This window comes from Pseudonaja textilis, chromosome 5 (assembly GCF_049901715.1).
Source record: "Pseudonaja textilis isolate UNSWEBS1 chromosome 5, rPseTex1.2, whole genome shotgun sequence".
NCBI classification, from domain to species: Eukaryota; Metazoa; Chordata; class Lepidosauria; order Squamata; family Elapidae; genus Pseudonaja; species Pseudonaja textilis.
The window spans coordinates 12,061,747-12,205,925 of NC_141994.1; the positions used below are offsets into that span (position 1 = coordinate 12,061,747).

Consider the following 144,179-nt stretch of genomic DNA (forward strand, 5'->3'; position numbering starts at 1 on the left):
TTGCTATGAAACTATAAAACATGCTGGCTGGAAAACTCTAGGATTTGAAATCCACACCTCTTAAAGTTGCTGAAATTAAGAACACTATTTTGAAGCATAAGTGGCCATCAAGGCCATCTGCCTAAGTTTTTGCCCTATTTCTCAATAATTTTTGTTTTCTGCTTTGTTTTTTAGGTTCCCTCAATTTAAATTTTTATGATTTTTTTTTCCAAAGCAAAGATCTAATTTCATATTTACTTCCAAAAATGCCTCTGGGCCTATAGGTATGTTTGGATAATTAAAAACCTCTGCATCCCAGAATTTTCTTTCAAACAATGCATCGCATCTAGAAAAAGGATCTAAATTTGTAGAGAATAATCCAGGTGAATTAGAGAGGGTAAGAGAGGCCTTTAGCTATTACTGTAGCTTCCTTCGTGATAGGAAAGAGTTTGGTGAAATTTTAGTATCTGCAGTTCTATGCATTTGAAAGGCACTGTAAAATATTGTCTCATTTACCAGTTACATTGACCAACAGGAGGCAAGCACTTTGTGATGGGTCTTATCTTATTTCAGGCTCATCAAATATTAGCAACCAGATGTTGTTCTGCGGAATTCAAACTTTCTGCTGGGAATTGAACTCATGGATCACTGCACTTTATATAGTCCATTAACTTTAGGAGTTATTCTGGTCTTGGCACTTGGTGGTGTTACATGAAGAGGTGTATAAAATACATGAGAATGGTATATATAGTTCACCTTCCCATATGTTCTCAGAGAAGAATATATAGTTGGTTCTATTATGTTATCCCCCCCAGGTAGCGTGTTTTACATGACTTGCATTTCTCTTGGGACAGGTCTCTGTTTTTATATAATGTATATCTTGTGTGATGTTTTCAGTTATATAAACCACTCAGAGGGAAGCCTTGCCGTTCTTTGCCAGCATCCTAAAACAGGAAATCCCATTTTGTTGAAAAAGAACCCAGTGGTTGGCAGTCTGGAATGGATGCCCAGAGCACTTGGCATGCTCAAGTCAATTGGCTTACTGTTCTCTCCACCACGAGCTACTTCATGAGAAGTATATTTCACATCATTCCAACAGGCATCATGTTCAAGTGCCCAGAATAAAACTGGTGCTTGGGTACTTTATTACAAGTCCATCGGAAGAAAAAGGTAGACTGCAGAGCTAAATGACTTAGAAAGGATTGAATAAATTACAATACATTAACATTAGAATGAAAAACGCTGAGATTGTTATAGCAATGCTCTACAGCTAAATTAAAAATCTAATGGTGGTGTAAAAGCAATTAGAACTGTGCCCTCAACCCCTGTGGATCTTTGCTTGCAGGAAAATCATGAGATATTTGATCAAGGTAATTTGATTTCATATTTCCTAATAATCGGATATCAAACTTTGTAGAGGTCAGTTAATAGATTTTATTAGCTTGCTTCAGCTAAGGAGATTAACCAAAATCTTTCTCAAACTCCATGATTTATAAGATATAAGATGGTCTAAGGGAGCATAACTAATGAGGGAAAGGGATTAGAGTAGGGATGAATGAGCTATTTGTGGAAGTCAGCTTGTACAAGAAAGAATAATAGAGAGCTGGCTTTTTTCTCTTGACAAGAACTTATACAGCTCTGAGCAGGGATGGCAATCTTTTAGACCTTCCTTCCTTTCTTCCTCTCTTTCAAAAGAGATTAACCAAAATCTTTCTCAAACTCCATGATTTATTTAATGTTACATAAAGAAATGTTACATGCATTCCGAGCATTCTCCTTCATTGCAACCTAATCAATGTAAGAATATTGGTTTTATTTATAAGGTATTTATTAACACCCACTGTGATCCCTAAATGCCCAATAAATTAGTGGAATATAAGCAAACAAATCAAATAAGCAAAGACTTTTTGCAGGATGTGGGCCTATTGTATTGAATGAATCCTCAAATAATTAATTTCAGAAATACTTTTTCTGAAATTCATCTGGCCTTCTTAGGGAAAGGGCAGGCTAAAAAAACAACTTCTTATACATTCCATACATGAAATAATGAGTTGATAATTCCACAGAATCTCTTCAACTCCCATTCTTTCTCTCTATGATTATTTTCTAGAAAAGTAATCTTAGCAAAACCAGCAAAGTGGCTTGAGACAACTTAAAGACTAACCAATATTCTTGTTGGGGAGTAGGATCCATAAAAGCTTAGCGATTATAGTTTCACAATCTATAGGATGCCATTAATCTATATAATTTGGGGGGTATAATTTAGGTGCATGAAGATAATATATCTTGATGTGACGTAGGGCAGGGGTCCCCAACCACTGAGCCCTGGACCGGTACCGGTCCGTGGATCATTTTCTACCGGGCTGCCGGTTTGCTGGGCGCTGCCATCTTGTTTCGACGAGAAAATGCTTCAGGGTGAGCTTTTCTGGTTGGAAAGCGGCGTTTGGGTCCTGAAGGAATCCTCGCGCCTTAGTTTCATCGAAGGGGGCGGGGGGCAGCTTCGAACGAAGAGCCGTCCTGATGGTGGAGGAGATTAAGAAAGCACAAAAAAGCACAAAAAGGGTACAAAGGAAGAGTTGAAGGTGGCGGGGAGAAGCAGGGGATGGCTGGCTGGCCGGTCGCTCGGCTCGCCTTGCCTTGGTCATGCGTGCTGATGCCAGTACCGGGCCGCGGATCATTTTGTGATGCCGGTACCGGGCTGTGGTACAAAAAAAGTACAAAAAAAGTTGGGGGCCACTGACATAGGGAAGGTAGCTGATGGTTGGGCCTAGTTTCCAATTGTGATTTATAAGATATAAGATGGTCTAAGGGAGCATAACTAATGAGGGAAAGGGATTAGAGTAGGGATGAATGAGCTATTTGTGGAAGTCAGCTTGTACAAGAAAGAATAATAGAGAGCTGGCTTTTTTCTCTTGACAAGAACTTATACAGCTCTGAGCAGGGATGGCAATCTTTTAGACCTTCCTTCCTTTCTTCCTCTCTTTCAAAAGCAATGCTCTGTGGACCTCAAAGCAGGTATAGCTAATAACTTAATTATTTCATTAATATAATGGGCAGACACATTTCAACCTCACCTCTATATGGATATTGTGATACAACATAATTAAGCAGACTGCAAGGGTGTGTTTCCTAAATCAGACCATATCCAGCTTCTTAACACTAATTATAATGGTTCCTCTTTTTAAAAAAATATAATATTGGGAAAAAATTTCAGGGGTCTTAGAGGAGTAGATCTAAATTAAAGGCTAGAATATTTTTGCTTTGGAGGACCACTGCCTGTTCCCAATCCTTTTAATGCAGAATTTTACCTTGCATAGGGAGATAGGTCCCTATGTTGTCTCTAATTTTCTGGCTGAATATAGAGACAGGTAGTTAAACACTACAAAGGCTTCCATACAAAGTTTCTTTATTGGATTATATCAGGCATCCTCAAGGTATAACTCATGGTTATGTTGAGATTCATTTAATGTCCAATCTTTGCATTGTTGTCTTCATAGTGTGAAAAGATAGTTATCTTCATCCCATAACGATACAGCAAAGGAAGACTCCATCTAGCATGATACTGGGGTCCAGGTAGGAATGAAGAAAACTTCCCCCAACCCAACCAAAGGTCATTCAGTGACCAATCAGGATTACAGATGTGACCTGAAGTGACATAAACTACATCTCCCATGAGGCATTAATTACATTTCCCATGAGACATTCCCTTAAGGGGACAGCTCACATTCCTAAATTAACTATACACTGTTTAACCAGCACAGTCCCATAGCCACTGGAGCTGGAGGGAGGTTCTCCATCCACCAAGTGGCTTCTTAATGGTACTCTGCTCTCTATTCTGCTGGTGTTATCAAAGAGTTAAACCCAGAACAGTCAAAAACCAAAATCATGAAAGGCTCAGAAAGAAAGTTAACAAAGAATTCCAGAGAGCTGTTGGAAAAAAAGCAGCAATATTACAATATCATCTGAAAAGACTTCAAAACTAGAAGAGTCTGCAGTCTTAAAGATCTCCAAATTCAAGAGGAAGTTCTATACTTGAATTGGTATGCTATAGTACACCAAGGGACAAATGGTAACTGATCCAAAGAAGATCACACATAGTAGAAAGGGAGTATTCTTAAATTCTGAACAGAAGAGATCTCAATATCTAAGATGTTGTACAAGATATTTCTTATATGTACCTTGACTACTAGAAGATGGTTAAATCAATAGTCATTACCAAGATGAATGACTACAGTAATTGATGGAATTTCTATAGAAATATGGCAAGCGACAGAAGAATCAGCAAAAGTTCTAATCAAACTATTGGTATGTCAGAAAATCAGAACAATTGGCCAACAGATTGGAACAGGTCCATCTACATATCAGTATCAGGGAAAGGAGACAAGAGTGTGTGCAAACTATTGCACAATACCTTAATTTTGCATACTAACAAAATAATGTTTAGGATCATCCCCTGCAGATTAGAGCACTTCATGGAAAAGGAGATATACCCAAATGTCCAAATTAGCCTTAGAAAAAAGATGAATAATAACTTTGGTCTCTGGATGCTATAATACTAGGCCAGGTGAAAACAAAAACAAAAAGAGAAAAGAAAGAAGATGATCAGTAGCAAGATGATCAAGTAGCAGATCAATGATTAGTAGCAATGAATGTAAATCCAGAAGATCTGAAGAACCAAGTTGAGGACGGCATCCTGGAACGTTGACTATCTGTTTGATCACTATAGTTGACTTTGTCTTACGTAATCAATCATTCAAGACATGTGTGACATTGTGTGACACATGCGTGGTAGATCTGGCCATTTTTACCAACAGTTAAAAAAATAGTGACATGCAGAAATCTAGATTTGAAGGGGAGAAAGTGATTCAGAAGGCACACTCTTGGCATCTGTTGGCATTTCCTCAAAGAAGTTCCTTAAAACAGCCACATGGTTCCAGGAAAATGTACAGTTTATTCAAGAAGATGCTGATGGAGAGATGTGTACCCATGCTCTCACTTATTTTTCCTTTTCAAATCTGGATCTCTGAACAAGCAATCTAAGAAAATTGGTATTTTCATGTCCTTCCCTAGGGGGCCAGGTCTCAAAAAGAATGCTTCTGTGCTATGAGCCACCCAGCTGTTGCCAGACACTAGTACATGACTGAAACTTTTGTATGCCAGAGCCATATGTGTGTTTACCAGCCTTCTGCTAGTCCAACCTGTCATTAATGAAAGAGTAGCAACCAATTATGCAAAATGTATGCAGCTTTTTAGCACTTTCTCAGTTATTTTAATTGGCTCTTTTTGTTGCTGTTGCTTTATCTTTCTGGTAATTTATAGAGCTACCGGTATGACTTTGGGGGTTTGATTTATGTGGAATGTTCTTGCATTCTAAAACCTACAAAATCCTTGAGGCCTGGATCGTTTAGAACTGAAGAATGGGTTACAGATTTGAAGAACAAATGAGAGGTCAAGCTGATTTGTTTTTCACTTTTGAAAAAAGAGATACTCTGATTTTTCTAAAGTAGAACTTGGCATTTCACAAGAATCAATACCTTCACTATCAACAGAGACAAATTGAAAACAAGAGCCACAACAGGTAACAATGAAAAGAAACACAACCTCATAAATTTCTTTTCAAATTTAAAATGATTTTTTTTTTTTGCCAATAACTGGATGAAGAACAATCTCAAAGTTGTACCATACCTGTCCTGGCTTTCACACGCACACGCATTGATCCAGGCTTGGTCATTTAATATATAACACAGACTATTTCTTCAATTAAAGTGTGTGGTTAACCTGATCATTTATCATCCTCAGAAAGAAGTACATTATTCAAGGGGTGATTTTCAGCCGAGACTTGCAGCTTATGTTAAATAATCCACTTGAATGATGACACAAGTGTGCTAGGAATGACTCTTCAACTTGGAAATTCAAAACTGCTTTGAACTTGCAGAAAAAGTCCCAATAATTCATTGGAAGATGGGCCAGGAACAAATCTAACAGGGCTTCACTCAGCCTGATTGGCTGGGTCTTCTTTTGTTGCCCCGCACAGGAGAATGGAGCTGGAAAGCAGGTTGGGGGGGGGAATAGGGATTTTGCAGTAACCTTCTCCCAGGAGTGGGGAGGAATGGCGATTTTACAGTATCCTTCCCCTGCCACGCCCACCAAGCCACACCCACAGAACCGGTAGTAAAAAAAATTGAATCCTACCACTGCTTCAAACGTTCAGCTATGTTCAGCTTGTTGGCTATTGACTCCTAGATATCTGGAGTTGCTTTTTAACAGGCTAGGCTACTGGATGCTGATACAGAAATTCTGGTAAATTGAAGCTACCATAAGTTTGTCCAAAGATATTAAAGTGAGTTTCTCATATATAAAAGTCATATATATTTTGACAGTAATTTATCATTAGATAAATATTTCACAGGCATTAATATTGTAATCATTTTTAAAATGTCCATTAATCTCAGTGTAATATTCATTTTAATTATATTGATTTTGCCCAAAGAATCAATAGATGTTTTAACATCCATTTGTATCTATTGATTTATATCTTTATAGGAAATGTGTTTATTTATATAAATGGGTCCATTGCTAGGTGTTCATTCCTATCCTTCCTTTACCTAGGATTGGTATATTTGTTTTTATAAATTTTATTTTAATCTGTATTTCTTATTTTTACATTGCCTGTTTTTTATATTTGTTGTTCAATGGTCTTATGCCACCCAGAATCATGTTTTGTAAGATGTGATCATCTAGGAGTTGAAAATGACTAGATGGTACATCATAATTATCATTTACAGTCACCACAATGTAAAAATGCTGATACTCTAGAAAGAGTGCAGAGAAGAGCAACAAAGATGATTAGGGGCCTGGAAGCTAAAACACGCGAAGAACGATTGCTGGAACTGGATATGTCTAGTCCAGTGGTTGGCAACCGGTGGGCTGCAGCTCACTGGTGGGCCACGAGAAAATTTTGGTGGACTGCAGAGAAATCTCACCCCCAGAGCACCCCACCCAAGCAATTAATCCAGGCTGTACAGAAACACAAGGCTGCGCCGCCCACATGGCCTGCAGGAACCTTCCCGACCCACGCACTCCTTACCCTGCAAACTTGCCTGCTAAATTGCTATTTTTCCTTTTTCCAACCATCAGCTGTTCTGCTGTGCCAGGAGATTTAGATTAGCTAGGAAGCAGGAAATGGTTGGATTTCTTGCTTTCTAGCTAGTCTTTAGACCTTCAGCTCTGCTTTTAAGCACAGCCGAACCTCCCTGCTTGCAAGCAAATTTCATGTGACAGACTGAGCTAGCTGATGGCAGATAGATAGATCACTGAATGACTCTATGAGCAACTCTGTCTGCCTGCTTTGCCTGATTTTGGGTAAAAGTTGCTCTTTTTTAAATAAAAAAATCAATATATATTTATATTTACATACAAGCCATGCCCAGCCAATCACATGACCACCAAGCCACACCCACAAATTAGGCCCTGCCCACAGAACCAGTTAGTGGTCCCTGGGATTTAAAATTATGAGTTTGGTGGTTCCTGAGGTCCAAAAGGTTGGCTACCCCTGGTCTAGTCTAATGAAAAGAAGGACTAAGGGAGACATGATAGCAGTCTTCCTATATCTCAGGGGCTGCCATAAAGAAGATGGAGGTCAAGTTATTCTCCAAAGCAACTGAGGGTGGGACAAGAAGCAAAACTAATCAAGGAGAGAAGCAGCTTAGAACTAAGGAGACATTTCCTGATAGTTAGAACAATTAATCAGTGGAACAACCTGCCTCCAGAAGTTGTGAATGCTCCAACATTGGAACTTTTAAAAAAGATGTTGGATAACCATTTGTCTGAAGTGGTGTAGGATTTTCTGCCTAGGCAGGGGGTTGGACTAGAAGACCTCCAAGGTCCCTTCCAACTCTGTTATTCTATTTATATCTTAATGTATTTCAATATGCATCCTCCCCCTCTCTTCCCTCCATGTTTGTGTTATGTGTGTGTGTAAAATATTAATGGATAACAGCTATTATGGAGCAGACGTATGAGTGTACTTTAGAGAGAAACATTTGAGTTAGGAGCATAAGCTTTAAAAAAACCCTCTGAAGCTTGTGTGGGAAAAAATAATAAAGATAAGCTTTATTTAGGGAATAAAGTCCAAGTTCTGTTCTCATAAATTGTTTTTGATAAATCATTGCCATTATGTGAGAATCTCATAGGACATTTAATAATACAAAATGTGCCCACTGACTCAAGAGGTTTGGCTACATCTGAATAGAATCCAATATAGTTATATCTTTAATGAATATCAGTTTAAGCCTGTTTGATTGGGTTAGACAAGCAAGCAACAGCCATGTCTATGGGAAGCTCCCGAGGAAAGGAAGGAAAAAAAAACTGGTTTAAAGTCTGAGATTTTAAATTGTGTTGAGTTTCAAAAAAAAATTACAGTTTAAGAAGATGAAAGGTGTAATCACTATAAAAGAATTTGAGATTTTTCTGCTAAGAGTTTCCATTAAGCTACCAGATCTGGCCTGGAAAATTCAGGAGTGAAAACACACTTCAATGGGCATTCATATGCAGGCCCCATCATTGCTCAATTTCGAATTGTGATGCAAGATAGTATAAGGAAACAAAGTTCTACAAAATGAAAATAGAAACACATCCCAGTTGTTTTATTTCAATGGAAAAGGAGTTATATTTTCACCCGGAAATTCATATATATATATATATTGACTTCTTTGCTAAACCATTTGCAGTCTGCCACACACAATTTTAGAAGGACTCTAAACCTCAAAGGACACTTTTTATGTTACCTGAACTTCATGTATCAGGAGAATCTGGAAAATTTCTCTCTACAGACTAGTATTTCCCTAAATATTTTTTTGCATCAAACTCCCACACATGAAATAGAAAAGCGTATCAGAGGAAAAGTAGGATACTTCAAAATCTACAAATTACTAGCACCTTTGAAGACCACAAAGAAAGTAAATGGGAAGTCTTAACATTACTGTTTAATTTAGCTTGCTTATCTGTCAGTTATGAAAAGTTAATGAAAGGCTTATTGTAAAATAATATGCAGAACTTTTTTTATTTCTCATTGCAAGACTATTTTGGTTACTGCAGTAGATGTAGAACAAAAACTGCTCTATTTTGAGCTGGCTTTTCTCTCCTAGCATTTTGCCAAGAAACTCAGTTTTTCACAGAATTTAATAACTTCCTCTTTCTCCTACCCTGGGTTGCAAAAACAGGACAGAAGAAGTGCAAGTACAAAAGCTTAAGTGAAAAAGAGAACAAATTCCACCTCGATAGATGTGAGTTGTTTCGGAATTCTAGAACAGGGGCTGGTCTCCATTGTCCAGTTGCAGATTCTCTGCTTTCCTGCCAAAACTAAGACCAGTTAAAAATAAGAACATTTGACTTGCTCCTCTCTGGCTAGCAGAAACCGCAATGCAGATCTGTTTGAAAAATGTATGCTTCTTTTGCATCAAGTTCGCTGTGCTTTTCCTCTTTGAAGGGGCATATACTTAATAGTGTTAAACATGATTCATATCACTCACTTTCTCTTGGGTTTATATTCCTTTTTAACAGACAAAAAGCTCAACACAGGATTTAAATTAGATAACAGGAACTATCACTTTCCATACTATTACCCAATACCCTCCCTCCATCTCTAGCTAATAAACTAAAATTAAGCAAAGTGTTCATTAAAATTAAAGCTGGCACACTTGCATTTTATTACTAATACATTGTAGCTTCCTGAGGGAGAGAAAAAGTTATTTGCATTTTAACACTGATTAGTCAACTTACAATGCTGTGCTGTAGTGTATTTGTAAAAGGTGCTTTAGTAATTAGGATATAAATGATTGAAACCAGATTCCAGACTTTTTTTTCAAACTCATCCAAGTGTTTAAGACAGGCTGTTCTGAAAATCCTACGGTGCACATCAGATTAGTATACTTAAAACATATACTTTTAAAACATTCTAATAGTATTTAGTATCCCAATGGCTTTATTTTGGGCTCTATCATTTATCATTGGTAGAGCATTCAGTCTTTCACATTTTGTTCTTTTGGAATATGGAGAGTTCTGGATATTTCTGTAGCACCCAATCTATAGGATATTCAAACAGAAAGCTTTAAGTGTTTTGTCCTTAACTTTGTATTTTACAAAATTAAATTATTTGAAGATTGCAAACAATGGTTTTGCCAGCACGTGTAAGTAAAAAGGCTGACTATCAGTGGAAATCGAAAATATCAGCCAGTTTATATAGTTTGGTCTTTTAATGTGCCTGAATCTTTATGGCGCTTTTAAAGGTAGGTTTGTGATTGTTTCTCAGCTCAAACCAAAACTAAAGCTTTCTCACTGTGACTTCTTCAAAATCTTAAAACCCATTTTAAAGTATACAGAAGTCATGCTGTTCCAATGCATCAATCTTTTCTTAGTATCATTGTTATTCTGCATGTTTAGGGGGCTGAAATGCGGAAGCTCAAATGTCTTCCGCAGCTCAGGTAGAAAAGCTGCTTGTTAAATGATCTGAACCTAGCAAACCGGAGTCTGAAAGAGAAAGTGGACAACGATGTGCAAGTTGAAACACTAATTTACAGATACAAGAATTTAAAGCACCCAGCTTTAATCCATAAAATATTAAAAGAGCATTTTGTTTCTTTAGATATTGAGCAAAGCTTCCTTCTGAAGCTGCCACCAAGCACCTTGCTTCTAAGAGTTATGAATTATGCTTTGTGGTTAGAAGAGTTAGAATGCAGTATCGTGGTCACTCTGCCCACAGTCTGGAGTTCTATCCTGACAGGCTCAAGGTTGACTCAGCCTTCCAGCCCCTGAAGCTCAGTAAAACGAGGACCCTGTTATATAAATCTGGGTGCTATTACTATTGTTCAATAACAGTGGCTTTTGTGCATATACAGAAGGCACTGTGAAATGGGATTGTCGTTGTGGAACACCACATCACCCTCATACCATAGCAAAGCACAACAGACTTCTGCTAGCCAGAGTGCCCTCTAACAGTCACCCTTGAACTAAGAGCCCCAAGAAACCACAAATTCATTTTATTAGTTTCCGCAGACAATGAGCGAACAGTAAGTATTTTGATCCTGACTGCCTAAAATTCGTAAATTGTTCAATATATTATTAAACGGAATTAACTTAAACAGCAGTGAAAAAGAAAAATAATACAGAGATTTATGGATTGTTTCTTTCAATTTAATCTGTTATGACATGTCAGTGGAATTAATTTGCTCTTCCTTATTGTAAATCAAGCAAAGAGGAATGATCATTTAGATCTTTAACACATTAGTTGTTATCAAACAAACTGGTCCTTTTCCTTCTTAGGTCATCTTTCAAAGAAACAGACCAACTGCACTACATTTATCATAGCTTCCCTGAGGATTTCCCACCACAAATCCCACCTTAAATTTGGATCTTGCCAAGACTGTGATTCATCAGAACAGCAAAGCACTTGGCAGCTTTGAAAATACAGGTAATCCCCCTCTTCTAAGCATAATTGAGCCTGGAATTACAGTTATAAGAGGTCAGGTTGCAAGTTGAGACATCAGGAGACTGGATCCAATTTTTTGACATTTTTTAAAGTGGTCATTAAGTGAATGCCATGAACATTAGGCATCTATTTTTCTCCATGGGCATTTCTTTTTTGCTGGAAAGTGGAATTAAATGCTAGAAACCAGCAAACACACAAACACAGCCACAGGCAAATCAGTCATGTGATATTGTCCCAATTGTAATATGAAAACCACATTATTAACAATTGTCACCTCAGTTGTTCAATGATTATCGTCAGCTTCTCCTTTATTGGAAATAGGTTGCATTCTAGCTTTTGATTACAGTATCACAGGTATGCAGGTGAAACTCAAAAAATTAGAATATCGTGCAAAAGTTCATTTATTTCAGTAATGCAATTTAAAAGGTGAAATATATGAGATAGACTCATTACATGCAAAGCAAGATAGTTCAAGCCGTGATTTGTCATAATTGTAATGATGATGGCTTACAGTTCATGAAAACCCCAAATCCACAATCTCAGAAAATCAGAATATTACATGCAATCAATAAAACAAGGATTGTACGTAGAACAATATCGGACCTCTGAAAAGTATAAGCATGCATATGTACTCAGTACTTGGTTTGGGCCCCTTTTGCAGCAATTACTGCCCCAATACAGCGTGGCATGGAAGCTATCAGCCTGTGGCACTGCTGAGGTGTTATGGAAGACCAGGATGCTTCAATAGCGGCCTTCAGCTCTTCTGCATTGTTCGATCTCATGTTTCTCATCTTTCTCTTGGCAATGCCCCATAGATTCTCTATGGGGCTCAGGTCAGGCAAGTTTGCTGGCCAATCAAGCACAGTAATCCCACGGTCATTGAACCAGGTTTTGGTGCTTTTGGCAGTGTGGGCAGGTGCCAAGTCCTGCTGGAAAATGAAGTCAGCATCCCCATAAAGCTCGTCTGTGGAAGGATCTTCTGGTAGACAGCTGCATTGACCCTGGACTTAATGAAGCACAGTGGACCAACACCAGCAGTTGACAACAGACTGTGGAAACTTCACACTGGACTTCAAGCATCCTGCAGTGTGTGCCTTTCCATTCTTCCTCCAGACTCTGGGTCCTTGGTTTCCAAATGAGATGCAAAAGTTGCTCCCATCAGAAAAGAGGACTTTGGACCACTGAGCAACAGACCAGTTCTGTTTTTCTTTAGCCCAGGTAAGACGCTTCTGACATTGTTTGTTGTTCAGTAGTGGCTTGATAAGAGGAATACGACATTTGAAGCCCATGTCCAGGATCCATCTGTGTGTGGTGGCTCTTGATGCACTGACTCGAGCCTCAGTCCACTCCTTGTGAAAGTCTCCAACACTTTTGAATGGCCTTTTCCTGACAATCCTCTCCAGGCTGTGGTCATCCCTGCTGCTTGTGCACCTTTTTCTTCCACACTTTTCCCTTCCACATAACTGTCTATTAATGTGCTTTGATAACAGCACTTTGGGAACATCCAACTTTTTTTGCAATTACCTTTTGAGGCTTTCCCTTCTTATGGAGGGTGTCAATGATGCTTTTCTGCACAACTGGCAGGTCAGCAGTCTTTCCCATGATTGTGATTCCTACTGAACCAGACTGAGAGACCATTTAGGAATCAGGAATCCTTTGCAGGTGTTATGGCTTAATTAGGTGGTTAGAGTGGGACACTATGAGCCTAGAATATTGAACCTTTTCACAATATTCTAATTTTCTGAGGTTGTAGATTTGGGGTTTTCACGAGCTGTAAGCCATGATCATCTCAATTATGACACATCACGGCTTGAACTATCTTGCTTTGCATGTAGTGAGTCTACCTCACATATTAGGTTCACCTTTTAAGTTGCATTACTGAAATAAATGAACTTTTGCACGATATTCTAATTTGTCAAGTTTCACCTGTTTTCTCAGAATTGTCTGCAACAGCTGAAGTATGCCCCCTAGTGGTTAAAAGTGAAAACATTTAATTGTTGCACTGCACTGTCATCGAGGTTTTTTTAGTTGAGTTTTATTAACAAAGGGACTTCTCAATTATGAATGTAAGTATATGTTGACCCACAAAGAACATAAACCTCAATTGTGCTGATGAAGCTAATGAAAATATTTTTTCTGCAATAATATTGAAAGATCAGTTCAGCTACATACTTTGCTGCTCTTGCATTGATCTGTGGGAATTTAAATATCTATGCTTAAGAGTGAAGGGTCTTTGGTGCTCTCTGAGCTTAATTACTTTTTTGCAGATATTTTATTAGCCAAACTAGATAACATCATCAGTGGAGTGAAATATTTGCAGAAAACCCCAACCATCAGAACACAAGCACCCCTCACTTCACCCACGCTACGAATACTTTCCTTTATTGGTGCTTAAGAGTCTTTGAATCAGTTTATATATTAGCAATACTTAAAACAGCATAATTGTGTAAGACAATGGCATCCTTTAGACCTATGAATTATCTCTGCTTCATCTGGAGTAGCGTATCCTTTTCTATTGATCATGTATATAACATAATGTAAGTGTCAACCCTGAAGTTGACCTCACCAAAGCCATTTTGAAGCTTCAATATTGCCACGCTGGAGCTGAGGGATAGGGAGAGGGGAATAGAAATAGCTAGGGTTTTGTAGTCAAAACAAAATATTTTCTACTGAGAACCAAGGACATTCCCATAGAGGGCCAGAGAGAGGAGGAGTGAAATTACCAGGCAACCGGACAGCACCTTGATTGGACCATGTGACTGTTTTGGAAAGGGGAAAAATGTTTACTTTTAAGTAGGTGAAAACCACAGGAACCTTCAGAGTCAGTTTTCACCAGTCTGTGCCAATATGATATATCTAAACAAAAAATTATTTGAGGAATCTACCTGCCTCAGAGTTGTTTGTTATAAACGTTATTACTTGGAACCCTGACAGTAAGTTGGACAAGCATTTCACCATGTACCATATTTTTCTGAAGCACAGAACTGATTTATGGAGACCCATTTGCTCCCAATATAGAATGTGACAGAAATTTTAAACTTTTTTTTTTTTCATTTTTGAAAACAGCTGAAAAGTGTATATTAAGGCTTGAAGATTTTGTGGGTAGGGTTTGGCCAAGGAACAAAACGTATATTTTTTATGACTTCACATGTCTTACAGTATTCATTACAGCCTAAAATCCCCTCCCCACAATACAGCTCCAAGAAGCCCAAAGTGTAGATCTGTCTACTCATCTTGCATTCCCAAGGCAGGTCACAAAGTTCAGATGTGAACTCCAGGCATAAAAATGTTGCACCAGCAACAGGCAAATGATTCAGGCGATGTGTGAGCTGGCAACTGGCTTTCTAAGAGCATTTTAATGATTCCATATAGTTGGCTGCATGAACAAAGCTGGTTTAGCTATTTGATCTCATAACCAGCTTATTAAATTTCTTAAAGGTGATGAGCAGAATGTTCTTGTATTAGACTTCACTATGAATTTAAATATACCTTATTTAAACACATCTAAAATCTTTTTGTGGAATTGTAAATTTTTGATGATGTAGTCTGATTTTGACTTACCTGTAATTCACAATTCATCTATTTTCTGTAGATATTTCATATTTTCTCTAGTGTAAAGGCAATTGGAAATTAAGATGTATCACATTCTGTTTTCTAATTTAATGGATGTAAAGAAAGTTAAGTACTAATTTGTTCCTAAAGATTATAATTTCTTCTATTTTGATGGACAGAGGCTTATTCCAATAGAAATTTAGAACTGCCATTTTTACAATATAAAACTGAAGTCCTAAATTCATGAGATACTATTGATATCATGAGCTACCAATGATAATATCCCTCTTAAGACACATAAAAATGATTTTAAGAACTAAAAATGAATGCCATCACACAAAGCTTAAAGAAAATACAAAGCAGCCACAATAAATGTTTAATGACAAATTTGACCATCAAGATTTTACTAATTTTTTTCCAAACGTCATCTTCTTTTACCAACATTAAAAAGGCATTAAAAAAAAATCCACATCTGAAAGTTTTTATTCGCTAAGTACTTTCCTTTTCTATTGCTCCCCAAATGACAAATAGTGCTGAAATGGGCACAACCCATTCGATTCAAGCAAATGTCACTAACCAGTTCTACTAGGATAGCATAACGCCTGTATAAAAAGTAGTCATGGTTCTCATTTTGTACAGAAATGCAATTTTAAGCACAATTTATCATTCACTCCCAAAGGGAGTCACACTGGCAACCTGCACTTATATAACACCATTTACATATCACCTTGGGTAGTGGTTTTCAGTTCAATAACTTAAGGGTTAGATGTCGATGTCTCATCTTGGAATGGAGATCATAAGTCTTCATGGATATCAGATGAACTTATATTTGCTGATGTTTTCTCTTCTGTCAAAACGAATGAATCTTAATTAAATGTAATTCCTATGCAGTCACATTACTCCTATTGACTAGCATTCAGAAGTGCCAATGCTTGTGTAGAAAGTATATCGATGTGCCCAAGGAGGGCAGTGGTCTATTTTACTTTATGTTGGGAAGATACCTGTGGTGACCCAGAGCATCTCAGAAATATAACAAAAAACCAAAACGTAAATAAAAGTCCTTTAATGCCTTCAGCTTGGCTTCACTGTTTAATTGTTCACAGTGGAGGAGTAAACGATTTTCAAAATAACATTTCAAAGGAAAGAAACACAGTTCAAATTCAAAGAGCCGATAATGAAGCAAAAACCCAAAACAAACCACACTGAATAAAGTTCCACGATAGACCAGGATAAATAATTGCCAACTTCAGGAAGATAACCAGATACAGTCCGTTGGAAGAACGCCAACCAAGATAAACCTTCTTTAGGAATAAAACACTAATTTGTCTCCTGCGTCTGTTAGCACGCAGGTCCAAACTCTTATACAGATCTCACACCTGCAACCCGTGAAGAGGATCATGGCCCTCTCCTCCCAAGTAGACCACATTTTACCCTGATCCTCTCCTCCCTGGGTGCCCTAGGATGGATAGGGGATGGGCCTGGGTCCTCCTCTGACTGCTCAGCCAGACTCTGCCCTTCCCCACCCTCCTCCACCACCTCTGGAGCCACACTTCCAATCCCTGTTGGCTGTTCCTCCTCTTCCTCAGGGTCAGTCCCCACCAGAGGCATGACAATACTTTTCCAGAGAGACTTTGTCTACTCTTGTGCTGGAAGGAGAAAGGAAAGTCCTTAAAAGCACATGAAATATTGTGCATAACGTGGAGGTCTTGCCATGTTTTTTAAAAGCAGTCAGTACATCTACATTCTCCGAAAATAAGACCTGGTGCTTATTGTGGTGCCGAAAGAAGAATAAAACTTTTTTCGGCACCACAATAAGCACCAGGTCTTGTTTTGGGGGAATGTCTTACCTGGCACCGGAATGATGCGCTGCGTGTGCTCTGTCCACAAGCGGCTGCAGAAGTCAGGCAGTGGCGCAACAGATGTCGGGGTGTGGAAAGTCTGGTTGTGGTGGTTCTAAGGCAAGCGAGTATGGGGCGTGTGGGGTGGCTCCACCCACTACTCATGCCCTAGCTTGATTTTTACGCCTGCGCCTTGCTCCATCTTGTACAACCAGATGGTGGGTGGGGCTTAACTAGGGCTTATTTTGGGGGGCATGGCTTATATTAGGCGCAGGTGTGAAAATCGGGCTAGGGAGTATTTTGGGGGGTAGGTCATATTTTGGGGGAAACACAATATGTAGTCTCTTTTTAAAACTATACGAATGTGAACCCAATACATCAGTACTAAGGGAATAATGCAGATAGGAATATACACTGTCATCAGTAAGTATTCTGCCATATAGTTCACAACGTTGCATCTTCAAGGATGCCTGTACTTACAGGTTGTACAATCTAAGTTTCTGAAATCCTTACTATGGATTCTTTGCTCCATCTCCAAGACTCTTCTCGAGCTGAACTTGACTGTACTATAGTTGAGACTCAATCATGGCTTAAATAAATTTGGGGAGCTGAACACCTCTACCCTACTTTTTGGCAGACAGATACTTGTCTGTTACAGTGCATGACACAATCTTCTCAGCCTGACTCTTGCTCTTGTTCTCAACCTTATTTACCATTCATCAACCTGTCAACTAGCTAGAGTGAGAATTCTGAGGTTGGTCTAGCTGGAGAACAACAGGCTGGAAACGGTTAACTTAGGTTGACTTAATTATTGGTACAAAATTACTATGAGTTTCATGGCAGGATTTAGTCTTTATGATTTTATTCAATACCAGAAAAGATACCAGGAATCAATTAGAAAATATAGTGATTAGCTTGAAATGTAAGAAATATATTTAAAGGGAAATGTAAGAACATTGAAACTTTCTTTGGATCAATAATTATTACACCATTCTCCCCACTAAATCCCACTGGAAAGACAGTCACTCACCTGCTTTTATAGATGGAACACAGGTGCCATCTTTGTCTTCAAAGCCCTCTGAGCAGATACATTTGTAACCTCCTGGAGTGTTAATACAATTGGTATTTTCTCCTGTGCACACTTCTTCAGTGTGTGAACACTCATCTACATCTACAAAGATGTATGGGAAAATGAAATTTAACAATAGGCAGGTGAATTATTAAATAATATTAACTGTTTAAAAAATGTATATCCATATCATAATAATCTAACCTGTGCATGTTTCTTCTTTCATTTCGTAGCCGGTTACACAGTTTTTACATTTTTTAGGCCCTTCTCCTGTACATCCCAAGCAGCTGAGATCACATGCTAAAATGCAAAATAATAATGCCATTACGATGGAGTTCTTGGTCTCTTTGAGTGTAATTATTTGCTCTGAGACATTTCATTACACAACTAAGTAACATAATTGGGGTGAGTGTGGGGTTTGCTGCCCGTTTATATCTAGTAACATGTCATTACATTTAACATGACAAACAGACATGATTAGCTAGAGAAAATGCAAAATTAATGGACACACAATTAATGAGGCAATAGTTACATTCATGACTAAGGTATTTTGTACAAAAATATTTGCAGTAAGTTGGGTCTTCAGTCATGTTCTCCCATTGAAATCTTTTCAATTTAACAAGCGTATTAGGGAATTGAAAGGGCACACACAATGCAATGTCAACCCTTAAATGTCAAATGTAGCGCCATATCAAACTTAAAATTTGAAATTAAACTGAAGGTCCGCTAATTATTTTTAAATTTTCATTTTCAGCAACCAATTGGCACTTTTGTTATTCATGAAAAACAAATTAAGCAGTCTATATATTGTGATTCATTTAGAAATATTAAAAAAAACAAACCTTTGCAGGAGAAAGAACCATCTGTGTTCAAACAATATTGATCGGAATTGCAAGGAGATTCTTCTGCCACACATTCATCCACATCTGAAAAAATGAACCTACATTAAAGGCTATAGCCTGAATAAAAGACACATTCAAAACTTTAAAAGAAATCTGATATGCAAGATAGTGTTCAAATATAGATTGCACTGTATTAGATACATTTAATCAAATGTTAAATGATCTTTAGGATTTTCACACTTGTCCACCTTGTTTCTTTTCTAAGAACAAAATGATCCACAAATAGGAGTAGTAAAAGAAGAGGCAAAATAAGTCAGAAGTAGGTTGATAAACTGTGAAGACTAATCTGCAAAATAGTTCTGGTTGCTTCACAAATTATGGTTACAATATGTGAATGTATACATTTCTCAATATTATTTAATGAATAAAACTACAGAACATTTAATTCTCCCATCTTTGCCTTTATTTTAAAACAAAACAGTTAACCATTAAAGAATTGAATTTATTTATGACTGAAAAATACAAGCTATTATCTTACAAAGTAAGAGAGAGTTGGGAGAACTTGATACAAATAAGCTACAGATCTACAATTTTGCTATATTTAAGAACTTTCCTTCTTGATAAATGGTAGGCAGCATAAAAATCTATATATAATGCATATGAGAAAGAAAAGATAATCATTCATCCTTTACATTAATTATTTGGCACATTTTTTTTTAAAGAAGTATCACATAGCTATTCTTACCTACACAGGCTTCTTCATTTCTGAGCCAACCTTCTTTACAATCTTTACAGTCTTTGTTGGTTGCCCCAGTACATGTTTTACATGAATCATGACAAGCTATTAAGAAAAGCAACATTTGCAAGATCGTTATGGACATACAGAACTTTAAAAAGTTTGTAACTGAAACAAAAAAGAAAGTAACTTTATAAAATATGGCTTCTTTTTCCACATTCCTTTTTCATTTCTGAGTTATTCCAGGAACAGGAATTTTATAGCTATGTTTAAAGCTCAAAAAAATATACAGGGGAAAAAGGGATGATAGCACTTTGTTCTTTCCTGCTCACTGTTTTGAAACGTTTCTCTGCTTTGTCATGTATAGTATAATTTACTTTCTTTCCTCCCATTGTATCTCAGTCAGGATTCCTTATTCATATCAAGAGGACAGACATTCCAGTCTCACCTCCAGAACACTTGGTGGAAGCACATGGGAGCTCTGCCAGTGTGACCTTCCTCTTCTTTCATTGTCTTGCCTTTCTGTTTTTGCTTTCATTAAACAGGACCAAAAATATCTATCTATCTATCTATCTATCTATCTATCTATCTATCTATCTATCTATCTATCTATCTATCTATCTAACTATCTATCTATCTATCTATCTATCTATCTATCTATCCATCCATCATCTATCTATCTATCTATCTATCTATCTATCTATCTATCTATCTATCTATCTATCTATCTATCATCCCTCTATCATCTCTATCTATCTATCTATCTATCTATCTATCTATCTATCTATCTATCTATCTATCTATCTATCTATCTATCTATCTATCTTTTCAGACATGTCTGTCTGTTGTGCTGTTATGTGTGTGTGTGTTTGTGCGCAACTGTTTCAAAAAAGGATGACCATGTTACCCTTACACTTTTTATTGCTAAAAGTTCAAGCTTTCAGCACAGAAAAGAAAAACGTGTGATCTCAATTATTAATGATGTATGTTACCTGTGACCTATAAACAAGTTATTTCCCAGTGTAGGGTATATATGAACTATTACCCTTTCTGTCAATTTGACATTAGTTGTTGGTCAATATTCTTCAACACTGTGCAGGTCCTTCCTGTTCACAAGTATTTGTGACATATATTCAAATTGATAGGTACAAACCCAACAAAATTAGAGCTTTTTTGCAAAAAAAAAAAAAATCAGACAGGCAGGACAGTTCTTCTTTATGTTAACTCAGTATTTCGATCTTAGTAAAAGTTGGCTAATGATCATGAATGCTCACTTCAAACTAAACAAATATCAGCACACCATAGATAACCTCAAGGAGTAATTGAAACAAGCCATGACTCCAGAACACACAAAAATCCTGATCTAGCCAAAAAACACTAATTGAAATATCTAGAATCATGGATCTCACCATTCTCTGCCTCACTGCTTACTTTTATTTTGGGGACTAGAACACATTCCCTCCAGTAACCAATACCAAGATAAGCATGTATTAACACCAAACAAACTATAAATCAGAAAAAAACACTGCGGTCCTTGGTGGCCTCTGAGCTTACCTTAACTTACCAAGGAGAAAATCACCTCCCCACCAACATTGGCAGTTATATAAGCAGGGAACAAACCTTTAACAGTGATGAGGTAATCTAGTTCATAATGAAATGTATGCAAATAAGCAAGCAAGCAAGCTCAGAGGGAACCAAGGACTCCATAATTCAATCCTAAATGTCATATATATTGGGATGAATCTCAAAACCAGGTGTATGAGGCTTTTTTTTAAATCAAAGGTCATATTTTATAATTAAAGGCATTTTAGAAATATATAAAACTTCAATGGCACAATCAATTATGGTAAATTAGTGTATTGCTTACTTGCCCATTAATACATGGCTCAATCAACATAACATTGTAACCATTAGCTACTATGCAAACTGAAATGATTATTAAGCTGTACAGTGTTATACTGCATTTGATGTGCTCAAAAATACACGTTAAGTTTCCTAAACATAAGAATTAATAAAATTGTCTTAAATGGAACTGTTGAATTTTATGTACTCACTTCATCTCATTTTGTATATTAATTACTTGAATATTCAATACCCAGCAAGTATTTACTACAAAAAAAAACGTTCGTTTGGTTTTTTGCTCTTTTAACGACCCCATAATCCCTGTCATTGGGGTGAAGTCAGGGCAACTGAATGGGCTGAGTGTTTACTGGCCGGATGCCTTTCCTGTTGCCAATGCGGAGTTCACACAAAATCAAAGATGCCAATTAATCAATCTCCCTGAATAATATAAGCATGTAAACATACCTGTACAAACAGAATGTGTATCGTTTCTGTAAGAGTTGTAGAATCCATCAGAACAGTTCAAACAGAATTCTCCTTGATATTCTTTTTTGCACTTGCACGATCCATCACCAGCTCTAGTGCCATCTCCGTCACAGTCGCCATTTCCATGGCAAGGCCTTTCTGATCCCCCACGACAAGCTTCAAAAAAGCACAACATTTACATCTCAGGTAAAACCATGTTTTGTTACTGTTTCTCTTGCTGTAGCTCAACCTGAGCATATTTATTTGTAAGTTTCATGATGAATGGGAAACCTATCAGGACATTTTCTTTGTTTCAACTAAAAGTGTCAGAAATATTCAAACATGTTTAATAACCACCTGCAGGCTCTGCAACTTATTATCTATATTATCTAAGGTGAAGTTATCTCAACCCTTGTGGACTTTTGCAAATCTCTCAAAAACGTTGTTTTAACCAGGCCTGCAGATTCCCTGACAACAGAGAACCTACACATTTGGTTGTACCACATATGACATTCTAATCAACCCTCTTGCAATTTTGGTTTTACTTATGTTAACTGTTTACTTGGTTTTTATATTTGGCTTCAACAGTTGGCTTTATGGCATACTGCCCAAGTCACCTTGTATGAAATGGGTAGCCATTTCATAAAATAAATACACTGCTCAAAAAAAATAAAGGGAACACAAAAATAAGACATCCTAGATCTGAATAAATGAAATATTCTTATTAAATACTTTGTTCATTACATAGTTGAATGTGCTGACAACAAAATCACACAAAAATTATCAATGGAAATCAAATTTAGCAACCCACAGAGGTCTGGATTTGGAGTTACACTCAAAATTAAAGTGGAAAAAAACACTACAGGCTGATCCAACTTTGATGTAATGTCCTTAAAACAAGTCAAAATGAGGCTCAGGCGTGTGTGTGGCCTCCACGTGCCTGTATGACCTCCCTGCAATGCCTGGGCATGCTCCTGATGAGGTGGCGGATGGTCTCCTGAGGGATCTCCTCCCACACCTGGACTAAAGCATCCCCCACCTCCTGGACAGTCTGTGGTTCAATGTGGCATTGGTGGATGGAGCGAGACATGTCCCAGATGTGCTCAATTGGATTCAGGTCTGGGGAACGGGTGGGCCCGTCCATAGCATCAATGCCTTCGTCTTGCGGGAACTGCTGACACACTCCAGCCACATGAGGTCTAGCATTGTCATGCATTAGGAGGAACCCAGGGGCAACCGCACCAGCATATGGTCTCACAAGGGGTCTGAGGATCTCATCTTGGTACTTAATGGCAGTCAGGCTATCTCTGGTGAGCACATGGAGGGCTGTGCGCCCCCATAAAGAAATTCCACCCCACACCATTACTGACCCACTGCCAAACCGGTCATGCTGGAGGATGTTGCAGGCAGCAGAATGTTCTTCATGGTGTCTCCAGACCCTGTCACATCTGCTCAGTTGAACCTGCTTTCATCTGTGAAAAGCACAGGGCGCCAGTGGCGAATCTGCCAATCTTGGTGTTCTCTGGCAAATGCCAAACGTCCTGCACAGTGTTGGGCTGTAAGCACAACCCCCACCTGTGGACGTCGGGCCCTCATACCACCCTCATGGAATCTGTTTCTGACCGCTTGAGCAGCCACATGCACATTTGTGGCCCGCTGGAAGTCATTTTGCAGGGCTCCGGCAGTGCTCCTCCTGTCCCTCCTTGCACAAAGGCGGAGGTAGCGGTCCTGATGCTGGGTTGTTGCCCTCCTACGGCCTCCTCCATGTCTCCTGATGTACTGGCCTGTCCCCTGGTAGTGCTTCCATGCTCTGGTTGCTACGCTGACAGACACAGCAAACCTTCTTGCCACAGTTCGTATTGATGTGCCATCCTGGATGAGCTGCACTACCTGAGCCACTTGTGTGGGTTGCAGACTCCGTCTCATGCTACCACTAGAGTGAAAGCACCGCCAGCATTCAAAGTACCGCCAGCATCAGCCACAAAGCATAGGAACTGAGAAGTGGTCTGTGCTCACCACCTGCAGAACCACTCCTTTATTGGGGATGTCTTGCTAACTGCTTATGCTTTCCACCTGTTGTCTATTCCATTTGCACAACAGCGTGTGAAATCGATTGTCAATCAGTGTTGCTACCTAAGTGGACAGTTTGATTTCACAGAAGTGGGATTGACTTGGAGTTACATTGTGTTGTTTAAGTGTTCCCTTTATTTTTTTGAGCAGCGTATAATATGTGGGGGTGAGAAATCCCACATATCTTCTCACTGGATAACTCCAACTTTTACTCACTTACCCCACCCTACCTTTTATCTTATAAAGTAATGTATCACTAATATATTGCCTTTTCTTTCTGCTCCACAAGTGCAGGAAAAATAACAAAATATTTTAAAAAACAGCTATCTCAGTACAGAAGATAAATATCCAGTGATATATCCAAAAAGCACTTGCTCTTAAATAAGCCTATTATTAGAAATATAGCTGCCTATTGCATCCTTTCTAATACTTCCAAACCTATTTAAAGCAGTTCATTTAACTTATTCCATTCCATTCCATTCCTTTCATTGTCTATCATGTCTCTAGACAAAATCTTCGGCAGAATTCACAACGCTGATGGCACAAATGAAGCTTAATTATCTACATCAAATCTTTTCAATTCTACTTATCCGAAATACTTTTGTATTTATCTATTCAAGTTTAATTACCAACACAGTCTGGTCCATGCGTTCCAGCAAGGCAGCAAACTTCGATTGTTTCAATACAAAGCCATTTAAACAAATCGGGGTGTTTCTTCTTCCTGTAAGAGTAAAATAATTCGTAAGAAATGTTCACGAATTTCATTTTAACCTGTGCAAGTTACATACCAACATTAATTTCTGAAAGAAGAGATCAAATTGCCACTGAATTTCAAAAGGAAATAATGTAAACACCATGCAAGATGTGTATATACTATGAATTGTCAGCATTTCAACCTGTAGCATCCTATACACAGAGAGCTTGGTCTCCTGGTCCAGAATAAAGCAGTGAGCAACTGGCACAAGTGAACCAGGCTATTGCAGTACAATTATTTCCTACCTCATTATAACAAACCAGTTCATTTGAGAACAATGAAATATTTGTAAAACAACTCTTAACGGCTTGAGAATCTACTGTCTTAAATTATTATGCTTCAGTAGTATGTTGTACCACAACTACCATACCTGCACTGGCCAGGTCTGTGCGATTGTTTTTGAGAAGTTGCACTACAATTTCCTACCAGAGCATCAGATGCTGTAATGACTCACCTGGATGTTAAGCTGGACCTATCATTATTTCCAGCCATACTTTTAAAAAAAGTAACAAACAGTGGATAGTGAGATTGAATTTTGATTGGCATTAGTAGAGCTTGCATTTTCAATTGCTGACTGATCTCTGTCTGTGTCCATTTGCAACCTACCAGTTGCAGCATTTGGTCTAAGGCTAAGCCCTAACTCTAAGCATTAAAGTTAGACATAACTCTACCTCTACAATTAGGATGTTAACTATACTATCTATCATAATTTAAAAATCTTAGAATGAAACTCCATGAGGCCAGGAGAGGCCAAAACTCTATGAGGCCATCAGATCAACAAGTGAAATACTGAACAAGATATTCAAGAGAAAATTAATGTAGGACTTGTGTTTAGAAACACAAGGCATTAACAATTAGAATAATTTGCCTGTGTGAAAAATGGCAGCAAAGTTTAAAAGGACGAGGGAAGAGCAGAAAGCTGGATTTAGCAGTGAGAAGCTCTACCTAGAATTTTAGTATCAATAATATTTTCCTTTATGTATTAAATTTATATATCCCTTTTTTGCTGTTTGGGGTGACTGTTGATGGCTATCTCTTTAAATTGAGAGAAACCAAATTATGGAACTTTGACCTAAAAACAGCAAGAAAGTGATAGAGAATATAATATTTCAGATATTTACAGCAAAAAGAAAAAGGTCCAGGTCCAGGAAATTACTTATTTTTAAAGAATCAGGGGGCTTTCAATTAAAACTACAGTCTGATAATTAGTAACTGCTGATATTTTCATTTGAGGAGAAAGTCCTATCTTTTCAACCCTTCTCTCATATTTAAGATATGATTAGTTTTCAGTAGCTCTGTAGCAGCAGCTGGAGACAACTGACAACCTCCTCAGTGCATAACACAGGCACGCACACAGGTACACACATATTGAGCATAATAATCTGTAACACCAGAGTTAAAAAAAACAAAACCCAATCGCTACGGATCTTAACATTGGTAACCTTTTTCAGTGGAGTCTATGGAAATGCCATTAAGCTCAAAATTATCAGAATAGGACGAGGAGGAGGCTTTAACCTAACGTAACCAGGGATCGCTAATTAAGGGCAAGGTATCATTACAAATGTGTAAAAGAATGAGTTAGTATGAATGCATGTTCCAAACAAACACACACCAAAACCCTAAACATATGTATTCAATTAAAAAAAATTCAGCAAAATGTAGCTGTATCTCAGGACCAAAAACTGGTTTGTAGGATTTGCAGCTAAGTGATGATATACAAAGAAGAACAACTTGCCCTTCTGATCCCAGGTAGTGCTGTCAGGGCTGGTAGTTAGATAAATTCTCTTCTTTAGTTGCAAATGGAGCAGATGCGATCTGGAATTAACAAGAACCTTATCACGGAATCCTAGGAAATAATGTCTAGAATGCTTATCGCGTGCATTACGGTAGCATCTAGCAGCCATGTATAGCGACAACGATGGAAATCTCAATACTAAATGCCACCAATAAAGAATATGCCAGGCTTCTGCAGGACATTGAAGTTTGTTTAGAAAACTTCAAGAATGATTATATCCACCCTCTGATAATGCAAAAACTCAGGGTAGTCTACCTATCAATTTAATGCAATAAGCCATCATCATTTGCTTTTCCTTATCAGCAGACTGATAAATTGGAAATATATGTCTCAAGGGGACACTCCAATGCTGTATACTTTTATTATTCTGTGCCATTCATAAAGCACCTGCCTTGTTTAGATGTTTGCACCCTAAATGGATATAGCCAACCAGATACCCTCCAGATACTTTGGCATGGTCGTTGCTGAATAATTATGGACACAGTCCAAAAATTCTGTAGGGCACCGAGTAATCTACCACTGTTTAACAAAATGGGAGGGGAAGGGGAAACAGCTGCACTAAATGCAATCTACTTTTTTTCTGCACAAGATCTTTGAAAATAGTTTAGATTTTTTTAAAACCATTAGCACAACACAAATGCTGCAGCAAAAACAAGTTTATCTTACTCATGTGGGTTTAACTAAAGTATATAGCAAATAAGCATGCCTTATCAATTTAACAGCGAAAGGGGAAATACATTATCAAACTACAGCTTAAAATGGGCTTTTAATGCATTTAATGTTACTTTAGATTATCTATGGTTTTAAAAATTCTTACCTTTACCATGCACTTATAGCCAATATTTTACAAAAGTATTATTGTAGTTTTACTTACCGTTTGAACCACCAAGTTTCTATATGCTCTTCGTGTTCCTCTACCATGTTGTTGCATTCAAAGTTACTACTGTCACACAGATTTTCTATAATTTCTACAAGACGAATTTCACTACATAGAAAAACAAGAAATGAGTTGATTTATTGAATTCTGACACAGTGCTGAAATGTCCATAAAAATTAAAACACATATCTTAAAAAAATCAAGTGTTGCTATTAACTTCTAATACTATATAATCTACAACTACAATGTCCTTGAGGAATATAGGCTGTCTAGAACCATGAAATATAAACAACCAAACATATAAATGATCAATCTACTAATTTAAGCTGAAGTAGCTTATAATAATAAAACATTCACCATCCCATGACTGCTAAAACTTTGAAAAGAGCTCTTTGCTGAAGGAAACTGCCTTTCAGCTACATAGCTAACCTACAATGGATACCTCAGCATAAGGCAGCAAGCCGCCTTTATCTGCTTTTCCTTATCAGCAGACTGATAAAATTAAAGTTAATTCAATTAGATTGGAAACGCAGGTGTTAATGGGATACCCAATGAATGTGTTGTATACTTTCACTGTACTGTGCCATTGGCTGAGACAAAGGTTAAAGAGACAAAGGTTAAAGAGACAAAGGTCAGGGACAAGAGAGAACCTTTTCAGCAGGCAGCAGCAGGTTGCAACCCTATTGGTTTCCCCACTAATTTTGGGGGAAGCCAGCAGAGAGCTTTGCAAATAGAAATCCCATGATTGTGGAGTGCCAGTCATAAGTGGGCAGAATTGCACCTATGAGGCCCCTCTCAACCCTTCACACCCACCATTTCTCATGGTTCGTGGAGGAACTGAGGGTTCTGAAACAGGTTAAGAGACATCTAGAGCAAATGCGCAAATGGAGCTCACCCACTATTTGCATGGACCGGTTCCCAATGAGACCCGGTCCATGGACCCTGGGTCTAGAACACCAGCTGGAGAAAAACAAAGGATGACTCTGATTGGATAAACTTAAAGCCGCTATTAAGGTGTATTATGTGGCAATAAAAGTGGCAAAATAACAACATTTCTCCTCTCTTATTGCTTCTGTGGAATATTACCATCAGCCCTGTTCTGGATCACCTTGTCCCTCTTAGGTGTGTGTGTGTGTGTGTGTGTGTGTGTGTGTGTGTGTGTGTGTGATGATCATCTGAGCCCTGGTTTATCCTCTCCTTCCCTTTTTAGGGAAGGTGGTGGAAAAAGTGGCTGCCTGGCCTGGATTCAGAGGGCCCTGGACGAAACAGATTTTCTGGACCCCTTTCGGTCATGTTCCAGGCTATGGGACAGTTTGGTTGCACTTATGGATGATCTCGGGTGAAAACGAGATGGGGCTAATTACAAACATTTTTGCTCTTCTTGACCTCTCAACTTCTTTCGATATCATTGACCAGGGATCCTTTTGGGCTGGCGATGTGAGTTGGAGATAAATGGCAGTTTAGCACTGGTTCAGCTCCTTTCTCCAGGACTGCTCCCAATAGGTGTTGATAGTGAAAGATCTACACCCCATCGCTTGCTTGCTACAGGGCTCAGTACTCTCTGGTCTCCTGTTCAACACCAGAGTGATATATCATTAGTATGCTGATGATACTCAGCTCTACATCTCCACACCTGGTGATCCGAGTGATTCTGTCTTTACCCTCTCAAGGTGCCTGAAGGCTGTAGTGACCCGGATGGAGGACAACAGGTTCCTGACTGAACTCTGAGAAGACCGAGTGGCTCTGGGTGCACGGAGCTTCAAGAGTTTTTGTGTTCCTTGCTTCTGGGTGGGTTGCATTATCCCATTCAGATCCAATTCGCAACTCCGGGGCTCTTGTGGACTCACAGCTCCTGCTTCAAGAGCAACCGATGGGTGTGACTAGAAGAATTTTTATACAGCTCCAGTTCCTGCACCAGCTGTGCCCTTGCTTGATCCCCTGTACTCAAGATATTTGAGCCCTAATCAACCTCTCATCTGGACTATTGCAATGCCCTCCAGCCTTGAAATCCATTTGGAAAATTCAGCTGGTTCAAAGTGCAGCAGTGAGAGCAGTCTTTGGGGGCCCCGTATTGCACCTCTAGCCTGCGAACTGAACTGCGGGTATCAGTCTGCTTTCGGATGCAGTTCAAGGGGTCGGTTATGACTTTTAAAAGTTTTAGGTTATATAAGGAACCACTTCGTTCTACTATGACCAGCCCGCTCCATTTGTGCTGGCAAAGAGGATCTACAGTCAGGGAACTCTTGACTACTGGGACCCAGAAGAACCCTCTCTGCCATAGCGCCCACTCTTTAGAACATCTTACCCTACATGGTGAGATCTGACTCCACTTTCCTAATCTTCCATAAGAACCGGAAGATCGGCTCTGCTGATTGGTCTGGGAATCTAATGGAAGAGTAGCAGGGGTGGGTGGGTGGGTGGCTACTAAACTGATAGCAAACTCCACCTGTCCTTGCTTCCTGCTTCCCTACCTGTCCATTGTCAACTCATAAAACATTTCAATGCACGTTTTATTGTTGCCAACAGAACGGGAGTGGGGAAGGAGTTTGAAAGAGCAGTGCAGCAGTTTGGAATCTAAAGTGCATTCCATTGATTCTTGCAGAGATTATAACTAGACGACTGAAGTTTCTCCTGCACAAATCTCTAATTGGAGAATACGATTGATGACTCTTGGCTATGGACGTGTTTCGTTGGAGAATATGAATTATGATACACCCAGAGGTGGGGGAAAACCAGGGTCAAGGGTGACAGTGAATTATATGTCTCAGAATCGGCTACATACAAGTCATGCCAATGTCACTCCTAATGAATTCTTTGAATTTTTTTGAAGTTTGGTTCAAGGCTCATAATTTAATTAGGGAGATCGCTGGAATCCTGACAGCTAGCCGATTCTGAGACACCCATCTTTTATTTTCATATTACTGTATACCCAGTTTTCTTTTTATTGTTTATTCTATTGTTCTGTTATTGTTATGTTTACGCTTTTTTCATTTTTCCATTTTTATTATTGTAAGCCTCCTAGAGTAGCCACATGGTGAGATAGGTAGCAAATAAACTTAAAAAAAACCCTGCTGCATTAAGCATAGGAATATTAAAGTTAGACTCTAGGCTTGGACATTTTCAGCAGCCCAAACAGCAACATCTGGACTTGTTTAAAGCTTGCATCCTTGCATGTACAAATTCCTCTTTTTTCTGGTTGCTGTCATATTTGTGTTGGATTTGAGATTACAAAACTATAGTATGGGCCAGGTTACATGTTGATACTTGAGTCAAACTTAAATATGCCAACATGTAAAGAAAAGTATGTTTGCTAGCCAACTGTCTTCAAACAGAGTCAGGTACTTAACTATAAATTAACAACATTTCTGCTTTATATACTGTATTCAGTCTCAGGCATCTCGATCTTGCTCACTGCAAAGCCTATTAGCACATTGAAAAGAAAAATAATATATGCTATACCTTGATTCATATTTTGATAATGTTTTTTCTTCCCAAGCTGTATTGCCACCTCCAAAGTTCTTCTTTGCTGTGTCTGTTAGCCCCTTTAGAACACAAATTTGATAAAATGAATATTTTTTTTCAAAATATTGTTTTTACTACCAAAATGCAGACCCTTTTTCAAAAAAAATTATACCCTAGCCAGTTCCATGGATAGTATACTATATCGAGGTCCGGTAAGAAATATTTACAGAAAGTATACATACAATACAGAAATGTATTACTCTGCAAATGAATTAGTTTACTCTTTTTTGAAAGCTCATACTTCAAGTCCATACAAAGGTTAAGCCCTATTAATAGATTATTGCTCTTTCTACCTGTTTGCACACAAACCAGCAAATATTAATCAGCATTTTTGAAAGCGCTTCTATCAACATGCTTTGAAACCAGTAATAATTCAAATTTTCACTAGTGTCAATGCACTAATGGTATTCTTCTTTCCAATAATTAATCCCAATATGAAAGAGTTCTAATTTTATACCATTCTCAATAAATATTTTCTCAGTTCATAAGTTAAGATACTATATATCTGAGTTTTAAAAAGGTTGGAATCTGATTTTTCCATGTTACTTTCACACATTATGTACCAGCCTAACTATAAATCCATATCCTTATTTATAACACCATAAAATTGAATTAGGAAGTGTTTTAACAAATGCTTTCTGTCAGTTTAAAATTTAAGGATTTTTTTTTTTTAAAGAAACATTTCTGGAACATGAGAGCCAGTTTTGTGCACTGACAGAGGTGCTAGTACAGGCAGTCCTTGATTTATGACCATAACTGAGAATACACATTTCCACTGAGAAACAAGGCAGTTGACTTGTTTTACATTTTTTGCCACAGTTGTTAAATGAATCGCTGCAGTTATTAAGCCAATCATGCCATTGTTAAACAAATCTAGTTTCCTACATTGACTTGGCTTGTTGGAAGCTGGCAGGGAATCACATGACTGCAGAAAAGTGTCATGTCATAAATACATGCTTGTTACCTACTGTCCGATTTTTGATCACGTGACCACGGGGATGCTGCAACGGGTTGTAAGTTTAAAACATGGCCATCCTGACATTAAAAAAAAAAAACTTCCAATGGTCACTAAATGAATGATTATAAGTTGAGGACTACTTGCATAGGCTCTGAAGTCTAGCTCTGCTTTTTAAGCATAAAAACCAGCTGGGTCATTTTAGGCCAGTCTCTCTCTGTCTCTATCTCTCTGCCTCTTTCTCTTCTTTTTCTCTTTCTCCCTCCCTCCCTCTCTCTCTCTTTCTCTGCCTCTTACATTGTCTCTCTCTTTCTGTCTCTTATTCTCTCTTTTATTCTCTTTCTCTGCCTCTTACACTGTCTCTGTCTCTGTCTCATTCTGTCTCTTTTTCTTACACTCTGTCTCTCTCTTTCTCTGCCTCTTACACTCTCTGTTTCTGTCTCTTACACTCTGTCTCTCTTACTCTGTCTCCTTCTCTAACACTCTGTCTCTCTCTTTCTGTCTCTTACTCTCTCTCTCTGGCTCTCTCTTATTCTCTGTCTTGTTCTCTAATAAACTGACTCTTTCTCTCTGTCTCTCTTATTCTCTTTTTCTTACACTCTGTCTCTCTCTCTTTCTCTGCCTCTTACACTCTGCCTCTCTCTTTCTGTCTCTTACACCCTGTCTCTCTTACTCTCTATCTCTTTCTCTAACACTCTCTCTTTCTTTCTCTCTCTTATTCTCTGTCTCATTCTCTTACACTCTCTCTTTCTCTGCCTCTTACACACTCTCTCTCTCTCTTACACCCTGTCTCTCCTACTCTGTCTCTTTCTCTAACACTCTCTCTCTCTCTTTCTGTCTCATACTCTCTCTCTCTCCGGCTGTCTCTTATTCTCTGTCTCTCTTTCCCTGCCTCTTACACTCTCTCTCTCTTTGTGTCTTACTCTGTCTCTTTCTCTTACACTCTCTCTTTCTCTGCCTTACACTCTGTCTCTGTTTCTTACACTCTGTGTTTCTTTCTGTCTCTGTTTCTCCCATCTTTCTCTCTCTCTCCCTAGCCCACCTCACAGGGTTGTTGTTGTTTGCGTGGAAAACAAGGACGCGGGAATGTTAAGATCACCGCCTCGAGTTAATTTCTGAAGCCTCCCTGTAAGGACACAACCCTAACGAATAACGCTATTAAAAATAAGCCAGGACACAAATATTTCCTGTACACGGAACACACAGTACACAGCAATTTGTTGGCGTTACCCTTATTTAAGAAACTAGTTTTAATGAGGGGGCGGGGAAAAACCAACTTTCTCCGACTATTCTTGGACTGTTAAATGGAAGCGGCTAAGCCAAGGTCTCTCGCCCTCCGCCCTCCTTAAGCTGCCGAGCCAAGGTACCCTCGAGCTTCCCCGCCTCTCCCACCTGAGCGAACCGGTCGACGATCCCTCGACAGGTGTTGCAGGCCTGCCGGAGCCTCTCCTCGGGGGAGCCCAGAGCTTGCGACGCGGGCGGGAAGGAGAGGAAGGCCAGGAAAGCAAACGCTTCCAGCCACCTCCGCGCAGCCCGACCGGCTTTCATCGCTTTGAACCAACCCGCCCCCCCAACCTCTCGCTCAGCTCCAAGGCCGGCTCTTATTCACAACTCTTTTGCTTTTTCTTAGTCCCGCCCACGCTCACCTCCGGCCAATCGCGCGGCTCCCAGCGGAGACCCTCGTGCTGGGAAAGCAGGGCACGTGGTCCAATCGTGGCTCGCCACGCTCCGAGCCAATGAGAAGCCCACGTAGGGGATTTTTTTTTTTTTTTTTAAAAAAGGGGGGGGTAGAGCTAGGAACCGAACCGTAGATGTACGCAACGTTCCAGTCTTCAGGATTGTGACGTCATCCTTCAGAATTTCTTTTCTTTTTTTTTCCAAGCGAGGAATTATGAAGAGATTCCCCGTATAAATCAGTTCCGTTGCCAGGAAGTGTCTTCACTCACCCAATATCCTTTAATTTGGATTTATGGCTATTACCAACATCCCAGTTTCTGGAATAATTTAAGGCTGCCTATTTAAGAAGGGAAAAATAAAACGGAAGCCGTCGTAATCCTCGTGTAAATAATGAAATAAATAATAATAATAATAATAATAATGGTAATAATAATGGTAATAATAATAATGGTAATAATAATAATAATAAAAAACAAACGCACACAAGAAAGAGAAGATCTTTCCTGCAGGAGATGGAATGGTGGAGAGGAGCGTTGTTTTCTCTCTCTCTCTTCCCAAGGATCTTCCACCCGGGGAGTTGCCAGGAACCGAGGCTTCGTCCAAAAAGCATTGCAAATTGCCACGACTCCCGTTACGGAGGCCAGCCAAGAGGGAGGAAGGCACAAGGAGCGAAGCGCTGCGTTTTGGGCAACGGGAGAGAAAAGATCGAAGAACCAGACTCCGTCGGGCTCACAAAGACACCCCGCCGCCCTTTTTTTTATTTTTATTTATTTTAATGGGAGAATTGCAAGAAATACTCCCCCCTCCCCCCACCCGTCCCATTCACCGGAGTCGCCTCCTCCCGGGTCAAACCCGGGCAGCGGCAGATGGGAAACACTGCCGCCTCCTCCTCCTCCTATCTGGGAACGCTGCAGGACCTGCCGTTTAAAAGAAACGGGGCGGAGGAAGGCAAAAAGAAAAGAAAAAAAGGCAGCACATCATCTTTGTGGTTACCGTTTTAATTCTTTTCAATGAGACCCCCGAGGGGGAGAGGAAAGGCGCAGCAACAGCCGCCATCACCGCCGCCCACGGGGAGCTTGGGGGGGGGGTGTCAAGGCGAATCACGTGACCAAGCTGGCCCCGCCCCGCCGCCGAGGGGTGTCACGTGACCCCAGGTCGGGAGAAGCCACGTGGGCGCCTTCCGGGTGAGTCCCGGCTCGGGTGGGAAGAGGGCGGCGTGGAAGCGCTCGGCTTTTTCCCGGCGGGTGGGCACCGTGGGGGGGGGTCTCTCGTTATTGTCCCCATTTATTCGTACCTCTTTCCTGTGTTCTCACTCACGTTTGTGCTTAGACCTGTTATCTTGTAAGCGATGGACAAATCAAATCAAATCAATTAAAAAAAATCGGATTGCCAAAAAATAATAAAAATAAAAAAAATAGCCTCCGGCGAAGATGATGTTTCCCAGGGAAATTTAAAAGTGGGGTCTCAGGGGAATGACATGAAGGTATCCGATCGTTCTGTTGTCACGGAAGCCCACGACAGCCTGCCTCTCGGGAGGGTTTCGGAATAAAACAAATGGAGGAGGAGACGGCTGCAGCGTTGTCAACTTTTGGGTCTGTTGGGGGGAAGAAGGCAGGAGATAAAACAACACAATTAAAAAAGGATTTTGTTTTTTTCCTTTCCGCTTTGAATGTAAAATATCGACCTGACAAAGTTTCCTTCAATCGCTGTCTTGTTTAAGACATAATGAAGGGATCTTGCCTGCCTAGAGAGAAGGAAATATGCTGGAATGAGGGATCCGTTTTTCTCCTGGTCCATGGCTTCCTTTATCCTCCCTCCCCCAGTAAAGTGACGGGCTGTTCCACAGGCAGGAGGAGGAGGAAGAGTCTAGTAAGGCTTCTGGGAAGAAAAGAAACAGCTTCTTTCCTACCTTCCTACCTATCTACCTACCTACCGTAGTTTATAAGTAACTCAAGGCAGCAAACACACATACCATATTCCTTATTTCTCTTTTCCCCCACAATAACAATCCTGTGAGATGGGTGTTGGGTTGAACTGAGAAAAGAGTGACCTGCCCAAGATCAAACAGCAAGTTTCCCAACTAAGCAATTTGTGTCTCCCTGCTCCTAAATTTAATGCTTAATCCAGGTTATTACATATATTAGAAAGGATGAGCCAATGGGTCAGTGCTTGTCTAGTAATTACCAAAGCTTCCATATTCTGGACCAGCTGTAGCTTCTGAATTATCTCCAAGGGGAGTGTACATAGAAAATATTTTAAGGTTGTGCTGTGCAGGCTTTATGAAATTGCTGCCATCCCCGTTGTGTTCCACTGACTACAGCAATTTCACAGCATTGATTTCCAACCAGAGATTTTTGTTCCTAACAGCTATCTCAAATAACAACACTATAACACCGGGATGGCGAACCTATGGCACGCGTGCCACAAGGGGCACGCAGAGCCATTTGTGCTGGCAAGCAAGCCGCAGGCAAACTTACCTCACTGCGCGTGCGCGCGCCTCACAGCTGATTTTTTTTTTCCAGTTGGTTTGAGGCCTTTTTCAGCCTCCAAAAGGCTATAATACTGGAAGTGATGAAACGGGGCTATAATCCTTCCTGAAAAGCCTTGCAGAGGCTTTTTCCAAGCCTCTGGGAGGCTGAAAAAGGCCTCAAAACCAACCGGAAAAAAAAATCAGCTTTGAGTGCAGTGCATGTAAAGGGTTGGGGGTGGGGAAATTGCACGCGCATGCACAGAGGGTGTGGGGAGAGGTGCGCGCATTGCATTCTGGGTGCTGGCACATGAGTGCGTGCGCGCTGGTGCGTGCACAGTTTTTGGCACAGGAGCCCAAAAAGGTTATCCGCCACTGCTATAACAATAACAGTGGAAGGGACTTTGGAGACCTTGTAGTCCAAACCCTTACACGAGCATTTCTAGACAAATGGTTGTCCAGTCTCTTCTTAAAAACCTCCAGTGATGGAGCATCCACACCTTCTGAAGACAACCTGTTCAATTTTGTTAATTTGTCTCACTGTCAGGAAATTTCCCTTTCGTTCTAGATTGTTTCTCTCCTTGTTTAGTTTTCAACCATTGCTGCTGCTTCTGCCTTCTGGTACTTTGGAAAATAGGTTGAGCCCCCCTCCCCTTCTTTGAGGCAGCCACTCAAATATTTGAACACTACTATCATGTCACCCCTACTTCAGTGGTGGGATTCCATTTTTTTTTTTTACTACCGGTTGTATGGGCTTGGCTTGGTGGGGGAATAATACTGTAAAATCTCCAGTCAGAGGCAGTATATTTGCCGGTTCTCCAAATTACGCAAAATTTCTGCTACCAGTTCTCCAGAACTGGTCAGAACCTGCTGAATACCACCTCTGAAGGAAGCCACCACGGAGAAGGCCTGTCTTCTGGGTCCTACCAGATATATCTCCTTGGTAGAAGGGACCCACAACATTCCCTGCCTTCTGCTCTGGTGGGACAGGTGGATGTAACCGTGAACAGACAGCTCTTCAGAGAACCTGGTCCCAAGCCATATGTTCGGTGGGCGTGGCTTGGTGGGCGTGGCTTGGTGGGTGTGGCAAGGGAAGGATACTGTAAAATCTCCAGTCAGAGGTGGCATTTGACGGTTCTCTGAACTACTCAAAATTTCCGCTACCGGTTCTCCAGAACTGGTCAGAACCTGCTGAATGCCACCTCTGCCCTACTTCTTGTTTTCACTAGAATAGCCATATCCAATTCCTGTAACCATTCTTCACATGTTTTAGCCTTCATCCCCAATGACCTTTGTTGCCCTTTTCTCTGCACTCTTTTCAGAGCCTCAACATCCTTTTTTTTGTATTGAACAAAACGATGCAATATTCCAAGTGTGGTCTTGCCAAGGCAGTATAAAGCAATACTAACACTTCATGTGATCTTTATCCCTCTGTTAATGCAGCCTAGAATTGCATTGGCTTTTTGGGCAGCTGCAGCACTCTACTGGCTCATATTTGATTGTCCACTAGCACTCCAAGATCTCTCTTGCAATTGACCCAGGTACTACCTATTCTATACCCACTCATTTGATTTTTCTTGCCTAAATGTAAAATCTTGCTTTTCTCACCATTGAATTACATTTTGTTAGATAGCTCAATTCTGTTCAATTCTGTTGAGATCCTTCTGGATATCGAGCCTATCTTCTGTGGTGTCGGCTATTCCTGCCAATCTGATGTTGCCTGCAAATTTGATGAGTTTCCCTTCTATTCCCTCATCTAAAACAATTAAGAAAATCTTGAAGAATATTTGGTCTAAGACACAACCTTGCGGTACCCCGCTGCTTACTGCGCTCCATGTAGAGGTAGTTCCATCAAGTACTACACATTGAGTATAGCTTATCAGCCAGTTACAAATCCATCTGGAGGTAGTATTGTCTATCCCACATTTTTCTAACTTAACTAAGAAGTAGGTTGTGGTCTACTTTATCAAATGCCTTACTGAAATCCAATTACATTATGTCCACAGCATTTTTAGCTGGTCCACTAATTTAGTCACTTTGTCAAAGTGAAATAAGATTTATTTGACATGATCTGTTTTTGACAAAGCCATGTTGGCTTCTGGTTATAACTTTGCTTGCTTATAGGTCTATTACTTGATTATCTTTTCTAGGATCTTCCCAGGTATTGATGTCAGGCTGGTTGGCCTGTAGTTTCTTGGATCCATTCTTTCCCCTTTCTTGAAGGTGGGAACCACATCAGCTCTTTCCCAGTCTTCTGGTAGTTCCCAGGTGCTCCAGGATCTTTGAAAGATAGTTTAGTGGTTCTGAGATCACGTCTGCCAAGTCCTTCAGAACTCTGGAATGTAATCCATCCGGTCCTGAATGATTTGAACAGATGTTACCATTTTTTTGCCTATTTAAATTTGTATTCCTAGTCTATTACAGTTCTGTTTTGGGTAAGTTGTCCTGTTGTGTGTGTTGAAGATAGATGCAAAAAATGAATTCTCCCATTAGTGGACCAATTGTTTCCTTGATTTTTTCCTTTGTTTTTTATATGTTGAAAAAAAAAAAGTTGACATTTGTTGCAAGTCTTAGTTCATTCTGAGCCTTTTTTTTTCCTGACTTCATCTTTGCAGGTTTGGGCCATATGCTGATATTTTCTGCCTTAGTTATGTGTCCCTCTTTCCACTTTTTATATTCACCCTTTAGTCTTTCAGATTATCGGAGAGTTCCTTATGCAACCGTGCTGGTTTCTTCTTGGATTTCTTAGTTTTCTTTTTCAGTGGTATTGTGGTGGACTGAACTTGGATCACAGTTTTCATTGTTCTCAAACTTACTGAGTTTTCCCCCTTTAAGATTTTCATCTATGGAATCCTTCCCAAGATCTATCTAAGTTAGTTAAAATCATATTTTTTAATGTCTAAGACACTGCTTTGATTTTGTTCTATTGTTTGTGTTTGTATTGGATTCTAATATGACATGATTATTCTCCTCCAAAGTTTCTGCTACTTCAACCCCTTCTCCCTAAGTCTCTCTGGTACAAAATACAAATATGAAAAAGTGGATCTATGGCAAACCAGAATGTTCTGAAACTGGGAAATTCAGCGTGCTTCCAAGATTTGACCTCTGACTGCTTCTGCACTTGGTAAACCTTGGAGAAGTGGGAGCTCCAAAACAGTGCCTACTTTATAAACATCAAAGGGGAATACTTTCATCTCAAAACATGTTTTCTGAAAGAATAGGGTGGTATATATGATGTTTGAACGCCTTCTGCCTTTTTCAGTCCCTTTTTTTTTGCAAATGTAATTGATTACTATTAGCAATGGGAAAGTAAAGTAGACTGAAGACCCAGACCAATTTTAGATTGCTATTCTGTCCTTCAGCAGAGCTGTGTAATTGGAAAAAGCAGCCAGGGAGCTACTACAGTTAAACCTAGCTTCATTAATCTTCAGGAAATAAAGCATTTAGTGAAAGGTAAAATGTTTGTGCTTATCCAGGTCTTATCTTAGTTTTGCTATATCTCAATGCCTGCCTTCTATGTTAGATGCTTTTTCTCATTCTGATTTTTTTTTTCTAAACTAATAATGTAGATGGGAATTTTGGATACAGAATGGTTGAGAAGAAACCTTCCCAAGGGCAACCATGGCTGCTACTACTGATAGTTGCTGTTGCCTTCATTCACTTAGTTGTGTGCCCATTTACAAAAGTGGAGGAGAGCTTTAATCTTCAAGCTATACATGACATTTTGTATGAGAAGCTGGAATTAGATAAGGTAAATCTTGTTACTTTCTGATTGTTCTCTTTTATATTTAGTTTGCTACTGAGTTATTTTCAAAGCCAGTAGCATCTTAACATTTGTAATTGTACTAATACTCTATTATGCCCAACATTCTTGTTACCTGTCATATATTTTTGCATGAATATAGAAGAATAGAAACAATAGCTAATCATTTAGTTGGATTAAAAGACATTTCTGCTATCATGGATTATCTGATCGAGGAATTATTCATGATTAAATGTTTAACTCTAGTACACTGTTCACCAACTCTCTCTCTCTCTCTGTGTATGTGTATGTATGTATGTATGTATGTATGTGTATATATATATATATTCATATTCTTAAGTTTTCGTGGGTACTTACATGTATGGCATTCAGCTTTGTTCGGGTATTTTCCCATGTCATTGTAGTTGTGCTTTTAAAGTTGTAGCAACGTTTCGGCAGAATCTCATCTGCCATCATCAGGCTTCTGTACAGTGTTCATCTGTGTTCACAGATGATGGCAGATGAGATTCTGCCGAAACATTGCTACAACTTTAAAAGCACAACTACAATGACGTGGGAAAATACCCGAACAAAGCTGAATGATAGATAGATAGATAGATAGATAGATAGATAGATAGATAGATAGATAGACAGACAGACAGACAGACACTACGTAATCTACAGGCCATGTGTAACCTCCACTTACCCATATATGCAGTCCTCAGAGTTCCCATTATTTTTTTATTTTTATTTTTGGAGGCGTTGTTATCTTACTCAATTTATCTCCCAGTTTGTGAATAACTTATTTTGCTGCAATGCCTCCAATTAAATACAAATTAATAGCACAATTTACAGCCTAACTGATCTGAATTTGTGGACTCAAATAGCGAAGATCTTATCTCCACATCAGGGGAAAAAAAAAATCTCTGTACAATAATTTAGAACTATTGATGTAAGAATCATGCAAAGAACTTTATTTTATGAATTGGTGTCCCAAATAAATACGAGTTAAATTTCTATGATTTTTCCGTAATCGGAAGAAGTAACAAAACAGCAGGACTTTAATTGGAAGAATTAGTGTAGTAATTAAGGAATCATGCTGGAAACTGGGAGGCTGTGAGTTCTAGTTCAACCTTAGAAACAAAGCTAGTTGGATGGCCTTGGGCCAGTCACTCTCTCAGCCCTGGGAAGAAGACACGGGCAAACCACCTTTGAAAAACCTTCCCAAGAAAACTGGAGAACCTCCCCATTTTTTTCCAGTTAAATCCCCAGGAACTATTCTAATAATGACATTCCTGGTCTTTTATATGAATTTTGGAGCAAACGTATTGACTAATTTGGGTTACCTTTGCTCTTAACTAAAGAAGAAGTATAATAAAATTATAGAATTTCTTTTAGCAGCTATTTCTATACATCCGTGTTATGGATTTTTTTTTTTTATTGCAGTATGATCATCATGAATTTCCTGGAGTTGTCCCGAGGACATTTGTTGGTCCAATTTTTATTGCTCTTCTTTCCAGTCCAGCCGTCTATATATTGTCCCTTTTACAAATGTCAAAATTCTATTCCCAGCTGATAGGTATGAGATACAGCCATTTTTCTTTATGCTTTTTTTATTGTATTGTAAACCATTGTAATTTCTAATGCTGTTATATAGCCAAAGCCACTTAGACCGTGAACATTACCCGTTATTATTTCTATTACAGATAATAAAGCTGATTTTTCATTCTTATTCATGTTATTTTGCCATCAGTCCGAGGAACCCTAGGTTTGACAGTGATTTATGCCCTATGGCGGCTACACAAAGAAGTGAGAAAGCAGTTTGGTTTTACGGTATCCCTGATTTTCTGCCTCATAACAGCTACTCAATTCCACCTGATGTTTTACTGTACTCGCACCCTTCCCAACATATTTGCACTGCCTATTGGTAAGTACTGAGAATGCTTTTCAAAACTTTCCTTGATGGGTAAATAATGGTAAAGCAGTGTTCGCCATGACATGTCACAACAAGGGTTGTGATTGGCTCCAGATGTTCCCTTGCCCAATGCTGAAAAGGCCAGCAGACACAAATGCCCTCTATGTCTGAGGTGTATAAATCAAGAATAAGGTAAAGGTAAAGGTTTCCCTCGCACATACGTGCTAGTCATTTCAGACTCTAGGGGGCGGTGCTCATCTCCGTTACAAAGCCGAAGAGCCGGTGCTGTCCGAAGATGTCTCTGTGGTCATGTGACCGGCATGACTAAACGCCGAAGGCGCACGGAACGCTGTACTTCCCACCAAAGGGGTCCCTATTTTTCTACTTGCATTTTTACATGCTTTCGAACTGCTAGGTTGGCAGAAGCTGGGACAAGTAACGGGAGCTCACTCCGTTACGCGGCGCTAAGGATTCAAACTGCCGAACTGCCGGCCTTTCTGATTGACAAGCTTAGCAGCGTCTTAGCCACCGAACCATTGCATCCCCACAGAGAGTGGGATGCTCCCACAATGGGAGTGGCTAAACCCATCAAGCTGTGGGATGGGAAACTACACAGACATTTTTTTGAATTCCCCTCCCACCACAATTATTGAAAATCAGAAACATAAAATACCAGGGGGGAAAGAAAACCTAAAACCTAAAACAGGCTTAATATTATTTGGAAACCATCTCAATTCCCAATCACAAAAGGTAAAATAAATCAGGAAGTTCTGGTGCAACTGAATTGAGATACTTCCTCCAACCTGTAGCACTCTCTCTGTAGAACGTTAGGTGCTTCCCCCACTTCCAGTCATTCTCTTCCAATGGGGCAATTTATAATCCAACAATATGCTTTAAGTGGGACGAACTTTACTGAAAGTTTGGTTTTGATTGTGTAGTAGGCTTGTTAATTGTTTTGCTTATATTTAGATCTTGACAGTGATCAACAAGCTAAGTTATTGATGCCCGATTTGTCTGTTCATTTGTTAATCAGTTTTACTAGCAGTTACATCTTGGATGCAACAAAAGCACCGCCCGTTTATTTGGTTCTCTGCTTTGGCAATCGTTATCTTCAGAGCAGAGCTTTGCATATTCCTGGGTCTTATGCTGCTGATCACTCTATTGAATAAAAAACTCTCCGTTATGAAAATGCTTTTCTATGCTGTCCCTGCAGGGGCTTTTTGCTTAGGTAAGTGTGGTTTTGAATTAGTGGGATTTTCTTCAGAAGGGGCTCTACTAAAAACTACGTTGTAAAATTTTAAATGACATGTCTTCTTAATCTCATTTTAAAAGATTGAAAAATTCTGCACTGGGGTTTAGTGTGCAGTTACCTAGTCCTTTGTGGGACTCTGGTCTTTGTTCATCAATTGTGCAAGTAGATCAACTTAGCCTGCAGACTTAGTTATCTTACCAGAAGGTCTTACGGTAAATGGCAATGTATTTAATACAAAAGAGAATCAGCCAGTCCAGTTGCAAATAGAGGCTCCCTTTCTAATTCCAAGGGGCGCACTGGATATCCCTCAAAGTCCTGTCTGAATGGCAGACCTTGCCTCCATGTTTTTAATCCTATGAAATCAAACCAGTGTATTTAACCTCAGGCAGAAGGAACAATATTATAGCCCCTTTCAAGGCCCAGCCTTGTGATACTGCAGGCTGTGTCATCAAATCAACATTTCAGGTAATAGGCTGATTTCCATCCAGTTCTGGAATGACAGTTATATTTATTTCTTTAAGGCATGCTGAACCAACGTTGTTGCTATTTTAAGTGATTTCTGCATAGCTCCTCACTTTTTCCTGTTTTTTTCCTTTTAGGTCTCACGGTGGCTTTGGATTCTGTGTTTTGGAGGCAGCTCTTGTGGCCTGAAGGGAAAGTACTTTGGTATAACATTGTCTTAAATAAAAGCTCCAACTGGGGAGTATCCTTTTAAACATGGAGGAAACAGAATCCTATAGCACAACTTAAATGAGTTCAGTGTTCACAATGTGAGAAGGAATAACTGGAAATAACTAGATGAGGTTAAAAAAAAAAAGGGTCTTGTCATAAAACCCTTTTATTTTGCACCCTTTCCAAGCCACATCACTTCCTTGACATAGCAAGAATTGTAATTTGTATGGTACCAAATCTTAAATGTTGTCAGCCATTTCTATTTCTTACACCTGATTCCACATTTCTCACCTTATTCTGATATCTGTGGATACCTTTGGTGGTAGAAAATTCTTGTCATGCAAGGTTCCAGCTCCTATAGAGCTCTCCTTTTATATTAAAAGTGGATATATACTTTCCCCCTTCAGAGTGGGAGTGTTGGAATGAAGAGAATAGTGATGGGCTTAGTGGCTCAGCCCAGTTAATACTGGTTTTGTTTTTCAGCCCAGATTTGTCACTTTCAGAGTGACATAGAAATGATCACTTATAAAAAGGACATGATCAAAATTGGTGCTACAAACTTCACTTTGCTCAGAATAGAGACCCATATCAGCCTTAAAGAAAGACTTTTACTGAGTTAAAAGCTGGAGCCTTTAAATCCTCAGAAGTTACATACAAGTGACTGGATTTCAAATGGTTGTTTTCAATGTCCCAAGGTTGGAACAATAGTTCACAAGTTTGAAATCGTTTGAACATTCCAGTGTAGCTGATTCTATAGCTAATTATTGTTTTAATTCTCCAAACTAGGAAAATTTAGAACGCAGGTTTGCTAATACAATAGGAGGCACAAATCTATCTTTGCTGTCATATGCAGTAAGGTGATGGTGGATAGTAGTGAGGATGAGTTAAGTAAAGATACGGTGGCGCTTAAAAGTTTGTGACTTGTTTAATTGTATCCTCTCTATCCACCTTTTAGGAAATTGTGTAGAGGTTAGATCTTGTTTTATGTCATATTTATGTATAATAATGAAAAATCAAAATGGTCCAGAAACTTAAGCATCACTATGTAACTGCTTTTTTTATAGTAAGTATACGTTTTTTTACTTTTTCCTAATTGAAAATTAGAGTTCACAGGTTCCAATAAATCCCTGTTATTTTTCCATGTCTTCTGAGGTTTTTTTTTTTTTTTTTGAGGCTGGCTATCAAATGCAAGTGTGCATTATTCCGTGCATGTACCTTGTGTTATGCCTTTTTTTCTTTTTTCTTTTTACAAATTTCCAAATAGAAATGGCTACATAAGGCAGAACAGTACATAACCGATAGCATAATTTACACTGATAACCTTTTGGATTGCTAAGTCCAAAAGCTATGTTGTCTTGTTCTTCAATCAGCGTTGCAAGAAGATAGCGAAAAGTGTACATTATGAAAAAGGTTTCAATTTAATAGCCGAAGAAGTGTTTTTGTTGTTATATTTATAGATTGTGTTAAAGTGAGTACATCGTCACTGTTTTGTTTTTGTGTTTTTTTGCTGGTCTTAATTCTTTGCTTGTTGATAGGGGCAGAGAGCTCATAAAGCATGCTTAACTGCAGTATTGCTCCATGGTTTTCAGTGGCAATTTTAAAAATTCATTGGACAACCTGCACGCTTTTTGGGTGATCATTTCAGAGATACTTCTTTAGCTAAACAGAAGAACAAAACGAACACGAGTGGGCAAAAAAGCACCTGGAGTCGGGGTTCCAACTTGGCCCAGCTTCTCCATTGAGTTTCCTCATTGGAAGCTGTCAGGAAACATCAGCAATACTTCTCTCCAGCCCTGCAACACCTTTTCTTGCCTCCTTTTCCTCCACCTGTCATTTCCTTCCTCCCTCCCACCCTCCCTCCTTCCCATTCCTGCCAGATTTCTCATTTACTTCGCTTGTAGGGAAAAAGACCAGCAGGAAGTTGCGAGGCCTGCAGACTGGTAAGTGGCGGTTGGTGGATGGGGAAGGGAGCCATGAGTCTATGGGGAACAGGAATGGTGTATCTATCGGGTTGCACAAGAGGTACCATATTGTGATCACTTGGGTGAGCAGTTTGTAAAGGGTGACTGGGAGTGTGTGAGAGGTGTTGTGTGAATCAGGGAGGAGATATTGGGATGTAGCACAGGTAGGGGGAGTGCACATGGGGCGCGGGGGGCATAGTCCAGAAAAGGTATAGGGGGGCTCCTTTCTCCTTCCTTCCTTCCTTTCTCCCTTCCTTTTCCTTGGCGGCAGGTGACTGCTGCTGGTTTGGAGAAGGTGTGAGGTGTTGCGGGACTGCCTGGGAAACTGTCACAGAATGTTGAAAATAAAGATGATGCAGTCACAGCAGAAGCCCAGCAGTGTAGCAGCAGCTAGTAACACTGTCTGGCTATAACTTCCCCAAATTTCATTCCCTTTGAAGTTATGGGTCCCAAATGTTGGATGTTTTCTTAAGTTGGCCCATTTCAGATACCTCCCTTCAAAAATTGTTAACCTGCAGTGCACTGTATCTCAAACAATGGAATTCTGCTAAATCAGTGGTTCTCTTCACACGATGTATTGTGTTGTTTTGTTGGTTACATAAAAGTCTAGACTTAGATCATGAGTTCTTCAGTGACAGATTAGGGGCATCTGAGGTGAGGTAAATGGGAACAGGGGATGTTTGTGTGTGGGTGCATTAGCACACATGCTTTGTACTTTTTTCATACGTATTAAAACGGAGGTGGTTTTGTATCTCACTGAATATATGTTATGTATGATAAAGTAGCTTATTCATACAGCAAAGAAATATAAACATAAAAAAACATTTAAAAATAGTATTTTCTAGAAAGTTTCAAGTGGCTATATGATGTTCTAGCCAATGTTAGAAATGTAGAAGACACACATTGGGAAAAGTATTAATTCAAATAGTCTTTTTTAATTAAAAATTCCTTAACTGTCTTTTTAAAGACCTCGCCTTTCTTGTGGTATTTTTACTCCGCCTTGCCTCGCGCTCTGGGTTGCAGTATTGTATTTCTACCACTAGGAGCAGTAGATCGAAGATGTTGGGTATTAATTCTACCCTCACTTGGTTTCATTTTCTTGTATTCCTTTCTCCCACACAAAGAGCTGCGATTTATAATATACACATTTCCAGTTTTGAATATAGTGGCTGCCAAAGGCTGTTCACGAATGTAAGTGTACTTGTACATATTGTATTTAATTTCTGTATCAAGATCTTGGCTTCATTTTTCACCGCCTGCTAGTTTACCAATCACATCGTTGTCCAAATAACCTTGATAGGAATACTGGGAGTGGCACTTTTAATCATCTTGGCCCTAGATTGGGAAAGGCTGACTCGGAATAAAAGATTCTTATTTTGTCATTCCCTCAGGGCACACAATCACTTAATATTGGCCTTAAGACCTGATGAGAGTGAACAAGATGTAAAATGGAGGAAGAGTGACACTTCCCATGACCTTTTGAATTAGAAAATATGCAAGCTGTTTAGTCCTATGAATTTTAAATCACAGAAAACTAACATCTGTCTCTACAAAGGATGAAAAAAAAAATCCCCTTAAAAACAAACCTTATTTTATTAGGGCATATTGTATGTAGTAAATTCTGCCCCTCCTCCACCCCCATTGCTCTTTAAAGTCCAATAAAACAGCAATCCCAAACCTTTCTGGCTCCATGAACCAATGGCAGAGGAAGGGGCGGAGGGAGGGGATGGTTTCCCGTGTGCAACCTGGTCTTGTGCATGCGCTTTGTGCGCTCGCCTACCGCTTGCATTGCCCAGTACTCAACGAGGTTAGCCGCCCAGGGGTTGGGAATCCCTGCGCTAAAGGTTTGAACTTCTTCCAAAATTGCAAAGTATTACTTTCATTTCTATCTAATCAGGGTTTAGTATCAACCTGAATAAATGGACCAGATCAATGTATTGTATTTTAGATCAGGTTGACTTTGACCTGTGTTTTAGAGATAGGGTTAATTGCAGTTTAGGGTTTGAGCATCATGCTGAACCACACTTAACTGAAGGCAGAAATGTAAATTTCAAAGAAAAACTGTTTGTGTGTATAGAACGTAATCCCAGGGCTCTCACCTCTGATAGTAAACAAGTATAATACAATACAAAAATGACATCTACAATTCATATAACCTAACATTCACTGTGATCTTGCAACAGCTGTGTATTGGAGTTGGATATACTGTGCGCCCACTAAACACAACTATTTTTCTTTTCTACACAGTCTGAACAATTACAAGAAATCATGGTTATACAAATTAGGTACTCTGTTTGTTATAGCACACCTTTTTGCTAATGCTACTTACTCAGGAGCATCACTCTATGTGTCCCACTTCAATTACCCTGGAGGAGTTGCTATGCAAAAACTACACCAGCTGGTACCTCCAACAGCAGGTGAGTAAAACTGGGTTGATTAAAAAAAAAAAAGTCATCTGGCGGCTTGATACCTTTTGCGGCCCTTTCTGCAGATCGGATGGAACTAAACACATGGGCCATTCTTTCGTTGCTGCACTCTGTGAGGTTTCAAGAGATAAACTGGCAGGTTTAAAGCTTGCTCTTTTAAGCCTTTTCCCATTTGGGGTGTGTGACCTGTGATAGGATGATAAGATGTGAGGAGCACAACACAGGCCACAAAGCCAAATAAATTGAAACGGGGGGATGGGGGCTGGGAGAGAGGGGTATCCTATCCAACTTCTGTGTGTGTGTGTGTGTGAGAAAGAGAGAGAGAGAGAGAGGGAGGGAGGGAGACATCCTATCCAATCACAGAGTTATAGCAGGGCTGGCGGCAGCATGTACTCTCTCTCCCTCCCTCCCTCTTCCCTCCCTCTCTCTCTTCACACACACACACACATGCGTTGAATCTTTCTTTCCTCCTGCCCTCCCCCTTCTGCCCTACCCACTGAAGACCCCTGGATTCCCTCCCCAACCCTGCCTGGCCCATGCAGGCACCACCCACGTGACTGATGTAGAGTTGGCCACGCCCACTCAGTCCCATGACCTGCCATGGCCATGCCCAGCCAGCCGGTGATTAGGAAGAACCGGTTGTTAAATTACTTGAATCCCACCATTGGTTGAAAGGCCCTATGAGTTACACATTTGCATACATTTTCAACCTCTTGCGGAATCAGAGGAACTGTGCCGTGAAGGCAATTAGGAATAGGATGTTAATGGCATAAAATGGTGTTCCTTAACCTTGGCAACTGGAAGGTGTGTGGATTCAAGGGCCAGAGTTCCCTGAGCCAGCATGGTCCTTAAAGCTGTAGCACTTTACGTATGTTAAGTGGCATAAAGAGGGTATATGATGTTGGTACATATTATCAAATTCGCTTCTTTAACAAGGGTTACAATGCTGGGAATGGAATGCTGTGATATCAAGAAGAGAATTGCACTGTAATGTGGATTATATGGCAATTCTTATCTGAATGTAAGATTTTCTGCTATAGTGGGGCCTCACAAGCAGACAAGCAGCTACCCCTATCCTTCTATTGTTTCTCTGCAAGTGGTCTTTGGAGGCATCCTGCTCTCCCCAACCCAGAGATGATAGTAAGTATTATCCCTTAGTACAGTGGCCCCCAACCTTTTTTGTACCACGGACCGGTACCGGCATCACAAAATGATCCACAGACCGGTTCCGGCATCAGCATGCACAACCAAGGCAAGGCGAGCCGAGCGACCGGCCAGCCAGCCGTCCCCCGCTTCTCCCCGCCACCTTCAACTCCTCCTTTGTACCTTTGTCAATGGGCTTTTCGGGCTCTTTCTTAATCTCCTTCTGAGTAACGCAAGACTCCACCGCCATCGGGACGGCTCTTCGTTCGAAGCCGCCCCTCCTTCGACGAAACTAAGGCGCGAGGATTCCTTCAGCCCCCAAACGCCACTTTCCAACCGATGACCGACAAGCTCACCCGGAAGCACTTTCTCAAGTGCCGTCGAAACAAGATGGCGGCACCCACTTTTTTGCGGCCCGGTACAAAATGACCCATGGACCGGTACCAGTCCAGGGCCTGGTGATTGGGGACCACTGCCTTAGTGGTCTAGTTACCATTCAAAGTTACTACACTGAAAGAAGTGACTTATGACCGTTTTTCACACTAACAACCTTTGCAGCATTCCCGTGATCATGTGATCAAAATTCAGATACTTGGCAATTAGTTCATATTTATGACCGTTACTGTGTCCCAAGATCATGTGATCATCTTTTGCGATCTTCTGATAAGCAAAGTCAATGGAGAAGCCAGATTCACTTAACGATCGGGTTGCAAACTAGTGATTCACTTAACAATAGACGCAAGAAGGGTTGTAAAATGGGGCAAAACTTAAAAAAACCATCTTACTTAACAACAGAAATTTTGGGCTCCATTATGGTCCTAAGTCGAGGACAACCTGTATTTACTACAGAATACTACATTCTAGTGTTCTGACAATTGGCAATCAAGGGATGGGGAAGTTTTGTCATTCTTAGCAGAGCCTTTACAAAGCTATACGCAAGGGGTATGCAAGTATTCAGTAACAAGCATACGGTGAGCTCAGCAAAGAATCTTCTCAGACAATACATTGAGGGGTATTTTGAATGGTCAGTATGGCTGTTTTAGGGCCTCTTTCCAGACATCCATGAACAAAAGATTACTTCCACTGAAAGTGCTGTTTTCATTTTGTTGAGGCCCAAAGGCACCTCTGTGAGTAAGTAAGCCAACAGATGTTGGTGCTTTGCTTTTTATTTTCTCACGTGACCTGCACTTTTAATTAATTTAGAAAGGGGCAAAATTCTAGGTTGAGCACCTTATTCATTCGGTTTAAGTTATATATTCCACACACCTAGCATCTCCAGTACAATAGCCACCCAACATTTTTTATTTCAGTTTTGGGAATATAGGATTTTTTTTTTCAAAGAATAAAATAAATACAAATCCACAAGCTTGCCCATTAGTAGAGATAGGAATCTCTCCTTGCTTTCACATGTATTGGTTTTGGGGTTTTGTTTTTTGTTTGCAGATGTTTCTGTCCACATTGATGGGGCTGCGGCACAGACTGGCGTGTCTCGATTTTTAGAAGTCAATTTGGATTGGAAGTAAGTCTACTGTGTATGTAAGAAATTTTTTTTTTTTTTTTTTGCAATTTGTTATATATCAGAGATGCACAACCATGGGAACTTTAAGAATTGTGGACTTCAACTCCCAGAATTTCCCAGCCAGTCATGGGGGAATTCTGGGCATTGAAGTCCACAAGTCTTAAAAGTTGCCAAGGTTGGACACCCCTGTTATATGTGAGGTTATCATCGTAATGATCTCTTGCTCTTATATTTATTTTTGCCTATTCAGGGCTAATATTCTTCAAACTCTTAGCCAGAAAGTTGCATTGGAATTCATCAGGAAGACATAAGTAAAGATCAGGTTGTCTATTCCTTGTCTCCTAGTAGTCCTTCTCTTTGCACTGAAGATGAGGTGCCAAGCATAAAATAAGAACCAACATGCAGATAATCTAAAATTGAGACCCTATTATATAGATTAGAGTAAAACAACCTGTGACCTTCTAAACATTGCTGAACTACAGCTCCCAGCAGTCCTGGTGATCATAACCAATAGTGGAAGAAGGTGGGCATCAAAAGTAGACTTACCCAACCTCGAAAGATGTTTTTCAGCAGCATCTTTGAAAGGTCACAGATCATCCCCCTCTGATTTCCCAGCAAAGTTGGTTAAGAGATCTTTTTAAATCCCATTAGCTTCTTTAAGGCAGGAGTGTGTAGTGAGTGGCCTCCAAACTTTTGTTCATTTCTATAGCCCTCTTTACTCTGACCATTTTGAGGTGGGAAACTGCAACCATTGTACTGCAAACCTAGGGTAATACAGGAGGAAAACTCCACTTCTTTTTTTCCATCACTATCCAGCTCTTCCATTCCAAAATATTAAATATGGCCACCAGGCATCAAAATTCTGCCTAGCCTGATTCCTGGTCTGGTAGCCTCTTATCCTAGAGTGTTCATTAGACCAGGGGTATTTATATTTAAACATATCCCCTTTAATTTGAGGGGTGTGTCAGAAATTACTTTTATGTGTCTGGGTTATTTAGTTTTCAATAAGTTGCTGCTGCTTTTGTTCAACATATGTACCTAAGTACTGGCATACTAACAATTAAAAACAAGTTTTTTATGGTTTCTTTATATTTTGTTTATAAAATCTAAGTAATTTTGGAGTTGTAAGCAGATATTTAAAATGGTTTATTAGATTTTTGTGAACAACAAAGGAATATATTTTTCAGTTAATATAAATCTGGGATACTTCTGTGTGCATAGGTTAAAAAACATGGAGAAGTTAACCCTGGTTGTTGCCAAATTACATTAATGGAAATCTGGGTAAGGATGTTGCACATTTCAAAATCAAGGTGTACTACTCATTCAATCATCAAATATATGCAAATCCACTTACTTGTTTTATTGCTTCTCTTTCTGTTTAGGCAAGCATTTGGGATAGCTAAAAAGGTTTAAAAATATTAAAACAAATACTAAACTAATTAAAAGATAAAAATCCTGGATAAAGAGATTTGCCTTTATTGCCTTTCTATAAACTGAAATCGTGGTGATTAAATGCAACTCCAGAGGGATCTTGAAAGGAGTTCAGGAGAATGCCTTTTTGTCCAGGCCAGTTAGATATTTTCAGAAGGTCCTGCCATATAGATCCTAATGACTGGTCATGGTTTTCAATGTTAATACCAACAATATTTGACTTTATAAGTAATAGGCCATGTTTTGGCATGGGTACTACATGACCTCCATAATTTGCACAGGTTTGCAGCCTTCTGGCAGCATTTTCCATTAGTTACAACCAAGTTGTCCATGCTAATCTATGCAAGGGGTATTTCATAGAACTTAGAATGCCAAAATCTGACTCATTTGGGAAGGCTCAGAGCTGGGCCTTGAGCCTCACTTGGGGAAATTGTCTCAATAGAGGTATCACCTGTAGTTCCAGTTGGCAGCAAGGAGCAGGTTGGGCACTTCGGACTCCTTACTTGATCTATAGCAGGGGTGTCCAACCTTGGCAACTTTAAGACTTGTGGACTTCAACTCCCAGAATTCAAGCTGGCTGAGGAATTCTGGGAGTTGAAGTCCACAAGTCTTAAAGTTGCCAAGGTTGGACACCCCTGATCTATAGGGTAAGTGTAACCTCATCCCCCACCCCCACAAGGTTGAATCTTAGCCATTCAGTTTACATTTAACCAACCACACCTGTGCTTTGCCTGGATTTAATTTCCATTTGTATAATTTCAGTATGTTAATGAACTTAGGTAACAGAAGTGGATGATAAGAAGCATTAGAAACAATATCATTCACATATCCCTGGTACCCTACACCAAAGCTCCAAATGACCGTTCCTAATTATTTTATGTAGATATTGAACAGCATGACAGGTAATACCCTATGAGACTAGTCTCTTTCTGAACAGGATTCAGCATAAAGGACCAGAACCACTAGAAAGACACTGCCGAATAATCCCATTATTGAGGGAATCTGGGAGAACCACCAGGGCAGTATGTTTTAGTTTTATTGTGGATCAAACACTAAGGTGTTCATAACAGCCTCAATTCAATTTCTTAGCTGAAAGTTGGATTGAAATGCATACATTTTTGTAGGTCAAGAGAGTGTTTTTTTATTGTTTGTTTGTTAAGAGAGGATTTTTATTTTTTGTTCTTTTGGTGCCTTTGAGTCAGTGTTGACTCCTGGAAACAGCAATTCTTGCTGCTTCTTGGCAAGATGTTTGGGGGAAATGGTGCCATGCAGTGGTGGGATTCAAATTATTTTAGTGCCAGTTCTGTGGGTGTAGCTTAGTGGGCATGGCAGGGGAAGGATACTGTAAAATCTCCAGTCAGAGGTGGTATTTTCCGGTACTCTGAACTACTCAAAATGTCCGCTACCGGTTCTCCAGAACTGGTCAGAACCTGCTGAATACCACCTCTGGTGCCACGTCCTTCTTCCTAGGGCTGAGAGAGACTGTTCCCAGGATTTGTGCCCTAAGGTGGGTCTAGAAGTCACTGTCTTCTGGTTTCTAGCTTGGTGCTTTAACCTCTATACCAAATTGGCTCTCTTTAAGAGACACCTCTCCCTTAAAGCAAAACTTAGTACTTCCCATTCATAAGATATTGTTGATCACTTTCCTTAATCTCTATTCTGGTTTGTTTAATCAGCTAAAAGAGAGCAAAACACAAATAAGCAATTGTTAGTCCTCGTCCATGCACATTCTTCTTGAAGTCTGTAACCAAAAAGAACACAAAATAAGACAACAAGTAATTGCTAAGGTTACATCCTTACAGCCTGATTCAGTGACTGCTATCCAGACAGCTCTGTACTCCCAGTAACGAGTGAGATAAATTGTCTAAAGTGAGCTACCAATTGTTTTTGGCCATCCATCCACAGTGCGTGAATATCATGGTGAAGGAAATACCTCGCAAAATTAAGAAAATCAGTTGTAGCCCATTTTGTATAGATACAACCACAAGCAGAGAAGTAAGTAAGTAGGCTGCCTCAGAGGATCTCAAATGGCCTTTGAGGTAGGCTACACTCCATGCTTGATCAGAGATAATTTGAGGGAGAGCCATTCTTTTATGGATGTTCATTTAAGTCTTGATGATCAAAATAAATTCATTGGGACCACCTGATCTTTAATTCCCTTGCACAGCAAAGCCTTAAGAAAATTACATTTTGTTGCCTTGCTTTGAAGATGGACTGTAGTAGGCTTGACATAAAAGTTGATTCTGGTCAAGCTTGATGTTCTTAGCATTATAAGCTTTGATTTGGGATGAAAGGATTTATTCAGGTCAGGAATGTTAGACTAATATTTAAGAGGATCTGTATTCTAATAACAGCTTAGTCAAAGGGAAGGACTGCCTGAAGCATTGGCCAGTTATTTGTTTCCCCCAGCAGCTAGCCCAAAGTTCTTGTTTCAATTAAAAGGTAAAGCTGACATATCAACCTGGTTACTAATATGAAATTCTGGAGGAGGAGGAGGAGATTTTTGTAGATGATGGAAAAGAGGCTCTTTGGACTAAACTCTTAAGGCCACATTTGCACAACATGTTAAACCACTCCGGCTAGTTAATGTGAATGCATATACTACGTTCTCACCTTAATAATTACATCAGGTTAATCAGAATGCACCACTTCTCTGTTGTTAATTATAATAGAAAAACAGGGGATCGTCATCATGTCTGATTAATAGTACCTAGAATGTTAAAGCATGGCCGTTCGTTGGTTTGTAAATTCTTTTGCACCACGCCTTTATCTACTCTAATTTATGTGAATATATAGTTCCTTTAGGAAGTATGACTTTTGAAGATGGAATGTCAATCACTTCTGGTTGACTGGAAACCCTGGTTTATTAGTTGAGTGCAGATTTTAGTTAAGTGTTAATGAGGAATGATGCTTATCCATGTTTACCTAATCACAGGGAGTCATCCACCAAACCTGAGCTGTGAATAGAACAGGGGAAATGAGATACTGCATGTGTTCGCTAGTTTAATGTAGGGTACAAATTGTATGCCATTTATATGCATGCTCCAGGGACTTGGAGATGCCATGTTATTTTCATTGCATATGTTCTTCAGCGAGACTGGAAGTTGGCAGACAAGAATTTGGCAATCTGGTAGCTCTTGAGCTCATAAATATTAAAAGAAAAAGATGGATGGGAGCAGAACAAATACCAAGCAAGATTGAATGCATTAATTGGTATGATTAACTGGAGCCAGCCAGTCAGGCTCTCTTATTAGATCCTTCAGTCTCTGTGTCCTCTTTCCACAAAAAAATTTCTCTTCATCCTTTTCACTGTTAAAGGATGCTGAGATAGTCAGTGCATGAAGACAGAAAGGTTGACTGGAATAATTTTCCTCCCACTCATATTATCTTTGCCAGTGAAGCAGAAACACATGTACAGACACTGAAGGCCTGTTAACAGGAACGTCCTTAGAGTGAAAAAGGCTAAGCCATGGGAGCTTCAAGAGGTTGCAAAGGATATGTTTTTAAGGATTTTGAAGTAGTAGAACATGAGGTTCATTCTAGAAACTTATAGAATTGACTAAAGAATCAGTTGGCTTGCAAAATTGTTCTGGAAACAAAGGGTAGTGATGGCTAATAGTTATTTAAATGTTTAGATCCCACTCAAAACCCAAGTGCATGGGTTTATTCCATATTTCCTTTTGGCCAAATTCATCAGCTCTGAGCTGTTAGTGCCAAACTCCAGTGATGTGCTTTCTAAGTTGTGTACAATTCACAAATTGCTCACTTTTACTTCATGTGTTCATAGAGAACTAAGTCCATTGGATTATATCATTTACTTATAAAGTAAGATATACATTATATTATAGATTATATTACATAAAGTGTAATATATAAATATATAAAATATATTTAGATTATATGCTACATTATCTAAAGTAAGATATAAATTACATTCAAAAACCAATGAAATTCTACGTTGCATTAACACAGGGATAGAATCAAGATCACATGAAGTATTAGTATCATTTTATAAAACCTTAGTAAGACCATATTTAAGAATACTGCATACCGTTTTGGTCACCATATTATAAAAAAAGGTGTTGAGAAAGAGTGCAGAAAAAGGTAACCAAGATGGTTAGGGGGCTGGAGGCTAAAACGTATCAAGTATGGTTACAGGTATTGGATATGTCTAATCTAGTGAAAAGGAGTAGGGGTGACATGATAGCAGTGTTCCAATATTTGAGGAGCTGCCATGAGGAAGAGGGCATCAAACTATTTTCCAAAGTACCAGAAAGCAAGACAAGAAAAAATGGATGGAAACTAATCTAGAAATAAGGAGAATTTTTCTAACAGTAAGAACAATTACCAGTAACCAGTGGAATGGCTTACCTTTAGAAGTTGTGGGTGCTCTGTCACTGGAGGCTTTTAAGAAGAGACAGGATAGCCACTTGTCTGGAATGGTATAGTCTCCTGCTTGAGCAAGGGGTTGGACTAGAAGACCTCCAAGGTCCCTTCCAACTTGTATTCTGTTATTGGAGCTTTTGCTCATGTAAGAGCATTTGTCTAAATTAGGGAGTTTCATTGCACTGAGAAGTTGAATTTTCAATCATTTTCCTTAGCTTACTGTTGCTGAGAGCCACATTTATCAGTCAATATTTGCCGGCAATCTGAAGGTTGCAAAGGGCAAAGAGTGGTACACATAGAAATGAGAGGAAGTTTTATTTTTATTGTGTGGGGAAGCAGCTGGAGAAATTTTGCTGGTTGTTTTGTTTGTCTGAAAATCATACTAGTACCATCAGTTTTCAGCAATTACATTTAGAATAGGCCCTAGGAAGTGGTCGGAGGCAGCTTGTAGCCCTAAGACTGTAAGTAACCATTCCTGATCTAAATAATTTGCTGGACAAAAACTTCCAAAATCCTATTCAGTAGGCTGTGTTGCTTATAGTTGTTGGGAATTTGTTTCAAATAACAAAGAACTTAGGAGGTAACGTAAGAGAAACTTTTATTCAATTAGATTTCCTCTGGCCATCATCTGATTGCCATAGCTGTCCCATTCTACAGGCCTATTTTACTTTTTCTATACCATTCCATTACCTATAGCAGGGGGAGGGAAACTTGGCTCTTTTATCACTTATGGACTTCAACTCCCAGAATTCCCGAGTGAGCCATAAAAGGTTCTCCATCCCTGGCCTACTGGTTTTTCAGTTGTGGGGGAAATCAATTTTTGACTTGAATGGGACTGTTTAATATACAAATGTAACACATAAAAGAGATGGGGAACTTTTTATGGCTCACTCAGGAATTCTGGGAGTTGAAGTCCATAAGTGATAAAGAGAGCCAAGTTTCCCTACCCCTGGCCTATATAGTATTATCACTTCTTTTGTGGGTAATAAATGATTCTGAACTGCCAAATTCTTAAACCACCTATTTCTGTGCCCATTGTGTTCTGCATGTGTTTGCCATTTGTTCCAAAAGTGAGGGAATTATAAGTACAGCTTTAATACTATCCTGCCTTCCCTTCCTGTTTTCTGCCATGGTTGACGTGATCCTATATTAAAAAGTTCAGGTTCTTTAACAAAGTAATATCTCTACCATCCAGTTACCAAATGTTCTTTTAAGAATCCTCCCTGCTCTATGTAATTATTTCCTGCTTCATGGTTGTTTCCTATATTGTTTTCCTAATGATTCTTCCTCTTGCTTGGCCACAGCCTAAGTCTCTTGAATGGAGTATGATTCCAGTCTTTACTTAACTTACACTGTTCGTTCTCTTACAGATATGACAAAAGGGAAGACATCAAACCGGGAGACCCACTTATGTTCTCATATACACATGTACTTATGGAGATGAATTCAGCTCAATTGTCACATTACAAGACAACTCACAAAGTCCTTGCGCATATTCCTGGTACCAGTGGAATTGGATTGAATTTTACTGCACTGCCCCCTATTATTTTAAATTTGAAATACAAACTAGTATTGTTGGAAAAGCTCCCTGTTTCTCTTGGAAAATAAATTTTAACAAGTTTGAAATAGTTTTTAGTAGAGTTGTGTTGCACTAATTCAAAACCTTGACATGTCAGTGAAAGATCAATGCTATTCGATCTTATTCATTTCACTTATGTGAAAAACTTTCATAATAGTATACACTGCATGTAATGCCAGCTATAGTTCAATACAAAGTACATACATTCAGGACATGTTTTCATATAATTAGAGAAGAAATATACTAAGTAGTTGTTTTTATGCAACACTACATGTGTGTAGTTTAATGTTTTTACATTGTTTTCTACCATGTGGGAAAATAGCATAATGTGCTATTTTGGGCCACAGTATAAAATTTTTATGTTGTCAATAAGGGAAAAAAAATCTCACACACCTAAAGCTGAATGTCATTAGGATCAACAAAATCTGGAAATTAATGGATGCGATTTCTGTTTTTATCTATTGAGCAGTTTTGCTCATAGACAGTATTTTCATAGAAGACAAACCCACCTTGTCATGCTGGTAACATTTCTTGACCGGGGTTCCTTTGTCAATTATCAGCCATGGAATAAACAGTTATGGGAAAGTCAAGCTGGCCTTGAAATGTTAAGAGACAGCCAAGCATAAATCAAGAAAAATAATACTGGATGTCAAAATATTCCACTTGTTTTAATTCCTTACAGGTTTTTAAGTGATAACTTCCAAATAAATATAGAGCTAAATCATTTAAATCAGCTATACTGACTGTTCTGTGGCCAGATAAAGCAGTGGGTTGGAAAGTATAATTGTGGGATGATCCACAACTTGTAATTAAAGATATGCAAGAAAATATCTCACATAACTTTTAAAATCATTCATTTTTAATCAGTGTACCTTGGCATAGAGTGCAAATTGACATAGATGCAAGAAATATCATCCTGTAAAACTGGTTTAACTACGCTGATGTGTTCTCTTATATGCTATTCTACAAGTTTCATCCATTTTGTTGTTCTTTTACATCAAAGAAAATGTCTTCCCGGATGTACAACTTACCTAGTCACAGAAGTTATTATTCAGAAGGGAAGCATTAATTTCTCATAAAAGCCTATGTTCAAAATCTGCAAAAGTAGTTGGGTATCATTATCTTGTTTTGTGCAATAGGCCCTGCTAATAGTCAGCTACTGGAACTTCTTTAAAACACTACTTGGTTCCTTCTGGAAGAATGTTCTACCCTTTCTGCAATTGCAACTTGGCAATTATTTAATGTGAATTGACGTGTTCCTGATGTCTTATATGTATAATCTATTATGGTATGAATATAATCTTGTGGAACCTTAAAAACACATGTTCATTATGAAGGCTACACACACACAAAAAAAACCCCCATCCCTGAAAGCTTATAATAAATGGACTGCCATTCTGTAAGGTAACATAAGATTTGGGCGGGGGGGTGGGGTGAAAAAGGAAGAGAAAACCAGCATATTTCTATAATTATGGTCATAGCATAGTTAAAACTGGTACTCAAAGAAATTATACCTGTGAAATGTTAAATAAATGACTAGATATAGGAAATCTTTCTTCTAAAATTATATTTTTAGGCCTTAAATGTCAACTTAAGGCATATGAAATAGATGTGTATTTCCTATTACTGAAAATTATTTTTAGCCAGAAGTGTTAGAACTGTAAGGTTTGATTCAGTGTTTTTTTTTTTACCTCATTTTAAGATTTTTGTTTCAGAATATTTAGTTTTCTGTACCAGCTGAAGTATCTGAAAGTGTTGTTTTCTATATTATTACATTTTACATTTGAGCTGTGAAGATTATGTTAACATTAGCCAAACTCGAATTAACCCAACGTACCTTGTTACACAGAATGAACTCTTGTGGCCATAAATGCTGTTATCCAATAATTGCCTTCCATATTTTCTGTTTTTTTACTTTTTGGCTAGCCAAAATGTGTAACTGTAGCAAATATAAAGTTCCATTTTGTTAGCCATGTGAGACCAACTCTTTATATAAATAAGCATGTGCATTCTATAAACAAACCTACATCCACACATTAGTGGCTACCACTTTCCCAAATGTGTAAACTAAGTTAAGTGGAGGAAAGGAGAGCCAGTTTAACCACCACAGCTGTTTGGAACAAGAATATCTCAATGGCATAACAATGGACCATAACTGTGCACCCACTGACCTTATCTCAAGTTGCTCTACAACAGGGGTGTCCAACCTTGGCAACTTTAAGACTTGTGGACTTCAACTCCCAGAATTCCTCAGCCAGCCTGGCTGAGGAATTCTGGGAGTTGAAGTCCACAAGTCTTAAAGTTGCCAAGGTTGGACACCCCTGCTCTACAATATACCACTTTCAGTGTCTTCTCCCACTGCTGCCCACAATTCTGACAATTTTAACATGGTCTGGTTTTATCTTAAATTCATTAGAAGAATATAGCTATATTGAGTAAGATTTATGTGGTCACTTTAAAGAAAATAACATAATATTGTACTTATTGAAGATATTTCAAATATACTGGGGCCATACTGCATCATTAAATCATACACCTCACTGTATGGGAGATAGAAATACTACAAGGAAATGTTTGATTGAACGACTGTAGAAACTTGCCTTCTAATTCTTATTCCAAAAGTTATTATGCCCATACACTTTCCAGAATAATTAAGTCCCCGTTGCATTCTAAGGGGGAAAAATGGCTGATGTAGACTTGTTCTCTAAAAATTTCAAAGATGTTTAATTTCAGAAACTGAATCCATCATTTATAAATACACTAAAACATAATAAATGCAAAAATTAGGCAGAGGTACAGTACAGTATTTTAACAAAACCATATCCTTCCTAAAAGCTGTAGTTTATTTATTTTCCCATTTTTTTAATCAATGCGTTGGGGGGATAGGAAGAGGAGGAGGAGAAATATTCTTTTAAAATGTGGACAGCAAATTCAGATACTGGCTATTTTTACTTGCTGTCTGAGGGTTATTAAAATTCTACAATATCCTACTTGGCTGATAGACACTATCAATTATGGTCAGTTCTACTATATAATATTCTATGCAGGATTCCTGTCTAAGCGCTGTGCAAATTCTTCAGGTGCATGCGAAGTGCCTGTGAATGCAAGGACAGTCCGATGCAAGTCCTGCGTGTTCTGAAGCACCATTTCCAAAGTATTTGCACAACATTAGAAAGGATATTTACTGAAAATCAACTTCATATAACAAATAATGGAAAAATGCCATATATGATTTTCAGTTACATGGGAAACCTCAACTACATTTTCCCCAAGAAGTAATTCTTTAATTCATTCAATTGTAAAAGACTTGGCATGATGCCCCTTTTTTTTAATATTTTTTATCTTTCAATGCACTGCATTAAATAACAAACATTAATTGGAAATTTTGAAAATAAACACCCAAAAACCTTATAAATACTCAAGCTCTAATTCAGTTACAGTGTAAAAAAAACCTGAATAAAGACCATGAATGGCAAATTTATAGATTACTGTATAACTGGTGTTTCTTAATAACTCTAAGTTTAGTCAAATACTAATTCAACTGCCATCTTTAGTACATACATAGTTGAACAGAAGTACATTAAGCCTGCAGTTAAAACCTGCTAAATAGGAAGATGGCTTCATTTCCACCTTTATATACAGTTTTTTTCTGTAATTAAAGCAATGTTCAGCTAATATACAGTACCTGGTTTCTGTTTTATACATAATTGAATAAAAAGCTACATAATAGAACTTTTTACATCCATTTTGCCATTCTATTCAAAATGTTTTAAAATTTCATTTACAATATTCAATCAAAAGCTACATTGTTTTTAATAGCGGGGACAAAGACAAGGCTAATTCTAATAGGATTTTTTTAAAAAAGAAAATGTATATACACTCTATCTGGCCTGAAAGACTACTGATAAGGCACATGTAGACATAGAACTGAAAAATATAAGTTTCAAACAAGAGGCATTGATTAGCTGTCATACATGACCCCTAAATGGAGCAATTAAGTTACAAATATAGTAATTATCCAGTGAACAAGTTTAGACTGGCAGCCTATTCATTAATTTCAATACTGGAAGTATATCAAAGGAAGATTTACTTTCAAAAATATAAGTTTTTCAAAGTGTTCCATTGTTAGTCTTGAGTGACTAAAAGTGATGCTTTCATTGGATGTACTGAATAATCTCTCTGATGGAACGATGCTTGGAGGACAACCTAGGAATCGAACAGCCAATTTTGACAATACTGGCCAAGATGATTTCTTAAAATTCCAGTAAGTGAGGGGATCACAATTATGCTCAAGCACTTCTTCCTCCAGATATAATAGCACCATTTCCTCTGGCAATTTAGTCTTTTCTTTTGGAAGTTTGGCTTTTTTCATATCTTCCATCAGTGACCAAAGACTATTGTCCCCATAAGAGATTTTAGATGTTGAACTTATACCACAACCATTGGAAACTGGTTTATCATCATCTGAGGTAGCATTTAGTATTTCTAGCTCCCTGATTAAATCCTGTTTATACTGTTCTGCTTCTTCTTCTGCGAATAAGGAGGTCTTATAACGAGGGTCTAAAAGTGTAGCAAAAATGTATCTTGGATCGTGGAGTATGGAGGATAATCGACTCACCATAGCTTCTTTTAAAGACTTTAGCATAGTATCTATGCCCATTGTTTCCTCAAACAGTAGTTCAATTTTCCGGTTTAGAATATGAATCATTGGAATTACTTGGCTTAAAGTGGACATATGTGTACTCATCTCTCTACTTGCAACTTCAAATGGCTTGAGTGCGTGACAGACAGACTGCATCACTTCCCACTGATCACAGCTTATTAATTCCCTGAAGCTACACTCTATAGACATTTCATCAATAGCTCTTTTCTGTTCAATTAGCCTTTCAAGCATATGAAATGACGTATTCCATTTTGATGGGACATCTTGGATTAGCTGATGTTGTGGCAAATGATATTCTTTCTGCAGCTCTGCCAATTTCTCTTTTGCTTTTGGTGAGCGATGCACACGTTCACATATCTTTCTGGCAATGCTAAGCAGGTTCTGAACCATCCTCTGGCTTTTAATAGCTTCATTCACTATGAGATTCACTGTGTGACAGAAACATTGCACGCTTGAATGTTCTCCCTCATTTAAAGTTTTTCCTATTGTCTGATTATCTGTAACAGTAATCCCAATCTGTAGCCCAATTGATGTTATCCAGGTTTCCCACCAACATTCTAGTTGTTTCTGAATGCTGATGCCATTATAGTCACAATCAATCTGTGAAACATTTAATAACGCTGAACAATGGTAATCTTCACACTGAGGCCGAACTCGTGATCCAAATGTTACCCAATGAGCTGTGAGAGTTAGATATTCCCGAGTTTGATTGCTCATCCATATTCCAGAGGTAAAGTGGACTACACCACTTTCAGCTTCTTTAAGATGTGAAACAATTATTTCTTTCACACTATCATACATATCAGGAATCGCGGTATGAGAAAAATAGGATGGTGAAGGCAATGAATACTGAGGTTGCAAGTATTCAAGCAATCTATTAAAACCAATATTATCCACAAAAGAATATGGCTGAAGATCAAGTGCAATCATTTCAGCGACAAGACTCGTAATTTTTTTGGCAACAGGATGTGTGTCAGAAAACTTGTCAGTGGTTTCATCAAAAGATGAAGATCCCAAAAGGTCTGTGCTCAGAGGTACGCGATTATTTGTGGAAGAGGACAATACTGGCTCTGAGGCATCTGGTTTTAGGACATGATTATGAAACCGTTGTAAATGTCTTAAAAGGCAACTGGTACCCAAATTGGTTGGCTTTTTCCCTCGACTTATTGTACGTCCACAGTGCATACATATTACTTTAGTTGAATCCGCAGAACAAATTGAAAAATGGTTCCACAGTTTTGAGGTCTTTTTGCTACTAACAGGAAATATGACTTGAGTTTCATTAGTAACCATTGTAGGTAAGTCAGTCAATTTTGAAGCTGAACGTTCTGCAGAAGCCAAGGTAGCATAAGGAGAATTTGCTAAACTGGCATCTATAAAGCTCTTTTGGATTCCTATAACTTCAGGATGCCGCCTGTATAAGTGTCTTGTCAAATAACTTGTGCCTAAATCACCTTTTTTCCCATGGTTTAATATACAGCTGCAATGTCTACATATAACTTTTAGATTATCCCCTGGAGACAAAGAAAAATGATTCCACACTTCAGCTTTCAGCTTTCGCATTATGCGTTTATTCTGATGAAAAACAGAGCCATGTTCCAGTAACAATGGGCTTTTTTCAGGAGAAGAAACTAAAGAAGCTTCCCCTATATCTTCAGATGATGAAAACAATGAGGAATCCTCCATCAGAGTATCTCCCAAAGGAAGACTGGAATTATTTTCTTCAACTATTCTGTCTGGAGAAGAACAAACAGATGTTGGTTCTTTAGCTAATTTTCCAGATGATACAGAACTTGGGTCTCCATCTGAAGCTAATAAAGGTGGTAATAAAGTTGGAGGAGCAGAGTAGAGAGGGGGTATGCTTGAACCTCCTCCGTTCTCCTGTAGAACAATAGAACGATGTGCTCTCCACATGTGCCGTATTAAGCAGCTCGTTCCAAGATCTTTTCCATTCTTTCCTCTGCTAAATTCATTCATACAGTGAATGCAGACAGCTTTTGAGTTATCTAGAGGAGATAAATAAAAATGTTTCCATACAGCAGATCGTCTCCTTGAGCCGGATGTAGTCTTAGGAACTTGAAGAGTTTTATCTGATATATTGTCCACCATTTCTTCACATTGACTGTTGGGCAGGTGTAGTGACAATCCAACACCAGCTTCTTCTTTATTATTCTTTTCAGTATGTGACAAATCTGAAGGTATTTCTTCAATACAAACTACAGGAACAGATTCCTCCATAATTTGATCTGGGGATGGAATCTTAGAACAGGTTTTCTTAATTAATTTTATAGGAGTTAGCACATGAGTTAAATCTCCAGTATCTGCAGGCTGAGGTGGCAATAGTAATGTAGGAGATGAAGAAAAGGAAGATATAGCTGGTATATTTCCATTTTCCTGAATGAGTACAGTTGGATGAGCTCTCCTCACATGCCTCATTAAACAACTTGTGCTTAAATCTTTCTCATTTTTACCTCTGCTAAATTCTTTCATACAGTACATACATATTGCTTTGGTACTGTCTCTAGGAGATATAAAGAAGTGGTTCCAAGCAGGGGATTTTTTTCGGGAGCTTATGTTTCTATTTGAAAGAAGACTCTGTGTTACAGCTTCCATTGCTACATCATAGAGAGTACTGCTATACTGAGAAAAAAGAGAACCATAATCATCCTCATTCTCTGCAGAGATGAATTTGTCTGAGTTGTTACGGACAAAATTCTTTTCTCTATCATCCTGTTCATCACTGCTGTCGATCTGTCTTAGATCTTCTTTTTCAGTTTTTATATCTATTGTTTCTAAAATGCAATTACTATCATCTTCAGGTTCCACTTTTAAATTGTTGATTTTATCCATCATCAAATTATCACTGATTTCAGGATGCTCTGCTGTATTTGTATCCATGATTGAGCTCAGTTATTTCTGCTGTGTATTCATATCTTAATGAAGATTTGGAATTCAAATTAAATGCATTTTAAAACATGTAAAAAGATAAAGCAAAAGGTTGTGTTTTAGGCCCTGTTGTCTGACTCCCAGGATCTTTAGATTTCCAGATTATATTTCATTCTTTACAGTACTGGCACTAAATCCGTTGTGTTGCAGGTTGGGAAGTCAAGAAGTAGTTGAGTGTACATTCAGTTCTACCATCTGCTCCTATCATCTAGAAATAACAGAAAAAAAGAAAGTAAGTTAAATGTCGCACTTCCAAGTTTGATTTATCTCTTAAATATATAGTAATCTGCTTATTTCTTTAGTTTTAAGTTAAGGGAAAATAAATAGAAACATATTTTGAGACAACATGTTTTTTAATTAAAAAAACCTGCACTATAATTATTTGAATCCATTGTTACTCATGGTGAGGATTCAAGGATCTACTTTAGGTTTTTTCATGGGCAATAAATTTTGCTATTAAGAGTTCTATATTTGTGAAAACATTATTTTTCCTTAATGTTTCATCCTGTAGATTTTATTAAGGCCTGTGCTTATGGGATGATTTTGGAAATTGCATGTAGATCAGTCTTCCATTAAAAGCACCATATCCATTTACCTATGTATCTATTTCTACATTTAACCATTAAATAAATGAGATAAAATATATGTATGTTAGCTATATAAAACACAAATCTCTCTGAATGTTGAACGTGTATTCAACAAATATAACAATATGTTTATCACTGGCCCAAACTATCATTAGCTGTTGGCTTTGTAGAAAGGAAAGAGGAAATAGGAGAGACTATTGCAATGTTTGTTTCACTGAGATTTATTATTATTTTCCTCTTCCCAATCCCCTTCAGCAAAACCCAAACAAACATACATGAAATTTTCTGGTGGGCCAGACCTGTGCAAATGTGTTTTGAAACCTTAATACAGACAAGGAACTGAGTACTCATTTTACCTGACATGAAGCAAGCAGAGATGTTACCTTTCAGTTCCTACTTTCATCAATTTAGCTCCTGTCATCAGTAATCCCACCCTGCCCAATCTGGATAGCAAATTTGGATATGATAAATGTGTTAACCGAACAAATGTATTTTTGTTTTGTATCATTATAGTAACCCAATGATGGATTCAATTCTTTTTTGATGTTTGAAATGCACTGGATTTACAGGCAGAAAGTGGAATACCATTATTATTTTCATCCCATTCCTGTGCATAATTTCATGATCTATTCCTTTCTCCTACTCCACTAGTTCTATAATATTTCCTTGTCTGCTCATGCTGCAGTCCATGGCTTCTTGTATTTTGCTAATGGTCTATTATCTTTAGTTTCCAAAATGCTGATTTTGATGGAACACAATATGGATGGAAGATAAAAAGTGGAAAAATATATGCTTTCTTCTCAATAAGTAAGAGATTAAGGAACAAATAAAACTGCAAAATGCTGCTGAAATAAATTAGAGCAGAGAAATTTATCTCTCATTATGACTTCTAAATGTTTTATTCTACTCTATTCAATGCCCATCATATTATTTCACCCACCTCGTAGGTTTCATCCTTCTAATTAGACTCATATGAACTATGAGACAAAGTAATTTTCACACTTTACTGAAAGAAGCGATCAGCATTTTCTTCAATCCTGTAAAGACAAATAGCACTTATGTTACTATTTTTTCCATGTTTCTTTATTACTACTCTTTGTAGAAAACTTTTGATGGAGGACATCTTTCCCCAAGCAATAACGATTTAGCTGTTTCAGATGTAATGGTAACCATCTTCTTTAAGTGCTGTGGCAGTGATGGCTAACCTTTTTGGCACCAAGTGCCCAAAGCGCATGCATGACCGTGCATGCCCAATACGCCCGTGGAACCCGTGCATGTGCCCTGCCCCCACACATGCGCAAATGACCCCTTGTGACCCCCACAAATGCGCATGTGACCCCCATACGTGTGTCCTGCCCTCGAGCATGCGCATGTGACCCCCCCATGCATGCATTCCTGCGCATGCGCAGCAGAGATCCAAAGAACAGCTGGCTGACGAAAGGTGCAGGCACACATGCGTGGCAGAGCTTAGCTGGTGTGATCGCTTGTGTGCCCAGGGGGCTCTGCGTGCCACCTTTGGCACGCGTGCCATAGGTTCACCATCATAGTGCTAGGATATTAGACTCTTTTCACTATCTAGTTGTTATGGTTATTTAATTATGAAAATATCAATTTGCAATTTGATAATCTTGATTGTAAAAATATATGCAGGCTATAATGCTCCATATTTGGACAACAAGAAATTGTGCTTTGTAAAATGCCATAATTAATATCTCCATTCATACATTCTATTTGGGAAGGAGAGGAAAAAAAAACCACAACAAAACATTGTATTTGCATCACAAGTAATGATTTATTGCAATTCTGAAGATGGCCTACACATTACTAATTTGCAATTTCAATGTAAAAACTGAAAAATTACTTTTGAGTCAAAAAAAGGAGCTCAATGTCTATCTATTTATCATGGTAGAGCATTTAAGAAACTTCTAATAAAAGGCTGACTTACAAGTACTGATTACTTATGATACTGGAACAATTGCAATTCTCTAAGCATTTTGTTAAGCTACTAAAGTTAAAAACAACATTGTTACAACAGATTCAAGACTATATTCTGATTTGGGTCAAGTTTAAAAGGATAGTTTTAATCAGTTTCCCTATCCATCTGTATTAACAGTCTTGATTTTTTGATCAAATTATACTGGGAATTACATCATTCATTCTATTTCTGAACCCAATATAAAATGCCAGATTTGTTCTTTTAATACTTCTATTAACCAAGATATATTATCCTTCCTGCTGTGAATCAATTGCCCATTTAATTTATGGAATACCATGATTCAAAATAACCTATAATATACCAACCAAAACATTTATTGCAGCTTATTTTTATTCTCAATTATAACTGCTTGGTTCATGTACCAAGATTTGTTTCTGACTTTGCTAATTTTCTTTTCTGAATAGGTGTCTAATGATGTTATGGGTTTATAGTCTGCATGAGAGCCTACAATAGGAATAACAACAACAAAAGGTAATAGTAATTATTATCCCAAGTGAAAAGATATGTAATAGATGAAAATATTATTGGAAGAATACTTACTTATATACTAAATTATTTCTTAGTCTTTATCATACATCTGAATGAGGGAGCAGTAAAAAATATTTTAACATAAAACTACTAAACCCTTATTTTCAGTAACTTCAAACAAGGTACATCTACTTGCTATCTAGTTGTATTTTTCACAGGAGAAAAATACAAGTTTTATTCAATTATTTCACTTTAGATTTTGGGCTTCAAACTACACACTTACTCAAAAACCATAGCTTTTCATGTTTTTCACTGCTATGCTAAAATTCCTAGTAGCTACATTCAAATAAGCCACGGTTCATCATAAAAGGATGAACTTAGTCTCTGTACTCTAGGACCTAAGGACATACATTCAGAGTTTCAGATTTTCTATTTTTTAAATTAATGATGGCTTGTTATATTTTCCAAATCTGACAAACTGTTTCTAGTCTTGAGTATTTGAATGAATGAAACCCAACTTTTAATGTCAGGCCTGTCAAATTGGTGACCTGAAGACCGGATGCATCAGGTACAGGCCACGCCCACCCTAGCTCCCCAAAGGCAAAAAAGTCATGATGCGTCAGGTGACACGACCGAGTCTCATACCCATGATCTATGTATATAACTTGCTAGATTTGTATCCTATGGCAAGACCAGAAGATGATACAGATGTTTAAAAATGGTAAAAGTTTTGAGTTTTGACAGGTCGACCTATGATATTTAAATCAAAGGTTCAGGTTTTTTGGTCATTTTTGCATTAGTAGAGAGGAAAAACATGAGTTCGGAGCTGAGTTACAGTTTATTTTCATCAGAATTATTGTAAGATGTGACTTAGAGCTAATATTACATATGGCTTTTACCACCACCTTATAGTAATTTAATTCAGAAGTAAATGCATGCATTAGCTTAATATAAATTTCAATATACCAAATAGTTTAGAGTATACAGCATTATTATCCATTTTTAAAAAAAATATACAAAGAATAAAAGTTCATCTACAAATTAAATCCATTATGGTAGTTGTATTGACCATAGATGCAAAATAGATATGTAACTGGGAAATTGTATCAGTTATTTGTTAAGTTGATTTAAAAAATACTGTATGGATAAAAATGAAGTTACAAATTTATTTTCTGAATATTTACCTTTTCAATAACTTCCCCACCTTTTTAGAATAAGACCATTTAGGCTAAGTTTCTCTATATAGCTAGTCTTTGACTAACAACCACAATTGAGCCTAACACTTATGTTGCTAGGAGAGATATTTGTTAAGTGAGTTTTGCCCCATTTTACAACTGTTCTTGCCACATTTAAGTGAATCACTGCAGTTAAGTTAGTATCACGGTTGTTAAATGAATCCGGCTTCCCCATTGATTTTGCTTGTCAGAAGTTTGCAAAAGGTGCATATGATTCTGGAATACTGCAACTATCATAAATATGAATCAGTTGCCAAGCATCTGAATTCTGATCACATGACCATGGAGATCTGCAATGGCCGTAAGTGTAAAAAATGGTCATAAGTCACTTTTTTCAGTGTCACTGTAATTATAGTGACCTGTAACAGGTCACTAAATGAACTGTTGTAAGTTGAGGACTACCTGTGTTTATTGCAGAGCTACCATCTAACACCTGTCTAAATAATGCAAGGATACTTCTTCTAATTGAAGATCTAGAAACAATGGAAGGTGCAATGGTGAAACAAGAAAAAAATAGAATGACAAAAATGGAATATAAGAATGAAGTGCAAAAATGAATACTTTCTAAAAAATAAATAGAGTGTAGTCTTTGTTAAACATACACGTAACTTTTCCTGGACTGAACTAGTTCACATTCTACAATATAGACACAATCATCTTGAGATTGTAATTGCATGTTACTAGTTGCTTATGTAAAGAGTCCCTCAGATTCTCAGTTCTTTTTTTTGGTCATAAATTGAATGCGTTAATCATTAACTGCTATCAATTTTACTAGCTATGTTAACTAACTAAGATAGCTTGAATGAATGTTGTCTGGATGGTGAAAGGTCTGATATTTTCAACATTTTTTAAAGCTTGTCTTCTTTCCCGAAAGGATTCTAATTCATGCCAGTAATAAAAAACTATGAAAAAATACTGAAATTCAATTATTATTTTTGTTAATTTCTGAAATAAATTATAATTCAATTAAAATTGTGGACAGTTGGTTACAATCCTAGGTTAAATTGTCTATGAAAAAGCTCTATTGAGCAAGACAATATATTTTTCTGAGCAAACTTGACAAAAAGATTTGATGTATTTGTGACAAATCTTATTTTCTACAATTCAGGTTATAATCAAGTCTGGGTATACATGTATATGGAGGATTATAGTGCCTATGTCCAGGAAGATATGGCTATGTAGAATATATTAGTAGCAGTTACTTACTTTATTCAAGACTGAGATCATGGAGAATGTAATTTTGTTAAATACTCCATGATCTCTTTGTGCAAGTTCAGTAACAAGTTTATCTCTCTCACTATCTTCCCTTGTCTATATGTTACCCAGCTCTCTGAAGCAACAGTCTTTAAATTTTAACACACAATTTTTTTTTCACATTTCATTCATCCTAAATTTTAAACCTTGAAAAATAAAAATGTCTGTTTAAACAGCTATGTAAGATATTTATATTGGAACCTTAGGTATGCTCCACAAATAAACTATTTTTCCTGCCAGTAAATCTCAACCATTTTTTAAAAAAAATCTTACAAATCTATTCACATTTATGCTATTACAATGATTCAAAAGACATAGAAAAAAGTCATGGAAGATTATTTCAATATATGATTACTGTGGTAAGCTTGTTATATGCACACAGATGGAAAGATTAGACACTACCCACCATGGAGGAATAGAGTTCAGAACTTGCTGAATGGCCAAACTGACTTCCTTGATTAGAGAAATGTCATTATTGATATTCATCAATGACTGGAAGCTGCTTATGGGCTTTTTGAAGAAAAAAATAGTTTTGTAAGCCTGGCATCTTCTGGGGTATTTGAGGGGCTGCATCAAAGCATTGGGTCTTATATCTTTCAATGATCTATCTCTATTTGCTCAGTTACAAACAATAATCCTCTTGATGATTTTATCTAACAGCCTACCCTCAAAGCTCTCAATTGTCAAAGATTCCCCCCCTCCCCCCAACTTTATATGGGTAACATTCCAATTGAAAATGCCCTGGATCAAATTTGGAGATTTACTTTTTTATTTATAGAATCAGACTGGTTACTAACGAATAGCCCAAATCTCTCAAAGTGCTTCAAAGCGGCTTCAAGCCGTGAAGTTTCCTACATGGGCAGTTTCTTCCACCTGAAAAGAGACCACCGTTTTAGGACTGCAGAAACACAAATGTAAACACTGACAGAAAAAGAGGTAAGCCTATTATTATGATGATGATGATGAATTATTATTCTAACCAACAAAAATGAGGCCCCAAAGTTATTTCCTTTCAAAAGAGGATTTTCTGTCAGGGCCACGGAACTCCTCGTTCCACAGCTTCGGTCCAGGGAAGAGCTGGGCTGCTTTGAAAAGGCAGCTTCCCCCGCCGAGGGTCTTTGCCACGCCAAGGGTCCCCCCTGAGTTGTTGACAAAGGACGAAGGGTGACTAAAGGGGGGGGGGTGGGGTGGAGGTGCGGTGTCGCTCCGCCTAGCCTAGCTCGACACCCTCGTTTCCTCCCCCAGCAGCCATATGGCCGGAGAGAGCCACCCAGGGCCACGGAGTCTGTCAAAAGGAGAGCGAGGTACCCCAGGGACGACGGTAGAAAAAAAGAAGGAAAAAAAAGGGGGGGCAGGGAAAGGAAGACGCTGTTTGGAAAGGGTGGGGGGGCTGCTCCAAACGGACGGTTTGTGAAGTGCAGGGCCTGCGTGGATCCCTTGTGTGTGTGTGTCTGTGCGGGGGGGACACACACAAAATGAAGCCGAGACAAAGCCGGGCGCTAGTTCTGCACCCTTAAAAGAAAAGTGCGGCCCGGAGAAAAAGCGGGGAGGGGGGGGGAGTGAGAGGGCGGATAGGCAGGAGGTTGGCAGGGAGATCTCGGCGACCGCTCTTGGAAGGGACCCACGGGACTCCCTCCCGAGAGGCTTCGTCCCTGGCCCTCAAACAATAAAGGCCGGCGCACGCGAGCGAGCGAGCGAGCAGCGCACCCGGGCCGGGGACGGCGTTGCTTCCTGCGCCCGACCGACTCCGATTCCACGGCGACCCTCCCGGCTCCCGGGCTGTGGGATGACGAAAGAGCTGCGTCCCCAGCGGAAGGATTTCAGCGGGCGGGCAGCGTCCCTGCCACGGCGGTGGCGGAAAGGAGTTTCGGTGGCGGGGAGGGGAAAGGAGGAGCAGGAGACAGGCACCGCGCGTTCACCGTCTTCCCTCGCGGGCGGGTCTTTGCTCTCCTCACCTCTCTTTCCAGCGCCTCCCGCTCTCCCTGTCGGCGCCGAAGAGGTTAACAGGAAGGTTCGAGGATCCTCGTCCCATTCATTTTCTCACTTGCTTTGTCTCCCGCTACCGCGACACTGAACTCCGACTCCCCCGGCTCGGACGCCCCGGCTCGTACTACGCATGTGCAGCGTTCGGGGCGGCAGCAGCAGCAGCAGCAGCAGCAGCGGCGGCGGCGGCAGCAGCAGCAATAGCGGCGAGGGAAGGCGGAGCCAAGGGCATGGCACGCAAATCCGAGCGGCAAGCCCAGACGGCGAGAGAGGCGCGACGCGACCTCCGTTGGCCGGGTGAAAGGCGTCACGCGCACGCGATCTTCCATCGGCGCAGCGGTGCGCGTCATCGGGACGTCGCGTGCTGTCGTCATGGGTTGGAAGGAGGGGGGCAGGCAAAAGGGAAGAGCGGGGCGACAAAATGGTTGCCGCTGAGGAAGCGGGAGCGAATTGGGGTGGGGGGAGGGGAGAAGAAGAGTTTGTCTTCGGAGACTGAGGGTGTCAAACCGAAGTTGCGAGCGATGGATCCCTTATTCAGAAACGGATGCTGAGTCGAGCGCCGCGGTTTGCTTTACAAAAAAAGGAAAAGATGCACAAAACCATCTCCGATAGGCAGCGGACACTTGGTTCTAAAACTCTGGAAAACCTTACTCCGTGCGCGCGTCTCAACTGCTCTTTCGGCGTCTGGGTGTACCATTTTCATGGGCCGAATGCCATATCCTACTTTTTTTTAGGGTTAGGGCTAGTGTGAGGTTTCAGGAATGAGAGGTTGTATTAATCACTCAAAACACCTATTTTGCCTCTTAGTATCACCAGGTTCTCGCTGCAAAAAAATAAATCCTAACTGGAATCAATGCAAGGATTGCCTTGCACTTTTGTACTTCTTTAATTGATAAATTGATAAAATTCACCCCAGTGCTGGATATTAAACTGATATTTAATATACAAGAACATTTAAAACATTAAGTATTTAATAGGGTTAGTAAATAACTATGGTATTTCTGAACTTGCTTCCAAACTCCCAAGTTTACTTTTTAATTGTAGAAAAATCGGGAGTTCCAACATGGCCAGTGTCCTTGTAAACACTTATAAAATATTCTCTAAGTGGCTGAGAGAAAAGGCAGAAACTTATGCTCTTCAATTGTTACTAGCTTTATTTTTACATAAAAAAGATAACTAATTTGATATATGTACTTCAAGCCCAATCTCATGCACAAAGTTCCAAAGGCTGCTTATTCATACAAGTGTCAATTCTGTGTGACCAAACAGACTTAATTTCCTTTCCGGTCATTTTATTTGAATATAAATCAAATTCATAAACTCTGTAAGGGTACTGCCCTAACATTAATAATGTAAACTGGATGTGGAAGAGGGCAATGGGTGTGGAAAACTGCAAATGCAAACAAAAACGTCATCCTATATTCTTTCTACTATTAAATGTATTAAATGCTTACTGTTACAGTATTAATATAAAATAAATAATTGGGTTTTATAAAATACATGTGTTTAAACCAGCAGTCTTATGTACCTGTATGTGAGAAAATACAATTGAGTTAATATTTTTTAAATGTATCATTCTATACATAATTTTTCCTTGTTAGTTTGAACATGTTGTGTTTTACCATATGACCTCTACCTTGGGTGCAGAGATGTAATATATTTTATCTGTATTTTTTTCTTCCACAGCTATGTATTTTTCATGAAGAGACATGTATGTTGACTAAATATACAGAATTCCATCACACTGGATTGCACCATGTAATTATCAGATTAGTGCTTCCTTCACTCCCAGACATTTGTCTCTTCAGCATTTGAAGCATTCAAATGTATTAAGAGTATGCCTAATAAAACCATTATGATCCATTAAAAATATGCAAAAGCTTTTGTTTACTTGTTTAACCAGTTATATTTCTTTGGGCTTATGCCAAGATAAAACATTAATATTTTAAAGTACCAGGAATATGTAGATATTGTTTAATTAGTCTTTGAAAATCAGGTGTAATTGTTGAAAGTATACTTAGTTTTGTACAAATCATGAAGATAAACTTAACCAGGAAAAACTGGATGACTCATAGATGTATATATTTTAACCCTTGTATGGCAATTTGGTCTACTTTCTTAAAGCCTGTCATTTTAAAATAAATGCATCCATTTAATTGTATTAAGACCTCTCCTTTATAGTTAAATGCAACCTGTTTTGCCATACAATGGTCTTTTTATGGTAAGCCTTTCTGTTGGTAGTGGAAAAGATAACTATTAAAAAGTTAAAAATGTAACTGTAATCCTATCAGAAAGTATAGTTTACTTTTCCTCTTTAGTGATCTTTGCTTTGTAAAGATGCACTGAATCCACAAACATTTTAAACCCGACAGATAAAGTAGGGGAAACTTAAAATTAGCAGTTAGTTCTGAAATGCTCCAAGTTTACAAAGAGAAGGAAAAATAGGAAAGCTGGAAGCAACTATAGAATGTACAAAGTAATGTGAATGAATTTTGATATTTGGAAAATACATTATAATATTAGATTTTCTTTGGTGAAATGTATTTCATTGTGTGCTCTTACCTTTTGGGATATTTCAGCAGCTTTGGGTATTTTTCAAATAACATTTAGAAATGCATTTCAATAGATATTGATTAAATCTTTAAAACAACATGGATTTTTATTTAATATAATATATTCCTAATACATGGAAACCTGATTACTATAATGTAAACTTTAGCATTAAAATGGTTTCTTATCCTAATAGGTTAATAGGTTACTAATCCTAGGTTTCTTATCCTAATTATCCTAATTCTTGAAGAATTATATTACCCATTTAATGCCCAACCCAAACAAGATCCAAGTATGTGCTTTCCACCTCCGAAATTGAGATGCAAGGGAAGAGTTGAACGTTATGTGGCAAGGGAACTGACTACAGCACTGTCCAGCACCTAAATATTTCAGCAGGATACTCTCCTTTCAACAACACTGCCTGAACACTAAGGAACAATATCAGGAAATTAATAACCATCTACACTGCGCACATCATCTTTGGCCTTGAGCATCTTTACTACAGTAGGACACATCTGCCCATGTGAAACAAGCTGATAGCATCGTCAAAGAAGCAGTACGCTTACTGACAGGATGTCTCATACCTATACCAATTGAGAAATATATTCTTTTGCTGGCATTGTCCCACCTAAGATCAGGAAAAAGGTTGCAGCAGTTGCCAAAGGAACTAAGCAAGAGAATGACTCTCAACATCCTCTGAACAGTCATGTGCCCTAAACAAGCCAACTCAGATCTAGGAACAGCTTTATGGCAAGAACAAACACTTAAGGATACACAAGAACAAAATTGAATGACTGTCAAACAAGGAAGGATAAAGCTGAAGGATCCAACCTCCCTTATACCATTTGAATAAGGTGACAGTTGGAGAGCCAAAGTGCTCTGCCAATATACTGAAGTGGAGGCTCTTAGCAGAGCCTCTTTCTCCACAGAGCCTGTTGCTCTGCTGTCAGCTTCAGAAACATATACTGATAATGACTTATTTTTGCCCAACAACAAAGCCAGAAAGGTGGCTTGTTCTGCCAGGTTAAAATTAAACACAGAAGTAGCGTTTGCCTGAGCAGCACTGCTATTTTTTCTTCCCATAATTAAAACAATGTTTTATCCCTTTACTTAGGTAAATGTTATCTATATTTGTAAATATTCTTGCATGTTTCTGTCAAGATCATCTCCTTTACTCTCTATACCCTCAACCTTGAGGGGTAGACTAGTTGAAGACAGCGACTAGCAGCCACCCAATACAGAGAGTGCTTGACTTAAAACAGTTCATTTAGTGATGGCTCAGTTACAACGGCACTGAAAAGATGACTTATGACCATTTTTCTTTCACACAACTTTTGTAGTGCCCCAGGATCATGTGATCAAAATTAAGATGCTTGGCAACTGGTTCTAATACTAATGACCTTTGCTGTGTCCAAAGCTCATGTGATCAGTTTGCAACTTTTTGACAAGCAAAATCAATGGGGAAGCTGGATTGACTTAACAACTTTGTTACCAACTTGACAGCTGCAGTGATTCACTTAACAACTTTGGCAAGATAGGCGGTAAAATGGGCAAAACTCACTTAACAGGTGTCTCACTTGACATTATTTTTGGGCTCGATTGTGGTCCTAAATCGAGGACTACCCGTACTAGCAGGAACACACACATTTTATTAACACACGATCCCGATATTCCTGCAGAAGCTTTACCCTACGGAGAAGCAAGGGGGAATGGCTTCTGGCAAGAGATAAATGCAGGAGTCCCTTCTCACGTGTTACTCAGCAATCCGCCAGTAAACCAGAGTTTAATCCCAAACCATCATCATCCTTTAATCGGAGGGTTCGCGGGAGTGGACCAAAATGGCAGTCATCAACCCCCACACCAACAACGCTGGCTTTCTAAGCTGCCGTTTGGCTTTTCAACCCGGCAAGTTTTAACGGACAGCCGGCAAAAACACCAAAAACCACCAACCCAGCCCACACCGCGCGAACTCCCGCTCCTCTTCTGGAGCGCAGTTTACGTCCGCCGAGAGAAGCTTGGGGAGGGGGAAACCTTAAACCTTTCTCCACGGTGATTGGCTGATGGAAGAGTGACGAACTTCGGGGGGGGGGGAGAGGAGAGAGAGAGAGAGAGAGAGAGAGAGAAAGGGACCCGTTGGCTCCGCCCACAAAACGCGCGGCGTCTCGGCTTGCCGTTTGCGTCGACGTCGTCCGCGGGGCTGGGAGGTGCCTGGCGCCCTCACGTCCTGCTCCTCCTCCTCTCTTTCCCCCCCCGCCCCACCAGCGCGCTCCCTCCCTCCCCTCCCCGCCGGCGCGAGCGCTGTGGTGAAGCCGCCGCATTGTTTGTGCCGAGGGGGAGGAGGAGGGGAAGATTCTCGGCCACGGGCGCCTCCGCACCCAACCCGCAGCCGGACTGCGGCCCTTGGCGACGCGCTCCGCCTCCCGCCCCGAATGCGTCGCTGCAGCCGGATCCAGCAACCACCACCCCCTCCGCCGCCGCCGCCGCCACAACCAGGAGCTCGCGGGCGGCCGCGACGGCGCGGGCTATCCGCTGCCGCCTCGGTCTCCGTCCCGCCGGGCGCTAACAGCCGGAGGAGCCCCCCGGGCCCGCCGTTAGTTCAGACCCCAGCTCGGTGTCTCGAGTAAAAAAAAAGAGGAGGGCCTGTCAGCCGCGTCCTTGCGGCTCCCTCAGGTGAGCGCTGGAGAGCTCGGGCGTGAGGGGGAAAAGCTGGCCGGCTCTGGCACGGCCTCTCGAGTCGGCTCCGCCGGGCCGAGAGCTGCGGAGGCAGGATGGCATTGGGCGGGCGCCATGTTTGCGGCCCGAGTATTGTCCCGGCAGGGGTGGGGAAAAGCGGGCGAAGGAAGGAAAGGGCGCGCCGGGGGGCCGCTCGCGGTGGAGGCGGCTGGAGAAAGAGTTGCTGGGCCTGGTGCGGAAGGAACCATTCTGGGAGTGCGGCGGGGGGCGGACGTGGGGGAGGGGGAGCCAGTGGGTCTGGGCAGGAACCATCGGCGCGGGGGCGGGGTGTGGGAGGGGAAAAAGAGGCGTGCTCCGGAGCCATTCAGCGTGTGTGTTTATGTCACGATGGGCGCGGACAGGGCGGGGAGAAACCAATGTTTGGGGGCTGGGGGATGACTCGTGTGGGACGAACCATTCTTAGAGAGGAAGGCATGGCAGCTTCATGTTTGTTTGTTGGTTTCCGCCCCGTGCAAGGGATTCCAGTGGGTGGGGAAATGGCTCTCTGTCCCTCGTTTCAGCTCAGTTGTCTTCCTCGAAAGGGTTAGGTTTGGTGACGTCAAAGGGGGGGGGAGGATTAATTTCCGTACAGATCGCTTTAACTTTGGGTGAAATGCAGTTTTGCCCTTCCATTGGCTTGGTTGCTGTGCCACCCTGGTCTCTGACGACCACATGGGTATAGATTTGAGCGTAAACATGTAATAGAAAGGGTTCTCTTCTGCCCAGAGGGTTTGATGGTTGGTTGGCATAACAACTTAATAAATTATTATTCATCTGAATTCATCTTTTAAGTGAACTGGGGGGAAAGTGTTCTTGTTACTTTTTTTGTATTAAATAGACTACATCAGAAGTTCAGCAAATAGTGAAATTTGCTTATTAGTTGTTTTTGAGAATATTTAATGTGGTATTCATTTGGGTCTAGTGGTTAAGAAAGCAGGTACAGGACCAAAGTTCAGGTTCTACCTTGGCCATGAAAGCCAGCTGTGGGACCTTGGGCCAATCACTTTGTCCAACTCATTCCACAGGAAACATAGGAGGAGGAAGGTACTTTACTGCCTTGGGTTATTTGTAAAAAGCGGGATATAAATAATTTCAGTTGCAAGAAGTGTTGATTGTTATTGCTGCAACTTGATTATTATGTTGAATTCAACCGTATCCGTTTGTTGTCTGAAATAATTACGACAGAATGTCTGATTTAATAATTCTCTGAAGTTGATATAGTTTATGTTCTACAGGTAGACTTTGATTTACAGCCTCAATTGAGCCCCAAATTTCTAAGTGCTAAGTGAGACATTTGTTAAATAAGTTTTACTTCATTTTAGGACCTTTCTTACCAGAGTTGTTAAATGAATCACTCCAGTTGTTAAGTTAGTAAAACTGATGTTAAATCTATTTGGCTTCCCTATTGATTTTGCTTGTCAGAAGGTTGTAAAAGGTGATCACAAAACCCCTGGATACTGCAGCTGTCATAAATATGAACCAGTTGCCAAGCATCTGAATTTTGGTCACATGGAGATGCTGCAGTGGTCATTCAGTGTGAAAAATAGTCATAAGTCACCTTTTTCACTGCCATTGTAACTTTAAATAGTTGTAAGTCGAGCTGTAGGACCTTGGGGTATGTCTGCATGCGTAGATCTGGGATATCTGCCTTATTGGCTATAAAATAATAATAATGGCCAAACATAAAAGATTGTTAAGAAATAAATGTTTGGATGAATTGTAGTACGCTTTGTATTTGAGAGTGAAACCTGTTGAAATCTTATATTGTATTTTACAAGCATAAAGTTATATTCCAAATTGCTGCTTGTAACAAATACTTTTAAACTTGTACATAGTTATTCACAGTATAAGATTACAGTTTTTGGGTAGAAACTAAACTTGGCTATAAGATGCTATTTTAAAAATAACCTAAGTAAACCCTAACAACTTTGGAGTTTTGTAAATATTTATTTTGATGCAAGGTTTGTAAATACATTGTTGTACATATGGAAATATATATAAAATAGCCCATAGAATAAATCTTAATTTGATAGAACTCGGCACATGCTAATATTTCTTAATCACTATTTTAACATAATTTCACTTAAAATATATACTGTTTAAAAAGACATTTTAGTCTATAACAGCTTTATAGGAGCCTCTGTGGTGCAGTGGTTAGAGTGCAGTATTGCAAGCTACCTCAGCAGCCAGCTGTCTACAGTTTGGCAGTTCAGATCCCACCAGGCTCAAGATTGACTCAGCCTTCCATCCTTCTGAGGTGGGTAAAATGAGGACCCAGATTGTTGGGGGCAATATGCTGACTCTGTAAACCACTTAGAGAGGGCTATAAAGCACTATAAAGCAGTATATATGCTTAACTGTGTTTTAGGATTCTGATTTTTAGTAAAGCTTTATAATGAGTTTGAAAAGTAGAAAGAAATTGAGATCCTAATCTGAGTAAATTATGAGCATAAATTAACGTCATTCAGAAAAACTAGTACTTTGACTTAAGACATAGTTTGTACATGCATTCTGATATAAATCCTTACAGGAAAAAGTATACATTTTAGAGAGTTAGATGGAATTTAGAAGTCCAGTCGTTGAACACTGCAGGATTCATCCCCAGTAGATGACTATCCAGTGTCTTCCTTAAAAAATAACACTGCAGTGTTTCCCAATTTTCACAACTTAAAAGATGTGTGTAGAATTCTGAGAGTTCAATTTGAAAGACACATCTCAAATTGCCAAGATTCAGAAATGCTGCTCCAGTGAAAGGATTAATTTATTGACAGCTCTTAAATTACGGTAACAAACAGTTGAAGAATAAAGGTTTAAATGTATTTTATAGTGTGTATTTGTAATTTATTTGGAACGGAAGATAAATGAAAACAATTAAATACATTTTCCTCCTAACATTTTATGGTTTTACTTATTTGTAATCAGAAGACATAGTTCTTTGATGAATGGGTACAATATCTTTATAGGTGGGAATTAGATACTATTGAGCTTCATTCCCTTGTTAATTGCAAAGTCATGTCCGACCCATTGCGACCCCATGTACAACGTTCCTCCAGGCCTTCCTATCCTCTACTATCCTCCGGAGTCCACTTAAGCTCATGTTTACTGCTTCAGTGACTATCCAGCCACCTCATTCTCTGTTATCCCCTTCTTCTTTTTCATTCCCTACTCTTCATTTTATTCTATTTGCTCATGTTCCTTGGCTTATTGGTGTAAGACAGCTCTAGACAAATGTCCTTCAGTGTTCTTGAGTACTATATATCCATATTCTAAAGATTGAGAGGGTAATTAACTGGGAATAGCATACCTCTATAGATATATATAGTCTTTATCTGGGTATTCTTGATCAGAATGGTCCAAACATCATTTTTCTACATGTTTATACGTTTTACATGTATACTTCAATACCAATCTACTTCATATTACAGCACAATTTTTCCAAGTATATGTGTGGTACATAAGGATTATCGTTTGTCCTATATTGTACTTTTGCTAAAATAGAATCAACTGCGTCAGTGAAACTTTCCAGAAGAAATCAGAAAAAATGAATCTGATTGATTCAATGGAATTACATTTAAAGTTTTCACCACCACCCCCAAATATCTACACCAATTCCCACCAATATATATGTGATCTTGCTTCATTTTTCTTGCCAGTTTTAGTTCTTTCATGAAAAGGTTTCCAGGTTTTTTTTTTAAACACCCCCTCTCTGTAGGTATAAGAAATTGATTGCATCAAAGATAATTTCCTCTCACTGTACTTTTGGGAATGGAAGTTTTCCATGGACAATTTCTAATGTTACTTGAGCTACTGTCATGTATGGGCAAGACAGACTGAAAATTAAATGCAACAATGTAATATGATCTGAGAACATGAAAAGAAATAGGGGATCTATATCATTATTAGAAATTACTATTTGGTCAATTACTATTCAAGATATTTTTTCTCAATTGTTTCTGAAGATGATATATTTTATTCCAGGTATAATGCTTAGAATGCTGAACTACCAATGGAATCTAATAATTTACAAGAGATTTCATGCCTTGGGTATTATAAATTCTGGATTTTCAAAATTATTTACTGGAAGTAATTCATTTAGATTAAATAGTAAAGATTTGGTTTGTAATATTTGTAAACAGCGTTTTTTTTTTACAAAGTATAGTAATGACGTTTACTTGTTCAGATAAATGTACAATTTATCTCAGCTATTCATCATAGGAATAATAGCCTGTGGACTCTCAACTTTTCATAATTTGACTGAAATCTGCATTAAACAATGATTTTTTTTCCAGCAAAATTCCTTTACTATAACATCAACCAACCAAATATAAATTATCTACATTAATTTAATCATTAATACAATATGGGGAAAACATCTCTAATTCTTTTACAGTCATGGAACTGAGTCAAATAAAGAAGTAACCACAGCAATGGCTTTTCTTCAGAATAATCCACAAATAGCATAGTATAAAAATATACATCTGTAGTTATTTGCAAATGAAATAATATAAATGTTGTATTTAATATTTATAAGTTTAACAGCATTTTGCAATCTGCTGTTCATGTTACACAATATATACTTTTGCATTTGAGAATTTCACAGAAAAAGGAAACAGTCCACATAGAACAGGAACAATAGAGTTACATTGAAATCATGAATTCTTATTTCCTTAGTAAAGAATATTAACTGATAATTAATACACCCATTGTGCATTCACAAGTCTTTTTTGATATCCCAAATAATGTGCTTGTCCTACTCACAAGTAGCAATAATGGACAGCTGACACAGTTTAGAAATATAAAAACAAAGTAGTAACAAGAATATAAAGATGTTCCATAATACCACATCATCAAAAATCAAGCCACATGTGCTTATTCGACTCTCCTTTATTCTCATCCATCTCTTCAACTAGCATCAGACAGTTGCAGCAAAGACTATAATTCTAGGTCTCCTTGACTTCAAAGAATGTAAATGAAATGAACTAATCATATTGTGGTTTGATTTATTGAGTGGTACAAAATCATTTGTATACATATACAGGACTTTTTGTCCTGAACTTGGAATAAGCAAGGAATATTTTGTTTTGAACATAGAATAAAACTTACAACATGGGATGTTTTCTTCCAAGTTCAAGACACATTAAGTTGCCATTTCTAACTAGGTATGTTGAATCAGAGTTGGCTTTTTGTTTCATATGTGTCCTAGACAGAATATTGGAATAGGAAGGCTGTCCTGAGGAGAATAAAAATGTTCATAATATAGACAGTGCTGTCTTAAAAAGTCAATTTTTTTATTTATTTATGTATTTTATTTCTATAGCTGCTCATCTCAGCAAACGACTCTGCATTAAAAAGGCTGAGATTTTTACTCTGTTGAATGTGAGAGCAGGAAAAATCTATAATGGATATCCTGAGTGTGAGAAAAAGAATATTTATTGGAATTAAAGAAATAATGCAAGAATGTATAAGTGTATGCATATTAGACATTTTTCTCCCCTCTGGGGCAATGATGTGAAGACTGTCTTTGTTCTGACTTCATTTAAGAGCGAACCAAAATTTTCATACCATTTGATAAATGTATACATATAAACAACAAATATAATGTTGGGTTTTAATTCTAGGTAAATATATGTAGCAATGTAACTAACCAATTCACATATCAAATTTGCAGATGACACCAAGCTGAGGGTGGGGGGGATATTGCAAAACTTTGGAAGATAGACTCAGGATTGAAAAAGATCCAACAAAATGCAGTTTAATGGTGAGAAAAGTAAGGCCATCCACTTACACAGGAAAAAACAAATATAAAGGTACAGAATAGGCAGTACCTGGCTCAACAGTAGTATCTGTGAGTGGAATCTAGGTTTCCTTATCAATCACTGCTTAAGTTAGTGATGTGCTGCAGTTGCCAAAATAACAAAAATGCAGTTCTAGGCTACATCAAAAGAAGGTATCAAAATCATGGGAAGTGATAGTACCACTCTATACAGGTAGTCCTTGACTTACGACCACAATTGAGGCCAAAATTTTAGTTGCTAAGCAAGACAGCTGCAACTTTTGCCCCATTTAATAACTTTTCTTGCGACAGTTGCTAAGTGAATCACTGCACTTGTTCAGTTAGTAAGGGTTGTTCAGTGAATCTGGCTTTCACTTTGCTTGTCAGAAGGTTGCAAAAGGTGATCACATGACCCCAGGACTCTGCAGCTGCCATAAAGACATGTAAGTTGCCAAGTGAGAGAATTTTGATCACATGATCACGAAGATGCTGCAATGTGTGGAAAATAGTCATAAATCACTTTTTTCAGCGCCATTGTAACAGTCGCTAAATGGCTGTTAAGGACTTCCTGTATTACACTAATGAAGTCACACTTGAAATACGATATCTGCTTCTGGTCACCATGATACAAAAAAAGATATAGAAGCCCCTAGAAAAGTTCAGAGAAGATCAACAAAAATGATAATTTTTCTGGAGGCTAAATTGTACAATAAACAGTTAAGGGAACAAGTATGTCTAGCCTAATGAAGAGAAGGCCTAGCCATCTTCCAGTAGTTGAAGGAAGGGAAGAAAGTGTTGATTTGTTCTCCATAGCACCTGAGAACAGGCAATAGGGTGGAACCTCCTCAGAGGGAGAAATCAATGTCAAACTAAGGAGGAATTTCCTGACAGTGAAAACAATCAGAGGAACAGTTTGCCTCCCAGAGTTGGGGTGCTCCATTGCTAGACAGTTTCAAAAGAAAATCAGACAATTATTTGTCCTAGATGGCATAAGACTCCTGCTTTGGGCAGTGGGTTGAATTAGAAGACCTCCAAAGTCTCTTCTAGCCCCCTATAGTTCTATGACATGGAAGACAATTTGTGGATGTCTGTAAATGAGTTTTTAAAAGTAAGAATTTTAGAATAATTTAAGTTGCTTAATAATTTTAAGATAATTATAGTAAAAGTGAACTTTTATCTTTAGACCATTTTTTCAATTAAAGCAGTCTTTTCTATTTTGTCTCAAAATTGTTTCTATAATATAGGAATATGTTTCTAATGTCAGAGAACTGAATTTGTATAACAGTTAATGAAATTCTTCATTTTAAGTTGCGTGTTTTGTTTTCTAGTGCATATTTTTCAAAAATACAGGTGCTAGCTTTATCCTTCAAGACAAAAAAAAAGTAAACTTGCCTGTTTTGATAGTACAGTTCAAGCTTATTGTTTTAACAATCACTCTTTTAAATTGTAGGTAATCATTACCAAATGAGGAGGAAAGGAAGATGTCATCGAGTATCTTCAGCACGGCACTCTTCTTCTCCATGCAGTATTAAACGGTCCCCTACGAGAGAAACCTTAACCTATGCCCAAGCGCAAAGGATGGTAGAAATAGAAATTGAAGGTCGCTTACACCGAATCAGTATCTTTGAACCCTTAGAGATTATATTGGAAGATGATCTTACAGCCCAAGAATTAAGTGAATGCAACAGCAATAAAGAAAATAGTGAGAGGCCACTAATCTGTCTGAGAGCAAAGAGGCACAGAAACAATAAAGTTAAAAAGAAAAGTGAAACTCTTCCAAACACACATGGCATTCCACCCACTGCAAGTACTCTTCCAGAACCAAAAGTGCATGTTGTTGAATATAGCCCACCTTCTGCACCTCGTAGACCTCCGACTTACTATAAATTCATTGAAAAGTCCTCGGAAGAACTAGATAATGAAGTGGAATACGATATGGATGAAGAAGATTATGCATGGTTAGAAATAATCAATGAGAAGCGGAAAAGTGATGGAGTCTCGGTTGTATCACAAAATATGTTTGAATTTCTTATGGACCGTTTTGAAAAAGAGTCTTACTGCGAGACTCAAAAACAGGGTGAACATCAGTCTTTAATTGACGAAGATGCAGTTTGTTGTATTTGCATGGATGGAGAATGTCAGAACAGCAATGTGATTCTTTTTTGTGATATGTGTAATTTAGCTGTACATCAGGAGTGTTACGGGGTGCCATATATACCTGAGGGCCAGTGGCTTTGCAGGCAATGTCTGCAGTCCCGTTCAAGGCCTGTAGACTGTGTATTGTGTCCAAACAAAGGAGGTGCCTTTAAAAAGACTGACGATGATCGGTGGGGACATGTTGTGTGTGCTCTTTGGATTCCAGAGGTTGGATTTGCCAATACAGTTTTTATTGAGCCAATAGATGGAGTCAAAAACATTCCCCCTGCCCGATGGAAGTTAACATGCTACCTCTGTAAACAGAAAGGTGTTGGTGCCTGTATTCAGTGCCACAAAGCAAACTGTTACACAGCATTCCATGTTACATGCGCTCAAAAAGCTGGTTTGTATATGAAAATGGAACCCGTGAAAGAATTAACTGGTGGAGGCACAACATTCTCAGTGAAAAAAACTGCATATTGTGACATACATACACCACCAGGCTCTGTTCGGAGGCCTCTGAATATTTATGGAGAAGCTGAAATGAAAAATGGCCTCTACCGAAAGGAGGGCATGGCCAAAACCAGGTCTACATCAAGGATCAGAAAAAAAGCTAAAAAGTCAAAGAAAACACTAACTGAAACGTGCGCAGTTATGCCTGCAGTATCTGCTCCCTGCATCCCTCCCCAGAGGTAAGAAAAAAAAAATTTAAATTTTTTTTTGCAGTTGTTAGTGTTACCAACGTATTAATGAGGAGCAAAAAATAATGCTTAATAGGCTTTTTCAGGACAAGATACACTAAAGGTCCCAGATCCTTAACAATTAAAGGAAATGAGAAATGGTCATTCTCTTAGATCTTACTTCAGCAATAAATTTCAGTCATAAATGGTTTTCATTTGTTTTCCTTGTGTTGATTTGGAATAGGTAAGCCTGGTGACTAATTGAGAATGACTGCTAGATATGTATTAGGGCTATGCAGTGTTTATGTTTCAAAGGCAGAAAGTTGCCCTGGAGTATGTGGATTTGCATATGTAGCGCCTGTCTGTAACTCATTAAAATAAAGATTTTTCTTTGGATAATGCTGCAGCTGCAAAGAATAGCTACATGATCCTGGGAAACAATCCAGCTCTTTAAGGAGTTGCTGTGTGAGTGCCCAATCATGCTCCAGAGCATCTTTTTGCCTTTGAATCTGAAGCTATGCAAGCCAGAGGTAGGAACATAATCCCGTCCTCTTGTTGTTTCTTTTCATCTGGTATTTGAAGGCATGTTATTTCCAATCTGGAAGTAGCATTGTCTTTTCAAGACTTAAAAGCCTTGATAGACCTGTTCTTCATGTCTTTATCCTCTCTTGTTTTAATACCATCCAAATGAGTGACCGTAATCACGTCTGATAGTAATGAATTTCACAAGTTAATTATATAGCGTGAGAGGAAGCATTTTCTTTTCTACTAAGTTTTCTTTCAGTCAGCTTAGTAGAACTGATCCTAATCCTAATGTTTTGATATTTCCTTGTCCATATTTAGTATTCCATGAAAGAAATTATGCATACTTTGATTATGTCACTGTTCAGCTGCCTGTTCCAGCTATTTGGAATTATTCAGTTTTGTTTAATAAACTATATAGTGAAGCATTACATGTTTTCTTCTGTATAATTGATTTTAGTAATACGCTGCTTTCAAAAACACATTTTTGAACAAAAGTTCCTTCAGTCTTAAAGCGACTGCAAAAGGATATCAGTTTCTGAGGTATTACTCAAGTTGCAGACATATCTTATGGAGAAAGAAGGGAGTTATATTGCATTTTGTGCACTTGCTAAGAAGAAACAAAATTTTGTCCTTTACATATTTTGCAATACAGCTTCCATAATCCTATCATTGGCATTGCATAGTCTGGCTATTCAGAAAACAAATATTGTTTGTTCTTATTGTGTCTTATATCTTAAATATACCAAACATTTTAACTCTTCAAACTTCCAAAATGTATCTAGAACTTAAGTGAACTTCAAGTACAAGCTTATAAGCTATGAAACAGACAATTTTAGCTAATGTACTTTATTCCTTGTTCATGACTTATATTTAAGCAAAACAAATAAATTATTTCTGTAGTTTATTTAGCTTGATACTTGAACAGATATCTACAGTTTGTTCCCTTTCTGGCAGGCCACACTTTGAAATTAGGAATAAGCTATGCAGAACTACAGTACATTATGATATTCATTCGATTTCTAACAATTTTCAGATTATATTTAACATAACAGTAACTTCAGAACATTTTTCTGTATATATGTATTCTGGATAATTTAATATTAAGAATTTAAGTATATTTTAAAAAGTTTATGAAACTATTAAATGATAATGATTAATATGAATATGTCAGGCAGCTCTGACTTAAAGTGTGTTAAAATAAAACAGTGTTGTACTTTCACATTACAAATTTATAAAATTCTTTCAGTTGGAATACACTTCATCAGGAGCAAAGCTTGTTATTTTAAATGTTATTTAGAATGTTCTCCTGTTGAAAATTTCCATTCTGAATGTCCTGGACTAATAAGGAAGACTTTCAAGCTAAAATATTATAATTGTACTGTTTCTCAAAAATGAAGATAATTTGTAATGTACTTTTTTTAAAAAAACCTGTCCTTCCTATATTCTAAGATAAATATTGCTGAGGGCTTAATATGTATCTGTAGACAGTGTTAAATTATTAAACCCAGTGAAACTAAGAAGGGATATAGGGTTTCACAATGCATTATAATAAGAGATTGGAGGAGCAAATACACTTTATTCTGGTAGCCAAGTTTCCTCTAGACTGGAATTCTCAATATCATATTAAATTAATGGAAAATGCTCACCCTTCACAAATAGCATGAGTTATTATTTGGGGAACTATACTCTGAAGGGGGGAGATGGATGGACGGTTAGGTCTTTTTTCATTTATTTACACAAGTGTATAAAGCCTATTTCTTATAAGTGTGTTTTAACATCAGTTTCTAGTATTCATCTATAATTACCTCTGCTCTCAATTTGTGTTTTCACTGTATCTTTTTTTGCAAATAGAATACTTTATTAGCTAATTCAGTTTATACTGAGAAATAATGGCAGGAAATATGGTGCACCTGTTAGTACTTAGATGAAGCAAATAAGATTGGAATAATGATAGAACTAGAGGATATATCAAGCTAGATAGCCAATTGCATAATTCATCTATCAGTTGAAAATTAATCTCTAGGATGGGGTCTTCAAACTTGATAGTTTAAGCCTTGTGGACTTCAACTCCCAGAATTTTTCCTCCAGTCATGTTAGCTCAGAATTCTGGGAGTTGAAGTCCACAAGTCTTAAACTTGCCAAGTTTGAAGCCCCTTGATCTAGGAGGTCAAGAAGATGCTATAAAGGTTTCATGAATTAAAGTGACTTGATGGGTGATATAGGCACCATACAAATCTAATAAATAAATAGTAAAAGTGTGAAATATGTATGAACCTGTGGTCTATTAAATCTTTCAAAAATAAATGAATTTAATTGATTTTTTGTGAACTTTTATGCAGATCTGCATTATCTAATGGTAATAAACTGGTAAAAAAATCAATTAATACACTTGTAATGAAATGTATCATTTATTTATTGAAGGTTTTTTAAGTGTTTAAGTATTGAGAGTTTGTTTAGTAATCTTTCTCTGAGATGTTAAATAATTAACAAAATTTGTAATGAATATATAGTGATGTGCTGCAGATAGATAGATAGCTAGCTAGCTAGATAGATAGATAGATAGATAGATAGATAGATAGATAGATAGATAGATATTCATGTTCATTTACTCACTGGAGGTTTTTGAATACATGAATTGGTTAGAGTTTGTTTTGTAAACTTTCTCTCTAGATCTGAGTAAATACTACAAAGTACAAAAGAATTAAATAATGCGATATATCAGATTTTGTAGTTTCTGTGTAACTGATAATAGTATTCTAAAGTTAAATAATTGTAACTACATGCCAAAAATATTACTATATGTTTGTTTAGCATTCTTCTTTAATATATGATAAATCTTTTAAACCTAAAGGGATTTCTACTAATAATTTGTGACACAAGTATCCAATATTAGAAAAATAATTGAAAAAAAGTATCTTTGTTCAAAGTTGTTCTTTGTATATAGAACCATGTGAAGATATTCATATAGTAGAATAGTTCTGAAACAATAAAATTAGTTAGATTTATAATTAAAATATGTTTAGTGTTTTATTTGAAAATATTGCTATTTCTTTCTTTCCTGTTTCAGATTAAATAAAATTATGAATCAGGTGGCAATTCAGCGAAAGAAGCAATTTGTAGAAAGAGTCCATAGTTATTGGCTACTTAAAAGATTGTCCAGAAATGGTGTTCCTTTATTGAGAAGACTACAGTCCAGCTTGCAGTCACAAAGAAACACACAACAGGTACCTTTATTTCCTTACTTCATATATTTGGCATATTTGAGTTAATAATATATAGGTACAATTATCCAGGACCACTGTAAGTAAGAATAATATAAATTATGTGAATGTTTTTATTTTATACAAGGAGTAAAATATGTGAATTAAATTAAGTGTAAATACAAAATTGAGATGCTGTGTTTTACATGAAGAAAAAGCATTGTGCATAATTTTGTACTATGGGCAAAACGTACTAACAGTTGCTTTTGCAATAGAGTTATTAGCTTCTTAATATTTCGATTAAACTAACAAATACATGATTTTTTTTTCTTTCTTAAGAGGGAAGATGATGAAGAAACACAAGCCTTAAAAGAGAAATTGAAGTACTGGCAAAGACTCCGTCATGATCTTGAAAGAGCACGGTTGTTGATAGAGCTTATACGAAAACGAGAAAAATTAAAAAGAGAACAGGTATATAAAGCTGTTGACGATTTTGTGTGAGTTTACATACCTTAAGTTTCACTTGGCAGCGAATGGAAATGATAGGGCTGTTCTTCCTGTAATGGGAGAGATTTTATTTTTCCTTTTACAAAATATCTACAGTAATAGCAAGCACCATAGTGAGAATTATCATCATATCCTCTAGGATGGTAGAAGGAAAGGATAGAAATATTGGATCATGTTTAATCACTTTCCAGAAATAATTGCTCGTTTGTTCTTGCACTGCCCCTTTTACCATTTCTGGCAAGTCCAAGATTATAACTCTTCTTTAAGTGCTTAGGCTGGCCATAGCAAGAAGTAGTATTTTTTTTTTTCTATTAACAGATACAAAGTCAGTTGATACCTTTGTGAAAGTAGGCTAATTTTGCTCATTCCATAAAGAATCAAGACTACTTTTTTAATGTATTTTTTTCTTTTCTCTTTATACTGTATCTAATTACTGTACTTTTCTAAAGGAATAACTCCATCAGAGAAAGGCAGAGCCCTGTATTCTTTTGCATTTCTGAAACAATTAGAATATTTATAAAACATAATTTGTAATTTTAAGGTTTGGGGCTATAGAAAAACATAAGTCTTTGCCCTGACTGTAGCAATTTGAAAAGTGTCCGTATAATTTATCTAGGTTTTCCAATCACTCTGCCCCACGTCGTCTTATACAGCAAATATACTGCTATGATCCTATATGGTACAAAGCTATTAAGAGCCTTGGTATCGCAGTGGTTAGAATGCAGTATTGCAGGGTAAGATTGCTCACGTTGCCAGGAGTTTGATTCCCTCAATACTGACCGTGTCAAGGTTTACTCGGCCTTCAATCTTTCTGAGGTCAGTAAAATGTGGACCCAGATTGTTGGGGGCAGTATACTGATTCTGTAAACTGCTGTGAAGCACTATATAAGTCTTATGTGCTATTGCTGTTACAGAATTTGTTGTTCTACTTCAGAGAAATGAAGCCTCCTCCCAGAAGGTAATAAAGAAAACTGGTCAAGGAAAGGATGTGTAGCATCTCTGACAATACTGCAGACTCTGGTTAAGCATTGCTTATATGCTGTGTCCTAGATAGTAGAAAGTGAATTTCCAAATAATCTTTTCTGCCATCCTTACCACTCTCTGAATAGCCTTCTTGTCCGAAGCAGTAATACTTCCAAACTAAACAGTAATACAATATAAAAGTAAGCTTTGAATTTGTCCTTCTACAGAAAGTGGTAAGGAAAGAGTAAGGAAGATATGCTCTTCTCAAATGACACAGAAAATGCAGGCACTGCCATGCCCAGTTCATTAGTGTCTTGTTGTTGAGCAACCATACTAACCTACTCATTTAGCTGCACTGTAAATTGCAGTTCATTTTCCTATTTTTCTTTAAACTTTTTGTTTTCCCCTTTTCACTCTTTATTTTTACCCATAACCCAGCTTCTTTCATGATTTTCAAAGATGTTGAGAGTGCTATCTTTTTAAAAAGAAAAAAATATATTCTAATTTAGCATAGTTAGAACAAGTGCAGGTTACACGATTGGGCTGTTTGGTCCAAAAGGAATGAGAATTATGACTGATGTGCGTCTGTTATAAAAGGTCATCTCTTTTGAATTTGTGTTTGAATCATTAGTCTTTTATACATATGCATGGGAAAGGAATGAGTATAAGTATAAACAACATGAATAATGATTTTTTTAATGAAATGTTAAGAGAATTAATGAAAAATGCAAGGGTGATGAAAAGTTTTGAATGTAGAAAGACCATTTTGTATGTATTTGTGTGTCAAAACTGGATTTTGTGGGAAAAGGGACAAAAGAAAAGGAAATAAGTAAAGAAGCAAAAATGGAAATAAATTATTGCAGGAAGAAAAAGTATGTATCATGTATAAAAACCATTAGAAACCTGTGTAATCTGAAAACAGGATGAATGGAAAATGGACATAAGGAAAGAAGTTATAGAAACTACTTGATACAGAGTGAAAAGAAATATGGTACCATAGAAGTATATGGAGATGCTGGTAAAAATATGAAAAAGTATAATAGATAGATGAAGAAGCCATGGATGAGAAAAAGCAGCATGCAAAAGTAATGCTTATGTAATAGAGTCAAGAAATTACAAAGAATTTAATCAAGGAAGGGAAAGAATAATTAAGAATTAAAGAGGCAAAAGAAATGTAGGAAAGTAAACATAAAAGATAAATCATAAGTGCTGTGAAAATGTTTAAAAGTTTTAAGGTTGCAAGTATGGATATACAATTGGAGAAATACTAAATGCTAGTACAGTTTGCTTAATGGATGTCTATGCAATATATTCAACAGGCATGTGATGGTTTCATTTCTTCCTGACGCTTAAAAGAATACCATTACTATTCACTTGTACAGATGGAACTATAATGAATAAATGCAGAAGTATAGGGGTCTTAGTAAGAGTTCTTGGAATAATGCTGGGCAGAATTCTGAACAGAAAGGTAGGAGACGGAGATGACAATGAACAAGAATACAAAGTACAGCATTATTTATGCCAGGCAGGGTACATGCAATCAGATTTTTGCATTCAGGAAATCATTGAGAAATCTATATATATAAAAGCAAAAAAGCACTCATGCGTCATCAAAAAATCTCCAGAACTATAAAGTCTACAAACTTGAAATTTGGCACGTATGTTCCTCTTGGCTTCTAGGTGCTCACTAAGAAAGGATTTTTCAAAATGACCATCAGAGCATTAGTATTTTGTATATTATTATTAACACGCTCTGATGCTAAGGAGTTCTACCCTCCCTCCCCATCTGAAAAGAAATCTCTTCCAAATGCAAAACACAAGCAGAGGAGAGGAGTTTCAGTTTCAGATTTACTTTCACAGCAGCAAGCAGCTTTACTACAGAACAGTTGAGGTAAGCCATGCCCAAGCTCCTTGCTGCCTCGCTCACAAAGCAAAGACTGTTTGCGTTTCAAAACACCTCTCAACTCTCACACACTGACAGGACGCTAGCCAGATGAATAACCGATGGATGCTGGTAGGAAGAGGCACGATTTTTTCCCCTTATTTTCCTTCCTAAAAACTTGCCCAATCATATAGTTTTGTAGTGAACCACGAGTACCTTGCTAGTATGAGACTATGACAGAGATGATTGTGTGTTCGTTAATTCAGGGAAAGCATAAAAAGTAACTAGACTTGAATTTTGAGATATTTGCCCATAAATGGAAATGCAGGTTGGTGGCTAAATGAAATAAGAGCAGTATATGGTGGATGTACAGTTTGCATGTAGATCAGGGGTGTCAAGCTCAATTTCATTGAGGGGTTGTGTTTGACTTCGGGGGCGGGGGCTGGGGTGGGTGTGGCCAGGCTGGCTCGATGTCAGGGTGCAGGTGGTGGCCCGAGTACTCCGATAGTGAAAACGGGCTTCCGAGCTCCGTTTTCAGCTGCAACAGCCTCCTGCAATCCTCTGCCACCGAAAACAGAGCTCGGGAGGGCCGCACACGACTCCCCAAAGCTCCCTTTTCTCTGGCAGAGGCACTGTGGGCCAGTCCTTGGCTGTTTCCAGGGCAGCCCCATGGGCCATATTTAAACACTTCACAGTCTGGATTCGGTCCATGGGGCCTTGAGTTTGACACCCCTAATGTAGATAAAGTAAATAGGATGATTAGTAAATAATTTAACATTGAACCAAGGATCTGTAATGTCCCCTGGTTGTTTGTTTATACATGCATAAAAATATTTTGATGATTAATTAGAGATATTTTGGTTTTAGGAAATGAATGTATGTATACTTTTGTATGCAGACAAGGTGTGGTATTGACTAAAACCTGAATGATCTTTAGCAAAAGTTAGATTGTGTAAAGCATTGATCTGAAAAACCAATTGAAAAGCAAAGTAGCTGCATTTGATATGGAAAACGCTATTAAAATTACACATACATAGTGGAAAACTAGAGCAATTAGAGGAATTTATGTATCTTGGTAAAATTTACCAAGCGAGAAAACAGATAAAAAAATCTTAAGACATGAAAATGTTAATAAAAATTATTAGTTTGTTATGAGGAATAATATTAAAAGAATATGAAATTAATATAAGAGTGTGCTTCTTTCCATTGTATTATTAGAAAAGGAGAACTGGGTATGGCTTAAAAGAGAAGCTGAATAGTATGTTGAATGAATAGAAATCGATTACTTAGGTGTGTGTCTGGTAAACCAAAACTAGATAAAATTAACAATGAAAGTATTTAATTAACATAAATTGAAAACAAAAGTGAGTGATCAATACAAAAGAAATATATTGAAGTGATTTGGTTATATAAAGAGTGAATAAAGGTCATATTGTTAGCTAACTACAAATGTCCACATAAGTGATCGTAACCGGAACCAGCAACTCAGTCATTAACAAAGTGGTAATTAAGTAAAAAACACATGACCACAACTGTGGTTAGGATTTTATTTCAATTTTCCTTTGCTATATAGCATCAAAAGGATAGAAACCTAAAAGGCCATGTCAGCTAAATATAGCCAGGAAGGCTTTCAGAACTAACCTCGTAAATAAGTTTTACTCATCAAGTAAAAAGGAAAAAATCTTACAGCATCTTTTCCCCACTCCCCACCCTTTAGAATGCTTACTGCAATGCGGTAATAATTAGCAAAAATAGAATTAATGTTTGTATTTACATTCATTGGAGAGGATTGAATTAGAAGACAGCAAGGAATACACATTGAAACTAAGCAACTAGGAAACATTAGGGGTCCCTAGGAAACCTAACAAAAGCCTTTAGTATGAAACTGATTAATTGTTAATTTTAGGCAGTTGCTGCCAACCAGTTAAGGAGGTTAGTATTTTTAGGAATGTGCTGTATTGTCAGGTTGTGATAGCTTGTTTAAGTGATCTGTCTTTCTTTCTTTTTTTTTTTTTGGGGGGGGGGTAAGGCACAGAACAATGTGTACTAACTGACAGTAATGGTAAATGTGATAAATGCTGTGAAAATCTAAACGTAGGCAATGATTGCAAAGCTACTTTTGCATCACCATCATAAGTATAATGCTTGGTTCACGTCTAAAGCAGTTGTTATACAGAAACTATTTGTAATTAAGAATGTGAATTAGCTGAGAGATAGGGGAAGTAGAAGTCATGGTTGGCTGGAATTAATAAGCTCTTCAAGAAGGTCAGAAGTAAGAAGTTTAAAAAACAAAAACAATGTATGAATTGGTATATGGACCTAGCAGATTCAGTGAGGGTTTGCAAATTTATTAAAATATGAGGAAGTATAATTATGTTGGTATTTCTTTGGCTAATTTTTTCTTATTTCCTTTCTATATTTTGCATAATGTTGCTTACCCCAACAATAGTGTTTTCCACTACTGCAACTATAGGGATTCACTCGTGCATATGAGTGGTACAACATAAAAGATTGCTACTTAGAGAATTACGTTTGCTTTAATATATATATTTCTAATGAAGTTGAATTTTGGTTAAGCTTAATAAATATTTTTAATCTATTTTCAAAGAAAGAAGGAAAGAATCATTCTTCTTTGATCAATATGTACTATATATTAATGATGCCTATATCATCATATCTGCTAAATCATTTATTTAAAAAAAATTGTAGAAAAACATAATTATTTGCTGGGAAAGGACGGGAAATCTGAATATTCAATATATAATTACTATTGCATGGTTTATTTTTTTGTTATGTTTCAGAATTGATAGCTTTAAAAATCAAACTAAAAAAAATAGATTCTCTTCTTTTTAATCAATACCAAGCTTAAGTAGGGTGACGTTTACAAATCTTTTAAGAGAGCATTATAGTTACATGTCAGATGTACTCCTACATGTCAGTTTGCCTCTTACCAGGTTTAACAATCTTTATTCGTAAACGCCACAGTTGAATTTGTTAAATGATCAAGTACATTACAAAGCATGTAATTAAATCCAAACTGACCAAGTAAATGTAAAATAATTTCTGCAGTTAATTCATGTTATCTATTTTTTGTGCTATTATAAAATTATGCACATATGCATATTCCTTCTGCCTATAACTTCATTGTGAAAGTATCATTACAATGGTAGAATTTATTACTATGTGTAGTTTTAATAGGTTTGAGCTTTAATCTTAATTTATTATAGCAGCAAAGTAGCCAGTGATTGTATTTTGATGATAAGATAGATTATAATTGTCCTTCATTGTGCAGATCAAAGTGGAACAGGTTGCCATGGAGCTTCAACTGACTCCATTTACTGTATTAATGCGTTCAGTACTGGACCAGCTACAAGAAAAGGATTCTACTCGTATATTTGCTCAACCAGTGAATCTTAAAGAGGTAAAATTAAACATTTCTGATATACCGAAGAATTCATTGATGCAGTAAAATGTAACAGACATAACATCTGTCATTGTTTTGACTGTAAAAAAGTTTAATAAAATATAATTTAACTACATTAAATTTAGAAAGAGAAAAGCTAAATGGTTTCAATAGCTACTTAAATTCTGAAGGTATATAAATCTAAGATTAATATTTTGAATACATAGTTCTGGATTATTTGACTTAAATGTTTTTAAAAATAATTTTACTAAAGATTTATAATATCAATATCTAATTCAAACCTAGAAAAATAAACAGAAAAAAATAGGTGTAGAAAAGAAAAAAGAAAAGTAAAAAAATTAAAAATTAAATGAAAGAAAAATAAGAACTGTATATTGCATTACGGTGTGGTATGCTGACTTGACAGCCGCAGACAGAAAGACACTACAGAGGGTGGTGAGCACAGTATAAAACATTGTGGGCTGTTTACTGATACCACTAGATGACCTCGCTAGGGCTCGTTGCCTTAGAAGAATGAGGATCATTCTCGGGGACGACTCACACCCCCAGTGAGCACTTCTTCACTCTCCTACCATTGGGTAGGAGATATAGAAGCATAGCCAGCCGCAATAACAGGTTGAAGAACGGTTTCTACCCGTGGCCTGTCAGACTTCTGAATGGAAAATAACTTGATATCAACATAGTATGACAAACTTCTGGGGCTGGCACGTTGTGCAACAAGGTCACATAGGGTAATAAGATTGGGTCTGGGTTAGGGACTTCTGTCCACACTGTGAGTTAGGGAAGGGAGTGCATGAAGGGAGGGTTAGCTAATCTCAGTGTACATATGTTGTGCTCTGACAATAAAGGTAATAATAAGAATATGGTAAAGAAGAAGAAAAATATATATAAAGAAATGACTTCCCCCTTCATCACAGTATAAATTTTTAAATAACCTTGCCTTTTTTAAAAATACAACAAATAGTCTCTTCCATGTCCCATCTCTTAACTATAACAAATTCATAAAATATAGTCATAGCTGTCCTGATTTCAGCAAAAGTCCATTAAGGGTTAACCACAGATAATCACATATCTATTTGAATAGTCTTAATCAAATAAAGTAACTTTATATTCATTCCATTTACTGCTGTCTTGTTCTTAATCCAATCCCTTCAAATAATATTTTGTTCCATTTTTTTCTTTGTCCCTTCTCATACCATTCTTCAAAGTTTCAACAAGCCTTTTTTTGGTAAATTCATTATAGGAAAATTATCAAGGTCACTCTATTGGCTTTTATCTGTTTTTATTATTATTATTATTATTAAGACAATAGTTCACTTGTTTTGCATGTTCAGTGTGACATTTTTTTCCACGTCATTCCTGTAACATAATTTTTAAATTCATTTTCAAATCAATCTCAATCCTGTCAGGTAATACTTGATTCTTTTCTATAGCATTTTTAAACATAGTCCATCTATAGAGGAAGACACACTTAAAATTAAACTTCTGGGTCCATTGTTGAAAAACATCCTTCAGTATGTTTTAAAATATTTTGCTTTGTTCACTGTTAGTAAGTCAGGTTGAGTGTTCTCCAATTGTAATCTTTAGTTTTATCTACTTTTATCTACAAATAGTCCCGGACTAAGGACTACAATTGGGAAAAGAATTTCAGGCATTATGATGGTAAGTCAAGTCGGACCTGATTTTGTGATCATAATTATGATGGTCGTTTAGTGAATTATCATGGTTATTTAAGCAAAGCTGCAGTTGAAGCAAACTCCATGATCATAACTGCAAGCCTATTCTTGTGAAATTCTCCTGAAAATGGCAGAAAAGCCATCAGTTACAGTAGCATGATCTTAGGACACTGTGATCAATCATAAATATGAGATGGTTGCCAAGCCCCAAATTACATCATGTGAACATAGAGGTTTTGCAGTGGTTATAGGTGTGAGGATTGGTTGTAAGTGCGTGGACCAGACTTTTTTCAGCACCCTGATTACTTTGAACAATCACTAAACAAACAATTGCAATCCAGGATTTTTTAAAAAAATCTTATGCTTTTTTAAGAGTTCAAAACAATTTTCGCACAGGAAAGATTCCTTATAATTAATTCCAAAATCTTATTTTGAATTTATATGGATTGTTAATCCATTTACAGCTTTCTAACATCAAAGATTCACAGGCAGTCATCATGACCAGCATTGAGATTTGAAGCTTCATCGCTAAGTGATACAATTGTTAAGTGAATGCTACCCAATTTTTTGCCATAATTCATAAGGGGATCATCATTGTTAAGCAAGTCATATAATTGTTAAGTGAATCTGGCTTTCCCATTGATTTTGCTTATTGTAAGCTCTCTTGGACGGTTACAAATGGTGATCACATGACCCTGGGAACCGTTGTCAATACATGCTGGTTTCCAAGCAGTCAAATTTCAATCATTTGACCATGAAAGCTGCAACAGTCATAAGTGCGAGAACCAGTCATTAATCAGTTTTTCAGTCCCATTCCATCTTTGAACAGTCATTACATGAATGATCATAAATTGAGGGTTACCCGTAATCACCCTTTTGCTGCTTATTCCAGAAAAAAAAATTAAATCCTTAAATTTATATTTGAAACTTCTTTCACTAAGGATTAAAGGTAACTCAGCGTTATAAAATCCAAAGGTTTCTAGTAGCTTAAAACTAGTTAACAAAAAGTTTCCCAAAATGATTTTAAAACATATGCAAACCCAGTATTCTTCTGAGGCACCAAAGCCATGGTTTGAGCAAGATGACTATTCCTTTATCTCCCAGAGTTCTAACCCTACCAGAGACTGCTATCTTATGGTTCCCTTGTGAGGAACAACTGTTTCAAACACCTGTGAGTGATTTCAATTCCACTCCTTGTCTGGAGACAAATTACAAAGAAGCAGTCTACTCGCTGACTTTTCATTCCACTATGGTTATTTGCTTCACTTCAAACCAAGTTGCTTTGTTCACCATTTCTTCCTTGGAAATCCAGGCTTAAATGTTAAAATAACTTAATTAGGTTAAACTCACTTTGAAACAAAACAGATGCATTTAAATATAGGATGCTTCGAGTAAGATGCAAGAGTCAAGTTCTAAATGTCAAAAAAATGTAAATTAAAATCAGGCCATTTTGGTTTTTCTTAATATTTTCTAATAATCAATTGCAGCTTTTCAAAACAATATTTTGAATTTCAGTATATTATTCAAAGTGCATATAAGAATATTCTATGCATAGAACTGGTGGTTTTGCACAGCCTGTGTTCAGACTGAAACAAACATGTTCAGACATGGACTGTTGTCCAGAATGTTGACAGTAGAAAAAAGAGAAGGTCAGTGGAATGATGTAGCATGCAAAGTCTAAGGGAAGAAAGGGAAAGCATTGGGATGATCGTGGGAACGTGGACTGGCTACTTGGACACGAGTGGCACTAGGAGTGCTATTCAGGTGGTAACACTCAACAAAAAGAAGCAAAGAAAAGGAAATCATGGGATTATTGGGAAGTGTTACTGATCAGTTAAATATTTGCTCCTGGAATTTAAATGACAGAGAAGGAATGGCAGCATGCAGCTAAGGAGGAGGGAAGATTGGACTAAGATGCTCAGATAAGACATGCTTAATAAGTACAAAATGTAGCAGCCTTGTTCTCTTTATCCTATAAGACCCTCCAGATTTCTCTTGGTAAAAACCAGAATGATTAACAACTTGCAGGGTTGGTTGGTTCATCTGAATTGAAACTACAACTCCCCACCCCACTCCTGTACTAAAATGTTGTAACTTCTGAGCTACAGTGTGTTCAGTGCATGGAACAAAATACATGTTTGGTTTCATGCATTCCCGTAATTATCTATCCATACATCCTATCTACATGTCTTATATTTAAAATCTGTATTTCAGGTTCCTGATTATTTGGATCACATCAAACATCCCATGGATTTTTCTACTATGAGAAAACGGTTAGATGGCCAAGGTTATAAAAATATCGATGAGTTTGAAGAAGATTTCAACCTTATTATTGAGAACTGTATGAAGTACAATGCAAAAGACACCATATTCTACAGGGCTGCTGTGCGGTTAAGAGATCAAGGAGGTGTTGTTTTAAGACAAGCTAGAAGAGATGCTGAAGCAATTGGATATAATAATGAAACTGGAATGCACTTACCTGAACGGCCGAAACTTGAATCTCCTCCACCTTTTACCTGGGAAGATGGTAAGGAGATAAATGTCAACTATTGCAGCAATATTTTCATGTCTTTGTATGAACCAACATATTTCTGCATGTATATTCTACACAGTAAATGAACAATTTCAGGCATGTTCTTCTACATTCTTAGGCAATAGTTGTACATAATTAACTCTACATAAAAACTATCCTGTACCATAAATTGTTTTAAAATTAGTTCTGCATTTAAAATTGAATGGTGATGTGGATGGATTATTATTAATAAGAAAAAAGGAAAATATGAGACAGTATTTGAAGTATCTCTGTGTTGTATTATGTGCTTTTGAACTGCTTCTTGGAAGAGACTATTTGCTATGTATTTCCCTTCCTATTGTCCCAAATTGTCATCTTTATTTACTGTTCTTTCTGTTGGAAGATAATGTCCTATATATCCCAAACTGGTTTGTATGTGTGTGAGAGAATGATTGGTGTAAGCAGGTGTGCATCAATTAATGTTATAAATGGAAGAGTATCTTATTTTACATATATATTTTAATTAATAGCTTTTAATTACATCATATATTTATTGGGCAAGCAATAGGGTTGCACTAGATTTTTCTAATATGGAGTTGCTAAACCTAAATTCACAAGGCAGGGAAGGTGAGTTTTCCAGAGGAATTTTTCTTTGCTGTAAATTCTTTCCTTAAATTTAATATTATATTTAGTATTACATTTATCCTTTCAGGATAAATGGTTTGTTTACTAGGACTGCTATAGTGACAATTTCTCAGTTACTTTACGTGATGTTTCAAGAAAAAAACATTCTTTTGTTTAAGACTCAACAGTCAAACCTTGGATCTTATCTTTGTGCTGTTTATACAATTAATATGAATACTACTGGAAAACAAAAGTATAATGGCAGCTCATACTAATACATTTTAGTAGACTTGTAAAGAATTAGTGATTGCCTAATTCATCTTACATTATTCCATTAGTCCTTTCTCAGTAAATAAATTATGTTTTGCATCATGTAAGTAAGTGCCTTCCCAAGATTTTAAGTGTTCATAATTTTTGGAATAAAGTCGAACTTAATTCAGGGCTATTAGATATAAATGTCTCTTCCAGAAATTAATTGTACTTTCTTTTAATAGAATGGATGGAGGCCTTTATTGCCATAGAGCTTTGTACTATGAAAATAAAATGAAACAGGCTTTGCTTGAGGCTGCTTTGTGTCTTGGATAATCATGGATATATATATATAGCCTGTGTGCTCTAACACCATGTGACACATGTTGAAAACATTGAAGTAATACTTTGAGATACAAGAATCAAACTGCATGAGTGATACAGAAAATCATTTTTTGGCTGCTTAAAATTAAAAGCTTTGATTTGAACATTAACTTTAAGGCAGAGGTTAGATTGACCAGTTCTTACCTTGCAATGGAGTAAGTGGCAACTATTTGTGCTGTGCTTCAGGAGTAAAAATATTATGTGCGATGTGATTTTTGTCTGTGAATTGGATTTGAAAAAGTGATGCTCTCAGTAGTAGTAGTATACTCCATATTGGATTGCTGCTGGAGGAATGAATTTTATAGCAATCAATATATCAAGTTTATGTTGTAAGTTAATTGATTGCCAGATGAAATTATAGTTACCTATCGAGTGGCAGTATGATCTGTTCTTAAGGTGCCAAGAATTGAATTTGAAATGTATGCCATCCAGCTTTTTATGCCAGCAAAATCATTCAACAAAGGCATAAGGAGATCTAATGTTTTATAATAATAACTAGATAAAACTTCAGATATTAATATGGGATGATGTTTAGTGTTTGCAGTGTAAGTCAATTGAAATAGCAACCTAATAGCTTTTGTTTTATTGATTATCATTGTGCAGCAGAGTCATGCTGTTTCTCATACTATAGAAAAGTATTGTAAATGCCTGTGTTTCAATTCAGTGGATAGGTTACTGAATCCTGCCAACAGAGTGCACATGTCTTTGGAAGAGCAGCTGAAAGAATTGTTGGAAAAACTTGATCTCACTTGTGCAATGAAATCCAGTGGGTCTCGGAGCAAACGAGCAAAGCTTCTAAAAAAGGAAATTAACTTGATTCGCAGCAAGATAAGTCAGCAATATCATCAGTCCCCTCAAATTGAATCAGGTATTGGAAGTTTTGAAGAAGAAAATGCGGTAGTGGAACACGAAAGTGAAGAAGAAGGTAAGAGACATCTTGATTTAAATCATAATAGTACATTCAGTGGGAGAAGGTTGGGGGTGGATAGAAGAGCTAATTTACTATTAGCTGTAAAGTTTTAGAAGTCCAAAACAGTTCTAAATAGGAGCATAAGGGGTATGTTTTGTTACTAAATAAATATAGCTTGAAATGATCTTTCTTTCTATTTTTCCTTATCCAGAATCAATCAGTATATTTAAATGGTAAATTCTGAACCCATGAGAAGAAATATCCTCCTTTCCCCATATTCTTTTTAGGGGAGGGGAATGGAGATTTCAGTGGTCACTATTAATACCTAAATTAACTTTTAATGCTTTATCATAAATTTGTTGATGCATTTAATAAACTTGCAGAGCAACTCCATGCATTTTTATTCAAAATAAAAATATGTTCTCTTTTGTAGAGATTACTCTCAGGTAATATATGTAAGAGTGCAGTTTCCAAAATGTTAGTTTTCTGCAAGGAGAATTGTAAAAATGTTCAATACTAGAGGAGACTGAAATACAAAATGTTTTAGCAATATCTTTACATTTTATCTAAAAAGTAGGGAAAATGTTGTAAATAGAAACCTCAGATGTTATAGAAAGCAAAAGAAAGGATATCTAAGACAGACCTGCAATCGCAATACTAAATATTTAGAAATCAAGTTGATTCCTTATTAATTTATAATCTGTAAGAGGTTGTTGGTGGTGTCATAGCCAGTTTAATGGGAGAGGTGAACAGGTTAAAAAAAAAATCCAAATTGTTGTTCTAAGTCATAAAGATAGAAGACACAAGATTTTTTTCCAGAAGACCGTTTTTAACCTGATACTTTCCAGATTTAATAGTTGACAACAGTTGACATGGGAAGAGTAGGAAGAAGGATTCAGATGTTACATTTTCCCCCTTCAACTTTCTTTTCTAGTATTATAGTTTGTGAAGTGTAAACCACGGTTTTAAGTAAACATGCACAGATCAAATTGCATTCTGGCACAATAAAAGATAAATGAGACTTTTTTTTAAAAAAAAATAGCCATACATATGTAAGCCTTGTTTAGTTTTTTCCAAGCTGAAGCTGCTGATAACATTCTACATAGCAGTCATTATTAATAGTATAATAACCGAAGTTCACATAGCAGTAAAATGAATTACCATATGAATAAAACAGTGACGAATTCTAATTTCATTAGAAAAGGCCAGTTTTTTCCCTTAGAAAAATTCTGATCGCAAATTTCTTAAAGTATGTTGATTAAATCTCAAAATTACTCTAATTATATTTCAACTTGAATGGTGTTATTTGAAGAGAAACAATAAGAATAGGTCAAAAAGATAAGCATAAAATAAGGTGGCAAAATATTTCGGTATACAGAACAGTATGGAAATTACGGCTATTAAATTCAATTACATTCCTTTAGTGGGATTCAGATGGCTGTGCCTTATTCTGTCACTGAGATGATACAATTACTAATATTTCTCTAAAAGTATGTATTCCCTAAAGGTGTATTGGATAGTAATATCGTTATCAGTCGTGGCCATATACTTAGTAAACTATCAGCTGTCCCTGATCTTCCAGTGCACTGTGTTTCAAATTATTTAATTGGTAGGAATGTAAACATCCCCCTTTATAAAATACAAATTTTCAAAATAATCAAGTTGATTGTTTAATGTGAAATAAAGTTTTATGGTGGAGGCTTTTTAAGCTTCTGCAAGATCAAATAAAAAGGTTAAGAAACAAACAGTATGCTCTGAAATTATTTCCTCAGCCAAATTTTCATAGAGGTTAACATCTGAAGATGGGATTCAAATAAATTTATTAATAAAATTGTACATTAATACATTTGGTTAAATTGTTCAGTAACTTCAGTATGCGTAGGGCAGCTATCATATGAAGACTAACTTGTAAGCTGTTGTCTGGGGTTTTGGGGTTTGTTGTCTACACACAAAGCACCCACAGTAATATAGCCAGACTGAGATACTAACAGGAAAATTATAGAAATAACTACCTTGTTTATATTTTTATCTAGTCAGTTTTATGCTTGTAATATAGGTAGTCTGATTTAGTATCCATTTGAAATTATGATGCACTTAACTAGAGGGATTTAAGATGGATCCTTGTAATTGCAGCCACTGCAGCATTCCTGCAATCACGTGGTTGCCATTTGTGATCTTCATTACTGGCTTCTAACAAGTAAAGTCAATGGGAAGCCAGCAGCAGATAGCAAATGGCAAACACATAACCGTGGCACAACACAGTTGCATGGTATTCACCTAACAATGGCAACTGGAATTACTGGAACTCCTGTCAAGTGGTCATGTAATGTCACACCTTATGATTGGGTAGCTTAGTGATGAAGTTCCCAGTCCCAGTTACCATTGATAGCAGGAATACCTGTACTTGAAAATGAAGTAAGAAAATTCTAAAATATTCTAAAATTCCTGATACAAAACTTCTGAAAAGAATCTCTAAAATATCACTTATAAATAGATAAATAGAAGATAAAAAAAGAATTAGTTCTCTAAAATGTTTTAATGTGTTCTGCCAAAGTATTTTAATTTAATCAAACTGAAAATTTGTCATATTTATAATATTGCTTTCTAAATGCATTAATTTAACCCCTATTCTTTTAGTTAAGAACAGTTAAAAAAGGAAAATACATAAAGTACATATACTGAAGTAGAAATACTTTTGTATTTAAGGCAAGAATATTGTGGTATACCTCTAATAATTAAACATTCAAATTATTGTGTCCATAACACAAAGAATTCATAATATTGGTTCCAGTGAGAGTTTCTATTCCCAAATAATGACATTGAATATTAAAGCCAATCTTTTTTAACTTTTACATTATTCCCACATAAATTTAGGCATTAACTAGGATAGATAGTTTGTTTAAAGTTTACCTACATGAGATGCTTTACTTTGTATCAAACAATATTTACTGCGGGCTACATATTTGATACTAAGTTTTATGTAGTAGCTCTTATAATTACCAGTTTTCAAAAAAACAACTTTATTAATTTTTTCAGGAGATAAATCTCCCCCTAAACTTGAACCATCAGATGCATTACCTCTTCCTTCAAACTCGGAGACTAATTCAGAGCCACCAACCCTCAAACCAGTAGAACTCAATCCAGAGCAGAATAAATTTTACAAAAGAGTAAAATTTGACAATGAATTGTGTAGTACTGCCATTGAGAAAGAAATAAACGGACACACTCCAGAACATTTACTTGACAGTAATCTCAGTGAGTCGACTGTTTCTGCTGTAGCTGAGTCATCAACTGATGTAAACAGACGTACATCAATTCTCTTCTGCAAATCGAAAAGTGTAAGCCCCCCAAAGTCTGCAAAGAACACTGAAACCCAGCCAACTTCTCCACAGCTAGGGACCAAAACCTTTTTGTCTGTAGTCCTTCCAAGGTTGGAGACACTACTGCAGCCCAGGAAAAGATCAAGGAGTGCATGTGGAGATTCTGAGGTGGATGATGAGTCCCCTGTAAAGCGCCTGGATACAGGTAAACATTTGCTTTACCTAATTTTTGAAGGTCGCCTAGATAACTGTTAAATATAGTAGATCATTTATAGTAAATTAACAATATAAATACAGAATGTGATTTATTTGGTGTACCTTCATCAGGTTAATTTTCTTTTTATTAATGTCTAGCTCTACTTTTTGGCACGATAGATTTTTGGTCTGCTCTTGAAATCTGTAGCTTCCTGACATTATATAGTTCCCTTTGTTTCTCATGAATAGAAATTACTTTATTTAAAATTCAACTGCAGAATATATCCGTGTCCATGTAACAATTTAATATGTCTTTCTTTTTTGGAGGGAGATAAATTCCATGAAAATGTATATGTATATATTGATACATCTTTATATTTAGTTGTAGGTATAGATAATGTTTCTTCAAGTGCTTTTACAGGACTATTAAATCGATTTTGTATTTTTTGTGAATATTTTTTATGCGGTGCTTCTAATGAAAGCTAAAAAATAGATGTCCTCGGTATTGATAATACTAATCTGAAATTTTTACAAGTGAGTGGATAGAAGACATCTTAGTTACTATGTTTAATTTTAGTATAGATAATTAAACCTATTTTCATAAGCTCTAATGTGATAGAAATTCATGTATGACAAAGAATTTTATGTCTCATTAAAGTCAGAATGCTTGGTTAGAAACATTGTGGAACGTGTGCTGTTTTCTAGATACTGTTACATACAAATGTGCTGTCTGCAAATTTATTTGACTTTTTATTCCTGAAAACAAATGACTTATATCATGATAATCAGTTATTTTAGTATTCAGAGTCTACCAATCAATATAAAATGAATGCAAGAAGTCCGTGTTTTAATAAGGATAAAATAGTTGATAGTTGTTTTTATTTCTGGATGTAAACTTACATAAGTTCCTGTTTAGAAACTATGAATTCTATCTTTGAATTTGGATCTGTGAACCAAAATAATGATGACAGGCTGACTGTTCAGCATCTCTTGTTGCTTTTACACTGTTTTTATACTGTATTTTCAGGTTGCATATATCCTCTAAATCTGTGGACCTTAAGGTTAAGATGCAAGTTTCTTAGAACTCCTGTTAAAATATTTCTACTCTAGGAATGAATCACTTTCTGTAGCTATAGGGAGAAAAGAGCTGTTTTTTTCCACCTTACTATATAATTAGGATACAATATGTTATGCTACACAAAAGGGTTATTTTTCATCTTTCATTTTGGTATTTTTGTTTTATTTTATTTTATTAAAGTATAATGTATTATACTTGTTAAAAGACTTAACACAATTGATGGTTGGTGCCAGAGGTATTCCTGAGCTGTGTTGTGAGATTTGGGTTTGTCTGCAATTTAGAGATCTGACTATCTGTGTATGGAATATTTTGCAAATGCAATAGAGGTGGATTAAAAAATATATGATAACTTCATGGCACATGATCATTATCTTGACTTAATATAATAGGATTTTGAAAAAGCTGCTCAGGTAAACTTTTAAAATATTTGAGCTTCTTACATATAGATATAATTTTTATATTTCATGCAGCTGTTTATTTAAATTGTGCTGCTGTTTTAGAAAGACAAAAAATAATGACAACTTTTACTGCCTTCCTGAAAATACAAAAGGAGAATTGTACTTGGTGAACAATGCTTTTAAATTTGATGCTTCATACCTGCATGTATTGAACCATCAAAGAACTATTCTATTCTGTTTCTGGGCACAGAATTATTTCACAAGTAGGAGTGATGATCTTTCTCTGAAATAACATAGTGCTATGATGTATATTAAGTGAATTTTATTGCTTCAGTTATGATTTGAGTGACACGATTTTTAATCCTTTTTTTTACCTGCATTCTATAGAAGTCCTCAAGTATGATCAAAGCAGCATATTGGATTTAAGCCAGTATATGTTGGATTGAATCATGCTTTGATTCCATTAAATCAATGATATTTAAGATTGAAACAGAACTCTTAAATCCACTCTACTGTATTGTGTCTTTATGTAAGGATTTGGTTACTGGGAATGCATTTTATAGTAAGCAATTTTGTTGTTTGGTATTATGGTTTTGTGACAATTACAAGAAATGTTCCAGTGAAATCTAGAGGAAAAAAAATATTTCCAACTGCTCTATAATTATTACTGTCATTACCAATATTTCTAGGCATAGTTTATATTTGAAATATATACTTGTACTATATAGTTGGGAGGAAAGACACTTTTATTTTTCCTCAGAACTTCAGTTTTCTAATATATTTCTAAAGTGCCTCCTAAAACTCGTCCACAGACCATTCATTCACTGATCAAAAGGAAACTTATGCCTGTTCTCAAAAGTCATTGCTGTTACAGCATACACAAGCGCGCACGCACACACACACACACACACACCATGATTGCAGTTCAGGCACCTTGGCCAGCACTCATTTCACAGCACCCATTCTATTGCTAGAAAAGGAAAAGCCCAAACAGCTTTTCCCTTAGCGAGATAGAGGCAAAGTGCTTTTAAGGGCATATTGGCTGTATCTGGCTAAGATTGCAAAATGGGGGTTTTCTCAGTGCAAAGCCAGCCTTAGAAGCTCTGGGCAAAGAAATACCCCTCTTGCTCAGAGCGTGAGGATGCTTTGCGCCTTTATTCCCACCCACCCCCGCTTTTCACAGTTGCAAAGCCAGCCCCATAAGCCCAGGAGCGTGGCATTTGGGTGCGTGTGGGCTCAGGGAGGACCTGCTTTACTTTTTTTTCTTTTCCCCCCGGTGAAGCCAGCTCCATATGGCCCAACATCAGACTGGACATGTCTTGCCAGCAGGATCAAGAAGAGAGTGTCAAAAGTCAGCTGGGGTGGGGCGCAGGATGGCAGAGGACCAAAAAGGCATTTAGAAGGAGAGATTGATGGGGTGAGTTGCAGCTTCCCTGTGTTCACAAGCGCATCAGCAGTTGAGACCTAAAGAGTATGATCCGAGGCTAGATAATATAAACAAATTTATAAAGTTGAGTATTCAGGAGTACTTCAGTATAAAGCACTAGCCTCCTATGATTGGATAAATACTGAACGAGTGGTTCCTGTGTTCTCTGTGGGGGTGTTCCCTATATATTTGTGGATAAAGATTAAATACATTTACTTGCTATTCTGCTTTGTGTTCAGGATCTTTGGAAACAGATTTGTGTTCAGCCTTATCCGTTTGCCTTTTTGTAAAATAAACATTTTTGACTCGACACACTTTCTGGCTGACATTTTAATGCACAATGCTTTCTAATAACTTAATCCTCCAACTAACAAACTAACCCTCTAGAGCAATATGTACAGTTGTGGAGAACATCTCTTGCAATGTCTTGTTAAACATTTTTAAAAGGAAGGAGTTATTTTGTACAATACATGTATAGAAAACCGATACTTCTAAACAAAAACAAAATATTCTAATGCCCTTGAAGTTAAATAAGCTCACGAGACAAATAGGGAACGCAAAGCATTTGAAAGGCATTCTTGCAGAGCACATTGGTGTAAGCAGAATCCCCCTTCTTGAAGTGTTAAAATGATCATATCCCCCAGAGGATTTTTTTTTCTTCCTTTCAGGTATTCCCCCTACTTGTCTCCATATGTGTGCGCATGCGCAGAGGCTTTGCTGATAGGTGCTGCTAATGTGTTTTCTATAAATGTAATATTGTTACTTTTTCTGGTGTTTGAAGGGTAGCTTCACTTTCCTATTCATTCCCATATAGATAAATTAGTTCAACTAGTTTAGTTGAACTGAATAATTTTTTTTTTTAAGTACAGAGAGATATTTAAAACAGACCCATTAATTAAAGCGACCCCATAGTTGTTAAGTGGTATGTAGAATTGAATAAAGACTAAGTCCAGGGCTTGTGATCTGCATTCCAGTAAAAGGATTTCAAGGTTAATACTCAATGTACTTAATCTCATATAAAGAAAGCAAATTTAGTATAACTATTCTCATTTTTTATCAAACAAGATTGTTAAATAAATATTAAAGTTGGGTAATAACAATGATTCCTGCTATCTTGAAAAAAAATATGATAAGGATATATCTGGATTTCCAACAACTATGCAATCTTTTTTCTATAAAAAAAGGTTCTACATCTTTGTGTTCTGATTGCCAGAACTCATTATTACCAAACATAGTGTTAGCAAATGTGCCTAATATAAAAAAAAGTCATCTTTCTTTTGTAAAAAAAACAGTATAAATGATGAAGGTGCACAAAGAATATCTTTCTTTCTCTTTGAACAATTGACAATATCAGGCCATATTTTTAAAAATATCTTGCCTAAAATCATGCATTATCAAAGTAAATTCATATATATTTAAACTGCTTTATAAGTTCAGTTTCTTATCTACTATCAACTACTTAATAGATCCAATTTCTTATCTATTATTTACATTCCTAAGAAGTTCTTTATCAACTTTCATTCTATGGTTTATCTGCTTTCCTTGAACATTTTTAAATACTATATAAGTTTTAAATAGAAATTTAGAACTAAATTTAAGTAATTTTAGCTAAATTCAAAACAAATGTGTTTTTCCTTTATGTATGCTGAATGAATTAGTAGCTTCTAGTAATCTTAAATGTGTTATCATACACCATAAATGCTCAGGATAGTTTCTTAGGTTTTCATCACTAACATTTTTCTCTCTACTATTGTGGCATAAGGCAAATTACTAATATTGACTATTAAATATAGAAATAAATGCACAAGTATCATTATCGTTTTGTTTTGGGAAAAGAAATCTGCCCTCCTCCAAAATCAGCCCATGATTTTTATTAAAATACCTTAACATTTTCTGCTGATACCATTATCAATAATGAGCAGCAGATTCAAAAGAGACTCTTTCAGTCCATTTTATCTGTTTTTACTATTTTGTATTCTTTTAATAGCTTTATCACTTACCCAGAGAACTCTTCTCTTAAGATAGGTTAAACATATAATAACGAGCTAGTAAAATACATGGATAATTTGCATAGTTTTGCTGATCTTGCTCTGAAAACTACTGGGAGGAGGGCTTATTTATATCAAGCTCTTTTCCTTTCAGTGAGACTAAATGGCTTTTTCACTGTCTTCCAGGTTCTCATATTAACTAATATGCTGACTATTTATCTATTTGGATCCTAATTATTTTCTATTATCCTGAACATGGACTGGAATTCAATGTAATGATCATTTTGGAACGCAGAAAGACAATTACATTTCAAGTAATTATTTTGGATCATGTTGGAGACATCAGCCATCCTTATAACAAAATCAGTATCTTGAACACTGTTGGAGGAACTCTTTGATATATATGAACCTATGCTCTTCATTCAGTATATTTTCCCATCTCCGTAAGTTATAAAATTGTATGTTGCAATCTATGTGACATAAATTGGCTGGAGGTTTACCAATCCCCAGAATTCTTATCTTAGATATTTTACTTGTGGGTTGATTGGTTAAGAATGTTCCTTTCCATTATCATTCCTCTGCAAACTAATTCAGTCTTCCATTGGCCCAGATTTAGACTTCACCAATAATTTAACAATTTTCCACTTTATTCGTTGCATATGGTATGAATATTCACACAGCATGTAATAAAGACACTAATAGTTTGGTTTTTTTTTTAAGAAAATAAAGCACGGTTTTATGCATATACATTTTAACACAAACTCTTGAGTTGTAAAAAATCATTGAAATTACTTACATTTTATAACTTAGCTAATATCTATATAAGCTAACCTAATCCTTGTGTGCTTCAGTTACCCCAAAAAACAAGTCAAGTAGCTTCATGCTATTTAAAGTAGATGGGCATAATTTTCCTAAATTCAGTATCTCACGTCGGACTTTACAAGTGTTAATAATTTCACCTTTATGTTTCCTGTATTTATGCTTATGTGGCTGTGCTTGCATTTTTTAAAAAATATTTTGCTTATTTTCTTTTGAGAGAGGGATCAGTAGAGAACACTACTCTAGTAATCACAAGTTGATTTAGTTATTTACATTTCAAAAGGCTTTATTAACATAATTAAACCTTTTTTCATCATATTCTCATCTTCAATACAATACAATTAGGTTTGTGGTAATGCACTCTCAAGTAAAAATCATTTGTGTATGTGTTTGTGTAATGTCAATAAAACAATTCATTAAAATAAATGCAGTTCTGCTCCTATAAGGAAAATATCTGTAATTGCTGTTACAATTACTTACTTCAACCTCCTGATTTCACATGCATATGCATACATTGTCCCTTAAATTTTATATGCCTGAATGCTAATAGAATTACTATATGGAACAGTGTTAATACAAAAATAAATCTTTAATTAGCTTCCTGTGGCATGATATTGCATAGGTAAAAGCCTGATTCTTTAGAAGGAAAGTAGACTTTATGGGTATTTTTAACAAATAATAATAATCTCAGTTAAATGTCATAGACTGTTGTTTTCTTCAAATCAAATTAACAGCTGATTTTGTGTTATGAATGTTGTTTTATCTAGCTATGACAGAGAATGAAGTGCGAAAATATATATATACACACTGACATATGCATACATACATGCAAAAATCAAGGGAAGTTAATAAGCCCTTGAATCGAAGACTTATGGATTGGGACATGTTTTAGTTAGGCATGACAGAACATCTGATAGGCAGAAGTTGAATTTAGATGAGCAAGTCCATCAGTTTCCTGGCAGGGCAGTCCTTGAAATTTTCCAAAATTGTTTGCAATATCAGCAGTATACATTTTCTAGATTATTTTCCTTCTTCATTTTTTTAAGTCAGTATCTTAAAATAGTCTGTCAGCTAACCCAAAATATGAATAGAACTATAGATAGACTGTATCTGTTCCCAGCAATATTCAAGTATTTGGTATATTTTATATTATGCATTTATTTTTAAACTCAGCAGTTATATAAAATAATATGTATAGTAGAGTATACCATGTAGACATAAAAAATAAAACGTGTTTATGGATTTAGATTCATTTATCTAATTGACTAAATAGGAGAACAGCATGTAAATACTTTAAAACAGGATGTTTTGTTTTCTAGATACTCTTTCTAGGCTTCTGAGAAGGATACAGTCTTTCCACAGTTCCATCTGCTCTCTATGTGTGTATTTGAACTGTGGTCAGAGTTACGTACCATGTTTTGCATGAAGAAGTAATTAAAACAATAGGAATTATTTTTCCCCATTTGCATAATGATTTAGGAATATAATTACTCTTTCTGTAGTATATTTACTAAAATGCATGCACATGGTAACTTATTGATAATGGGACAACTTTACCTTTATGTCATTGTATAGAGTGGGCATGGGTGTAGGTATCGATACTGGTATAAAATGTATGATGTTAATACTTCTGGAAACCTTTTAGGCAACATGTTTATTTTGCTATGAAAAAATGTCTACCTTTAATATAGAGAAGACAGTATCAACTGCCTGCTGTCATGCATTAATCTGTATTAAATACAAAGCCAAACAGTAATATCTTGCTAATAAGGTAATATTCTTGTATTGTTTCTTCCTCATATATGAGTCTATGTGTTTCTTTTGGCATGCGTATATTATATGGAAATTATAGGAGACAGGATGGAAATCTGAATTTTATTCAGCAGGATCATGCATTCTTGGATTATTTTGTTGTATGAGTATCACATGGTAACATTCTTTTATTTTAACGGAATATTGGAAGTATTTCATTTATGATACATACTTTGATGCCTTGATTATTAGTCATAAAAATTATATCATTCTTTTTAGTACTTTCTAAACATATCAGCATTTCCACAAATAACCCTGCAAATATTTTCTTACTATATTAGATTTGCCAGCCTCTTTTCCCAAATTTAAAATTGTCGATGAGTTTAGGTTACAGACGTTTGGATTTAATGAATGTTGTACTGTTTTATATGAGATAGCATGTGTATACAATTATAATGCTGGATGAAGATGATTGCGATAATTTTAAATTTATGGAAATAAACACTCTGCTGACTGTTTTTGATCCAAATATGAGGTGACGAGTGGAGGACAATGACTTCGTTTTCTTCTGGCCAGTGGGGAAGAATAATTATACTTTCTTTTGCAGCTATGGTGGTTTATACTAAATATTACCCACATGGTTACAGTTTGTGATTACATGTTTTCTAAAGTGGTAATTTGAATGAAGGGTTTTAGTTGTGTGTTGCTTCCTCCGATGTGACTCTTCAACTGTTATTTCAAGAGCAGCACTGTTCAACATGACTTGCAATTATTATTTCCTTTGACTGGACGTCCTTTTTTTCACTGGTGCCTACACATCTTCTGAAGTTTTTTTTAAAATTAACATTTTATCCTTTCTTTTCAAACACTACAGCTCTGTTAATAGAGATACTAAAACATGCATATTAATGTATATTGAAATTAGTAGGAAACTTCAGCATCCTTCCAAATTAACTGTATTTTTTATTTCTTTGTTAACCTGCCAGGCCTTTCAAATGGTTTTGGAGATGGCAATAAAGAATCAGAAATACATGACACTCCAGGAAGAAAAGTTGAACCTCGTCGCCGTTGTGCATCAGAGTCTAGCATATCTTCAAGCAACAGTCTGTTGTGTAACTCAAGGTAAAAATGTGTTTGCTTAAATGAAAAGATGCTCAAAATTTAGCGGAGGGATCAGTAGTGTGGAACTTATAATACTCTAGATGGAATCCATAACACACACACGCAGAGAGAGATTCAAAAGTTAAATTTAGAAAATTAAATAACTCTTAACATTGCATGAATTCATATACAAACAAACAGAAAGGAAGGAAGCTTTGCAATTTTGCCCGAGTTGGATTTTAGTCCTTAGTATAGTTCAGGATTTTTAGTTCTCAAAGGAAGCGACTTTTTTTGCTACCTATACTATGCTAGCTAGCTTTTCTTATCAGGGTTTGTAAGCATAGCTTGAAATTTAAACATCTTTAAAAAGTGTTCTGTGTTATTTTGAATTCCTGAATTAGAATTCAAACAGTTCCTGTTTGCTCTTACAACTTGAGCTAACGGATAGTAGCATGAACACAGCCCTATTAGGATCATTTTTGGATCTCTGAAGAAAATAATACTTTGGTGATTTCTAATACATTTTAAAATATGTGTAGTTTTAGCCGGCCAAAATGTGGAAAAGGTAAACCAGCGCTAATACGAAGGCACACCTTAGAAGACAGAAGTGAGTTGATATCATGCATTGAAAATGGAAACTACGCAAAAGCAGCAAGAATTGCAGCTGGTAATTGACATATTTTAATGTATATATATTTATAAGTATGGTATTCAGCTTTGTTCGGGTATTTTCCCACGTCATTATAGTTGTGCTTTTAAAGTTGTAGCAATGTTTCGGCAGAGTCTCATCTTACATCATCAGGCTTGTGTAAGTGTCTGTCTATATAGCTTCTAGTTTGCTTAGTAAACTAAAAGGCCTTGTCTCTTCAAACCTGGGCATCTGTACTCATTGAAATGGTGCTTTTTATATATACCCCCCTTAATGCCTTGGTGTGTTTTCTTAACCTCACTTATGCTTCATTTTGACTGATAATCATGCATGTAGTCCTTGACTTATGCCAGTCTCTTAGCAACTATTCAATGTTTGGGCACTAGGCCGTCTGCCTGCATTTATGGCCTTTTGCAGAATTCCCAGTCATGTGACCACAGTATGTGATGTTTTGCTGGAAATCAGTATTTACTTTTGGTTTCCAGCAAAAAAAAAAACGCCCATTGCAGATAATGGGTTTGCTTAATGACCACCATGCTCACTTAATGACTGCTGCAAAACAAAGGTGTGGTCAGGTGATGATCCACTAAATCAGGGCTGTCAAACTCCCGGCCCGCGTCACGCATTGGCTACACCCATTTTAGTGAAGGGGGAAAAAGTCCCGATACATCACGTGATGCCATCATGATGATGTGAGTGTGACTCCCCTGCACTAAACAAATGGCCTGACTTATGACTTTAATTCTGGGCTCAGTTATGGTCCTAGGCTCTCCTTCAATCTTAAATATAACAAAATTATTTTCAACTTCTTATCTTTTTGTAAAACACACTCAGTAGCTTTCATAATGTCATTTCCTTCCTTTAAGTTGTGTTGTGATAAGGTTTTGCTAATATTACCACATTTTTCTCAGTTGCTTCATGGCTATTTATCACTTATTTGACATATGTTATAAATCTTATTTGTTGTATTCGAATAAGAGATAACAAAGGTTTGGCATAAGTCAAAAAAGTCAGGGAGCTCTTATAAAGGCCTAGTCTGTGGTTCCAGCTGTTGAAGGGGAACGGTATCCCTGAAAAGAATTTTAAGATTAGATCATCATTTGATTATATTTTTCCCTTTCTGCTCAGACATTTTATAGTAGTAGGACCAAGATTTGGATTTATAGTCATGTATGTCAGCCAGATAGAGATAGCACTGGTCCTCTTATTTTTTTATTTTTTTTGGTAGCTTTAAAAAATATTTTTATAAATAATGCAAACATAAATAATATTCCTTCCTTCCTCTATATTCCCCACAATAAATCTGTGAGGTGAGTTGGGCTGAGAAAGAAGGACTGTCCCAAAGTCACCCAGCTGCCTTCCATGCCTAAGGGAGGACTAGAACTCACGGGTTTCCTGATTTCTAGCCTGCTGCCTTAACCATTAGACCAAAGTGGCTTTAAAAATGGCAGATCCATGTTTTAAGAGATTGGACCAATTATTTTACATGACTATTGACCGTTCATCCTTTGTTTTTTTTTTAAAGGATTTTGATGCTAGTGAGAGTATGGCTGGGTGATCATTAATAAGGACCTTGAACAAAGTGTATTCTCTGGATTCTTTTCTCTCTGGGTTCAGGCCTAGGCATGGAATGAAAGTTTCCCTGGTTTAATATGCCCTTCTGTGTCCTGCATGTTCTTTCAGTGGCATTTGACCATGGTATCCTTTGCAATCACCTACAAGGAAGCTGGTACTGTGTCGCTTCATCCTAAGGGGACATTTTTAGTTGCTATTGATAAAGGAAGTGATATTAAGCTCTTGGATATTTCATTGTGGGATCCTTCAGGTGGAGCCTATGGCCTGAAAGGCTTTAGACCAGCTTTAACAGAGGTCCCAGTTGTGGTCTTTTCTGGTTCAGAGTCCTCTGGCACTAGCACTCATGCTTTCCAATTTTGTGTGTGAATTACTGTAATATGCTTTACTTAGAGGTACTCTCTTAAAGACAACTCAGAAATTCCACCTGGGCCAGAATACAATTGGCTAATAACGATTACAGCAGAGTAACAGCAATTTTGTGAGATTTGCATGGGTTACCGTTGACTTTTAAATCCTCTTTGGATTATTGCCCATAAAGCTCTATCTACTTCGGGACCTTGTTACCGTACTGTAGGGTCTACGGTGCCTATAAATGGCCCCAGCAATCCACATAGGCAGAGCGGGCAAACAAGAATCTTCCACAAATCAGGATGAAAGGAGCTAGAAATTAAGCCGCCTCGGTGGCAGGCCTCTTTTCATTTATACAGTTGATTCAGATTTCAGTGCTCATGGTTGTATATTAATTTTGTTTCATCGTGATCTGTAGCTGTACTAGTCAACATATAAATAATCGTAAATAAACGATCTGCGTGTGCTAATATTTGAACCCAGTTCAGTAAGTATTTTCATGCAGCTGGCAAATTTCTGTTAGCAAATGATCTTTCTGTGATTATTTTCTCCATTAAATATTACATTACAAGTAGTCCTCAACTTACAACCACTCCCTTAACGATAGTTCAGTTACAATGGTGCTGAAAAAGTGATTTAACAGCCTACTCTCAAAGTTACAAACATTGCACCATGGTCACATTGCAGTTCAGAGATTTCAAGACTGCAAGACTGCAGTGTCTTACAGTCATGCAGTCCCGATTTGTGCCCTTCTCAGCTGGCTTCTGGCATGCAGAGTCAATGTGAGAAGCCAGATTCACTTAATGGCTCAAATTCACTTCACTGCAGTGATACACTTAATGACCAGGTAAAAATGGTTGTAAAATCAGGTCCAGTCATCTGATAACTCGCTTAACAACCACTTCACTCAGCAGACATAATTCCTGTCCTAATTGTTATAAATTAAGGACTACTTACAAAGATTTGGTTTAAGGCAACTTCTAAATCAAACTGATTTTTAATCATGTCAGACAGCAATAACAATAGCATATAGGCTTATGTTTCACCTCATAGTGCTTTATAGCACCCTCTGGGCAGTTTACAATGTAGAAGCCTTATTTGCATATCGCCCCCAACAATCTGGGTCCTCATTTTATTAACCTCAGAAGAATGGAAAACTGAGTCAATCTTGAGCCACATCAGAATCGAACTCCAGGTTGTGGGCAGAGTTTGCCGCAATATTGCACTTTAACCGCTACACAATCAGATCTTGAGTTCATATAGGACAAGAAAAGATGCTGTTGCTTAAAGTTGTTTCTTAGTTTCTTCATCCTTTTATTCTCAAAAAAGCACCCTGAATTTGCTTTTCCATCAGCTTAATCCTACAGATCACAACAAATTATTTTCTAAAATAACTTTCTTCATTTTAGAAGTTGGACACAATAACATGTGGATTTCAACGGATGCTTCCAATTCTGTCCTTGAACCTCTAAAAGTTGTGTGGGCCAAATGTAGTGGCTATCCTTCCTATCCAGCACTGGTAAGTTAGCACTCCATCAACAAAACCTCTTGGGAAAACCCAATGTATAGAGTAAGGTTCTGTACATAGGAATCAACTTTCATTACGGATAAAACCAAGTATCCTGTTACATCTAAAATTTAGTATGTAATTTCTGAATTCCTGATGTGATAAATAACTTGCTTTTTGAAGTTGTCAGGATGTAGTTGTATCTACCATATAGATTCAGTTATACAAACTTTTAACAATACATATTTTGCGTATCATAAAAAAAAGCCAACTTGCACTCTTGCTTAATGAAATAAGTTTGCATCTGATTGCTCAGTTACAGACAACCATAAGTTAAAAAACAAACCCAAAACTTTCTGAATCTACTTGGAATACATTGCATAGCTAAACACTGACCTAAAATGATAAACACATAAACATATATGAAACTCTTTAGATAGGTATGTGTGTATATACATTCACATACCCTGTATTTCATACCTTGTTAGTAAATGTGAGAGCAGCAGTCTGGAAAGTAATGCAATTGGTTATATGATAATATGTTTGCATGCTGTTTTTATAAGAACTACAGTAAATTGAATTTTAGGATTGTATGGAACTTCAGGTTCATAGGCAAAATGGATGTAGCACTTTCTGCAACTCTTATTAATCAATATATTTTCCCCAAATTTCTCTGTAACTACAGAGGGCAGTTATTTACACGCTGTAAATGTCACCACTGGAGGGTTCCAGACAGCAGCATATTTTTGTCTTTGAATCCCAAACCCTGCACACTTGTAGTACATTTAGGTTTATGTCAAGTGGGCTGAATATGAAGTCTGTAGAGAATTAATTTACATCCAGTATGTAAATCTCTGCCAGACAATCCCTTTACGCAGACTTCAATCTGGTCTCTTGACTTCCAATGGAACATTTGGAAGTTCTTGAGGAAGATCTATGAGGAGGAAGGAACGGAGAAATTAGTGTGGAAATTAGGTTCTGAGTTAGAATTTCTCTGGAGAGATAAGTTGGTATACCCAATTCTAGATTTTGCTTATTCATAAGTTCATAGTAATATTAATATTTAAATATTTTTGAAGAATCTTTAAAATATTGCTACTTATTTAGTATTATTTGCCGCCTCATTTTATAGATAATTGATCCTAAAATGCCTCGTGTTGCTGGTCATCACAATGGTGTTACAATACCAGTGCCACCCCTTGATGTACTGAAAATTGGTGAACAAATGCAGACCAAATCAGATGAAAAACTTTTTTTGGTTTTATTTTTTGATAATAAAAGAAGCTGGTAAGTAATTCTTCTCTCTATTTAACATAGTTTTTTTCTTTGTAAGACAAATAGACATTTATTGGAAATATTGTTTGATGGGAAATGATTGCTCCAAGTGCTGTATTAGAGGAGCAGTGTGTTAATTGTGAAAGTAATCAGTGTGTTTTAAGTATAAGTAGTCTAAGGAAGGACTGCCACCTTTAACAACCATCTGCAGAGTTATGACTTGGATGAAAAAGTAATTTTGTAATCAGTCCTTGTCTTCAGACCTACAGAGCAAAGGACAGCTGAAGGAATATTATAAAATTGAGATATTTCATTTAACTTTTCTTTTTTGTAATAATTTGTATTAAAGTGTAAAGCTTGTAAGATAGTCCTTGACTTATAACCATTTGTTTAGTGGCCATTTGAAGTTGCAACCACAGCATAAGTTATTGAGAAAAAGTGACTTATAACCATTTTTCACACTTAAAATCATTGCAGTATTCCTATGATCATGTGATCAAAACCCGGATGCTTGGCAACTGGTTTATACTTATGATGGTTGTAGTGTCCTGAGGTCATCTTTTGCAGCCTTTTGACAAGCAAAGTCAAAAAGGAAACCAGATTCACTTAACCATGTCACTACCTTAACAACTGCATTGATTTATTTAATGACTGTGGCAAGAAAGGTCGTAAAACGGGGCAAAACTCAATAATTTTCACTTAGCAACAGAAATCTTGGGCTCAGTTGTGGTTGTAGGTTAAGGATTACCTGTACAAGTTTACAAACTAATGCAAAGAAGAACAGAAGAAAAAGGTAGGGGACTGGAGACTGAAACATATGAAGAATGGTTACAGGAGAACTGGGCCTGGCTAGTCTAGTGAAGAGAAGGACCAGGGGAGACATGATAGCGGTCTTCCAATATTTGAGGGGCTGCTACAGAGAGGAGGAAGGGGTCAAGCTATTTTCTAAAGCGCCTGTAGTCCAGACAAGGAATAATGGATGGAAACTGAACAAAGAGAGATTCAACCTGGAAATAAGGAGGAACTTTCTGACAGTGAGAACAATCAACCAATGGAACAGAAGTTGCCTTCGGAAGTTGTGGGAGCTCCATCACTTGAGACTTTCAAGAAGAGATTGGGACTGCCATTTGTCAGAAATGGTGTAGGATCTCCTGCTTGGGCGGGGGGTTGGACTAGATGACCTATAATGTCCCTTCCAACTCTGATTATCTGTTATCTGTTAAGTACAGAGAAAAAGAATTGTGTGTTTATGTCTGTATGTTTGTGTGTAAGATTACATTCCTCTCCTTCCAGACAAGTTCAAACATACGTAATTGATCACCCATGTCTAGTATTCGTTTCACTTCACTTTTCTGCCGTAGTGCCTGGTGTCCAGAATGTGATTCTACCCCCTCCCAGTGTGAACTTAGCCCTGTCCCTAATTTGTGTTTCTAAAGTTCCTGAAAATGTGTTTTTTTCCAGCAATTTTGGGGATCATGGAAAGCCTGTCAGATGATTATTTTGTGTTTAGATGTTATTTTTATTTATTTTTTAAGTTTTCAAGTTAATTTCAACTTTTAAGTTGTGATATTATGATATTGTTTTAATTGTATATTGACCAGAGACACCTTCAGTGGGATGGGGAAATCATATATATTTGTTAAATTAATAAATAATCCGTAAATAACAGGAATTATGATTCCTATATTGCTTCTAAAAGTTGTCACTAAATCATAATCTAATTTGACTGGATTGTTGGATCATATTTTTTCAAGATTAAAATGAAACAAAGTTTAAATTAAACCTCATTCCTGTCTTGGCCCCATCACATTTGGAGCTGTAGCAAAGACTCAGTGCTTCACCAGCCCCCAAAAGGTAGACACCTTAGTTCGTTAAAATGATAAGATAGATATTTAAAAATAGAATTATTGGAGAAGCATTCAGTGTTTAATTATTATTTTTATTCCAAAATGTTTTTAAAAGCATTTCCTTTCATTTGTTTACAGGCAGTGGCTTCCAAAATCCAAAATGATTCCACTTGGGATCGACGAAACAATAGATAAATTAAAAATGATGGAAGGTCGAAACTCAAGTATTCGTAAAGCTGTAAGAGTTGCATTTGATCGTGCTATGAACCATTTAAGTAGAGTTCATGGAGAGCCAGTCAGTGACTTCAGTGATATTGACTAACATAGGTTGTCACCAAGAGATAAAACTACAAATTAACCTCTTTGTCTACAAGAGAGAACTTGTATAGAGAACTACAAATTAACCTCTTTGTCTACAAGAATGTATTGAAGATACAGCTCAGTAATCATTGATCCAGTGGCAGAATTCTGCAGACTAAACTGGTTGAGCAGCTTCTCTAAATCACCATTGCCATATTGATTTAAAGTTTTATCATTATGTTGCTGTTTCAAGCATTTCCATTAAAATATATCTTGTTCATAGTGTTTATAAAATGTATATATATGTATAGTCAGCTTTTTAACTTATTCTGATTTTAAATGTAGCTTTTTAAAATTTTCTTTCTTTTGTTTGGGAAAAAGATTGTTGTTTCCATTTCTTTTCACATTAAAAAAAAATACATAGGCACCACTATCCTGCTAAGGGACTTTTTAAGGAAATAACATCAGATTGGATTAATAGATCATATATTATGGTGCGGTGCTGCTTATGTAACTTTTTTGTGATCCATAGTTTTTAACAAGGCCTCTGAATGTTTGACTTTGCAAAAATCATTACTCTTTGCACAAAGTACCACATACCTAAACTGTAAATTTATGACAACAAATAAATATTTTAAATAAGGAATTACATTATTTTGGAGGGTACTTTGTGAGAAATATAATGGAAATAAAATTATGCTATGTACATCAGTTGGAAAAATCTCTAAAAACACTCCATTGTTGCCCAAGATACCATTTTGGACATTTGTTGTGATTACACAACACTGGCTTAAAGCTTGTTAAGTATATTATTTCTCACAAACCCGTATCTCATCTATTTCCCCTGGATTTTATGTGCCTCCCTGTGTTATATTTATTGTAGAAAATGTATTACTTTGCTTTATAAAGAGAAATAAATAAAAAAAGTATATTGATATACATTTTTATACAGGCACATAAGACAATTTGCTTTGAGAGAAAAAGTTGTCTTGAAAATGGTTGTATAAAATAACTTGATCGGTTGTGTGTAATTTGACTTTTTTTGTAACTTGTAATCTTTGCTTCAGTGAGGGGATTTATGTAACTTTTAATTTTAGAACACTTTGGTAGCAATAGAAAATTTGGATACATTTTTGTATGGTACATGTGATGTATATAGAATTAGTACTTTATTTTTATTTCAAAGAGGTAAAGCATTACATTTAGGGAAGGAAGTGGTAGGGTGGGTTTCCATTAATATCTTTTATATTAAAAAATAAAGTCAACTATTGATTGTTGTAGCTACTTTCTTTCTATGTTCACTGGGATACTGAATTTGTAACAATGAAAATAGCAACTATGTTTTCAATGTGATTTATAATGACTGCGTTATTTATAAGTGCACTGCGTTGGAGTCTTCGTTGATAATTTAAATACTGTACCAAGGTATATAATATGCAACACCAAATAATGCATACGAATGCACGGAATATTTATGCCCAGCTTTTTTAAAAAAATAATGGGTTAGCAAATATGGTAAAGCCAATACTTTTAAAATCTTTTAAAACCGTTTCATTGGGTATTCTTTATTGTAAAACCTGCTTGAATCTTTATTTTAAAGCTACAGCCAATTTTGGAATAGTTTCTAATGTTTTTATTCCCTATGGTTTGTAATACCCCGTCCCCTTAGAAGCTTGAAATAAAATTCCTTTCTCAAATGATACGTTTGTCATGCCTTTGGCCCCTTAAAATGTCTTCCAAATATCCATAATTGTTGAATTTCCATTGAATCCTAGTTCTCATAATGGAAATTCCTCCAGCTTTTTTTCTTAAGAGTTCATTTTAGCATAAGGATCTGAATAAAGAATGTGTATATTCATGAGCTCTAGGCAGTATTTCATAATATTTCAAACATATAGTTGCTGCAACCCAAGTTTTGTATGTACATGTAATCTAATACTCAAGTGAATGTAATTGCTAGAAGAACTCTTGGAAGTACTGTATTTGAGGTTTCCTTTGATAACAAGAATTCAAAACTGTAAATGAGTAGAAATGTTAAGAAATAGCTGTATAAAAGGTGCAGATGAGCTCCAGCACAAGTCCAAAAGCTCAGAAGACTAAACCTCTGGTCCCGGTGACTGACCCAGATTAGATCCTGCAAAAAGTGCAGAATTTAACTAGGCTAGAAATTATATTTTATATATTTTTGGACTAATCTACATTTTGAGTTTATTTATATACAACTCCTATTTCATTCTTGCTAGAATTTTTACTAGTTGTATTAAATAAACCCTTATTATCACCCAGTATAAGTCTATCCAGTAAGGATGAGTGTACTTCTACATCAATTTAGACATATCTTTCATAAATAATTCAAAAACTCTTCAATTTATTGCTACTGAGTGTCACTTAGAATGCCTCAACCCCTTGGCAGAAGAATGATTTTTTTAAAAAAAGATGCTACCATTTTGTTCAAGGTAAGTTTTTTTTTTAAAAAAGATGTTGGTCATAATTATAATAAAAGCTGATTTTCCTCTTTAACCCATTACACAATGAATACAAAAAAGACACTGTCTTATCTATATGAGAGTGCAACTTTGTCATGCACTGGAAATGTTTTATTTCCTCCACAGCTACCTGTACGTCATTCAAATCTGCTCCAGTCTGTTAGAACACTGCGACTGTGAGTTTGTGCATATTGGAACTGACTAATTGATCATACAAAATGGTTTAGATAATGAACTGATACGTTATGGTTTACTGAATTTTGCCAGGTTGGTTTCAATCGTGTGTGTGTGTGTGTGTGTGAGAGTGAACTGAGAAGGGTGAAGACAAATTATATTTGATTTTAATTTAATATAGATTAATGAAACACATTAGATTGCTGCCCATATAGTCAATAATTTCTCATATTAAAAATCATTTCACCATGAATGTTTTTAAAAATTCTGAGCGCCGAGTTCAAGGCAGTTTGAATGTTTTCAGCTCTGGTTTCTTGCATTTGTTAAATTTTTCATGATTTTCACATACATTTCAGTCATCCATGTCACGGGCACTTCATGGCATACCCTCTCACATTTCAAGGAGCGTCTATGGCTTTTCTAATAAAATAATTATCTGTGCGAAGGCCTGCAGCCGTTCATAAGTAGAAATGTATCCCTATTGATATATTCTGCGTTGTTTCTCTTCTCCGCCAGATGGCACAGACTGTTTTACCCGCAAGGATTTCCTGTCTATATTGTTGACTAGAGTAAATTTAGAATAAAATTGGGTATAATTTATTGTGGATGCAGTATCACAGGACCTCTCCAAAATTTAAAAAACACAGCAAACAAACAATCCCCATCCCTAGTTGTCCCAAACTGATTGGTTGATTCAAAGATTGACTGATACAAATGTTAATATTCTGTCCTACTCCTAATAACTAAGGGTAGCACACATAAACAATCTCCTAACTTTGATAGACAGTTTCTCTCTCTCTTCCTCCCTCCCCACTTCTCTCTCTCTCTCTCTCTCTCACACACACACACACACACACACACCAGCAGTGGGATCCTACCTGTTCCGCTACCAGGTGATTGTGCGCACGTGCACAGTTTTCTACACCCCAGCTGAGGGCTGCAGTGCCAATCAGCTGAGAGGAGGAAAAAAAAAGCGCAGGGACAGGTCGGAGGGCCAATATTTAAGGGCACATTTGTATAACTCAGGATGAAATTCCAACATAATGGCCAACCAGGAATTAACAAAGCTCATTATAGTAACAGTTCAGTGATTATCTGAACCAAGAACCTGACTTTGTAAAACTAAATCCAATTTGGTTTCCCTCTTTTTTTATCTTTGCACCCAATGGAATCTTGTAACGAAAGGAACATCAGATGCCATCTTCCTATCTCTGTCCACCAACAAGACAAAGCCTTGAAAACTGAACATCTTTCTGGATGTTATAACACTGTGTTCCTATTTTCTGTGATGATTGACGTGTTCTATATGGGTCTATTTTAACTAGATTTTATCCTGTTTTTTATTTTACTCTTGCGAAATTTACTCACTACCTATTTATCTAATGCAGTATTGGAAGAAATAAAGAATTTTGATAAAAATTATTTCTTCATGCTTGCCCATGGCTATTCATGTTCTCTCAATGTCTCATTTATAGTCATTTTTATTGGACTTTGTTAAAAGGATAGGGATTGTTTTTATCCTGGCATTATCTGCTGCTGATGATTAAAATCTAAAAGGACATGGATATCACATCAGTTTAACACCAAAAATACTCTTAGACATACAGTAGGTATGGGTCAGGAATTTAATATTGCCTCTTGATTAAAAAAAAAAAAAAACAAGATCTGGAAAAATTATTTCATCCTAGACAGACAGCCTTTATTGCTGAGATTCAGTGGTCATGTTCACCCCCCCCGCCAAAAAAAAATTGTGGTTATATTTCAAATGAAATGACAAGTTCCTTGAGAAATACAAGTCAAGGAAGGTTTTGTCTCCATTTAAAATAAGTGGAACTGAATTCAGAACCTGGCGATATTGAAATATTTTCTCTTCACAAGGAATCCAGATAAGTTTCACTGCACCAGCCTTTGAGCTCTGCTTATACAGTTTTTTGTTCTTTGAATGTCCAAGGACCGGAAAGCAGTAAAGGTATGTAATCTTTTTCAGGCTTCTCTTAAGTATTAAGAATAATTTCTCTATGAACCAATATACTTTTTTCCAATTGTTCTTTAAAATGCCATGTATATCCTTACAAAAGGAATAGAATGGAGGAAAAAAGATGGAACCTATGCAGTGAAAATGGGAATAAAGAAATATTTGATTCTCTCCATTAAAAAGAACATTTTAAAAAATGTATCTTTCTCACAATAATCAAACAGGAAGTTTATTTTTTTTTTCCCCGGATGCATATTTACTCAATGAGGATTTAACCTTTCCTATTCCTCTTTAAAATCTTTTTCAGTTTGTTTTATTTATTTCCCAAGCATGGAAAAATACAGGCTGAGTGAAGATGGAAGAGGGGCAACAGAGGCTACTTTTTTTCTTAGGATCACAACATTGCAGATAAAATGTGCTAATAAAATATATTTGAGGAAAAAGAGCTCAGATTGGCAAGATCAAATAATTTGTTCATTTTTTAAAATCCCAAGGCTGCATCCAAGTTTGTTCAGTAGAGTCAATAAAAAGGACTAATGAACAATAAAAAAAGAAGAGCAAAAAATAACAAATTAACAAATCAATAAACACACTTTACTTAATCATAATTTTATGATCATTAATGTTCACTTCACTAAGCCTCTTTAGTTAGAAGGTTTTTATTGATTTATCTTAAGGCGTAGGTGTGTTTAGTATTTACACTGCTCCTGTCCTATGTTGGGAAAATCTTGTCCAGAGTGAGACATTTTGGTAATACCTTGTAAAATATGACTGGAGGCTACCACTCCACATCCCCACTGGATAATTTTGTACTTTGCTTATTTGGTGGGACATTCCAATTTGTGCATCCTTTAAAATAAGCATTAACTTAGGGCTAATGGAGGTTGTGACAGATTTTATTTATCTGGGCTTCAAGATTACTGCAGATGGGGACTTGCAGCCAAGAAATCAAAAGCTGCTTGCTCCTGGGGAGGAAAGCTATGGCAAATCTAGACAGCATGCTAAAAAGCAGAGACATCACCCTGCCAACAAAAGTGCGTATAGTCAAGGCTATGGTTTTCCCAGTTGCAATGTATGGCTGTGAAAATTGGGCCATAAGGAAGGCTGAATGCCAAAGAATGGAGGCCTTTGAACTCTGGTGCTGGAGAAGACTCCTGCGAGTCCCTTGGCTTTGACTGCAAGGCGATCAAACCGGTCAGTCCTAGAGGAGATCAACCCTGACTGCTCTTTAGAAGGCCAGATCCTGAAGATGAAACTCAAATACTTTGACCACCTGATGAGAAGGAAGGACTCCCTGGAGAAGACCCTCATGCTGGGAAAGATTGAGGGCAAAAACGTAACAATTTTTGGTAAATGTCAACTCTCGCAACTCTACCTCAGCAGGCAAGGGACTCTCTTGCATAAATTATCGAACAACAGCAATATTGTGACCCACATCTTCCTAGTAAAAGCTAAGTTTCACATCAATTTTTCTTTGCCTGATCTGCTGATTTCCCTAAGCCATTTCCTCAAACTTCCTTCCATGACACTCATTAGTTGCTTTCAAATGTTGACCACTTCATTCTTTATCACCTAAATTAGAGGTGTCAAACTCGCATCGTCACTGCATCATCACATGACGTATCGGGACTTTATTCCCCTTTGCAGGGTGGAATACCAGCATGTGACGCATCCGGCCCACGGGCCATGAGTTTGACATCCCTGACCTAAATTAACTCATTCTGGTTTACCATCTTTATATATACATTTTAGCTGAGCAATGCGCAGTAGATTTTGCTTGTCACTATAATCAGGGCATATCCCAGAGTTCCTTACCAGAGAACAAAACAACAAGAACAAAACATAAACAATAATTTGGTGCACATGGTGTATACTTACGTTCTTTTCATCACAGGGAAAATAAAGGGTTACCCTACTACTACTAAACAGAATTAGGTATAGTCTTTGTAGCTGATACAGTAGTACCCTGGTGCTCAATCACTGGATTTGACTCATTGGATTTGATACTCAATGCATTTTGTCCTGCTACTCATCATTTGTTTCGTACTGACGCGCAAGCTAGACCTTGTCAGTGTCAGCTGACTTGTAACTCACTACATTATGCTTTACGGGAAAAAATTGTTTGGCACTCATCGCAGCTCACAGAACCAATTAGCGATAAATACCAAGGTACCACACTCTATAGCCAGCATGAATAAATGTTACTTCTTCAAAATAGGATTGCATGATCATCATAGAAATACCAGACTTACATATTTGCAAAGGATGATGCTACTTTTTTTTCCACAACTCCTTTTCTTAAAACTTAAGCAGGTGTTGCACAAAAAATGGCCTATTTTGCTTACTAATATGGATTTCTAATAAATGATCCAGTAACCAGAACGACGATATTTCCCTCAAAAGAAAACAACTGGATGGTTGTCTATTGAAATAACAGATTCTCCCCTCTTAACAAGAATATTCCCTTGAAATATTTCAGTTAATTTTTCACATATAAAATTACAATCCATTAAATTAAACTCTTTAATGTAAGAGGTTCCTTGGTACACAGAATGATCTTAAATATGAAATATTAGATATTTTATATTAAAGTTGCCATGAGTGAGGAAAGATGGAAAATATAAACATTGCTTTAAAGTCTTTTAAAGATATTAACAAAAATGATTATTTATATTCCAGGTCTTTCATGCAGTATATTATGTATGGTTTATGTATAATACTAAATTTTAAGGCAACCTTAACCTTTTTGGACCTGCTGTGTCACATGATGTTTTGGGAACTGTATTCTTAGCATAGCTAAAAGATGGGAAAGGTTGTTCCTGGGAATTAATGCTTCAAAATAGAAAAACAAAGCCTCTACTATAGTCTTCTGCCAACCAAAATGCCCACTAGATGGCAGTATTGGATTGGCATTTTGGCATAATCTAATTTTGGGTGCTTGTTTTGTTTTTGCTACTTAAAAATTATAGAGTGGGTGTGATAGAGCTCTGGAATGCATCAGATTTTGGTTTTTTTTAGGATTGCTTCATGCTTAATTTCAGTTCAAGTTGATTTTCTGATTTCTTATGATCTCATACTTTGATTTTATTATTTCTAGGTATTTTGTCTATACCTGTACTCTTTTCTTAGTCTCACACATTACATCCCTTTGTTTATTTCTCTAATAAGATCAGGCAAATCAGTTTATTGCTGGAATGATGTAATTTTGCACTAGTGGAAATTATTGCAATATGTTTTAAATGTTTGCTTTTGTATCTTGCATCTCACTATTAGAAATGAAAACCTCACTTTTTTCACATAATAGCAATAGCACTTAAGACTTATATACTGCTTATAGTGCTTTACAGCCCTCTCTAAGTGGTTTACAGAGTCACTGCACATTGCCCCCAACAATTTGGGTCCTCATTTTACCCACCTTGGAAGGATGGAAGGCTGAGTCAACCTTGAACCTGGTGGGATTCGATCTGCCAAATTTCAGGCAGCTGGCTGCAGCAGAAGTAGCTTGCAGTACTGCACTCTAACCACTGCGCCACCAAGGCTCTGTAAACACCAAGACAGGTGTTTACAGGTGTTCTATTATTCTATGTGCCTTTCTTTAATGTATTGCAATAGCACAACTGACAATAATTTTGCTTTTCCAGCTGTGAAATAATCAGTTACTGCTAATTTACTAAGAATGATTGTTTGTAACAGTTTCCTTTTAAGTCCAAATTAAGGCTTAAGGTCTAATTAAATTAAGAACTGGTGCAAAACAATTATTTTATGTTATGATTTTTTTTTTAGAGAGTGCTCCAGACCCTCAGAAATATTCTGCTAAGGTGCTCAGTTTTGTATCATATCTTTATTATATACACTTTTATGTCCATTTTTCCAGTATTTATTTTAAGATTAAATTATTTGAATACAAAAGTTACTAGACCTGGGCAAAAGAAAATATTCATATAAGCCAAAGATAGCAAAGAATTATTGCTTTTTGCTTTTTTTTCTTCTCACCTACATCCAAACCAGATCTACAAATCCTACCAAAGCAGTTATTACAAATTATTTTTGAACTATGCAAGTATATATCAATCTGACAGCTCAAGTTATGGATACTTAGAAATATTGTAAACAAAATATAGTAATATTGCTTTATTTTAATAATTTTTTAATTACAGACTTTTTACTTGTTAATTCTAACAGCATATTTATGAACATTGAACTTCTGTATTTCAGGAAAAAAAGATGCTATAGTACCGTGATGGCGAACCTATGCCATGCATGCCGGAAGTGGCACACAGAGCCATCTCTCTGAGCACACCAGCTGTTGCCTGTTGCTCTTCTGGGTTCCAGCATACACATGCATGCTGGCCAGCTGGTCTTCGCACATGCAGGAGCACCGGAAACCAGAAGAGCAGTTCCCCAGTGTGCATGTGCACACCGGGAAGCTGAGTTTCTGGTTCTGCGCATGCTGGCCACCTGTTCTTCCAGTTTCTGGCATGCATGCGTGTGCAAAGACCAGCTGGCTGGTGCATATGTGCACACCTGCACACCAGAAACCGGAAGCTCAGTTGATGCGTGCTGGGGAGCTGCTTTTCCGGTTTCTAGTGCTCCCATGCGCACATATGTATTCCCGTTTCGGCACTCAGTAGTTTGCCAACACGGCTATAGTAACTCCTTACAAAGTGTCCATATGAACTTGAATGATAACATTCACTCATACATATTTTAATATGTCCACATTTTAAAGAAATTGAAGATGATGAAATTGTAATTTCCATCCTGACTGAATATAAGCAGGGGTGGGATCCGACAGGTTTAACTACCAGTTCGGTGATTTACGATGTGCTTCCCTGCACGTTGCGCACACGTGTAAATCTTCATCAGCTTGCTGCCTGGACAGCTGAGCAACGCTGTGTGCAGCGAAGCAGCATTTGAAAAAGCACTTTTTTCCTGCTTTTTCAACAGCAGCTATGCCTCGAACGGCAGCTGAGGTTGAAAAAGCAGGAAATAAAGGTCAGGTAAGAGCCTGGGTGGGCAGGTGGGCCAAAACAGCAGCAGACATAGAACTGGTTCTATGTCTGCTACTCTTCAGAGCTAGCGGTTCTACAGAGCCAGACAGAACTGGTAGAATCCCACCCTTGAATATAAGCTATTTGTCTCAGAGATTAAATTTACAGTTTATTGTATAAGCATTAAAAATAACTCTGGTGGGATTTAATAACAACCCTAGGGCAAAATATGTTACATTTAGCCTGGCCACAACTTTACTGTGTGTCAGCGAATATTCCCACTCAGTTCTGTCTAAGAGCATATGTTCCTTCAAACAGTTATGAAATAAACCACTGAATGCCAATATCACAAAAAGCAACTCCCACTGGCTGAAACAGATGTTATACACACCAACTTCAACAGCAGTTGGAACTCTTGTCCAAAATAAGAACCTGAAAAGGGAAATAAATAGTTTTAAAAGATTCTCTAAAAGAGGAGTGAAGATGGTGGCCACAATAATGAGACTGAAACCTCATCCTTTTTACATGCCTCTCATGAAGACCTCCAAGGTCCCTTCAAGCCTATAATTCTAAGTTTTTGTTCATAGAGTTATGGCCATTATTTTGGATTTTTTTCCCAGATCTGTTCCCTGTTAACATTTGTGAACATTACCAACTTGTATTTCCATATTTGACTTAGGGGAAGTAACATATTTATGTGAACTTGCATCATATTTTAAAACAATGCTTTTCATATTGTATTGCTAAACTGTCTGTTTTCATATGCTTTTTCCTTTCAAGCACCATCTTCATTCTTTTCTGTGAAAACAAACATAAAATAACTGTGTCTCAGGGGTGATATTCAGCAGATTCTGACCAGTTCTGAAGAGCCGGTAGTGGAAATTTTGAGTAGTTCAGAGAACCGACAAATACTACTTCTGACTGGCCCTGCCTCCATTTATTCTCTGCCTCCCGAATCCCAGCTGATTGGCTGGGCCTTCTTTTGTTGCCTTGCACAGGAGAACGTAGCTGGAAAGCAGGTTTGTGGGGTGGGGAGGGAATGGGGATTTTGCAATAACCTTCCCCCAGGAGTGGGGAGGCAATGGGGATTTTACAGTATCCTTCCCCTGGAGTGGGGTGGAAATGGAGATTTTACAGTATTCTTCCCCTGCCATGCCCATTAAGCCACACCCACCAAGCCACATCATGCCCACCAACCATGTCACCCCCACCAAACCATGCCCACAAAACCTGTAGTAAAAATTTCTGAATCCCACCATTGCTTCTAAAAAGTCAGGTTCTTAATTAATGAGCTTATGTTTTCTGAATGTGGAAACAATGTGGAAACAATAGTCTAACTCCTCCAGGCAGAGCCATTTAATTGCCCTTCATTGCACCACCAACCAAATTTCAACCAAATTTAGCACACAGACAACCTACAAAGCTAGCTATGACATCTGACAGCAACCAATCAGAATACTCTTCCTGGGATACAGGAAGTTCAAAGCCCAGAGAGGGCATAAAACCCAGGGACTCTCAGCATCTCAGAGATCATCTAGGACCTCCAAGCCATGTGGTCCTCTTAATCAATAAACCATCTTTCCTATCAGCTTCTATGTTTCCGGTGTCTTTTTCCCCACTTGGACCGGAACCCAGAAGAACATTTATTCCAACAGTTGTTAAGCAGATTCTGGAACAGTTTGTGAGGATTGCTGATAGATCACTTTTTTCAGTGCCACTGTAATTTTGAGTGGCTGCTAAAGAATGATTGCCAGTTGAGGATTACTATTTATAAATGGGATCAGAATATGTTTCCTCATGAGGGGCAATTTAGTATAGTGATTAAAACTATCAGGTAGAAATTCATAGACTGTGACTTCTAATCCCACCTTAGGTATGAAGCCAGTTGGGTGGACTCCATTGGACCAGTCATTATCTCTCAGCTGTAGGAAAAAGGCAGTGACAAACTATTTCCAAATTCTTGCCAAGTAAACTGCAAGGATGAATTGTCAAGAGTTGACAATGACTCAAAGACACACACATTACAAATTTCCTTCTACAAAATCAAAGCATTCTGGATACAATAGTGTCTTCTTAAATCCATAACAGCTCTCTAGATTCACAAGCTGATAACTGGATTTTTTCTTTCTTTCAGTGAAATAATATCTGGGTTCAGACACAAAGTTAAACGAGAAATTAGTTAATGTCTGAATTCAAATTGCATGCTAAGAAAAGCAATCAAACCATACTATGGCTTAGTGCGGTATCTGAACCTAGTAATTGTGAATGGAATCTACTACTCTTATTAAGTGAGGGCCGTTCTTACTTTCCAAATAGGACAGTAATCCTGAAAGTATCTTTACAGCACAACTGTGTAGTAAAATGGCAATATAAACACTTTAACTTTCAAGAATCATTAAGTGAAAATGAAAAAAAACCTTAGAGATGCCACTGTATGCCATAATCTTGTGATGACTGATAAAAACACTTGAATAATAATAATAATAATAATAATAATAATAATAATAATAATAATAATAATAATAATAAAAAAAAACAGTGGTATTTTAAATAACTATTAAGTGATTATGCAAGACACAGGAAATTCAGAGATGCTGGGTATCTTTCTTAATTAAATTTGCGAAGAAGCGTGTTCTAGCAACCCAGACTCTAGTCTCTCGGCAGTGAAGTGTTAAAAGTGGATAATGTTCTTTGCAGGTCTTCTTCAGTAAATTAAAAATAAAAGGAAAGCTAATGTTGCTCGAAATAAATAATGCAGCACTATGGAATTTTGGACTTGGATTTTAGCAAACAGTGCAAGAAAGCCATTGCAAAACATTGGGGGAGGTGGGGACAGGATTACATGCAAACATGCTAATTGCTGTGATGTTCTCTGAAATGTGAAGCCCCAAGGTTAACTTAACCAAGTGCCTGACATTGTAACTGTGTATCCTTTTAATAATGATTTCTTTAACCTAGGTTTCTAATCCTATTTAGATGTTTACTTGCCCCAAGATAGCTGCAGTGAAAATTCTTGTGGAAAGGCGCCATCATTAGTTCCCAATTAAAGTGGGAAGCTAGGCTAATAAAGCCAGAGTTACTTTACAAAGGCAGAAAAGCAAAAATGCTTAATGAATAGATTCCTGCACACTATTTGATGTTCAGGATAATTAGCTTAGTCCTGCTCTTAAATTAAGGGCAGCTTTAAAAGTCAGAGAACAATCTGAATGTGGTTCTACTCAGAAAAAAAAAATTAAGAATAATCAAGCATATCAAAGATCTGGCTACAAAATTTTATTTCTTCAGCTGGCTGTTTTCTGCTCTGCATATTTCTTGCTGTTGAACGATATTTTATTGCCTGAAAATCTCTCAACCAATCACTACTGTTTGCTCCATTTTCGCATTTAGGAGATGTACCAATTCTTGGTATGTGTCACTAGTTGTGCTGAGATAATGGCTGTAAAGTTATGGTCCAAATCCAAACAGAAGTCCACTTTCCTTTAATCAAACCCTGGAGCTTAACAGCCATTGATGTAACTGATTTGTTGTAAAGAAAAACAAGTTCTTTAGATAAACAGCAAACCACTTAGGTACAAAATAGCAACAAAAAAAAAAGTGTTGAAAATACGATTTATAATTCTTTGAAAGAACAAGGCACTTCAATAGTGAACAAGGCCAATCCATAACATATTTGCATACATTCTATTTTTTCCACAATGAAAGTCAATCAGTTACACGTCAATACCCAGTCAGAATTCCTTGAGTTTTCCATTCTATGAATGCTGATACAATCTATAGCATGCTCTGATTAATCATATTTCATTGAAAGGATTAAGCTGTGTTTATTCCAGCCCACTTCTAGAGTTTATAGCTGTAATTCAGCAGTATAGTGTCATGCCAAATGCTTATCCACTGGAGGTAACAGATTCACTGTTGGTAGCTCCCTTATGTGCAGAATTGCCCAAGTCCAGGCTATTATGAATCATAATATGGGTTACATATTTTATAGTTTCCTCCTCATTAGGCTAGTTGTAAATCATATTTTAGCTTGGTTGGTAGGCAAATTGTTGAGACTGGGGGGGGGAGGGGGGATATAATTCACACTCAGCCAGGTAGGCAATAACTCTCCTTGAATTCTTGTCATATTGGTCAGCGAGTGGTAGTCATTGGAAAGGATTGCAGTTGCTTCAGGGTTTGAGGTCAGGCTCCATGGTTGTGATAGATTCTGTTCCATCCGCTCATCAAGATGGTTCAGCTTCTGAGATAATTAGGGCAGCTGGGTTGCCGCTTGATTGTGATAGTGGAGCAAGGAGTAGAGTCTTTGATGAGGGGAAGGATTCTACCAGTTCAGACCGGTTCAGGCAAACCACATGTTAAAGTTACATCTGGTTCACCAAAGTGGCATTTCAATCAACCGGCTGGCCCCACTCACCCCTCTCCTCCCCTCCTAGGAGTCTCCACGCGACTCATTTTCGATGGAAGTAAGTGAAGGACCCGCTCAGAGGCTGTGAGACGGGGTGGGGGGAAAGGGTCCTTCTGGAAATCCAGAAACAGGCCTGTTTCTGGCTTTTGCAGGGCCTTCAGAGCCCGGGGGAGTCTGTTTTGGCCCTCTCAGAGGCCCGGAAGAGGCCTCTGAACCCTTTCAAGGACGAAAAATGGCTCTCCTGAACATATCAGAAGTTCGCAAATGAGCCTGTTTCTGGTTTCCGGTGGACCTCCAGAGGCCAGGGGAGGTGGTTTTTGTCCTCCCAGAGTCCCATGGGAAGCCTCCAGACTCCTTGGAGGGCAAAACTTCCCTCCCTGGGCTCTGGAGGCCCACCAGAAGCCAGAAGACAGGAAGTTCCAGTAGGCCACACTCACCAGGGCCACTCCCAGCAACCGGGCTGCAAAACAGGTGCTGGGATTTTTGAATCCCATCCCTGGTCTTGATCCAATGGCTGGCAAAGATAGAGATGCTTACTACATTCCATACAATGCCTGTCCAACCTGAGCATCACACTTCTAGTAATGAAGCCCCTACAACTCCAGGAAGCAGGCTTTTCTACTGCTTAATAGCTGTCAAGATCAGGAAATTCCTCCTCCTTGAATTTGTGAAATGTATGTATGTTTGTGTATATACACTACATATACTATATATGTGGGCTACTGGAACAAGCCATACATGGATTGGACAAGAGAATTTGAAATTATTGGAATGTAATTATAACACCAGACCTAATGAGATGGGATAAATGAAGTGTATGAGAGAATGATGGATGGACAAAAGACTATATCTGCACTAATGGATTTAATGCTGAATATCTACACATAAGGATTTTCAGCCAGAACTTCAGGAGTATAATGGCAATACTAGAACATAAACAACAACATGATTTGATTCCCAGTAGCTAATCCTGTAGCTGGTTTCATTTAGAAATAATTAGTATTTCATATCACTGAAGTTGATACCTGGAGGCTGGTCCATTTAACTAAATGAACCTGACTTCCTAGGAAACATATATAGGGCTGTGCAGACTTTCATTTAACTTGCTTGTTAGCCTTAAAGTTATTACACTGAAGTTAAGGGGAAAAATATTTTTTTAAAAAATCAATCATGAGGCAATGTTTGACAACTTAGAAGCTAATGTGTACTGGAATTAAAAATTAGTAAGCAGAACAATGGAACATAAGCATGGTTGGCTATAGTTAAATAAAGAAGTGAAAAATAAATACTTAAAATGTGTGTTCAGAACAAAAGATTAGGTGCACACATATGTTGCATAAATTTACACAGTTATGTAAAAAATAAAACCTTATCTTTTAAATAAATATCTTCAAATTCCAAGAGAAAAATAACAGTATTGTAGTTCAAAATTTTAAAGGTTTGGAAAATACATAAAAATGTACTTGTGTAAAATGAAATTCTACTGTAATATGCCAAATATTCACTTAAGGTATTAATTATTAAATAGTTAAAAACTGAAAGATTACTTTTTGAGTAGCTGTCAGCTATCTTTATCAATCAAAAACAACATTTTATTATGTTTTATTTTAGTATCTGACTGCTCCTTATGGTATTTTTCCATACTGTACCATTACAATATTTTAGAGTTTATTGCAGAAATCAAATCCAGGAAGCACACACAGTCGATTCAGCAGGATTCATTAACTTCTTTATATAGATAATAATATATGAGTAAAATGTACAATACCAATAGTAGATTCTTCCAATGTGGAAGGTTACAAGCAAAACACAAGTGGCAGCTTCAGAACTCAGAGCAGAGTAGTTTCAGTTCTCAGCACAGCACTCAGAGCTGCAGGGCCACACCCAGGCTCCTTCAGTTTCAGTTTCTAATTCAGCTCTCATTGGCTGACCTTGTTACCATGTCTCTGCCAGTTCATGAATATTCTGACACAATATTATTCCAATCTGTTAAGTCAAGATCAATTGAAGATACTTTTCATAATAGGGTGAATTCATAGACATTGGCAGAAGGCAATGATATGATATCACTATTCAGCTAGCATTATTTCGGCATCCTTGTAATTTGTATTTTTTTGTAATAAGTATTAGAGACTGGTGTCAGTGACCTTTTGAAATTCTTCATCAAATATCTAGGTGAAAAAAATGGATGGGATGGTTTCTCTGAACTTTTCTAAGGAAAGAAAAGTTTTGCCAAGAATTTCTCGAGGGAAGAACAGCATCTCCACTGAATGTAGACTCACCACTGAAAAAAGCCCCATGGGAAACACTCAATTACGATGCCTTCCCTTGAGATTTAATTGAAGTGACAGAGATGAGTCTAAGGACCTCATGAGGAATGAAAAGCAAGGGAGGATATCCCAACACCCTTGGTAACTTAGAACAACATAGTCTACCCAGGAGAATATATCTGAAATGCTTTTCAATTGAATAAGAGCTGATAAAAGAATAATGCATTTCTCTGCCCAGCATTAATAAATATTTTAAATAGATAAATTCCCAGAGTTATTAACCAATAGGTCTTATGAATTTTTCATGCAAGATGCATGCATTATTAAGAATGTAGATTGTGCACTTTTTTCCGATTGGCCATATACAATATATAGTTATAGATACAGAAATATATATATATAAAGTTTGATGCTACTCTGAAGCAAATGTATTATACACAGTATGCCATTAATGTTCCAGACACATAGGCAGCCTAGAGAAATCTCTGTTCCCAAGAGGCTTACAGTCAAAAGAAACAATTGCAGGGAAAGGAAAGCAAAAGAAACAATAGGAGCGATAGAATGAAAGACAAACAACGTGGATAACGGCAGCTATATCAGAGTTTGATGGCAATACCAGCATCAAGTCAATTTTTGATTCAGTTGAATCTCCAGATCAACTCTTCAGATCAAATCTCTAAATTATTCACACTGTAGGATCTAGTCAAGTGTCTTCGAATCACTTCTGAATGTGCTAAACCTTAGCAGGTAGACTAGGTGGGAAACATGACTAGAAAAGCTCCTTCTAATTTATTGTAAAGCTCTATTGACAGAATTTTGCAAGTCTGAACGTTCAAGTCTCCTGCCATCTTCTTTACAGCCCAAGTAACTAAGGAGGGTTTTTTTCTGAGCCTCTTGCCTCACCCACCATGCAGCTATGAACTATGCTATCTCCAGTCTGACTGCTTCTTCAACCATCACCCAAGGTCTTTCCCACGAACTATTACAGAAGGCAAATCAGAGATTTGATAAACTCTGGATTCAGATGTACCTTCTAAAACACTATTGCAGGCAAAGAATAAGGCAAAGATCATTAATGAGGAACTAAGAAGATAGGCCGTTTTATTCTTGCTCGTTTTTTTTTTAATTGATGGCTGAATTGAACACTGCACATTCAGTTGAAGCATATCTTGTACTGCTAAAAGTTCAGAATGGCAGATGTGAATCCAGAAATATGTATAATGTAGTTCTAGAAAGGGGAGTCAAACTTTTCTGTTAGCATAGTACAATCGTTCTCACAAATGTAATAATAGCAATAGCAATTAGACTTATATACCGCTTTACAGTGCTTTAAAGCCCTCTCTAAGCAGTTTTACAGAGGCAGCATATTGCCCTCAATAATCTGGGTCCTCATTTTATCCATCTTGGAAGGATGGAAGGCTGAGTCAACCTTGAGCCTGGTGGGGTTCGATCTGCCAATAGTCAGCAGAAGTGGCCTGCAGTAGAGCACTCTAACAACTGCGCCACCGAGGCTCTTGGAATAATAATAATAACTTAGAATAGTTAATCATTAATAATAGTTCACTATTAACAGTTCATCATTAATCAGGTTAAATGTCTGCTATACTTTAGACTGCCATTTGGAGCATTCCATGCCACTCTGCCAAGGACTTTCCCTTCAATACCCCACAGGAAGAGGAAGAAGAAAGCAGTTGTGAAGGGAAATGGGAAGAACAGGAAAAGCAACGAACAGCCTTTCAAGTAGAGAATTTCAAATCAAAGCAATACAGTTAATCTAATTTCACTAATTATAAATGATCTGATTGAATAAAATCTTGGATACAAGAGCAGAGTTGATTCTAAAGAGATAATCTAAATGACACTATGTTGATTTCTTTTGAAGAAATTCACTGGTTGATATCAAGGTAAATCAGTGTTTATGGACATATTAGATACTTGAAAGTCGGAGGCTGCAAGTGTAGTTTCTGATGTCAGTGAACTAACCAGCAGATCATAAAAATATTTGGCAGCTTAACTCACATTCTGAATCACTATACACTTGGACTCTAAGAGAAATATTCAAAAGGTAAGTACTAGGAAGCAAAGCATAAAATTTGACACAATTCTTCACAAGAAGAACAGAATACCCTATATCACCAGGCTTGAAATTTTGGGCTTGGACAACCTTGAACTACGCTGCCTATGGTTAGACTTAAGCGTAGCACACAAAATTATCTGCTTCAATGTCTTACCAGTCAATGACTACTTCAGCTTCAACCACAACAATACAAGAGCACACAACAGATACAAATTCAATGTAAACCGCTTCAAACTGGATTGCAGAAAGTACAACTTCAGCAACTGAGTGGTCAATGCCTGGAGTGTACTACCTGACTCTGTTGTTACATCCTCTAACCCCCACTCCTTTAACCTCAAACTAACCACTATTGACCTCACCCCATTCCTAAGAGGTCTGTAAGGGGCGTGCATAAATGCACCATCGTGCCTCTTGTCCCTGTCTTATTGTCCCATTTATTTGTACCTATTTCCTGTATTCTTATTCATGTTTATACTTTTACCTATTACTTTGTAAGCGATTGACAAATCAAATAAATAAATAAAAATAAAACATTCATTATTTTACTGTGTAATATCAATATACCACAGTGTGACTGTGGCGCTCCTCGGCAGAATATCCATCACGTTGTGTTCAGGTGTCCTGCAGGATCTTGTACCAGCCCAGTGTCTGATTTTTTTCCAGTGTGGCTCATCCTGTCCTTGAATGGCTGGGTGGACTGGATATTGATGTTTGAGCTACTATAAGAGCTCCATGTATTTGCCATATGCTAAATAAATAAACCAGGCTGTAAGGAATAGGACTGTGCAAATCTTCAAAGTGATACTTCATTTCAGTGAAGATTCAAGAGAAACACTTCCTCCAAGCTGTTTCATGAAGCAATATGGCCTCCTAAGGATGAAGTGAAATAGTCGTGCTTTTTGCTTAATGGAGGCAAATTGTATTGTCTCTTTTCTTTGGTGAAGAGAAACATGACGCCCTGATGGTGCACAGCTCTTCAGCAAGGTGAATCTTTGTCACCTTGCACAGGCCTGTCAAGGAGTATTATACAAGAGGACATCAAGATTTGTTACACCTTCGTGAAATCTTTGTGCCAGAACCTGGATCATAAAGTAATTTATAAGGCTGGTAATTTGTATAAGAATTCAAAATCACTTCTCCCCCCCCCCACTCCCAAAAAAGTGATTTCTTATACATTTTAGAAATCAGTCAAAAATATTTTTCATTTTATACATATATCTATCCATCTATCTATCTGTCTGTCTGTCTGTCTATCTGTCTGTCTCTCTCTGTGTGTGTGTGTGTGTGTGTGTATGTGTATGTGTGTATGTATATGTATATGTAGGTCTAGGTGTGTTCAGGTCTTTTCCCATGTAAGATTAAGAGTATCTTGGCAATGTTTCGGCGAGGTCCCACTTGCCATCCTCAGGCTGGTGCTTTCGGCTTCGTGCCAGTGCAATCAATACATATACATATACATGCATAAATATATTCATTCTTAAGTTTTTGCGGGTACTTACATGTATGGTATTCAGCTTTGTTTGGGTATTTTCCCACATCATTATAGTTGTGCTTTTAAAGTTGTAGCGACATTTCAGCAGAATCTCATCTGCATCATCAGGCTTCTGTATTGTGTTTGTCTGTGAGTCAGGCTTTCACAGCCATTTCTGTTTTAAATTTGGTGCTAGCCTACTGCTGTGCCAGAATGGTTTTTTCTTCATCCTGATTGGTTGGGAGTCTTGGTCTGTGTTTATTGGTCTTGGAGTTTGCTGTGTTCTGCTTGATTGGTGTTTCTAATATTTTCTGTCTGTTTTGTAGCTTTTTTGTCTTGATTGGCTGGCAACATTGCATTTTCTGTATTGGACGCTTTTAGTGCGGCTTGGCTCCTAGTAAATGGGCGGCTATCATTTGTTAGGAAACTAGGTTTCATCTGGGTGCCTGGTTGGGGTGTGTTTGAGCTGGAGGTATCAGGGGGGATCTGTTTGTGCCCAGGTGTTTGCCTGGCTTGTGGTGTGGAGATATGTATATGTATATATATATAAAAGTGAAATACCACTCACACATCATCAAAAAATCTCCAGAACCGTAAAGCCTACAAACTTGAAATTTGGCACATAGTTCCTCTTGCCTTCTAGGTGCTTACTAAGAAAGGATTTTTTGCAATGACCACCAGTGCATTAGTATTTCAAATATTATTATTGACATACTCTGATGATAAGGAGTTCTACTCCCCCTCCCCACCTGAAAAGAAATCTGTTCCAAATGCAAACCACAAGCAGAGGAGAGGAGTTTCAGTTTCACTGTTAGTTTCACAGCACCAAACAGCTTTACCACAGAACAGTGATAAGCCACTCCCAGGCTCCTTGCTGTCTCCTTCTTGCTCACACAGCAAATACTGTTTCAGTTTCCAAACAGCCCTCAACTCTCTCACCCACTGACAGCATGCTAGCCAGATGA

General features: G+C 37.3%; 4 protein-coding genes and 1 long non-coding RNA gene across 11 annotated transcripts; 2 read left to right on the plus strand and 3 right to left on the minus strand.

Moving 5' to 3' along the window:
• Window positions 1–15,359: 15,359 nt before the first annotated feature.
• CRELD2 (CRELD disulfide isomerase 2) lies at window positions 15,360–33,371 on the minus strand. The gene is made up of 10 exons (XM_026714054.2): window positions 33,174–33,371; window positions 30,764–30,846; window positions 27,302–27,412; window positions 24,508–24,599; window positions 21,809–21,985; window positions 19,511–19,606; window positions 18,766–18,849; window positions 18,128–18,223; window positions 17,885–18,025; window positions 15,360–15,863 (listed from the first exon to the last, which is right to left on the minus strand). The coding sequence occupies exons 1-10, from the start codon at window positions 33,327–33,329 to the stop codon at window positions 15,811–15,813; spliced, it is 1,089 nt and encodes a 362-aa protein (XP_026569839.2). The 5' UTR covers window positions 33,330–33,371; the 3' UTR covers window positions 15,360–15,810.
• A 1,233-nt stretch (window positions 33,372–34,604) lies between these two features.
• On the plus strand, window positions 34,605–58,000 carry ALG12 (ALG12 alpha-1,6-mannosyltransferase). Of its 3 annotated transcripts, XM_087934139.1 has the most exons (11): window positions 34,605–34,642; window positions 37,369–37,466; window positions 39,495–39,676; window positions 41,114–41,246; window positions 41,421–41,594; window positions 42,616–42,810; window positions 43,434–43,537; window positions 46,435–46,658; window positions 47,715–47,884; window positions 50,480–50,555; window positions 57,743–58,000. In XM_087934139.1, exons 3-11 carry the CDS (start codon window positions 39,515–39,517, stop codon window positions 57,978–57,980), a joined length of 1,476 nt encoding a protein of 491 aa, XP_087790265.1. In that variant the 5' UTR covers window positions 34,605–34,642; window positions 37,369–37,466; window positions 39,495–39,514; the 3' UTR covers window positions 57,981–58,000. The 3 variants fall into 3 exon arrangements, with proteins under 3 accessions (XP_087790265.1, XP_026569859.1, XP_087790266.1); XM_026714074.2 differs by lacking the exon at window positions 37,369–37,466; XM_087934140.1 differs by lacking the exon at window positions 37,369–37,466 and having other exon boundaries at window positions 39,514–39,676.
• A 2,651-nt stretch (window positions 58,001–60,651) lies between these two features.
• On the minus strand, window positions 60,652–73,194 carry ZBED4 (zinc finger BED-type containing 4). 2 transcript variants are annotated; one of them, XM_026714053.2, is made up of 3 exons: window positions 72,808–73,194; window positions 67,088–67,184; window positions 60,652–65,768 (listed from the first exon to the last, which is right to left on the minus strand). In XM_026714053.2, exon 3 carries the CDS (start codon window positions 65,510–65,512, stop codon window positions 62,009–62,011), a length of 3,504 nt encoding a protein of 1,167 aa, XP_026569838.1. In that variant the 5' UTR covers window positions 65,513–65,768; window positions 67,088–67,184; window positions 72,808–73,194; the 3' UTR covers window positions 60,652–62,008. The 2 variants fall into 2 exon arrangements, with proteins under 2 accessions (XP_026569838.1, XP_026569837.1); XM_026714052.2 differs by having other exon boundaries at window positions 73,056–73,192.
• A 4,598-nt stretch (window positions 73,195–77,792) lies between these two features.
• On the plus strand, window positions 77,793–124,648 carry BRD1 (bromodomain containing 1). 4 transcript variants are annotated; one of them, XM_087934141.1, is made up of 14 exons: window positions 77,793–78,303; window positions 85,569–86,946; window positions 90,527–90,683; window positions 90,999–91,130; window positions 97,304–97,432; window positions 101,326–101,638; window positions 103,545–103,805; window positions 106,827–107,315; window positions 115,753–115,888; window positions 116,407–116,534; window positions 119,849–119,958; window positions 121,079–121,233; window positions 123,207–123,427; window positions 123,474–123,599. In XM_087934141.1, the coding sequence occupies exons 2-13, from the start codon at window positions 85,583–85,585 to the stop codon at window positions 123,388–123,390; spliced, it is 3,558 nt and encodes a 1,185-aa protein (XP_087790267.1). In that variant the 5' UTR covers window positions 77,793–78,303; window positions 85,569–85,582; the 3' UTR covers window positions 123,391–123,427; window positions 123,474–123,599. The 4 variants fall into 4 exon arrangements, with proteins under 4 accessions (XP_087790267.1, XP_026569893.2, XP_026569894.2 ...); XM_026714108.2 differs by having other exon boundaries at window positions 123,207–124,648; XM_026714109.2 differs by having other exon boundaries at window positions 107,211–107,315; window positions 123,207–124,648.
• LOC148125540 (uncharacterized) lies at window positions 123,206–125,067 on the minus strand. Its single transcript, XR_015743764.1, has 2 exons — window positions 123,474–125,067; window positions 123,206–123,427 (listed from the first exon to the last, which is right to left on the minus strand). It is a non-coding gene; the product is annotated as an uncharacterized LOC148125540 (long non-coding RNA).
• Between the last annotated feature and the right edge of the window lie 19,112 nt (window positions 125,068–144,179).

Bases quoted from the DNA above. Each gene is read 5' to 3' on its own strand.
- CRELD2 (XM_026714054.2), bottom strand. From the start codon at position 33,329: ATGAAAGCCGGTCGGGCTGCGCGGAGGTGGCTGGAAGCGTTTGCTTTC. The intron at 27,413-30,763 runs GTATAGCATATA...TTTTCTATGTAG, and splicing joins TTATCAAAATATGAATCAAG to TGAAATTCGTCTTGTAGAAA. The intron at 18,850-19,510 runs GTAAGAATAGCT...TCATTTTTTCAG, and splicing joins AAATGAAGAAGCCTGTGTAG to ATGTGGATGAATGTGTGGCA.
- ALG12 (XM_087934139.1), top strand. From the start codon at position 39,515: ATGGTTGAGAAGAAACCTTCCCAAGGGCAACCATGGCTGCTACTACTG. The intron at 42,811-43,433 runs GTAAGTGTGGTT...TTTTCCTTTTAG, and splicing joins TGCAGGGGCTTTTTGCTTAG to GTCTCACGGTGGCTTTGGAT. The intron at 50,556-57,742 runs GTAAGTCTACTG...GTTCTCTTACAG, and splicing joins GAAGTCAATTTGGATTGGAA to ATATGACAAAAGGGAAGACA.
- ZBED4 (XM_026714053.2), bottom strand. From the start codon at position 65,512: ATGGATACAAATACAGCAGAGCATCCTGAAATCAGTGATAATTTGATG.
- BRD1 (XM_026714108.2), top strand. From the start codon at position 85,583: ATGAGGAGGAAAGGAAGATGTCATCGAGTATCTTCAGCACGGCACTCT. The intron at 107,316-115,752 runs GTAAACATTTGC...TTAACCTGCCAG, and splicing joins TGTAAAGCGCCTGGATACAG to GCCTTTCAAATGGTTTTGGA. The intron at 119,959-121,078 runs GTAAGTTAGCAC...CTCATTTTATAG, and splicing joins ATCCTTCCTATCCAGCACTG to ATAATTGATCCTAAAATGCC.